Source organism: Pseudonaja textilis, chromosome 6 (genome assembly GCF_049901715.1).
Source record: "Pseudonaja textilis isolate UNSWEBS1 chromosome 6, rPseTex1.2, whole genome shotgun sequence".
NCBI classification, from domain to species: Eukaryota; Metazoa; Chordata; class Lepidosauria; order Squamata; family Elapidae; genus Pseudonaja; species Pseudonaja textilis.
This window is the reverse complement of record NC_141995.1, coordinates 62,301,332-62,433,541: the sequence shown is the minus strand read 5'-3', so window position 1 is coordinate 62,433,541 and position 132,210 is coordinate 62,301,332. Positions and strand designations below refer to the sequence as shown.

Sequence of the window (132,210 nt, the reverse complement as noted above, 5' to 3'; positions counted from 1 at the left end):
TTCAGATAGCTTCAGGTTAACAAGAAGTGGTATATCCAAACACCAAGATTACATGTAAATGAGGAATCACACAGCGATGTCATGATTCAAGTCATTGTGTTCCACTTCCACACTATATGAGTATTTCATCAAGATTTGTCACCCACCTCTCAACTGCAAACTCTCATGCTCTTGAGAGTCATTCCCTAGCAACAGAAACTTTGAAATGAAGGACAGACCTGGGGAATTCTTGGCTGAAGGTTGGAGGTCAGAAATGGGATTGTGATGTTTTTATCAGTATCCATCAGCCAGTCAGAAAACAGCCACCAAAAACAACTGAAACTCAATTGTTGTCTGGTAGAATAACAGGATTTTGAAAGTCTGCCTTTGTCTCCTCTTATACCAATGTAGAAACAATATATGAATTTGAAACGCCTTCCCTATGATGCATTAGCAAGCAAGTAGGGTAAGAAGTTGATAGAATTGGGCCATACTTGAAAGGCCCCAGAGAACTGAGTGGGGGAGATTATGTGAACTGGTTCAAATTCCCAATTAATTGAGATATGTAATGTTTTCCCCCTTGAGATACAAGTTTCCTGTTTAGGGATACTTTTTGTCCTGAAAATTAAGAATGAAGTTTGCAAACTTCAGTAAGGAAAATACCTTTTTTTTCACGCTGGTGTTAAAAGCACCAACAGGTTTCCAGGTAGAAAAGTGTTCCGTCCTAGGCTTCCCCCAAAAGCACTAAGCAAACTCTTTGTCCTGACCAAACACCTTTTTATTAAATGAATGTGAATTTCTTGCATTCACATTCAGCCGACGGCCTGGCAAACAGTCTTTCAAGGGTATAATTAGGAGCTCAAACCTTATCTATCCTGGAAAGCTGCCCGGTAAATATTTCCAAACGCAGTGCTGACAAGGAAGGGCTCAGCACAGAGTCTCTAGGATGCGCAGACAGATCTTCACAATGATGGAGCGAATGAAGTAATTCTTTCCTGCAAAAGCCCCCTCCCCTTTTGCTCCTCTTTTAATCCTTCTAGGAGGGGCCGTTCTTTGTCCACCTGTGGCCTTACTCCCACGTCAACCCTGATTTCGTAAATGTTCTTTCCTTTTGGCAGCTCTGCGCGTGCGCAGGAACCAGTTCCAGCTGCTCCCCCCCAGCTGCTGTCCGAGCCCAAAGGCAGCGGATGACTCCCAGCCTGCCCTGGCCCCATCTCTGCCTCTGACAGATTCCTCCTCCGAGTCTTTTTCAGCCTCCACAGGACTGGCTTCCCAACCTCCTTGCTGTCCAATTCTGCTACCAGCTCTGCCAGCCGCCGGCATGCCACAACAAAAGAATTAGCCGGTTATATCACTGGTGCCCTGGGGACACCCAGTTGGGGTGCATGTCTCAGATCAGTTCCAGTGCCAGAATCCCGAAAGGAAGGCAAGGAGACTCCATTTTTAGATACAATTCTAAACCAGTCAGCTTAACGTTTTTTCTAAGCCAGTTGGTAGAAACTAATGAAAAAATATATAGTTAACTACAAGGCCTGCTGAAGAGAAATCAACACAAATTCTACAACAGGAAATCTGTGTTACTATTTATCTACCGTGTACATCTGGATTTTAAAAATATTTTGACCAAGTTTCACATCTTGAAAAAATGTAGACACCAAGCGATAGGAGGACCTGTTCTCTTACGGAACGAGAAATAGCTGAAAACAAAAGGCGAACGGGAATTGAAAGAAGGTAAGAAAAGGCATCTTTCGGGATATGTTTGGGGATGGTATTTTGTTCGCTAATTCACAAATGAATTTAATTTAGGGCAAGCCAGTGAGCTTGGCAGATGCTATAACGAGATCCAAGTGCCTGGGAAGGTTCCAGAAGCTGACTCAACCCCGCTTAAATAATTCAGTGTAAAGTAATAAATGCTGGGGCTGTGATAATGAGGTAGAAGAAAATTATTGAAGAGGTTTAGACAACCCCAATCTGCCAATTCAGGCAGGGCAAAGCCTAGGAAATATAAACATTGCGCAAGCAACTAGGTTGCCTTTAAAAGAGGAGAAAGCCAGCTCCATATTTATGATACCGAATCAATTCCGCCACTCTCTGCTCTCACCAGGAAAAAAATGTCAATCACAGGAAGTTGGAGAAGGGAAGATAAGCAGCCATAGAGCAGCTGAAGTTCAACTCAAATGGTTTTATCCTTGTTGTCCATCATTTCTCCCTCAGTCACTTGTCAGTACTGTGTAATGTCACTTCACACTTCATTATATCATGTTTGCATCTGACATTTTGAAAGGAATATCAAGTGGGTCAATATAAAAGAAAAAAAGAATGACGTGGCCATATTATAGGCCACCCAATCAAGCAGAAAAAAATCGATGTCCTTTTTACTAACCAACTATCCAATATATGTAGGAAGCACACTGCAATAGTAATGGGGGGACTTCAATTACCCTGACATCAATTGGAAGCCTAATTCTGCACCAAGTGAGAAATCAAATAAGTTCTGAACCAACCCAGTTGACAACTTTGTTGTCCAAAAGATAGAGGAGGGAACTAGGGGGACAGCCAAACTGGACTTAATTCTTACAAACAGAGAAGAAGTGATAGAGGGAGTTGAAACTGCAGGGACCTTGGGTGAGAGTGACCGTGTCCTACTAGAATTGAACAGAACACAAACACAAGCAATCACTTCTCTCTCAATAAAAGTTCTTCTGATTCAACTAAATGGATTGAGTGCCTTATTTTCCTGAGGGAGTATCTGAACCACTTCCTGACAGTGGGTTTCAAAACAGACATTTTCATCTTTCTTGAAGCACTTTCAGGCAAAGGGTTTTGTCAAGGATTTGACCCAAAGTTTTGTCCAATAGAGAAGAAAATATATGGAGAGAGTGTAGCACCAGTTGTTCACCCGCATATTGAACACAAGAACATCTACATAGGCTGAGGGCAGATTTGGTTTATTTATTTTATACAGGTAAATGGTTTGATCATTTATACTCTTTCCTCTGTTCAACCTTTCGCAAATAAACCTTAATTCATTAATTTAACTCTCCTGTCTAATAACATCTCTGGGTAGACGAGCTGAACTAAGTGTAAAGGTTGCCTCTCCTGCTAACTCAAGGAAGTGAAGACTCTTGAAACTGAGTGTTTCGAAAAGAACCTTTTATTGAGCAGAGTGAAAGCAAATCATTCAAAGCAGGGTCTGAATTCACTTAGGCAAGACAATTAGAATTAAGGCGGTAGAAACCTCCCTCCCTCCAGCCAGATGTGGATTCAGCCCATCCACGTGTGTGAAGATGTTATTGCACTGGCCGCTCTGAGAAACAGATAAGCAGGCATCCCCGTGGCCGCCATCTTCTGCTGGCTTTCAAAGTGGAACAACCCACACGGCCCTCCCGCCTAATACATTCCCCAAGAGGTGAGAAAATCTCAGGGCGCTCTGGCACCGGGGCACAAGTTATAAAGTAGCAGTTGTCACAGGAAATAGTAATGAATCGAGTTCAAGCCCCGCTTCTCCCAATTGAATGGCAGTATTACTTGTAGGGATCTGACATTAAACTTCATCCAAGATAGATTTTTCATGGCAGCAAAGAATCTGAATGCATGACCAGCCCAAAGTAGGATGTCTTCTGCTGCCTAAAGCTTGAAGGCAAATTCTCAGCAATCAGGGAACAGAAGATAGTCACCAAGAGCTATTTTTGGTCCATAGCCCTGACTGACTGAATGGCTGAAGCTGCCTCATGGCTGGACAAACCTTAATGCCACGTCCTCCCTCTTGCAGTGCCTGGAGGCTGTTAGGGGCTGAATGGGGAGCAACTGGTTGAAACTAAACCCTTGCAAGACCGAGTAGCTCTGGGTTTGGGGTTCGTTGGCTCAGGGAGAATTGCCACCTTTGGTCTTGGATGGGGTGGCACTACCCCAAACAGACCCTGTGCGTAATCTAGGGGTTTTCCTGGACTCATGACTCCTGCTCAAAGAGCAGGTGGCGGTCATGGCCCGGGGGGGCTTTGTGCAACTGTGGGTTGTGCACCAGTTATGCCCTTCCCTGGACCAACATTCCCTACACAGTCACTCATGTCCTAGTCACTTCTTGTCTTGACTATTCCAGTGTGCTCTACATGGGGCTGCCCTTGAAGAACATCCAGAAGCATCCAATTGGTGCAAAATGCAGTGATCTGCATAGTTTTGTGCAGCCCCCGGTGTGCACATGTATCACCTCTCCTGCGATAGCTGCATTGGTTGCTGATTTGCTTCTGGGTGCAATTCCAAGTGCTGGTTGTCACCTTTAAAGCCCTTCATACTTGGCACCAGGTTATCTGCGGGACCGTCTCCTGCCAGTCATATCTACCCGACCCAGCAGAGCATGGAGGCAGGGAATGTTGCGGGTCCTATCCCCAAGGGAGGCACACCTGGTGGGGCTCTGAAGAAGGGCTTTCTCTGTGGTGGCTCCCTCTCTCTGGAATATCCTTTCCCCAGAGATTAGAACAGCCCTCATTCAAGTACTCTTTCAGAAGGCGCTGAAGAAGACCTGGTTTGGCCTGGGGAACCCAGAGTGGGATGGAGCTCATATGATCTGCTGCCGCCGGGGTGGAGGGCTGGGAGGTGGGGGTGATTTTGTTATATTTTACTATATTATTTGATTCTTTTTGTTAAGTTTTTATTGTTTTAAATGTAATTTTATATTCTGTAAGCCACCTTGACTAGCCATGGGTGAGTAAGCAGCAAAATAAATAAATACATACCTAAATAATGGATAGGTAGGTGATAGGCATTAGTTGTGTGTGTGAGGGTGGGAGAGATTGATTGATTGATTCTGGAACTGCAGGTGTGTTAACTGGCTGCTGAAGCTGAAAACACCGACTGGAGGTTTGGAGGCAGCCAGAGAGGTGGAGACTGGAGGTCCATCCCGGTCATGAGAGCAATGCAGGGGGTGCTATTTGTGCCACCTGACTTGAAATAAAGCAGAGCACAGATCTGTCATCCCAACCCAAACAAGCGTTGTTTCCTGGAACCAGGCAATTCTGACGTATTAGAATTGAAATGTTTTAATGAGCTCAGCAATTGTGGCTTGTTCACCAGCTGGAGGACATGCAGAATGTACTGATTCTACTATCGATTGTCTGAGAAGGAACCTCTACAAGAAAGAAGAGAAGCCATTTCTCACTGTCACGTAGCATAAGGGAGTAGCAACAAATACCTAGAAATGAATCCCAACCCAAGAAAAACAGCAAATTGTTTTCACAAAGAAACAGGCTTAATGCTGGCTGGCTGTCGACCACTATTTCCCCATCATTTTAGGGTCTCGAGGCAAGCTCAGATTCCCACACCCAGGGCAGTCAACAAACTCATGGATGGTACTACCCTGTCACCAACAAGGTTGCATCAAGGTTGCGGACCAAACTTGACAGAGACAGAGATGGATTTGGGACACTCTAAATCAGCGGTTCCCAAAGTGGGCAGTACCGCCCTCTGGGGGCGGTGGGATGACTTAGAGGGTCGCTAAGAGGCAAGGGGGGCGGCAGGGGGCACTAAGAAGCAAGCGGGGTGGCAGGAGAGTGCTGGAGGGGGGCCCCTCGTAGGGCACAATTCAGGGGTGGGATTCTACCAGTTCACATCTGGGGGCAACCAGGGAGTACGATGCTATGCTTCCCGCCGCTGTGAGAATGATGTGAGTCAAGCCTCAAGTAAGAGTGGATCTTCCGCCCATGGAGTCTGCATAGCGGCGGCTCACACTTGTCTAAAACGCTCAGAGGGGTGGCTGGCAGAGGGGCAACGCAGGCAGTGTAAGCCTCGTGCTTCCTGGCTGCCTCCCGCACTCCCCCTCAGCAGCCACGACCCATGAGCCCCAGCAGCTGACCAGATGGGGGTTGGCCGAGTAGCGGTGGGTCTGCCCTGGCTGGCTCACCTTTCCCTCTGCTACCAGTTCGGGCTTTCCTGACTGCCTGCAAACTTACCTTCCTCCCACGGCTGGTGGCAGAGAGAAAGGTGAACCAGTCAAGGTGGGCTGGCCCATCTTACCTGCAGCTCACTTCTCTTGCAGCTCCTCCAGCAAGGCCTTGCTTGAAGTTCCCAGCCCTTTCCCCGAAAGAGGGAGGGGTGGAAGTCCTACCTACGGCCCCTTTGTTGGGCCCCTTTGTTGGAAAAGCCTTGCCTGCCGGCTTTTCTGGGCAACGCGGGACCGGGCATGAACGGACAATCGCTCCCGATCCCTGGGACTCTGGGAGACTCATCCCCAGCAACGCAGCCAGTTGAGTTCCTTGTTTTTTTGGGGGGGGGAAGAGAGTGTGTGTGTGTGTTTGTTTCAGGTGGGCCTCCTAGCTTTAGGAGGAGAGAGGCAAAGAGACGAAGTAAAGAAAGAAAAGGGAAAGAAAGAAAAAGGGAAAGAGAAAGGAAGAAAAGATATAGACAAAGAAAGAGGGGGAATGGAAGGAAGGGACAGAAAGAAAAAGAAAGTGAAAAAGAAAGAAAAAGAGAGAAAGGGAGGGAGGGGAAAGTGAATGAGATATCAACCACCTGCTCCAGCAGGGTTAGAAGGGGGAGAGAGAGAGAGAGAGGGAGAGACAGTGTGTGCATCATTGCCAGCCCTCCGAGGTTAGACTCTTGTGAGTGTGTGTGTGTGTGCGCATGTGTTCCAGTATGGCTGTCAAAACTCCAAAAACAGGTCCAGTAGCTCTGGGGAGGTCAGTCATAAAATAAAACCCTTGCTAAGCAGCCGGCCATTAAGCGAGGACCACTTGTATTTGGTTCGCCAATCACATGCCCACCTGACCGCGCCCACCCAGTCACGTGACCACCAAACCCCACCCAGGAATTAGGCCACCCCCACAGAACCGGATTTTTAAATTGGATTTTCAAGGATTTTTAAATTGGATTTTGAATAAATGTGCAATTAATTGTTACAGTTTGGGATTGGACTTTTACTATCTTCCTTAGTGGCTCGTGCAAACCACTATTCCGAATAATGCTATTGTTTTTTTTAGGGGGCGGGGGTGTGACTGAGGACGGAGTTTGTAGCACCAAGGGGGCGGCGGGCCGAAAAAGTTTGGACACCCCCTGCTCTAGACGGGGGGAATTTCCCGCCGGAGCTCCGGTCTCCTTGCCGCTTGCCTGCCGTGTCCCGAGAAGGGGCGGCCCGCTTCCAGCCTCTTCGGCGCTACCGCTCAGCCCTCCGGAAGGCGCGTCTCCGTTCCGACCGGTTGCTCCCCGCTCGCTCGCGAAGGCCCTCCCGGGCCTGCCGCTTCTGCTCCGCCTGCTCTCCCGGGAGCTCGCCGGGAAGAGCCCGGGGCCACCGCGGGGCGGAGGGAAGAGAGGAGCCCGTCCTCTGCCGGGCCTTTGGTCACCAGGTGGCGTCCCAGGCCACCGCCCGGCCCGGCCCGGCCCGGCCCGGCCCGGTCTCCGCGAAGCCGGCGGGTGACGGAAATCCGAGCGCTGCCCTGGCCGGGAGGACCTCCAACGCCGCCGCGATTCTGAACGTGGGAAAGGTGGGGAAACCCCCGGCGAGGCCTCTTTCTCCTCGGAACCGGCATCCGGGCGTCTCCCGCCCTCTTCTTTTTCCGGGCAGGGAAGGCCCCGTCGGGGAGTGACACGGCCCCCCCTCTGGGAACATCCCCTCCATTGGCAGACGGGGCCCGCCGCGTGTTACGCCTCGGTCGACTGGAAGAGGCTTTGGGTTCGGCCTGCAATCCCGGTTTGTCGAGTGGCGCAGCGTGTGCGGAGAGGAGATCGGGCGGCGGTCAGTCGCGGCGGCGGCATCTTCTGTCCGGACCCTGGCGGGGCCCTCATGCCCCGCTCTCCCAGCCATGCTAGGGGACGCAAGAAGGGCCCGTCCAGCCTCCAGGCCGCGTCGCCGGCCCTTCCCGCCAACCCGCTCGGCGCGCCTCTCTCCTCTGGCCTCCGACCGCCTTTGGCTCTTCGCCGTCCGGCCGGTGGGCCGCGTCTTCTGGGCGGGTCCAGGGCGGCCTTCCAGAGGCGGAGTCGGCGGTGAGAGGCCCCCGGGGATCCAACCCCGGGCGGGCGTTTTCCGACCTCCTAGACCTGGCGGACGCACCCCGGGGCTTCCTGCGCCAAGCGGCCTCCCCTCTGCGCCAGCCGCCGGGATTTGGTGACCTCCGCTTTCCTGAGGGGAAGCAGGCTGCTCGCCTGGAATGGCCCCGGCCGCTCAGGCTCCCTCCCAGCGCTGTGGCAAAGAGCAGAAGGCCCGCTCCTTGCCTCAGCTCCGCCGGGACTCGGCGGCTCTTCCCCGCCCGCCCCCACCCCCGCCGGCACGGGCTCGCGCGACGGCCGCCTCCCTGAGCCCCGGCCAAACGTCCTCTCCGCTCCCAGGTCTAAGCGGCGAAGCTGGGCCGAGCGGCGTCGGAGTCAGGCCGCGGCTGCACGCGCCTTTTGGTCTCCGCCGCCGGGGAAACCGGCCTCTTAGCGGCGGGCCCCTTTCCTGAGGCGCAGCGGGCAGGACGGCGCTGTCGCCTGGGCACCGAGGGAAAGGGAGCGGGGTCGGCTGCGAGGGGGGCGAATACCGGGACTTCCCGGGTCAGCTCCTTCCTCCTTGCCGGATCCAGACGAGCCATAGCTCTCGGGGAGGCTCGCGGGGCGAAGCAGAGGCGACTCCCGGCTACAGGAACAGGACTTGCTCCCGATGGTCAAGGAAGAAGAGACAAAAGTCGTTCGATACATTTGCACCTCCGTGCAAGGGAATTCATTGGAGGCTGCGGAAATTTCCCCGGGGATTCAAAATTCACCAGGTGTTTCAAGGAACACCCGACTTGAAAATAGTTCTGATTCCAGGGGATTTGTGACTTGTTTATTAAAACCGTTGCCTACTTTCAATAGAATAAATATATGCACATTCCTAGAAATTAGAAAATATCTCGGCCTATTGATTCTGAGGAACGTGTCTTAACGCGCTCAGTTGTACATCTGAGTCGTTCTCCGCTTTCACCCCCAAGCAACCCTCAGATCCTAGTCGCCTATATAGGAGCAGTCCTCCGCTTCAGAAATGTGAGGATTTGTCCATCTGTCCCCCTTCCCACCCACCCCGTTTCTTTACTCATTATTGGTAAATTCCGAGAGGGGGTATTACATTTCTGTTAATTCCTAGTTGACCAGAGATCCCTTGGAGGTCATTGAATCCCCATTTTTCTGTTTGGAGAACTGATATTTTCACCGTAGTCCGTATAGATATCCCCATACAGGCCACTTGTTCATTTCATTTTGCGACCCTGAAACATGCAGCAAATGTGTGACAATGTCCATAAGGATAAATATTGGATTCTATTAGCCACGTTCGTCGAGTCAAATCACTTTAATTTTGTTCCAAATTCGTTGTGTTTTTGTCTATAAAATTTATTTATTCGTTCACAATTTATATACAAAGCACGCTGAGAATATTTTTGAATAAATAAATTGATAAATCTGTCCTGCTAAGCGCTGAGCGCTTAGCGCTGAGGAATCAGATAGGAGAAACCAGTCTGGTAAAGGACATGGCAGAGGTTTTTTTCTGGAAATGTCTTAAGGTTTCTGCTGTATCAAAACCCTGCATATCATTAACTTTGAACTGACAAAAATGTGGAACTTTGCCTACTTCTGTATTGAGGAACTTTAAAAATGCATTTTATAGGTTGAGAAGAAAATGCGCCCTTGATTCTCTCTCTTCTCAAGCATCAAAAGACAAGCCCTATAGCAACATCACCACAATAGGTAACAGATTCTTCACTATCTTTGAATGTATTTCAGATGCAGAATAAAATAAACAGTAGAAATATATTCGCTTTTTAATTTCATTCAAGGCAAAGAACTCAGACTCTCGATTTCAGCATTTTGATTAAAGGAAAAATAATGAAGCAGTAGTCATTATATATTCTCAAATTATTCTCTGTTCACAACAATGTGACATCGCAGCTGCCGGTTCTTTAGATAGTGTTGGCCTTCATCGGTATCAAGTTCTTCCCAAGAAGCTGGGAAATTGAAATTTATCAGTTTGGTGTGTATGGGTCCAAGCATGTGGACTTTTGCAATTAACAAATTGAATTTTTGTCAGTGCTCGGATTTTCTAACGGTATCCCATATTTTCTGATATGGCATCTAGTGTACCGATAACTACAGGGTGATCAAGATATTTTTATTGTTGTTGTTGTTATCTCTTTTATTCATTAAACATGAAACTCAGTCAACTGAACATTTTAAAATGTATCACAAATATAATTGACTGGCACTGAAGGTTGGTACGGGTTGCTGCCAGCATCCTAGGTATCAACCAAGTATCTTCTTAATATGTACGATGTTCTGAGTAGCACAGTTTTTTGCAGTTCTGCTGGCGTTATTCCAGGAAGCTAAAATTTCTTGATGTATTTTGCAAAATTCTTGGACATGGTACCAAGTGCCCCGATCATTGTTACATGTTTCATCCATAATCGCATAGTTTCGATGGCCAGGTCACGATATTTCATGATTTTTTTCCAATTCTTTTTCTTCGGTTCTGGCATCTCCTGGTAAATACTACTACTACTACTACTACTACTACTACTACTACTACTACTACTAATAATAATAATAATAATAATAACAACAACAACAACAACAGCTTAACAGTTCAAGTCCTAACCAAGGACCTAAGAACTGTTAAGGTAGCATATTATTATTATACTTTTATTCATTGAACATGAAACTTAGTCAACTGAGCATTGCTATTACTATTACTATTATTATTACTATTACTATTATTATTATCTTTTATTCATTAAACATGAAACTCAATTAACTGAACATTCAAAAATGTATCACAAGTATCATTGACCAGCACAAATGGTTGATACGGGTTGCTGCCAGCATCCTAGGTATCAACTAAATATTATCTTAAGATGTACCGTATTCTGAGTAGTGCCTTTTTTTTTTTTTTTGCAGTTCTGTTGTTATTGCAGGAAGCTGCTATATTTTGATGTATTTTATAAAATTCTTGGACATGGACAATGGGTATCACTCTTACCTGTTTCATTCGTGTAGTTTCGAGTTTCGATGGCCAGGTCGTTATTATTATTGTTGTTATTATTTTGTTGTTATTTATTTATTTATACCCAACAACAATTTCATTCATATTATTAGTCTGCGCCATCAGCAAACGGGGGGACGCTGCCACCCCCTCAAAGGCCTGGGCAGAAAATGTAACCGATCCAGCCGCTGCTTTTGCCTGTCGGTTGCCCCAGCTGGAGGCCGAGGTTAGCCGTCCTAGAAAGCCCGAAGGCGTATATCCCGCGGACTCGGGAGAGGCGTCAAAGCGGAGAAGCGCAACCCTCCAAGAATCCCGCTCCCTCCCCGGCCGGCGGCTCCTTTTTCCGGGCAGGGAAACCCTTCGGGAGGGGGGGGAAAGGGTTAAGGCGCGCGCGCGCCCGCTCCAGACCCGGACTCTCCCGCAGCCAATGAACGCGTCGCCAGGGACCAGCCCCGCCCCCCCCCCGAAGAAAGCCCGCCCCCGCCCCCGGCTCTGGCGCTCGGCCGCCGGACTGACAGCTGGGCGGGCAGAAAAAGGCGGCCGAGAGCCAGCGGGCCGCAGAGGCACGGGCTGGGTCGGAGTCGGGAGCTGCTCGGCGAGAGGAAGGTCTCGGCCGGTCCGGCGGCGGTTGGGGCTCTTTATGGGAAGGGCGCGCCACAGGCCCGAGGGCGCTGAGGGCGGCAGCTTCCCACCCAAGGCGGACCTCCCGCTTCTGGCCCGGGCCGCCTCAGCCGAACCGCCGGCCCGAGCATGGCCCGGCGTAGCGCTAGCCTGGCCCCGACGCCCTTTTCCATCCAAGCGCTCCTCACCAAGAAGGAGGCGGGCGCCGTGCGAGTGGTCGCCGCCTCTCCGCCGGGCCCTCCGCTCTTCCTGCCGGGTCCCGAGGCCACGTCCGCCTGTTGCTGGCGTCTCTTCGACCCCCAGGCCGCCCCGCTGGGCCCCGCGCTCCAGGCGCCGATCCCCCGCAAGCAACGGCGCTCCGGCCCCGCGTCTGCCCGGCCGCCCCTCGGGGACTGGGACTCGGTCCTGAGCGAGGAGCCCGACGACGAGGACGAGGAGGAGGAGGAGGAGGAACCTGGCCGAGCGCCCGCGGAGGATTCCCCCGGGGCCCGAGAGAGGCTGCCCGGTCAAGGCAGACCCCGATCCCTGCCGCCCCGACTCAGCGCGGAGCAAGGCCGCCCCGCTCAGGCCCCGCCGAGCCAGCCCGCCGGGCCGCCCCCCACAGGTGAGCCGCGTCTCTTCGGAGCGATCGCGGGGGAGCCGGGGGAGCCGGACGAGGCCGGGGGGAGACGGGGCCGGGGCCGAAGGGGGCGGGCGGGGGGGGCTTCCTGCTCACCCGGCAACTCTCCGGAGCGTCGGACTCGGGCTGGGGGGGAGGAGCGGGCGCAGGTTCTCCCTTATCAGAGGGGAGGGAGCCGGTCCCCCTGGGCACCCAGGACCGCCCCGGGGGATCCTCCCGGAGCCAGGCCTGCTGGCCAGCGGAAGCCGCCGCTAGAAAGCCCCCTGGCCAGGGATAGCGGCGCCCCCTTCGGCCAGGGCGGGCAGTCCGGAGCCTCCGCCTTTTCTGCTCCCCGTTCCGGGGCCTGCGGGGCTCCCATCCCCGGGGGTTCCCGTTGCAGCCTTTGCGGGGCCCCGGCGGAAGAAACAGCTGCGAAGCCCTGCTGGCCCCCGAGCCGCCTGGTTGCTTCCCGTTGCCCGCCTTTCCCTTCTAATCCGGAAAGGGCGGCCGGGAAACGGCTCGTGGGAGCGGAGGGCAGCTGCCCCCCCAGGCCTGAGAAGCGGCCGACTAGGGTGCAACTAGGCTGGGGGGGGGGGGGCGGGGAGGAGGCCGGATCTCTTCACCCGCTCCAGGCACGCGGCCAGTTGCACCCTCGCCGCCGCTCTCGTGGGACCCTCCGGTTCCGAAATCGGGCTGGCTGCCGTGACTGCGGCGGCCCCGGAGACTCCACCTCCGTCGCCCGGGTGGTTCGAGCCGTCTTTCGGTGGAGGAGAGAGGCCTGATCTCGCTGAGCCCGGGAAAGACGAGCCTCAAGCCTAACGGGTGATATTTCTCCTGCGGGAAACGGGTCGCGCAAGGCCCGAGTTCCCGGAGGCCAAAGGCGGGCTCCGTCTCTTCCCAGGCGGGCTCCGTTTCCTCCGCTTCTCGCCCAGCCGCCGGGCCTCGCGGGGCAAAGGCAGCGGAGGGGCTTGTCCTCCTCCAGACCGGCGACCTATTTGCGCTTTCCAGCCCAGGAAAGCGCCACACATCTCGGGGCGGCTTCAGTAACCCGCCGGGCCCGAAGCTCCCGAGAATCCCGGGTTGCGGGAGATGGGAAGCCGGAGGGGGCCGATTGCTGGATGGGTCTCCCGGGCAGTTGTGCCGCTTGGGCTGGGCCTGCCGGCGGAGCGGAGACTTTCCGCGGGGCTGGAGGAAGAGAAGAGCTCTCGTTTCTGCCCGCCGCCCCGTTTCGAGAACCTGACAGGGGAAGGAAGGATCCGCCGCCAGGGAAGCCCCGCGGGGACGATGAGCGGCGCCAAAGAGGCCCAGAAGCGAAGGCTTCCCACGGAGAAGTTTTCTGCCACTGCCCGGAGACCAGCACCCGAAGTTAAGCGGTGTCTCTTCTCACGTTTGTTGGCCTTTCCCGGCACACCAGAAGGCCGGACCTTTGGCCCAAGCCCGCTTGGCTCTGCCTGTCGAAAGAAACCAAGCCAAGGCGAGACCGGGGTTCGCTGGGGGGAGTGACGCGCCCTGCCAGTTCCGTGCAAACGAACCTGAGGCCAGGATACTTAGAAGTGCCGGGATCTCATTTGAAATCCGTTGGATTTAACGAACTGCGGCTTATTGGAAAATGTCGGGACACACTGGAGCTTTGTGGCTCCCCTAACAGAATTCGCCCCTGCAGCGTTTGGGAAGAGAGTTTGGCTGCTGGGAAATTAAGAAACGGCAACTTTCACATTGTGACGAAAGCTCTTATTTTCGTTGCTCCTTTTTAGTAGCGCTCCGCTCTCCCCTTCCCCATCTGGACAGGCTGGCGCCCTGATTTGGCAGAGAGATTGTGGCACTCCTTCCTTGATCAAAATTAAGCTTTCATTTTCATGTTCTGCGGGGTGGGAAGTGTTGAAAATCCGTTTGATTTTCGGATCCGAGCTTTCCCTGAGGAGTTATCTCAAGGCATATCCCCACAGCAGTCCGCAAGGCGACTGACAAAAAGGTTGCCCGCACAGGCAGGCCGTTTGAGGAAGAATGAAGGCCGCCTTGAGAGCAGCCGCCAGAAGCCCCTGCGGTCCCGAGCAAAACCTTGGCTGGTTCTAAGGCCGTGATTTTTCCCAATCTCAAAGGCTGCGTCTCCAAGTCTTTCTTGGACCCATTCCCTTTCGGGGCAACTCGTGGGCGCCCTCTCAGCCAAAGTGCAACCTTCTGCCTCCCCCTTTACCCAAAAGGAGAGGAAGCAACACCCCCCCCCCAAAAAAGAGGTTTGAAGGGCTCCGACCTGGCCTTGTGTTTACCCCGAGACAGATAAAATTCCACCCCAGGCAGGTCTCCTTCGCGTTCAGACTCCTTTGTTTTACACGTGTAACTGTTGACCGGTGCTTTTGAAGGGCTTAGAGATGCGGGGGGCTCCGCGGGAGAAGCCCACGAAAAATAGTAAAGGCTCCGAGGGGCCCGGTGGGACGTTCCCTCCGAAAGCCCGAGGACAATGGAGCAGCGACGGCATCAGCGCCTTGCCCGCCTCCACCTCGAAGGAGCCCGGCCTTGAGGGACAGGAGAACCGTAGGCCCAATACTGCTCCAGGACCGGGAGGCCGAGCCGGAGCCCTCCGATTGCAGGAGGCCGAGTCTCTCTCCTCCGAGGGGAGAAACGGAGGTGGAGGGGGGAAGGCGGGGAGGCGGGGCGCGTGGCTGAAGGGGCGCCCCCAAATCCCGACGCCCCCTGACTCTCTCTCTGTCTTCTTTTCCCTCCTCAGGAGGCGGCAGCCACTCTGAAGAGGAGGAAGAGGAGGAGGAGGAGGACGAGGAGGAGGAGGAGGAGGACGAGGAAGCCAAACACGGTGGCCGGGGCTCCAAAGCCCTCTCCGAGGAGGACGAAGCGATGTCGGCGGGCGTCCCGGCTCCGGTGGCCCCTTCCACGGCGTCGCAGAAACCGCGCAAAAAGCGCTCGCGGGCGGCCTTTTCCCACGCGCAGGTCTTCGAGCTGGAGAGGCGCTTCAACCACCAGCGCTACCTCTCGGGGCCCGAGCGCGCCGACCTGGCCGCCTCGCTCAAGCTCACCGAGACGCAGGTGAAGATCTGGTTCCAGAACCGGCGCTACAAGACCAAGCGGCGCCAGCTGGCCGCGGACCTCCTCTCCGCCGCGCCGGCCGCCAAGAAAGTGGCCGTCAAAGTCCTAGTCCGGGACGACCAGAGGCAGTATCACCCGAGCGAAGTGATCCGGCCGCCTTCGCTCCTCTCCTTCCAGCCCTCTTACTACTACCCTTACTACTGCCTGCCGGGTTGGGCCCTGTCCGCCTGTGCCGCCGCCGCCGCCGGGGGCATCAAATGAGGCTCGGCTCCCCGCCGCTCCGGAGCACGAAGGCCGGGAGGGAGGGGAAGGAGCCCCCAAAGGAGGAAGGGAAGGGAAGGGAAGGGCAGCCCCGGGAGCCGGCCTGGTCTTCCGTCCGCTTCTGCTCTCCACCGCCCTCCTGCTCTTGGTCCAAAACTGTCCAAACGCCTCAGGAACCGAGCCCACCTCCCCCGCTGCCCGGTTTCTCGGAACAACTTGAGGGGTTTTTTGTGTGTGTGTTTTTCCGGGCCGTCGTCCTGCTCCAGCGCCCGGGAGGCAATCGGACAAGCGCGCTCCCTCTGATCCAACAGGCCAGCCTTCCCTCCGCCCGTCCGTCCCCTCGAACGCGGCTACATAGGACGGTCTCCGCTCCCCCCGTAACTTCTTGGCCTGTGATCTGACTCTCTGGTGGATTATGCGGCGCCGTTTGGGAAACCATATGATTCTAGCACTTTTGGGTTGTATTAAAATCGTTGTGATTATAATAATTATTTTTATATTTAGTATGAATTGAATACTGGGGCCTTTGAAGAGAAAAAGAAACAGTTCTTGGTGGCCATGTTGAAGCGATCTGGCGCCCTTCCCCCCCCACCCCCCCCTTCTCCCATTTCGCAGAAAATGCCCTCCTTTTTCCGGAGATGGAGAGTTGCAAACGACAACGACAATTTACTTCCATTGAATTGTGAACGTTTGTGAGCTCATCCCTTCCTTGTACACCCCCTCTTAATTTATAAAAATCACTTTAACTTTTGGCAATAGCTTTTGATGCTTAATTCTAAAACTCTGCTTGGTTTTAACTCTCCTGGGCTGTTTGGAGAAACAGGAAGAGTTTGGTCTCCGCCAGAAAAAGTCCCCTTTGGGACCACTTTATCCCTCGCTGGCCACCTCACTCTTATGGGGGTTACTTCTCTTGGATTTGGTGACTACCGGGCATTTGGGTCGCTATCCAAACATCAAGGGGTCTTTGTTCTGAAAACAAATGGGCTGATTATAGGGCAGGCCCAAACTTCCTTCAGTTTCCCTGGCTGTTGACTGTGATCCAAAGGTTGTGTCTGCCCAGAGAGGCTTGAATTTAAATCTGAACCCGGTAATTGGATTGTTGTCCCAATTTAAGGAGGTCTCATAGTTAAAAGTCTTCAACAACCACCCTTTCTCTCTGCAGCTTCCTTTTCCAGCCAAAGGTTTATTCTCCTTCGTACTGACATTTATTGTAACAAAATCAAAATAACGGGGGTGTTTTGATTTCTGATGAAATAAGTAGGCAAGAGGGAGGCGAGCAGCAGTTTGGCACTTGGTGGAGGAATGGTGATTCTTCTGAAGAAAAGAGATTTAATAAGAGAAGTTTAGACATTCACAAATCCAGGAAAAAAATAAGAAATAATGAATGGAGAATGAGTGCAGGCAACATCCTTAGGTAGTCTGGGAACCTCTTGGTAGGCGGCAAGTGAAAACGGTGGATTTAACAGCCTCTCTGTCCACAAATTGGGGTGTGTTATAGGCCCCACTGTATCAAAAGTGGGAGCGGAAGGCAAAATGGCAGACTAAGCCATGTGGGAGGATATAGCGCCCGTGGGAATAGTATGAAACCCGGCGTGTCCTTCGATTTTCCTTCTAGGAAGCTTCTGGCACACCTGCTTCAGCTGCCTGGGAAGGCTTTGAAGAGCTTGGTGCTCAAGGGGTTGAGGATTTTTATCCCTTCGGTCACCAGCACCACCAGGCTAAACTTGGCTCCAGTGCTTGTATAACTTTCCTTGGACTTAAGAGTAGGAGGGAAATGTCTACGGCCTGCAAGAGTAGCCCGGGAATTCTGTTTTTGAGCACCGCCAAATCCCAATCAATGAGCCTGGAGGCAGGAAGCGAATCAGGCAAACAAGGCTAGATTTGTACAAGATGCTGAACTGAGTCGGGCCGAAGGAACTGATGTCCTGTTGCCCTTCCAGGCGGATCATCTGAGGGTCTAGCCAAAATGGGGCTTGGATGTATTGGGTTCCTCTGTGCACTTCCAAATTTTAGGATCCTCTGAAGGGAGCCAGCAAAGGCGTTGGAGAGCTCTTGCTGTGCCCAGGTATTATCATCACAACCCTGACAGCTGAAGGCTGGAATGGGGAGGAAAGCACCTACTTCCTTCTCTTGGTGCAAATTTCGGAAGTTTCGGAAACCCTTTTGCCTGGGGAGCCAGCTGTTCGTCTTCCTCCCATTTGTAGATTTCATTTTTCGATTAATTGTTCTTTCCATCCTCACTCTCAGGAAGACTGTAACATTTCAGGCAGCCAGCATGGGAATTCTTTAACCCCAAACAATGCATTCCAGCTGTAACCATCCCAAGGGATCAAATTAGTTTCAAATGCATTAACAAATTTGTAATGGGCAGCCTGGCAGTGTTGGGAGAAGCCATTTTCCTGACCATTTTCCTCTTGAACTAGGGGCAAAATACCAGCTCCCCCTTCCCCCCCGCTGGATCTTCCTCATCCCCTTTCCCCCTTTCCTCCTTTCTTCAATTCCTTCATTAATGGCCTATAAATTGTTGGTAGCAGAAACTTGTGCAGTTTAGAATGTTAATTGGAGCAGATTTTCTAAAATTCACGTGTTAGCAAATAGCAGCAACATTCTTTGTGCAGATGTTCGTTCTATCAAGTAAATTTTCCATTTGCCTCGGAGTAAACTCCCTAGGATCCCGTTATCCTCTAAATGCACAGCAGAAACTCATCCACAAGGGTTTTTGGTTAAGAAAAGGGAATCTTTTTAATTGCCTTTGATTTCAAAGTAAATAAATCCCTATGGGGAAAAAACAATAAAAAAAATAGTAAAATAAATAATTTCAAAATAAGAAAAGACTCACATATCACTTTTCTTTGTTATACTTCCTTCCCGTATCCTGAAAAGGCAGCAATAAGAGGTGTCCTGAAATGTACAATTCTCGAAGCCCTGAGTAGGGCAGCTAAGGGGCAAAGCAGCAGGTCTCCTCCAGTGTAAGGTTCCTTCTCATTCCTGCTTCAAAATAGGCTGGCCTTTTTCAAAAGCTGCTTTCGGCTCCTTGATCCTGGGATTTGGAGCTTGGTTGGGCAAGACTGGCCTTGCCGTGAGTTTGCAGGAAAGCACTCAGTGCCGGATGCTAGGAATAAAGTCCCCTCAAAGCCAGAGGGGGTGCACGGGAGATTTGGGGAGTTTTGGGAACTGAAAGGAATCCTAGAAACAAACCGCTTTGTAGCATCATCTCTGAAATTACCCCCTTTCCCCTCCTAGATTTTTCAATGTCCAAGGGCAACCCAATGGACCTAGATCTTGCTAAGCGGGAGGAGGGCAGAGGGCACCCCTGGCACATATGAAAAATTGAACGGGACTAACTGTACCAGGACTAAGGTGCCCTAAGCTTCAGGGCTGGCCAACTCAGAGGTCTGGAGAATTTTGTGTTCTCCCATCTCACCCACCCCCACCCCAAAAGAAGGTAGCTTACACATTGCTGTGCTATCGGGAAGAGCACACTACTCGCTGACAACATTGACACCCGCTTCAGTGAAAATAGTTCCTCGCTGAGCTTCCGATGGAGAGAATCATCCCGCCAGCAAAAGGGCACAGAGCATAAAGCTCCCAGGCCATTTAAATCCCTGTGGAAGCGGGGTCTCCTTTTGGTCAAGACAGGAGACTTGGGGTAAAGGAAGAACGCCGCCCCGCTCATTTTCCTTTGGGGAAAACTTCGCAAAATATTTCTGGGAGCCCAAGACCAAGGCCAGGCCCAAGGCTGTAGGGTCAGGAAAGCAGCAACGGTCTTCTCCTGTTGCTTCCCCTAAGCATATCCGACCCTTGGCTCAGTTCAAGTGATCTAGCTGACCGACTCCAAAAGTAAACCACTCCAAAAGCAGAGTCATTTTGAATCGGCTGGACTGCGCCAACGGCTGCTTCTTCTTGGCGACAGAGACGTTGCCCTGTTGGACGGGCAGAACGCCTGCTCTGGGGTTGGCAATGGCCATGGGTTTCTGTGTTACCTCTCTGAGGTCATGGCAGGAACCGGAGAGGGAAAAATTCCTCCCAAAGAACTGCTGCTCCCAACTAGTCCGCAAAGGCCCCAGGCAACCTAACGCTTTAGTCAGTCTGTTCAACTAGCGGGCAGGGAGAGGCAGGGGCCGCGGGTACTTCTGCCCCCCCCCTCCATTCCCTGGCCAGTGTTGCCAGAGGAAGGGAAGGGAAGCATCGGACAGATCCCGAGAGAATTCGGTGGCACGGTTTGTCTTGCAGTTCAATTGAAACATGCAAGCAAATAGACCGACAATTAAACAGAAAGCAAAGAAAGGTTGGGTGAGGCCTTGTAGGATGGCTGTGTGCTGGAAAACCCTTTTATGCTTTTGGCACTGCCAGGGATAGAGAAAAAAAAGTGGACAGTGGAGGGTGGTGAGTTTCTCTTTCTCTTGGGTGTGGCCGATTCTGCTCAGAGCCAAAGAAAGGGACACCTTTGGGAATGTGCACTTTTTCTATTCCAACCAATTCATCAACTGTTATTGTGCAAACAAGCAAACACTTTCTGGTAGGAATACTCAGCCTGGCCTCTTCCTCTGGTTTAACCCCGGCCTGTCAAGAACCTCTTCTCCCTTCAAAGCCAGAGTCTCTCTGAGCACCTGCAGAGAGCTCTTCCAACCCCACTGCAGGATTAGCTCACAAAGTGGAGGGTTATGGTTTTCAGAGTCCATTAAGGGAGGCTAAGCAGATGAAGCACCGGGTCACTTTAAATAGAGCGATTTAGCCAAACCTTTTCCGACTCTTGTTCGCCGGGCCCCTCCCTGACAGACGCGGGACTCTCCTTCCCCCCTATAATGCTTCTTTAACTTGGCTTGATTATTATTATTTTTTTTAAAAAAAGAACGAGTTCGCTCAACACAATCGCTGGATTCTCAGGCAAGAGGACGTGAAGTGAAGGTGTCGAAGCTGTACTTTGATTCACACAACCAGCGAGCGAATCGGCTTAAGCCCAGGCAGAAAGGTCGACCGAACCCTAAGAAAAGCCTTTTCCTGCGGAGAAGAGATTTCGAGTCAGCCTTCGGGTTTTATTTCTTACATCCCTGGAAACCTTTTCATCGGACCAGTCGGGAATTTCTTACTGCCTGTCGCTTTCTCTGCCTGCGCTTCGCTTCTGCCCCATCCTGGGCACGGTGCAAGCAAACAAGCAAGCAAGCAAGAAAGCAAACCAACAAGCAAACCAACAAGCAAACCAACAAATAAGCCACCCCATCCCAGTGCTTTGACTTTTCCCTGCAGACTTCCGAGGAGCAGGCAGCAGCCGCGCTCGCTTAGCCTCTGCCTTCGGCTACGGCTCTTAGAGTTGGCTTTGTGTGTCGACGAGTTTCTGGGTAAGTGTGTGGTAAAGGCGCACAAAATAAATAAAGAAATAAATAAATAAAAAGAGTTCTGAAAACGTTGCACTAATTCCGGGGAGTTTCCCTGTGACCCCATCTCCGCAGAGACGCCCGTGGCGCTAGGGGAGGCTTTCCGCAACCACCTCGCCACGCCGCTGGGATACAGAAGGACCGAAAGCGCCCCGAGACCCTCTCTCCAGAGCTTCGGGCCGGCGGGGTTTATTCCGGTCGCCCTTCAGCTCTACCGAAGTCCGGCCGGCACAGGAGAGATTTCAGACACGTGCCCCAAAGTTCTCGGCGCCCTGAGCCCCGACCTCGGTTGCATCGGGGCACCGAGAAACGGTTTTCTCCACTCGTGACCTTCGGGAAGCGCTCTCGAAACGGGCGCGCGGATTTGGCCGCTGGACATTTGATCCAGCAGAAATGATTTTGGGTTTTTTTTTGTTGCTTCGGTCCGCGGTGGCAGAGGGTGCGGGCGGCTGGAGCCGAAGGCAGGAAGCCGTTTTCGAGCGCCTGGAAAAGCCAAAGGGACGCTCCCAAACCTCGGCCACCTCTTTGCCAGATTTGAAAGGGTCGCTTTGACGTCGGCCCTGGTGGTGGTGGTGAGAGTGGGGAACCCGGTGGCTTTGCGACTCAGTTTCAAAGATCATCCTGGCGGATCTTGCCGAAGGAAAAGCCGGCTTAGCCCGCAGCCAGGAAACAGAAGAGCTTTGGACCGAGCCAAGCGGACCGGCTCCTTCTTCGCAAGTACTTCTGCCTGAGGGTGCTGGTTAAGCTCCCCTCGCCTTGTTAGGAGACAAACCCGCGGCCAGAGCCGATTCCATTTCCAAGAGGGTCCTTTCCTTGTCAGCATTGTGGATCCAAACCCCCTCCAAATCTGAGGGCGCCCGGTGGGAAAGGCGCCTTTGGTGAAGCGAACTTAACGGCGTTTTGCACTTTTCCCCTCGTCCCTCCACTGCCTCAAGTTGTTGTTGCCCTTCTGGGAAACACTCTTCGCTTAATATTTTCAGTACGCGGGCTCATCGATTGGGGCTGCTCGCCTTTTGAAGTCTGTTTCAGCAACGGTTGGATGAAGCCCGAAGTTTAAGAGAAGCGGTGATTAAAATAAAGACCGAGAGGCGGCTTCCGCGGGGCTCCTTCCTTAGAGCCGGCCTCCTTCGCCCTGCGCCACAAAGCTGATCCACGGGCTCTCTTCCCATCCGCATTTAACAGCCTCGGAGAGAAAAAAGAGATCGGGCATTTTAGTTCCCTCTCCACGACAGCTCGGTCAGACTGCCTTTTCCGCCAGATCTATGGCCTGGCTGGCCCAGATAGGAGATCCTTTCTTTTCCCCAGAGTCCGGTGGTGACTGTCCTCCTGACCGTGGAGCTTCAAGACTGTCTGTCGCCAGGTGGTGCTTCCAAAGCTGGCATCAAAGCAATAGGGGGGAAGAAGCCTTTCTGAAGGGCTACTTGAACATGGAGACTACTAGGAAATTCAGTTACGGTTGTCACCTCCCCCCCGTTTTTCTGGTATGTTTCTGAGAGTCGCTAGTTTTACCCCCGGCAGCTTCCCAATAACCGGGGAATAATTCAAGCTCTCTATTGTGCCGGACTGAAGCGGGATGGGTTTTTTTCCCGCAGCATCTGCCATAAAAGAGACAATGCTAGTGGTATGGCTATCCAGCTCTTGAGGGGTTCGCGGTTTCAGGCCGCTCCAAGTCACTACTATGCACAATGTAATGTTATGTGCGCCTCCTCAGAAGTAAGGTCTCCACTGATTGACGGGGAAGGGAATTAATGACAGGAAGGCACAGCCGTTACATGACAAGAATCTTTAACTGAAGTTTCAAAGACTGGATAAAATCGGTCCTCTGAATCCAAGCCAATCCCTCCGCCTCTACAAACCCCATCAATCCACTGGGCTTCTTTGGCCCCAACAGTCAGAATTTCCGGGCGCAGCCGGTCATCCTACGCTCTTGCCACAGAACGACGACCACGCCGAAGTGGACCCAAAGCCAAGCAGGAAGGGAGGCGCAGTGAGGTTCAAAACCTCGGCCTAACTTTATCGAAGTTCTCTCCTAAGGTTGTGTGGCAGGGAGATCCTCAAGACAGTCTGGAGTAAAGAAAATCGGAAGAAAAGAAAGCCCATCGCTGCTCCCCTTGCAGAACGTCCAGGAATTATGACATGCAGGCCAGTGTCAGTATTCTTGCCAATAGTAGAGGCCACTATTACTCTGCAGGAAAGCAGATCGTGCGGGATTAGTCCAGGGGTCTCCAACCTTGGCCACTTTAAGACTTGTGGACTTCCACTCCCAGAATTCTTCTTCCAGTCATGTTAGCTCAGGAATTCTGGGAGTTTGAAGTCCACGAGTCTTAAAGCTGCCAAGTTTGAAGGCCCTTGGTCTATTCTATTCTATTCTATTCTATTCTATTCTATTCTATTCTATCTATCTATCTATCTATCTATCTATCTATCTATCTATCTATCTATCTATCCATCCATCCATCCATCCATAATCTATCTATTCTATCTCTATCTCTTCTACCTCTCTTTATCTATTCTATCTATCATCTCTCTCTCTCTTTCTCGCTCTCTAGTGCAGTAGTCTTCAAATTTGGCAATATTAAGACTTGTGGACGTCAACTCCCAGAATTCCTCCTTCACTCATGTTAGCTCAAGGATTCTGGGAGTTTGAGGTCCACAAGTCTTAAAGCTGCCAAGTTTGAAGACCCTTGCTCTATTCTATTCTATTCTATTCTATTCTATTCTATTCTATTCTATTCTATTCTATTTTTTCTATCTCTATCTATCTATTCTATCTTTTTCTATCTCTTTCTATCCATTCTACCTCTTTATTCTATCTATCCCCCCCCCCCTCTATTCTACCTTTCTTTATCTATTCTAGTGGTCTTCAAACTTGTGGTCTTTAAGACTTGTGGACTTCAACTCCCAGAATTCTTCTTCCAGTCATGTTAGCTCAGGAATTCTGGGAGTTGAAGTCCACCAGTCTTAAACTTGCCAAGTTTGAAGACCCTTGTTTTATGGTAAGGCATGTGTAAATTAACAGCAATATTGTTAGGACAAAGTACAAATGGGAAGTTGTGTGCCCACTCCCTCCTAACAATTAACACCAAGGGTGTCCAACCTTGGCCACTTTAAGACCTGTGGACTTCAACTCCCAGAATTGCTGGCTGAGGAACTCTGGGAGTTGAAGTCCACAGGTCTTAAAGTGGCCAAGGTTGGAGACCCCTGGACTAGAGGATCGCCCTGCGCGTGGCGGGGCGTGGTTTCGAAGTTAGGATCGGGCTAGAAACGCCGTCCTCGCTCCTCACCCCTCTCGACCGTCAAGGCAGAAGGTGTCTGTACCCGCGCGCGGCCCCTTCCCCCCCCCCCCCGGGGGCACCCGGCGCTTTCCTGGCCTTGCCTTTCGCCCGTCAAAGCCAATTTGCACCTCCGGCTTCTCCGACGCGCCTTGACATTCATAATGAGGCCAATCACACTCGGGTGATTTTCGCCACGGCCAGACGTGTTCCAGTTGTTGTGACAGCTCGCCTTTCAGGCCACGCTAATGAGCCGCACAATTACCGGCTCTAATTCGACAGCGCTGCCGCCGCCGCCCCGAAAGCAGGGACGCCACCTGGGGGCGCCTTTGGCCCCCCCAATGGAGCCCCCTCCGCTTGAGGCCCCTCTTCTCCCCAAGGGAGGCTTCCTGAAAAGTGTGTGTGTGGGGGGGCTTTTCCCAGGGGGGGTGACCGCATTCAGAGAACCGGCTCAGGCGGGTGACAACGTTTTCCGGCCAAGGCCGTGCCCGCAGCATCCTCCGTTGACCCGGGTCGTGTGAATCCCCAGGCGGACTTCTCAGGGGTCCGTGAATGCTCCAGCCGCAGAGACCCTAAGCATCTCTGTCAGCCGTCGGGGTTTCTCTCCGGGGAGAGGAAAAAAAAACCCCTGAGCCAAAAAGTTACCTGAAAAACGAAAGCGGGGGTGGGGGGGTGGGGGAGGGGGCCCTTGCCAAGCCGGCGTGCAGCAGCAGGCGAGGCCGCCTCCTCGTCCTCCTGAAGGCCGGCCCAGTTCAGGGACTGCGTTATTCGTCCGGCTCCAACCAGGCCCGCCGCGGTCATCCGAGAGAGACAGGCTGCAGCGGTTTCGGTTGCCACTGGCTGACCAGGCCGCCTCCGCATAACCTCCGCGGCTTTGGACAAGTGCGAGGGCCCCCGTCCCCCCCGCTTTAACCAGACTACGGAAGAAGCAGCGGAGGGGGAAAGGCCAGCGCCTGCTTGCCCCCTTGAGGAAGCCGTCCTGCCGGGCGAGCCCTGCGGAGGGCTCTTGCAGGAGGAACGCTCTCCCCCCTCGGGTTTCCCCCAAGAAACGTCGCCTCGGTCGGGGAAGCCAAGGGTCAAGCGGGCTCCTAGAAGCCTGGGCAGAAAGGGGAGCAAGCAGAGGCGGAGGCAGCGGGGACCGGTGGGCCGCCCCCAGGTGGAAGTCGGTGTGACAGGCGGGGGAGGGAACGATCCCCGAAGCCTCTCCAAGGAGCGCTGCCCTCCGCTAGGTTTCCCCGGCGATTCCGGAAAACGAGCGAGGAGGACCGAAGCCTCCGTTGCCGACGCGCATCTTCTCGCCTAAGCCCCGGGGCAGGAGGGTGTGTGTGGGGGGGGGATAGGCCTCTCCCTCTTCCAGGCCCTCGGAGATCCCGACCCCCTTGGGGAACCCCGTGCAGGACTTCACCTCTCAGAGGTAGTATAGGGCCCGGCAGGAGGAGAGGAGGAGTCCCTCTGCTTTGCGCTGGTGCTCTTTGTGCCCCGCTGCTATGGAGAGAGAGAGAGGGGGGGCGGTCGTAGGGTTCATCGCTTGAAACCAGCAGAGCCCGGCAACTTTTGGGGGCCATTAACCGACAAGGTGCCCAACCGGGGTCAGACAAGCTCTCGCTTGTGCGGATGCCAACGCTCACCGGTGGATGGTCCCAGAGGTTCTGCAAGAAGCTTCTTGGGTGAGAAGCTAAGCCTCCTCAAGGAAATACAAAGTACAATGGGCTTTTGAAGGGGGGAAAAAAAAGTACCTTTGGGACAATCATGACTTGAGAATCTCCATAGAAAAACGATCCGTTGATGGAAGCTGCTGCAGGAACTCAGCCCACCGATGGTCTCTGTCTCCTCCATCACTCTAGGACAGGGTCTCCAACCTTGGCCACTTTAAGACTTGTGGACTTCAACTCCCAGAATTCCTCAGCCAGCTGGCTGAGGAATTCTGGGAGTTGAAGTCCACAAGTCTTAAAGTGGCCAAGGTTGGAGACCCTGCTCTCGGATGTCTGTGAACTGATGGAGCTCCCTTCACCCTCTTCTAAACGGAGCCCACCTAACAGGATAGTCCTCTCTATGCGGAAGAGAGTCCACTTAAGCGCAATGGGTCCGAGTCCCAAATCCCTGCAGTTACCTCAGAGTAGCCTTTGCTTCTCGACTCCCCCGACCTTACCAAAGGAGCAGCAGCCCGGCTGCGATCTGGGGTCTGGGAGGGAGGAGGAGGAGGAGGAGGAAGCGTCCAGCTCGGCCTTGCCTGGTTTCGTCCCCACAAACGCGGGCCGGGATGGTTATGATCACCTTAGGGTGATTTTAAAAAGGAAAGATTTGATTTTAAAAAAGGAAGAAGTAACTGGGCAAAGAAACCAAGAAAGCACTGCAGCTGGGTGTGTTTTTGGCTCCATCATCCCTGGAGGAAAACAGCCGAGGCGGAGCGGGTGGGGGAGAAGCCTCTAAGGAAGGCAGGGTCTGTTTTGCTCTCTGGGTCCAGGCGGACGTGGGGAAGGGAGCCCGACCTTTTCCCTTTCCTTGAACTTTCGAGATCTCTCCCCAAAACGCAGCTCCTCTTCTTCAGGCGAAAGGACTCGAGAAACGCTCCAGTCAAAGGCGCCAAATGTCCGAGCGGTCACCGAGCGGGCTCTGCTTTCCGCGGACTTTGGCAGCGACACGGGCTCATCCTCGCTTCCCCCCACTTGGCTGAAGGAGTCCATTTCCTGGGTCAGCACATGGCACCGACCAGAGGAGTTGAATTCACACGGGCACGTTAATTACCCCAAGACCTGACCCAGGAAAACCCTTGCAGTGAGCCGGATAAGCGAGTGATGAGCAGGGCGCTGCCAAGTCCGCGGGGAAGTGGCACCGAGGCGGGGGCGGCAGTTGCTGCCCCTGCACGCTCCTCCCCGGGCCGCTTGACCCTTCTCTGTGCGGGCCTGGCCTCGGGCCTCGCCTCGCCAGGCACCTTGCCACTCCCAAAGGCGGCCCCGCGTCGCCCTGTGCAACGGAAGCTGGAGGAGAGGCTCGGGGGTCCAGCGTCCCCTCTTCAGCCGCCTCCCGCCCAGGGCAGCCCAGCTTCTCTTTCGGGAAGCGCCGGCCCTTGGCTGGAGCTGCCCGAGGGCGCACCGGGGAGTAAGCGCCACCCTCCGCCGGCTCTTATTGCAAATGCCGGCACCGAGGAGCCAGAACCCCCGCTGTCGGTTGCCCATCCTGGTCCTCTGCTGCGCGACCCCGGCAGGACCACGCAGCAGCCCCCAGGCAGCCTCGCTCTTCCTCGGGCAGTAGTTTTACTCGGGGCGGGAAGCCGGGCGAAGCCTCCGGAGTGTCCTTCGGAGCGCGCCAGGTAAGGAGCGGATTAGGCGACCGGAATGTTGCTCTGTATGTATTTTCCCCGGAGTCTCCAGTTCCTGCTTCCCCGGGCGCAGTGAGGTAAGCCATTGGTCGCATTGCACTAAGACATCACTTGACTCGTTTGGTTTTCGGCCCTCGGATTATCAGTAAACTTTAGTTAAAAGTAATGATACTCCGGTTATCTACTATTTAACACACTGGATTAAACGATGGCTTCATGTGTTGTGAGCCCGACTGGATTTAGGTACCGTAGTAAAACCTGTTTTGCTTAGCAGTGGTTTATATTGTTACATGTTGGGTGAACCAGATATAAAAAGGCCACTGAGGTAAAAATATATATATAAATTTACCCTGGAGTAGATCCCATCCCAAGGCACTGAATTGCAGATACTGTGGGGGGGGGAAATGGAGGTGAGGACTCTCTCCACAGAGAGGCAGGTGCTGATTGCAGAAGAGGTGAGGGTGAAATGATGGATAGTTGAGCCAGGTAGACGGCTGTTGATTCCACCTTAATAACGCAGGATGCCTGGAAGTCTGATACCAAAGGAAGATGCGGAGATCTCTTTCTCTAACTTTGGGCATTAGAAAAAGAGGATGTCTTGGTAGCAGTAATGTTTCTGTCCCTTGAATATTGCAAGTAGTTGTGGAATGAGGGCCGAGGATTTTCTGCAAGGTTTCTGAGGCTGATCTGGAGACACCTCTCCAAATCCCTGTCCTTTCTGCGCACTGTCTTCTGCGATGGTGGTTCCTGCTGTACCTTGAAACGCCATATACAAAAATAGCCTTGGAAGAGAGTGGAGGGGGCATTGATTTCTTTTTCAATTTAACTGTACAGCTTATATGCTATATTAAAAGGTGAAAAGAATTCTGAAGTGATGTACCGTATACCATGCAAAAATGTTAGCCAGTTGTGCAAGACAGCTGTAAATTAAGAATGCTTTCAGAAATGAAAATGTTAATTTATTTTTATCAATTAACAAAATGGAAAGTAAATAAGAGTAATCAAAATCAAAATTTGGTGTGACTACCCTTTACCTTCAAAACAGCGTAAATTCTTACAGTTGCATGAAGTCAGGGCTTTTGTAGGATGAAAGTTAGGTGTATGATGAACCATGATTATACCAAGCAGGTGCTAATAATCAATTTCATCTGTAGGTTGAAACAGTCAATTGAAACAGAAACAGCTGTGTAGGGGTTTAAAACTGAGTGAGGAACAGCCAAACATTGCTCTAACGTGAGATTGTGGAAGACAGTTTCATGTCACAGGTCATACACCATGACCAAACTGAGTACAGAAACAAGACAAAGATAGTTATACTGTGATGCGAGTTCTCTCCCAGGCAGAGATGTCAAAGCACACTGGGAGTTCAAGCTATGCTGTTCAAGGTCTTTTGAAGAAGCACGAAGAAATGGGCAACACTGAAGACTGTGCAGACACATGGATCAGCCAAGGAAAAGTAATGCAGTAGATGAAAGACACATCATGTGTATTTCCCTTTGACATAAGATGTCCACCAGTTGCCATCAGCACTGAACTGATGCAAACCAGTGGGACCCAGTTATACCCATCCATTGTGCAGAGAAGCCTGTCCAGAAGTGGTCTTCATGGAAGAGTTGGGCCCAATAAACCATACCTCTGATGTGGAAACAAGACTAAGTGACAAAACTATGCACAAAAAGATAGGAACTGGGGTACAGAAAAATGGCAGCAGGTGCTCTGGACTGAGGAGTCAAAAATTTGAAATATTTGGCTGTAACCGGAGGCAGTTCACCAAGTTTGGGCTGCATTTCTACAAATGGAGATTTGGTCAGGATCAATGATGTTCTCAATGCTGAGAAATACAGGCAGATACTTATCCATCATGACGTACCACTAGAGTTGTTTGAGAACTGTGGAAGTGGTATTTAACATCGCTCTCTGGCAATGTGCATTTCCGTGGCAACACTTCAGGGCCATCTCTGAACTCTTTTGTAGGCGTCTCATCGGTGGAGTGAGCAACCAGCAGTGCTTTGAAACTCAGTCGTTCCAGTATAGTGGAGACCGGCTGGACGTGGCTTGCCCCACAGACACAAAGAGAGGTTCTACAGTGGAGGTTAAAGGAGTCACCTTCCAAATCCATGGGGATTTGGAAAAGAAAGATTTGAGGAGAACTGTGTCCAATCAAGGGACAGTGGGCATAATAATTGGGGCTGCTTAAAAGGAGAGTTAAGAGCCGGGAACCTGTGAGGTTTGCTCCTAGGATGACAGCCGTGGTAGGTGACTACTGTGTGGGTAATTGTTTGTATACCTCATGTTGAGTAGGATCTGGGTGGAGAGTTTTGCATCAGTGGTCCTCCCCCTCAGTGAGAGGGATTAGTGGGGAAGGTGTGCTTGTTGCGAGGTGCGGTTGGAGAGAAGGTGTTCTTGGCGCTGAGATCTTTTGCTAGAACACCACGGGGACCCCCTCCTTCCCTGGCCACCCCCAGGATGTCTGTGATTGGAGGGGGGTGGCAGAGCCCTTGGCTCTTCAAGGAAGGGGACTGGAGGGGAAGAATAGTTTTATCTTGAGGAATGTAGGGTAGAATCACAGTGGTGACAGGCAGGGGGGATGCTCTGGGGGCCAGAGGGCAGGCCGTTTCAGGGAAGATACCCCCAATGTGAAATATTGATGGTGTGTTCCGGCCTACTGAACTCATCCTCAGTCCTTAGACATCATACCCCCCCCTCCCTCCCCCCGAGGCCCTAGCCAAGGCCCCAGGGCAGGGGAGCTCTGCCACTTGCTGTAATAATCCTGGGGGCTTTCCTGGCCTTTTCTTCACGGCTGCACACATGGTACAACTCTTGACATAGTCCTCAATGTCTTTTTTCATTTTCGGCCACCAAAACTGCCTTTGAGCAAAATGCAAGGTTTTCAAGTAACCGAAGCGCCCGGCCTTTTTAGAGTCGTGGCTTTGTTGGAGGACTTGGAGAGTTAGGCTTGTGGGGAAGTTATAATTTTGAGCCTTTCCAGGCTAGTCCCTCTCTTAGGATCAGTGCCTCCTTGTTGTCCCTGTACCAGGATCAGCGGGGCGGTTCATTTTTCAGTCTTTGGGTCATACCGTCCCCTTCTGTGGGTTTCTGTCACCCGGCCTGGCCACAGATCATGGCTTGTGAGGCAGGCTGCGGGGAGGAATCATGGCATGGACCACTTCTTCGTGTTTGCTGTCATATTGTGGTTTGCATGACCCAACATCTGCCAAGAGGTTTTTCCCTCCAGGAATGTTCTTGAGCTTGAAGTCGAACCATTTGAAATACTGGACTTGCGGACTTGCTTAGAGTTTTTAGAGTTTTTAGCACGTCAGGGTTTTTATGGTCGGTCCACACTTCAAACGGGATATGGCTGCTCTTAAGAAAGTGTCTCCAGGCCAGCAGGGGCCATCAGACTACGTAGGCTTCTTCTTCCCGTACCACCCACCTCCTCTCAGTCTCTTGTCAGTTTTTTGGAGATGTAAGCACAGGGTTTCAGGTTCCTGTCTGCGTTTCTTTGGAGTAGGATGGCCACAATGGCCATGTTGCTGGTTTCAGCCTGGATGATGAAGGCTGTTCTGGGTCAGGCTGCTTAAGGGGTGGCTCTTGGGCAAACAGGGCCTTCAGCACCTCTAAAGCCCACTGGCATTTAAAGTCCAATTTAGGGGATAGGGCTCGATGGTTGCAGACGCTCCCCCACGTCTTTGACAGTTCAGTGATTGGCAAGGCGATCTCTGCGAAAGAGGGGATGAATTGTTGGTAGAAGTTAGCAAACTCCAAGAAGCTCTGTAGCTCTTTATGGGTGCATGGGGGTTGCCAATCCAGGGCCGCTTTAAGTTTAGCAGGGTTCATCTCAACTTCCTCGCTTGACACTCGGTAGCCCAGATAGCCCAGGCGTGAGTTGTGGAATTTGCACTTTGACAGCTTAGCCTATAGTTTAGCCACAAGGAGTTTTTTCAGGACTTGGCACACTAGTTTGATATGTTTCTCTGGGGTTTCAGGGAAGATGAGAATGTCATCTCAAGCACACTAGAACTCCTTTTTATAGGTGCTCATGCAGCACTTCATTTATTAGCTGTATAAAGATACCCCCCCAGAAATCCGAAGAAATTGGAAATTGGAAGCTGTCTAGGGGACAGTGGAAGGCAGCCTTCTAGTAATTGCCTCATTTTATTTGCACTCTGTAGTATGCTTCCCAAGCTTGGTGAATATCTTTCCCTTTGCTATGTGGGCTAGATGTCCTTCATGAAGGGGCAAAGGGTGTTTTCCATGCACACTACATTAATTCCTTATAATCTCATTGACCCATCTTCTTTCTGAAGAAGACTGGGGTGGCCACTCTGGATTTTGCAGATTGTATAAATCCTCGGGCCAGGTTAGTGTCGATGTAGTCCCTTAGTTCAGCCATCTTCCTTGGGGTCATGGAGTACATCTTCGGTTTGGGTAGGTTAGTCCCAGGCACAAAGTTTATGGCGCATACTGTGGGACATACCAAGAGAAGGAACTGAATAAGTACAACATGGAGGACAGAAAGGAAAAGGGGGTGGGGGGCACCATGATTGAAATCCTCAAATATATTAAGGGTGTGAATAAAGTTCCAGAGGGCAGTATTTTCCATATGAAGCAAAAATCAAGAACATGGGGAACATAACCTCAAACCGATTAGAGAGAAGTCAGAACATGTTGGAAAGTATTACTTCACAATAACAGTAGTGGAAGGATGGAATAAACTTCTGGCAGAGATAGGGAGTCACTCATCAGTAACTGAGTTTAAACAGGTCTTTCATCTGACAAAAATTTAAAAAATAAAAACAACGTAAATAAAAATAATTAAAAACTAATAAATAAAAAACCCTCAAAGGGCAGAATTGATGGACCACTGTGTCTTTTTCCGCTGTCTATGACACCTGTGGCCTAGGCTGATCTTCCCTTCTGGCTGGTCTGGAAACTGCTACTTTCGCAGTTCTGGATTTAGAAGTTGCCGTGGTATAACGTTATTATATTTCTTGGGCATAGGACTTTATGCCAACCAGTGTTAACAATGGAGCTTTTCTCTTTTTCTGTAAAGGGTCACATATATATATATGTGCTCTTACAATGGTATGTTGGAACTTGTAAGGAGCTTTGAGTTGAGATGGTTAAAAAGAGCTCCCTTCTTTAATAATTACATGGGCACATGAAGACTAGGTGTTTTTATCAAAAAAGAAAGAATCGAGATCAGCTCCTAGGATCTCCATGAACATTACTTTTCCTATTCAGGACACATTCCTGGGCCCGCTTTTTGCTTAGGTCACCACCTGAAATCTCCTGGCGGTCTCCCGTCGGTTCCGTTATTTCAGAGCTGGAGAGCCGTGCAATACGATCATCAAGCACTTACTAATATTAATAACATAATGTCTGGGGCTGCCGATGTCTATCACATGCATTCCCGGCAATAGGTTCCTACGGGCCGGCCAAAGGCTTGTGCAGATGAAGGGCACGTCTCTACCGCCCGTTCCCACAACCATCGGTGGCCATATAGGCAGAGAGAGAGAGAGAGAGAGAGAGAGAGAGAGAGAGAGAGAGAGAGAGAGAGAGAGAGAGAGAGTGTGTGTGTGTGTGTGTGTGTGTGTGTGTGTGTGTGTGTGTGTGTGTGTGTGTGTGTGTGTGTGGCATTCAGCTCTGTTTTTGGGAGAAACCATCGATGTAGAGGGGGGGGGGGGACTACGTCAGTGCAGGTATCACGGGCAGCCTCGGTTCATTTTTCGCCTCACTACCGAGCCTGCTTCCTCCGCACGCCGCCTTCCGCTGCCGTCCCTCCCCCGCAGCGGCCCCGCTTCCCGCCCCGTCGGCTCGCTGAGGCGTTGGTCCAGCCCAACGGCTCCCGGGCGACAGAAGGGACAAGATGGCGGCGGCGGCGGCGGCGCGGTGGCCTCTGGGCCCCCTCTGAGAGCGGCTCCCTGCGCTGGGCGATGTCGGACTCGGACTCGGAGGGAGAAGGCGCGAACCGGCAGCTCAAGTTTGTGCTCTTGGGCGATGGCGCCTGCGGCAAGGTCAGTCCGGAGAGCGGGGAGGCTGCCGGCCGCCCCCCCAGGGTGTTACCGAGGGCTTTCCCCGAACAAGGCGGGCCTCCCTTCCCGGGGGTGGCGCAAGTCGGGGGCGGGCTCTCCCAGGACTCTGCCCCGGGGCTCGCCGGCCTCTCCGGTCGCTCGGAGGCCCCGCGGTGACAGCGGAGAGGAGGGTTGTATGGTGGCGCAGGGATTAGGCTGGGTGGGAAGGGGGAAACTAATCCCAAAAACATCTCGGAGGGACGATTAAATGAATTCGCTCGGAAAGGAGGTTCATGATGACGTTATTCCCCCTCTGCTAGTGAAGTCGGGAAACCTTTTCCTTCTTAGATGGCACAGTGTAATTTCAACATATACGCTCCATGAGAGCTGGGCCTGTGATGTAAACGATTCTAATTTATTTTGCAATAAAATAGACTCTTCAGTGAATTGAAACAACGTTATTATCCTGGATTAGAAATCTGGGAGTAGGGAGGTGCTGCAAGTTATTCCTTGAAATGAATAAAACGTTGGCACAATGACAAACAATGCAGCATTGATGGCTTTATTTTTCTGCCTCTAGTATTTTCTGAATAGCATTTCCCCGATTTGTACGTGTGCCAATTGTTCTATGCATTGTTTTGCCCGGCCACAGAAGGTGCTTCTTCCAGGTAGAATAGAAGAGGTCGGTTGCCCCAGTCGCCAAGGAAGGAGCCTGGTCGGTCTTAGTAGGTCCACGCATCGGTTGTGAGAGGAGCCCGTTTGGACTGTTCCAACTGGGCTTTTCTATCACCACAACAGAACCCTTGCTATTAGGCAACACAAAACAGCCGTGGGTTTCAAAGAAGTTTACCACCTGTTTGGTGGGCGTGGCTTGGGTGTGCTTCACACGTGCACCAAACGCACACTGCGCACACGCAAAGGCTTTCCTACTGAACCTCCTGCACTCCTGCACCCTCCCTGTAGTAGCTTCAACAGCTGCCGCGCAAAGCAGCTGCGCTTCAAAAGCAGGGAATAAAGATCAGTATGAGAGCCTGGGCGGGCCCAGCAGCAGCTGGTCAGAGAGAACTGGTTTGGTCTCAGCTGATCTTGAGCGCTACTGGCATGCCGGAACTGGTAGAATAGCACCACTGACATAAAAGCACCATCAATAAAGCATGGTGTGGCATATTTGCATTCTTTACCCCAACTATTTCCACAGTTGTTGTAATTTCAATAATAAAAACCTTTGCATGTCAATATGGAACATGCATAAATAAATGGTTACGGAATGGGACAATTCACCACGGCCATCTTGCCACAGCCAACTCACCATGTGGCAACTCGCCATGTGACAATTCACCATGGACAATCCATGTGGGATAACTCAACACAAGCATTATCCGCCACTCTTTCTTTGACATTATTTCCATTAACAGAAGTAAATAACGTAGAAGACACAGTGGTGGATCACATTTATCGAGTTGATTATCCCACATGGATTGTTTGGTGGCGAGATGGTCGTTTGCAAAAGGTCCATGGCAAGATGGCTGCAGCAAATTGGTCATGGTGAGTTGTCCTAGACCCCGTGGCTAGGACCAAACCCTAAACTCAGCTGGGCACATCTCCAAAAGGGAAATACTCCCATCTAGTGTCATCTAGTCTTGGTGGTACACGCCAGATTATCTTGTTCCTCCCTCACAAATGAGGGGACCCTTGTTAATAAACCTGGTGTGCAGCAGCAGCAGCCGCCAAAGACCTGGGCCTCCAAGGGTCTGCTATTTAGCATCAGGTGTGAACTTGGAACCTCAGAACATACTACTGCTATTAAGTATCAGGAGCATCTTCACCTGTGAAGGCCTGCCCTATGGCTCCCATTTCTTCCCCTTCCCATCATTACCTGGGTTGATTCTCCCACTCTAAACTCTGCGAGGTCGTCTCCTATTCCCAATCCTGACTTCCCTGCTTCCTGCACTGTCAACCTTGTCATTACGCCAAGCATACTGACTCATCTCAATCATTCAGTGGGTAGGTGGGAGAATGAATACCAGGATGGATAAAAATCGATGTTTAAAAAAAAAACACCTGGGTTTTTAAAATTTAAATCGGATTTTTTTTTATTTTTATCACATTTATTTTGATAAAATGCTTTAGGAGTAAAAATTTATTTAAAGATAGTTTTCAATTTAAGTTACATTAATAATTTAGTTTATTCAGCATGAAATGGAGATTAGTTATGTAGCATGATGCTGTATATTCTGCAATATTTACATTTTTTTTGTAAACTCATTCAGTGAATCCAAGCTTTACCAGCTAAGATAACATGCACTGCATTGATGCATGTGCACAATTTCACAGTAACCATGAGATAAATCCTAAAGCAGAGTTCAGGAATATTCCTTTACCCCTTTGTTTTGCAAATCTATGTACACTACAAACAGTATGATGGTTTGAAGAGAAATGCATCTGTACCAGGCTCTAAGTTTGAGGAGAAAGGGCAAGGAGTAAAAATGAAAGTGAAACCTTCTAAGCAGCTTATAAACCTTGTGAACTTTCTGCACATAACTTGAAGTGCTTTATTCCTGCCTTGAAGAGCAAAATGGCAGCAAGCCGTAAAAGAGACCCAGTTTGGGAATATTTTAATTAAGTTCCTCTATCTATGCAATGGTGGCCTGAATGAAACAACAGCATGAGAAGTGCTGTGATGAAAGGACCATGTTTGAAGAGACAGGACCTTCAGGTTGGTAAACTTTTTATTTCATCATATTTTTTAGACTGCCATATATTATGCTAAAGCAATTATATGTATGTATGTGTGTGTGTGTGTGTGTGTGTGTGTGTGTGTGTGTGTGTGTATACACACACATACATACATACATACTATACATACATACAGTATATATATATATATATACAGTATATATATATATACACATATATAATATGTTTGTATATGTGTGTGTGTGTGTGTGTGTGTGTGTGTGTGTGTGTGTGTGTAGTATTCAGCTTTGTTCGGGTATTTTCTCACGTCACTGTAGTTGTGCTTTTAAAGTTGTAGCAATGTTTTGGCAGAATCTACAGTGTAGATCACCAATGTCACCCGTCATTGCAAACCTGTTCATGGAAGAATTTGAATCCAGAGCCCTGACCAATGCCACCCACAAACCCAAACTATGGTTAAGATACATCGATGCCACCTTTGTGATTTGGCCCCATGGAAAAGAAAACCTAAACAATTTCCTAACACACCTAAACAGCACACACCCCAAAAGTTCACCATGGAAATGGAAACAAACAACTACCATTCCTAAATGTACTAATCTCCCAAAAAACAGATGGCACACTAGGACACCATATACCAAAAGACAACACACACCAACCTCTACCTCAACGCCCAATCCCACCACCACCCAGCACACATAAACTCTGTGGCTAAAACACTAATTGCTAGAAACAAACGCCTGGCAGACAAGACACACATAAAGACTGAACTATGCACCTGACTAAAGTACTGACAGCCAACGGCTTCCACAAAAGCAAAATCACTGGCTTGATCCACAAAAACACACTGAGACATAATGGAGACCTAGAAGATGAACAGACCTATGGAACAGCTGTCCTGCCCTACATAAGAGGTACTACAGACAAAATCAGTAAGATACTACACAGGCATCACATCAAGACTGCCTTCAAAACAGACAGAAAAATAGCAGCCATCCTAAGAAACCCCAAAGATAAAATTGACCTGGAAAACCAAGGCATATACGAAGTACCCTGTGCATCATGCCTGGTCACATACATTGGACAGACCAATAGAAGAATAAGTACCCACCTGGATGAACACAAAAATGCAGTAAAAAAGCTGGAACACACTTCTTCACTGAAAGCCACAGGTCCTAGCATCAACTTCAATGGCACCAAAACCCTAGCCACTATAGAAAACCCCAGCCACAGATTTATCAGAGAAGCCATAGAGATTGAAAAAAGATCAGAAAGCGTTAGTAGAAGAGATGATTCCACCAGACTGTCAATTATTTGGAAGCCTGCACTCACAAACAAAAAAATCTCCACACCACAAGCCAGGCAAACACCTGGGCACAAACAGATCCCCCCTGATACCTCCAGCTCAAACACACTCCAACCGGGCACCCAGATGAAACCTAGCTTCCTAACAAATGATAGGCGTCCATTTACTCTGAGCCAAGCTGCACTAAAAGCCTCCAATTACAGGAACACAATGTTGCCAGCCAATCAAGACACAAAAAAAGCCACAAAACAGACAGAAGATATTAGAAACACCAATCAAGCAGAACACAGCAAACTCCAAGACCAATAAACACAGACCAAGACTCCCAACCAATCAGGATGAAGAAAAAACCATTCTGGCACAGCAGTAGGCTAGCCCCAAATTTCAAACTGAAACGGCTGTAAAAGTCTGACTCAATGTCGAACACAATACACAAGCCTGATGATGGCAGATGAGATTCTGCTGAAACGTTGCTACAACTTGAAAAGCACGACTATAATGACGTGGGAAAATACCCGAACAAAGCTGAATACCATACATGTAAGTACCCGTGAAAACTTAATGAAATATATATATGTATATATGTATATGTATATATATATATATATATATATGTATGTATACGTATACGTATACGTATATATACATATGTATATACTTATATATGTGTGCTATTGTTAATTGCGTGGCACTGCATTTTTATACAGTTGCCAAAAAAAGAAATAATGACTTGAAATATGCAAATATTACTTTTTAGGCTGTACTGTGTGTGAATACAATGAGAAATTCCCAATAAGCATGGATGATTTAAATAATAAAATAACATTGACTTTTTTGTTTAGGTGAAACCACCATCAACATAAAAGATTCGGGAAATTATCCACTTTCTAAATTGTCACCCTCTTGTTCTATAGTTTCAGAGTTATCTCTCCAGGATAGTGCATCAGTCATATCATTTACACATATCCGCAATATATGGCCTGAAAGAAAGAAACCATCTGGAACCACCACCATAGATAAATTTGCAGATCAGAAAAAGTTAATTGATGAAAAAAATTGCTCGGTTTTATTTATGCAACAAACACTTCTTTCCATCTACTTGAAAACCCATACTTCGTTAGTATGATTTAGTCAGTGAGACTAAGATACCGTCCACCGAAAAGAAAACTATAGGAAACTGCTGGATAAAGTATATGATAAAGAAATTATGCAATGATCAACAAGTCTAGAAGGTAAAATTGTTAACCAAAGTCTTGATGTCCACAATGATCCTATTGTATGTACTTGTATAACAACAGAAGAAGGGAATGTATTCCCTGCAGAAAGAATTGATACTTCAGGAAATGCACACACAGCAGCATACTTAGAAGAAGTAGCAGCAAAAGTTAATATGCAAAAAATATATATTCAAATGTCAAGTATGCAGTTTGGTTATAGAACAGTGCTACAAATGTGTCCAAAATGAGAAGAAATTTAGAACAACATGAAGAAACTACCAAGCTAATAACATACAATTGTGCTCATTTGATGCACCTCCTAGCCAAAGATTTCTTTGTCCCAGAAATAAGGAGTAATTTGTTGAAATTGCCGAATACTTCTGCAACAATCATTTTGAAGCATCAGCTCTGAAAATAATGGGTGGAACCAAGCTAACGCTCCCACAAGGTGTTAGATGGAACTTTGTAGTGGACTTTTGAACAATATATAAAAAACTGGCTTATTCTGATGACTGTGAGCAAACGAGAAAAAATAGATGGGACTATCCCAGCCAAAATCCTCATCATTGGGCTTAAGAGAAATGTTGATCATATGCTGAGCATCCTGATACCTTTTTCTGAAGCTTTAAACAACATCCAGAAAAATATTTATTTTGTTGCTGATGCTGTTGAAATTTGGAAGGAACTTAGGCGAGCACTTAAAAACAGAACACACCGACAAGCAGAAATTACAAGATTTTAAAAAGTGAATAGGACAAGCACCGTCGGCAGCTCATTTTCTCGCAAACAGTCAATATCCAGCACCAGGGTCAAACCTTAAGCGCTGAAGAAGAGGAGTTAGTCATGACATGAGTATCCAGCAATCATCCATCTCTAGTGCCAACTATAATGAACTTCAGAGCTAAAGGGGAACCATTCAAAAAATACATGTTTGCTGAGGAGGTTTTAAAGAAAGTTTCACTCTAAATTGAGAAATCATCTGGGACCCGATAAAGTAGGAAAGCTTGTTTTACTTTTCCAGATCATGAACAAACAAGAGAATGAGTATGAAAATGAGTGAGCTGCAGAAGACTGTGATTGAAGTTTTTTTTTTATGTGTACCCAGCTGATATATTCAGTTTAAGTTCTTTTGTTCGTTTTTTCAAAGATATTTTGTTTATGCACTTCAGTTACTAAACATTGATGTTTAAACAAATACAGGAATATGTAATATGTTATTGTTTTAATTAAAATAATTTGAGTACTTCTCCAACTATGTATGTTTAATCGATTAACCTAAAATCACCGTTTTACTCACCTGACAGCTTAGTCTAAATAGGAAACTTTCGTTTTGTTTGCAACTAATAATATTAAAGATTCTAACTACCAGCAAGAAGCCTGTGCTGGGTGTGAGTGAGAGCAGGATGATTCATGGAACAGCAGCACAGGCGACTCGGGAGTAAGAATGCTAATTAATGGCCACTCCCTCTAGGGAATATAAGCCTGGTTTCAAACGGCTTTTGCCTTTGTAAAAGGCAAAAGTTCAAAGGAGTTAGTGTGATGATTACAGACTCTAATTTATTGGACTGATTGGCTGCAAGCCATCTGTTACCTACAAAGAGGGTTATTTGTGGAATAAAGCCGTGAACGTTTCAGTTTTGGAATTTATCTGTGTTTGCTTTCGGAAACTTTGGCTGGGTCAGAACACCTAGGGGTCAATCCTTTGTCACTTTGGGGTTCTTGAATTCCTGTGCGCCTCCTCCCCAATTCTCAAAGTTACTCCCTGTCAGTCTTAGAGGAAGTTGTTTCCCCAATGTCTGGCCACATCTTTCATGTTATTGCTTTTGTCAGCCCCGGATCCATCTTGAGAAAGATTCCAGGCTACCACAGCGGGGGATGGGAATGGGAGAGTAGCAAAGGGAATATAACTACAACAACATTATTTCACCAGTGATCAAGGACAAGCTGCTGTCACCTGGATTGGAGTGACTGAAATTTGGCAGTAGTTGAGACAGGAGATTAATTGGCCAATGTGATCTGAGGGTCACTAAATGGGGCAGGATGTGAGTTTTAGCTTGGAGGGGGGAAATGTGGGAATTCAGATTCGGGTTTTCCCCAGATGTGCCAACATGACTACTCTAATAAAATCTTACTTTGATGGACGTTGTCTCGGAGTTCTGAATCGTTTGGAGAGTTTATTGAATGCCGACATTAACCCAAATCTGCATCTAAAGAAAACCCAACAGCTTCTCGCAAAGCGGCGGAGGCCAAACTCTGGAGGGGTGCCCAACCCAAGGAGCTGGGCCTGTGGCAGTCCCAACCAACAATGAGATGTGCAGCTAGAATTGGAGCCTTCAGGGGTGCCTGACCAGATGCAAGATTGGTACTGGATGGCGGTGACTATGGACTTAGAAATTCACTCCCACCAAAGATCAGTGCCAGAGATGGGCCAGCAAGCCTCTGGTAGAGATGCAACCAGTGGCAGCCCCTGGAGTCAAGTGCTTCAGGTGTGGTTAGCAGGGCCACTGAGCCTCAGAATACCTGGTGTTGGCCCCTATTTCCCAGGTGTGAATGTCAGCTGCAGCTGCTGAAGAAAACTCCCCGAAAGCTGCAAGACAAGCGGCAAGCTGTAGAGGTCCCTTGCAGTCTGATGAGGAGGGAATTCTGGCTTTGGAAGTTATTGGCTCTAGTGGGAGTGGCGATGAGGACCTGATGTTAAGTGAAGCCATCTACTCTTTTGCCATAAAACCTCACATAGTAGTGCCAGAAATGAGTCTTTGCCGGCGCAGCAGGCACCTGGAGGAGAGTGACTGGAATTTGGCAGAAGCTGAGACAGGAGATTGATTGGCCAATGTGATCTGGGGTCACTAAATGGGGCAGGGTGTGAGTTTTAGCATGGAGGAAGGAAAACGCGGGGATTCAGATTCGGGTTTTCCCCAGATGTGCCAACATGACTATTCTAATAAATTCTTACTTTGATGGACGTGGTCTCGGAGTTCTGAATCGTTTGGAGAGTTTACTTGGAATGCTGACAGCTTTAGACTGTTCAATACTTATTTAATCTGTACTTAGTCCTTTTTCTGTAAGACAGCTAGAACATATTTTCTGTGTACAAACGTTTTTTTCCTCTAATTTCATTTATTTTAATCTATTTCATTTATTTTATTCAGTTATTTTAATCTATTTCATTTATTTTACTCTAATCATTCCCCTTTCCTTTAGTCCCACTTGCTCATAGTACAGGTCTGTAAATTATTTGAATTTTATTAGTGTAGCTATACATTTTCCTGTAAATTTTCAGGTTTTTCAAAAAAATCTAATATTTTTCCAATTTAATTGACATTCTTAATTTAAACAATTATATTTATAAATATATATTATAAATTATAAATATTACTTTTACAAAGATTAATGATGGTTTATAGTTAAGGATTAAATAATCAAACACCATCAATAATGTAATAAGTTAATAGTCCTATTAGCATTATTATAATAAAGACTATCAAGAATTTTATTATTATTAAGTATAGTAATGTTCAGATTTTAACCTCTAAAATGGGTTTCCAACCTGTGGGCTTTGGCCCACTTACCAGGCCATGGCCTATTTGCAGCTGGGCTGTGTGAGTGGTGGGCTGGCATGCACACGCATGTGTGCAGCCCCACTCGCACGAGCAGTGGATGCTAGTCCTTGCAGCCCCACTCATGTGAATGGGGGGTGCCAGTGCTGCAGCCCCACTTGTGCGAGTGGTGTGCACACGTGCCTCTCACACAAATAAAGCTGTACGTGTGCCTGCCCTGTACCTCACACAAAACAATCCTCTATTCCGCCTCCCCCCCAAATGTCAGGTCAACACGGACGGCTTGGGGAATGTTGTTCTAAAGGGTCTTTTTAATAGCTTGTTTTTTTCCGTAGCTTTTCTGATGCTAGGAGTAGTTATGCCACGGGGATTGCCGGTGAAAGGCTATTCCAGAGATTCAGTGCTATGTTTGAAAGGCACAGGTCTCTTGTTCTTCCAAATATCTCCTGTAAGGAAGAAGTTCGTTATTTATACCGTGAATTTGTCTCCTGGATGGGGAATCACTTTCAAGCAGACAGTCCCTCCCAGTCCTGAGTGCCAAACAGATTTTGTAGATTAAAATCAGATTTTATGCCCAGAAGTTAATGCCAGCCAATGCAGAGCCTATAACTGGCTGCACTACGTTTTGTATCTCATGAAAACTCAGTTGGGTTCCATGAGAGAATAAGGCTTTTAAAAAGGTCACTGGGCACAGTGCGCGAGGCCATGGCAGTGATGCGCAAAGCAGAAAGAGCAGGATCTGTCAGCTGACATTCAGAAGTCCCCCATTCCCTTGGGCTTTTTTTCTCATGGAGACCTATTATTCTGTAAGTGTCTGAGAGGCAGACGGAAATAATGTGTTTTTAGCTAACGGGTTGTGTGACCTGAACATCTTTGAAAACCATTAGTGAAGAGAGCTTCCAAATTCTTGGTGAGTGGTACCTCATCCAGAGTGGAACAGATGACTTTTGATGCTGTGATTCAACTACAACTTCTTCCTCCTAGTAATTAGTCCTTACAACTATCAAAATCCTTACAGCTTCCAGAATTAGGCCAAGACTTCCCTAGCATCATTGATCTACCCTGCGGTAGGGTATTATCAGCATACTCATGATATCTTCTCCCAAACTGATGGTTGACTTGCTTAATGTCTTTGTGTAAGTGTTAAACAGTACGAATGGCGAGAGAGAAGAACCCTGCAGTACCTCACATTGTAGTGGCCAACAGCTACTCCTCCCCCTGCCCCTCCTTTCCCAGCCATCCATTTAGGAAAGAGTAGATCTACTAAAAAGTAAGTGTCGGGCCTGCCTCCATTCAAAACCCAAGAAAGAAAAGGGCCTACTCCATTGAGGAAGAGAAGAGGTACTTTTATTGAGTTTGAAATAATAGCAGCGAAAGAAAAACAAGATCTGAGCCAAAAGACACAAAAGTTACATATTGAAAGTTTCCCCAAATCCCTCCCCCCAAGGACCCAGCCTGAAAGTCCAATCCATGTCCCACATAGTGTCATATGGGGGCACCTCTTCAGGTGTTTACGTCCATCTGGAGTTCTAGGTTGGTTAGACTTGACTGGGTATAAACTCCATTCAGCAGTGCAGTTATTCTTGAAAGCGAGTTTTGCCATACTAAATGACCTTGAACTAACAAAAGAATTTTATTTTGTCTACTCAGAGCTACTTAATTAAAATCATTCCCCTCACACTTTCTGAGGCTATGTGGCAGCGTGGAATATGACTTCCTAAGCTGAGAGGGGGACTTGCTTGGCTGGATAAATGGGCCCCTACTATGAAGTGGGAGGATGGATACCAAAAAATCATAATTGGGGTTGGCTCACTGCCCGCTTCCTCCCACAGAGAAATTGCCACCCAACAAAGATGCCCAACCTGAAGCAGCAGCCACAGCTTCAGACTCTCCTCCAGGTGCGCCCCAAGTCCCTGAACAATACAGGGACTTGGGTGAGGTGTTCAGCGAAGAAGAATGCAATCTTTTACCTCCCTATTGAGCCACTGATTGTGCCATAGAGTTAGAACCCGGGGCAAAACTGCCAAAACCAAAGATGTATTCCATGACACCAGCTGAAATGACTGAGTTGAGAAAATACATCGATAACAATTTAGACAGGTTTCATTGAACCTGCCAAATCTAGGTTGGCCACCCCAGTGCTGTTCAAAGAAAAAAAAGGTGGCGGCTTAAGATTATGCATGGATTTTAGGGCATGAACCTGGTATGCATGAAAAACATGTACCCCTCCCCCTCACGAAGGAGTTATTAAATCGTGTCTAAAGGCCAGGTCTTCATTAAACTAGATCTGAGAGAAGCTTACTACTGAGTCCACATAAAAGAGGGTGACGAATGGAAAACAGCCTTTAACTGCCCTTTGGGTAGTTTCCACTTCTGAGTCATGCCTTTTGGACTCCAGGAGGCCACCACAGTATGTATGCAACTCATCAATGAAGTGTTACATCCACACCTGTACAAAGGGGTCCTTGTCTACTTGGTCACATTCTAATATTCAGCGAAACCATCGAAGAGCATGTCAAATTGATTAGGCAAGTACTGAAAAAACTTTTAGCTGCCAAGTTATATGTAAAGCTGTCAAAATGCGAATTCCACAAAGAGTCACTGGATAACCTGGGCTACTGAGTGTCCACATAGGGAATTGAGATGGACCCTGGAAAAGTGAGAGTGGTGCTAGACTGGCAACCACCCAAAACACGTAAACAACTTCAAAGCTTTTGGGGTTTTGCAAATTTCTATAGACAATTTATTCTTTCATTTGCCTTTAATAGAGTTATTGAAAACTGGGCCTTCCCCGACCAAACCAAAACCCAATCAACCCCTTGCTTGGACAATGGACTGTCAGAAATCTTTTGAAACCTTAAAACACCCATTTGCAGCTGAGCCCATCCTCCAGCACCCTGACCCGACCGTCCAAGCTGATCCTAGTGATGTGGCTGTCGTGGCCATTCTTCTCCAGAAGAACTCTCAAAACCAGCTAATGCCTGGTGCTATGTGTCCAAAAAGTTGACAGACACAGAGTGTAGGTGGGTGGTTTGGGAAAAAGAAGTGTTTTCAGTGCAGTGGGCTTTACTATCTTGGAGGCATTTCCTGGAAGGAATGAAGGAGCCGTTTGAGGTGCGGACTGATCACAAAAACCTCGAGGCTCTAAAGACCCCTCAAAAGCTATCACCTAAACAAGTCTCAATACTTCAGAGGTTCAACTTTAACATGAAATATATCCCAGGAGAGAAAAACATACTGGCAGACGCCCTGTTGAGAAAACTCCAATTTGACAGTTGCTAAGAGAAAGTAGTGCAAACTATGATATCAGAAGCCCAGCCTGCTCAATTTGTGCCATGATGAAACACAGAACTGGAAAAACCTCTGGCCTCCTTCAACAAGCAGCTGAACCAACGAGGCTTCAACTTCCCAGAGGTTGGTGGGAGGAGCTGCTGGCTGCTTGCGAGGGAGGCAGATAGCGGTCCTAACGGCGTGCGAATCATATAACTATAAACCAGAAATACCAATAATACATGCAGGGTTAGTGTGCTTAAGATTGTGATTTTATTTTATTACAAAATGACTGGCTTAGTTCAGTGTAGTACTTGTTTTGCAGCTGTCTTTCGCAGTTCTATGTCCTCTGTAAAAAAAATTATCGGTCTGCAGGGACAGATTACCTATCTAGAATCTCTAATCTGTGCTCTCCAAACAGAAATTAGGTGCCCACTCCAGCCATCTATTGAGCTGCCATGCTACCAGCCCCCACTACCACTAAGATCCTACAGGAAAAGGGCAGTATGGACAACCGCGGGATCTGGCAGGGTGAGAGATGTGTACCATAAACACAAAGCTGCTGCTGTGCCCCAGCATAACAGATACAGTGCCCTTGCTGACCTTAATAGGGACACTAAAGTGACAGGTCAAGGTAGTTGTGATAATGTTAACTCAAGCTGGGGATCATGGTCCTAGAAGAAGAACTTACTTTGGAAAGGAGAAAGTGTGAATCAGGTATTACACATCAGTCACACAAGAAAGCAAGGTATCCAAAAAGAGAAGCTACCTTCTGGTTAGGGACTCAATTGTAAGGGATGTAAATTTAGGAAAGAATACAGAGGTTTTGAAAGAGGTCAGGTGTCTGCCAGGTGCTACTGCCAGCAGAGACAAGAGGCGTATTCTTAAGATAGCCAAGGATGCCAATAAGGACTGTGATGTTGATGCTATTATACATCTTGGTACAAGATGTATCCTGGTCCCAGAAGGATGTACTTCCTGTTCAGAAAGACTTCCAGAGCTTAGGGTATGAACTTAGTAGTATGGGCGTATCTTTCAGAGGTTCTACCAGTATACAAGGAACAAAAAGGGAAAGGCCACCGTGTAGCGGAATTTAATGTGTGGCTGAAGGAGTGGTGTAAAAGGGAAGGCTTTGGTTTTATTAGTCATGATGTCTTCAGCTGGTCCAATGAAAAACTGTACAAAAGAGATGGTTTGCATCCATCAAAGAAAGGGACTGAGTTACTTGGCATTAAATTCACAGATTTCCTGGATAAACATTTAAACTGAACAGCGGGGACAGAGAATTAATGGATAGAGAACATTTCTGTCCCCAGCAACCTAAAATTAATAAGGATATCAGTGCATGTAAAATAGATGTTTGTGCAGGTAAGATTATCTACCTTGCTGACAACCAAAACCAAGCATTTAATAGTGAATACCATACCATGTGCATTAATCAAACAGGTAGAAAGAAAGTAGGGGCAGGCAGGCACATGTTATGTAGACAGTAAACACAGTGTCAGACATAAAGATCTCAAGTGCCTATATACAAATGCACAAAGTCTGGGGACCCTTAGCAACAGGGGGGTGTCCTCACAGATCTGACAGATTCAGTCCAATTAGCTAGCAGCAACTGACAACCCAATCCTGGATGCTGTCTCCACCAAACGAGAAAGGTCATATCAGGTAAGAACCAACGACCCTTTTCACGTTTTTTCATATTTAGAATATATTTGCATATGTGAATACCAAACCATATCAAACCCTTGTTCATTTAATAATTGTTTCATTTAGAGCTCACCCTTTTTGTTCAAAATACCTTTGTATCTAACAATATTTCCCCTATTAATAATGTTTGGATGTATAAGTGCTTCCATTGTCGAAAACCAAACTGGAATCTTCAAATAATGTTGTTCTCTCGTTTTCTCCCAAATTAACAATAAAGCATTTCTGATATAGTGTCTTTGAAAGTAACTATGTATCTTATTTTTCCCGTACCATAAAAAGGCATGTCAACCCAGTTGTAAATCATGCCCCTCCAATGTATTCCTCAATACAATCCACTTTCATCCATGTTAGCACCGCAGCTTGGTAATATAATTCCCAACGGGGTAATCCAAACCTTCCTCTAATTCTTGTATCCTGTAACATTTTTAACTTAATTCTTGCTCTTTTCCCTTGCCATACATATTTTAGTATTATTCTATTAAGTTCTTCAAAATATTTTTTCTCCAGTTTTATCGGAATTGTTTGGAACAGATACAATAGCCTAGGCAGTATATTCATTTCAATTGTTGCTATTCTCCCTATTAGGGATAATTGCAATTTTTCCCACTTTTCCAGATCTATCTTAATTTGCTGTTTCAACCCATAATAGTTGTCTTCCTTAATCGTTACACATCTTGCTGTTAATTGAATTCCTAAATTTATTTTCTTAATGAACTGAATGTCTAATATTTCCATTAATTCTTTCTTCTGTTTTTCTGCAACATTTTTCACATGGAACTGCGGGGAGGGGTCCTAATTCCCTTTATCTTAGTTGCATGCCTGAAGGACCCCAGACCCTGCTTTGAATTTTGACGTGCTTTACCCCTCTTCAGTAAAAAGATTCCTTTTGAAATACAAAGTTTTCAAGAATTCATACTTATATTTTGAAGGAGGGGAAAGGCTGGTCCTTACACCTAGCAATTTTCTGATAGGACTAGATCTTTTCTGAGTAAAATGTGATTGATCAGAATGAATAATTTTTCCTATAACTAATATGATTGGCTTAAATTATAAATGATATAATTTAAATATGTAATTATATAAATTATAAAATAGTTTAATAAATAATTGATTATCAAGATTAAAAGAGATGAATATGTAAGAAAAAACTTTTAACTGGTCTTTTTTACTTAGTTTGGGAATTAGACCAGTGCTAGGATAAGGGAATACAAGTTTCCTGAAATTCTAGCAGAAGAATATCCAAATGCCTTATAGAATTTGGCTGTTAGCCCATCAGGATCTGGAGATTTTCCATTATTAAAGCCTTAAAAATATATTCAACTTTTGATTGATAAATCTCAAGTATTCAAGTATTGAGCATCCATTAAAATAATTCTGGGAAATCCAGTTTGTTGGGATGTTAGTAATTTTTTTTCTCTTGCAGGTTTTCAGAAGGGTTTAGTTCCATAAAAACCTCTATAAAATTTATACTAATATTTTTAGTGTTAGTGAAGATGTGACTTTCAATATTTTTTATTCCATTATGTATCTCTTTCATTTTTAAAAACTTGTTTGCCAGCAAACTTGAATATTATTGTCAAATTCTTGTATTTTTGTTTTAAGAATAAAATAGGGGTTGATATTTGGTGAGTTTCTAAAATATCACACTCTCTCCTCTCCTCCCCTCCCCTCCCCTCATATTTTGATTGGAAATGTCCTTGTAAATCTAGGAATTCTTTCAGTACTGACATTTTCAGTGAATAAGTAAGTATTTTTGACTTTTGTCTGTTTACCTCATCAACTCAGATCTGTTTGTGAAAGTTCAGTGTCTGTCCAGTGTGTTCTGACCTTTGGCATCCAGAGTTGTTGTTTCAGCTGCATCCATCAGGTGTTCTTGATCATAGAGTTCCGGTTTCCAAGTTGGATTGGAAGTTTGTTGATTTGATTCTCTTTCTTCATATCTGCTGTGTCCCACCTGCCCTCCTCCCCATTTGCTCATACTACAAGGGTGACCTTAGCTCATCCCATCATCATTCAGCCTTCCCACTTAGTCTGAGCAGAGGTCCCCCGAGAAAGCATTTTTTATTGGTAAAATTCAAAAGTAAAACTTCAATAAAGTTGAATGTCTGAATGAAGAAGAATGTCTGAACTCCTTTTCTAATGGTAGAAAAGTGAAGAGTAAGTAATTACCAATAGTATATTCCTTAGCTTGGGTGCAATTCCGGATATGTTATTACTTGTAAACTTCACCTCCATTTTGATCATTAGGTATCTGTATATGCAAGTTGGAAAAAATTATGTATTTGGAATTACAGCAGGAAATAATGGTCTGCCAACTGATTATGTAATTTGGTTTTGTAATAACACATCAGACAATTTTTTTCTATGTGGTATGCATGGGTTTATTTCTGGATATATATACATCAAATGACTTACATGCGTACATATATTCTGAGTACAAATTCAAAATAGATTTATTTGGAAATATTTTACTGTGGGTAGAAAAAGAAGCTTGAAGAAAATTATGTGAAAAGACAGTGATTGTAGGTTAGTTAATTAAATTAAGGGCAAGAATAGAAGTGGTGTGATAATACATTTATTGTTTTAGGAACTTTGGTCTAGAGCTAGTTCTGTCTAGTATTGAAGGCACTAGGCTAGAAACTAGAATGCTAGGAGTTCTAGTCCCACCTTAGGCATGGAAGACACATAGGTGACTTGGGCCCAGTTCTTCAGTCCAACTTACCTCACAGGGTTGTTTTCACGGGGAAAATATAAGGAGTATTTGGTATTTTCATTGCTTTGAATTTATAATAAAGGTGGGATTTTTAGATTTAAAAAATCTATAATCAATACCTTTTTACCTGAGGATGAAATAGAGTTCAAATTTAGTCCAACTCCATGTTGTTTTCAGCGAGTTCCTTTTTAGAAAAGAAAGAATGCTAAGGATTGTTGGGATTCTGTTGCTGAAAGTGATCCGATCTCTTTTCAGCAATGGCATTCATGGTTTTCTTTCATGTTTCACACGGTGTTTAAAAGAATGAAGAACAGGTATGCATTCCCCTTACTTCCTTTTCCCACTTACTCAGTATATTTCAGTTGAGGAGCCAGAGCCTCAGGAGGTGGCAATTTCTTTGTATGATGTTCCGAATTGCAATATATTTTATTTATTGTTAGTATTTAGTTAATTGATTAATTAATATTTGATGTGATCCTAAGAGCTGTGATGATGGGTAAAGTGTTTGTAGTATTACTATACAAAATTGCTTTATTATTACCATAAGTGAAAGAAATATTAGAAATAATAGAGTTTAAATTTAGGGTTTTTGTTCATTGCTTCTGAATTAGATATAATTTTCTTTTTAGACCTCCTTAGCTACTCGTTTTGTTCACGATACTTTTGGAAAGCAATACAAGCAAACCATAGGACTTGACTTCTTTTTGAAAAGAATAACACTCCCAGGTAAGATAAAATCAGAATACACTATATAAAAACAGGAGTAAGAGTAAAGTATTCAGGAGAGCATAAGAACATTTAATACTTCAGGAATGTGAACAAAACTTTGATGGAATGAGACTCCTACCTTGGGCTAGGAGTTGAAGACTTCCAAAGTCTCTTCCAGCCCTATGATTCTATGATTCCACTAACAAGGTTCATTGCTAAATAAGTTTGTATTCTTGCACTACTTTATATTTTGCACATGCTAGTTGAGATTATTATAACTTTGATTTGGAGCATGAATATGTAAATTCAGGAAAAGTAGAACTTAAACGACCCTCCCACTTGTGACTGTATGAGTGTAACTTTGTCACTTGTATCCTTATGATTTATATTGACTGTTTCCTAGTATGATTTGATTGCTTATTGTACCCTATGACTATCATTAAGTGTTGTACCTTATGATTCTTAATTCTTGACGAATTTATCTTTTATGTACACTGGGAGCATTTGCATCAAGACAGATTCCTTTTGTGTCCAATCACACTTGGCCAATAAAGAATTCTATTCTATTCTATTCTATTCTATTCTATTCTATTCTATTCTATTCTATTCTATAATCCTTGACTTGCCACTTTTTCTAAAGTTTGTGTTCACTATTAAATCTGAATAGATGTAAGCCTTCATCTAAAACTTGTTCCCCTACAGTAGAGAATAACAACTCAAGGGAGTCACCCATTAATTAATTAATTTTCACAACAACACAGGCAGAATTTTTAGCAGTTTGAGTCTTGAACATTTTTGTTTCTTTTTATAATGTATGTAAATGCTAAAGAATTGAAAGATAATCACAGCCCTTTAGTTGTAATAGCCAAGCTCTAGAATTTAGAATTTATGGCTATAATAACATTATCTTTGGTACTGTAACTGACTGGTATTAACTGAAATCAATACATCTGAATGTTCTAGAACTCTCAGAGCTGATGTCTCACTTTCGTCTAGGTTAGTTATAATGGATGCATTTTTATCAGTAACACCCTTTTAATGATATATATATATTGCTTTAAGTAAATAACCAGGTACACTCAAAATTTCTTACTCCTTGATAGTTCAGACGCAATAATTCAAAATATTCCCAGGCCTCAGATTGCCAATTGTTAATGAAGAAATAAAATTCTCAATTTTGTTTCAATATATTGGCCAAATTTTAGAGATTGCATACCACTTACAAACTGAACATTTGTAAAATTACTTCATAGTATAAAAAGTTCAGCTATAAAAATGAGAACTATTTACTAATTGTCTTGGTATGTTTAATTCAAGGAATACTTTTTTGTAAAGAGTGTGGGAATTTAAAAAAAAATTAAAAAAAAAGAAGTTGTTATAACCCAGAGGTAACACAGCTGTTCGAAGAGAAATCTTTCTCAAGACTCAGGCATATTGCTATTCTGTCAGATTGGAGGGAGGAGACTGTACAGATGCCAGTTGGAGGAAGCCAGAAAGACGCATCAACTGACAGAGGTATGTTGCAGCCTCCGAGGCAATCCCCTCATTTTCCAGAGGGAATTTTTCCCCCTGCAGAGAGTATCCCTCCAGGGTGGGGACTTTATCCAGGCCAGGGGTGGATTCAATGCCAATGGCAGCCAGCACCAACACAGCCCTGGTCTGAAGGGGGATTGCCCAGACAACAGACAGCAGCCACTTCCCCTCCACCTGACCAGGGAACCAGGCCACACCCATCTTCCTCTTGGCAACCACAAATGCAGCCCCAACCGGCAGCGAGGCCACAGGGACCCCTATTCCAGAGAGGCACCACCCAGCCAGGATATACTACCCAGCCTATGTACGCCACCAGGTCAGTTCCTTTCATTCCAGTACAACCTTCAGGGGCCTGGCCTGTGCCACCTCCACAACCATGACCGAGGCTGGACCAAATAGCCTTTAAGGTTGCATTCAATGGCCTCCATGAACATTTCAATTACTTCCTCACTCGAATCCAATCCCATATAGAACAATTTGGAAATCAATACGCCACAGAGTGCGATTTGGTTACGGCCACAACAAATGGGATGAATGAAGGAGATGCTTCAGACTGGGTGGCCCAACTACACAACGAACAAGCCCCGGAATTACATGATGTAAACGGATTTATTCAATTATTAAGACTCAGATTTGAAAATCCAGACAGGGTAGCAGAGAATGAAGAGAAGTTAATGGAAATGAGGCAAGACAAGCGACTCTTGTCAGAATTTATTTGGGACTTTAGAAGGGTCGCAAGCCACCTCATGGATTGGCCTGAAAGAATGACTTTACACGATTTTAAAAACGCCATTGATCCAGAAGTAAAGAAGGCCTGTGAAATTAGGGGAATCCCAGAGACCTTACAATTATGGTATGTCGCATCCCTCAGCTTAGATCGCAGCATCAACCCACACAGGAAACCCCTTCCGGCAGCCCTGCCTAAGAGAATTGTGGTTAGGAGACCGCCGACTGGATCAGCTGAACCTGCTCATACCCAACCTACCAGGGTGCTGAAATGTTACCGATGTGGCCAAGCTGGCCATAGAGAGCAACAGACTGTCTGGCCCCTGCTCCTGTACCACAAGCTCTGCAGTCAAAGTCTAATCCAGCTGTTAGAGGTCAGAAGAATCAAGAAAGACCTCCAGTCAGGGATGGGTTTGCCAAACACAGCTGGGAAAGCCCCTCTGCGCAGATGGGAGCAACGGACCACCAGACTGCCACCACATCCTCGAGAACCCGACCTGCAAAGACGACCCAATAGTGAGCAATCCCATCATACCTTTTACAGTCAAGGTCAAGTTAGTGGTACCAAACATAGGGGAGGCCAGGGAGTTAGAAGCTGTCATTGATACTGGGTGTTCTAGATGTCTTATCAGACTCCCCATCGTTGAACAATTGGGCATAAAGACTAACCCGCTAAAACGCGTAATCAGATTTGAGCAAGTGGATGGAACCTTAATTGGGGAGGGGGGGCAGCCACTCAGATGGCTGAATTGATCAAGATGGAATTAGGGCCCCATCACGAACTCATACTCTTCATAGTGGCCCCCAAGATGCCAGAATCAATCATACTGGGACTTGCTTGGGTATACAAGTGGGCCCCGATGATCAAATGGGAGGATGGATTCAGAAAAATCCTTATTGGACCAGGCCAATTGCCCCCTCTTCCACCCACCACAAAACCACCAGTCAGCTTGAACCCAGAGCCTGAGCGAGCATCCATGGCATCCCACCTTCTCCCAGATAACCAACAGGTACCCAACCAATACAAAAATTGGGCTAAAGTATTCAGTGAAGAAGAGTGTAATGTTTTACCTCCCCATCGAGCCACTGATTGCGCCATAGAATTAGAGCCCGGGCGAAATTACCGAAACCAAAGATGTATTCCATGACGCCTGCTGAAATGACTGAATTAAGGAAATACATCAACAGCAATTTGGAACAAAGTTTTATTGAGCCTGCCAAATCAAGACTAGTTGCCCCCATGTTGTTCAAGGAGAAGAAAGATGGGTTGAGATTGTGTGTTGACTTTAGAGGCGTGAATGCCGTACGCATCAAAAACATGTACCCTCTTCCCCTTATGAAGGACTTATTGAACCACCTGTCGAAGGGCAAGATATTCACCAAGCTAGATCTCAGGGAAGCTTACTACTGGGTCCGCATCAAAGAGGGAGATGAGTGGAAAACTGCTTTTAACTGCCCTCTGAGTAGCTTCTAATTCAAAGTCGGACTTTCGGACTTCTGGGGGCTCCTGCAGTATTCATGCAACTCATCAGTAAGGTGCTACACCCACACTTTTATCAGGGGTTCTTCATATACCTGGTGACATCCTTATCTTCAGCAAAACCATGGAAGAACATGTTCAATTGGTCCGACAAGTTGTAGAAAAACTTCTAGCCGCCAAATTATATGTGAAACTCTCAAAATGCAAATTCCACAAAGAGTCACTGGATTATTTAGGCTACCAAATATCCAACTTAGGAATTGAAATGGACCCCGGAAAGGTGAAAGCAGTGCTGGACTGGCAACCCCCCCAGAACCCGAAAACAACTTCAAAGTTTTTTAGGGTTTGCCAACTTCTATAGACAATTCATTCCGTCCTTTGCTGAAGTTGCCCTCCCTTTAACGGAGCTATTAAAAACGGGCCTGTCACCCACCAAACCGAAGCCAAATCAACCACTGGCTTGGACCATGTACAGTCAGAAAGCTTTTGAAACCTTAAAATGCCTCTTTGCAGCTTGAGTCCATCCTCCAGCAGCCAGACGCGACCAAGCCTTTTATTGTCCAAATGGATGCAAGTGATGTAGTGGTGGCTACCAGACCCAACATGCGGTGCCATCATGCCAGTGATTTCACAACAAAACAAAGCAAAAATCCTTATAATCCAGACAGTCAGCGAGGAGAAGAAAATTCCCTTTGTTTCCTTCTTTCTCCAACAGTTCTAGATGGTTTCTGGTTTCTGTTTTTTTTGTCAGGGATAAGATGGAGAATAATCACTCAATTAATTGCAACGTGAAATTTAGGCCGCTACTGCAGCCTGACATTCTGGTTGTTGAGGAATTCTTTTAGGGCTTTGCAACACGCCCAACGATAAATCGATAAGAAATTGGCTATGTTGAGATCTTCCTAGATTAAATAGAAAGGAATTTGACCAAATTGGTTCAAGGGTAGGTCTTGGAATTAGCTTTTTGGCACTGTTGGGATAGGATCAGTGATTTTTACTTCATTCCTGGAGCTGCTGCTTATTGAGTCAGTTTTGCCTTGGCTAAAAGTAGAAAGCGTGAGATGATAAGAAATTACCAGTGAAAGGGAGAATTAGCAAAATTGACTGAATCGAATTATTTTCCGCAAGTAGGAGAGGCATTACTTAACACACACTTCATGGTCAAATGCTGTGCAGAAAAGGATCTCTGAACTGGTACTCTTGTATTTAGAATTGGAGTGTAAGTGTGCGTATATGTATATATTATTTAAATATTTCATAAAATAATTATCTGTTTTATTTAATGAAACATGGTAAATCACATTACATAAAGCAACATGAAACCAACTTCTAACAACTATATTCATGAAATTTCTTGGCAAGTATTACTGGATTGGAATATCTCTCTTTTTGGACAACCATTCTGCAAGTTTCCCTATGAATGCCAACTAGGTTGACAGTTAAGCTCCTGAGATCGGACAGGATTTGCTGTAAGGACTACTAAAATATAATATGCTAAATAAAGCACGTTAGAAATTAAAGAAATAATTTTAGCTAAAGTAATCTATTTTAAATTGAATATGTCTTTTAATATTTAGCATTAAATAATTACACCAGGGTGGACAATATATCTCAATTAAACTAACTGAATTTTCTTCGTTTAAAATAATTTTATGATGTAGCATTAGTGTACACCTATAGCACAGTATACCCCAGATGTAGCTACAATATAGGGCAGATTTCTGAGCTTAAAATAATGTTGCTGTTACTCAGAGGCTTTACAAATATAACTCATTAAGTGCCAGTCAAAATACTTGAAGGAAAATTGCAGATATATAACCCAGTAAACAAGATTTTACTGTGAGGAGGTTTAAAAGGCTTCAGCAAAAGAAATGAACAAAGGTGGTTTTAATTCTATCTTGATGACATAGACTTTAATTAAGGTTAACTAGCAGACTTAGTATACTTTTAGAGCAGGGGTGTCAAACTCGTGGCCCATGGGCTGAATGCATCACTTCCTGGCACGCTCACACCTGGTTTAGCAAAGGAAAAAAGCCATGATACATCACTTGACAACGCCATGATGATGCTACTTTGATACCCCTGTTTTAGAGGGTTATTGAATCCTACGAGTGACCAAAAACTTTTGGATATTTGCCCTGCATTCTTGATAAATTCAATTTCATGCTTGGTTGAATTAAAAAAATGCGTGAATTATTGCTGTTATGTACCAAATAAGTAATTAGCTTCTGATAAAAAATGTATAGAAAAGCATACCTGAAGAAAAAGTAGATGCATATTCTTTCTTTTTTTTATAAATGTGGGGATGGGGAAAAGCCACAATCAAAATAGATTTTGTACCATGCAATTATCAGGACCATTAATACCTCTTTGGAGTAAATCTCCACAGATTTATTTATTTAGCACCCTTCTGTTTCCCATGGGGGAAATGCTGTTTGCAGTGAATGTCTGCATGACTGCCATCAGAAATGTTGTAAGGTAATATATTTACTTAGAGACATGGGTGAAATATTGGATGATTTTGTATACCAGCTACAACTGTCTTATTAAATAGGCATTTAGCAATATTAAAATTAACTCACTTTCTTCTGCCGCTAGAAATGTAGGGATCATTTATCTGGCCACCCTCTTCTTGAAGGACTAAATTGTTTCTTTGCAGCAATTTTATAGAAAGATTAACAAGACAAGCTGCTTATTGTGAACTATCTTTTTTTGTAATTTATTTCCGCTAAAGATGGAGCTGCAATTAGAAACCAATCTGAGCTTAATTAAAATAATTAACATCAAAATGAGAAGTTAATCATACAAATAGTATCGGACAGTTCAAATGTCTTATTTTTTCGAAAACTTGCAAAGGTGAATGAAATGAAATCACTGCTTTTTAAAAATCTAATAAATTAATAGGTTTTGTTACGCATTTCTGTTAGATACAATTCAGTCTCAAAAGTCGTTTTCTTTGTGTGACAAAAATCTCCTTTCTTTTAACTCTCCCTTGAGGGTGATTCAGTCAACAGCAAGATAATATTGTTTTGAATATGTACCTGATTGGGACCTTTGAGGGGAGTGAGAGGATTATACATCAGTATAATGAGAAAAATACTATTTTGTTTAAATTCCACATATTTGTATTAGGTTGTTCCGTGTGAAAGATATAAACAGTAGTGATGTGCAAAACATTTCAAATATAGTGTCTTTGGAAACTAGTAATGGGCACATTTTATGCCTGGAACAGTTCTAAAATGGCAGAAAGATATTTGAATGCTTCTGGTACCGCTGTGCCTAATTTGAAATAGAATGAGTTAAATTTAAGTGAGGGGGGAGGGAGGGAGGGGAGAGAGAGAGAGGGAGGGAGAGAATCTGAAGATTCTATGGTAACATGCGCACACACACACACACACACACACACACACACACTGAATTGCATTACTAACAAAGGGAAAAAAAATTATCCACAAGGAATATTTGCTGGACGTCTGTTAACAAACAGTGAAAATAATTTGTGATACAGTACCTCACAAAATTATATTGTATTTTGTTTATAGGCTTGTTTCCAAAATCTTTATGTCTGCCTATTTGGTGTTTTATTTTTTTTGTTTCTAAAGCACTGCAGAAAAAAATGTGATATGGCTGAGGATGAGTGTCAATTGCCATCCAGCCAGGGATCCCCTCTGAGCTAATGAGTCAGGCTGAACCCCTTCCTGGAACCGCCCAGTGCATTTATCACGGTGCCACTGACAGGGGATGAAGGTCCTCCGCGCAGCGTTGTTGTTTTGTTTGTATGGCATAACCTGCCTTTAATCATACCACCTTAAGAAGTGGGATCTCTCTAAGATGAATAGTTAACAGTTTTAGATCACTTATTTTATGCCTTCGACAATTTTTAAAAACCTAAACATAGCTGCTAATCCATTTTTTTTGCCCAATTTAAATAGCCTTAACCATTTGGGAATAACAGAATAATTGTCTTCTGTGGACATTGTGCTGGCCCTGCCCTTCAGACTGCCACAGAGGCAGTGCGTAGGAAGCAGAGATGCTGAGAAGGATTTGGTGACTGTCTGAAGGGCTTTGTGGTGGTACCTTTGCTGTAGAATGCAAAAATCCCCCCCCACATCTTCTCATCCTTTGGGAACTTAATTGTGATGACCCAGAGTGTAATACAAACATAAAAAAATCCAAAACGTAAATAAATGTCCTTTAATGCCTCCAGCTTGGCCCCGCTGTTCAATAATTCTCAGCTGGAGATAAAACTTTCTCAAAAATAGTTTTCAAAAGAAAGCAATACAGTCCGAACTTAATGAGCAGGTAGAAGTGAAATAAAAACCAAACAAACTACAATGATGAAATTTCCACAACGGACTAGGATAAGTAATTACCAAATTCAAGGAGATAACAAGGCGCAGTCCGTTGGAAGAACGCCAACCAAGATAACTTCAACCCAAAATAAAACTAGCTTTGCTTCTGGCAACGCTGTGTTTTAACCATCTCTCTTATATACTAGTCTCCCCAGCTGCAACCAATGAGGAGGATCATGGCCACTTCCTCTCTCATAAGCCAAGCTGTTTCCTTCTCCGTTCCTCCCTGCGTGTCCTAGGATGCAGAGGGGATGGGCCTGGTTCTTCCTCTGACAGCCCAGCCGGCCTCGGCCCTTCCCCAGCCTCCTCCACAACCTCTGGAGCCGCACCTCCACTCCCTGTCCGCTGTTCCTCCTCTCCCTCAGAGTCCGACTCTACTTAAAGGGCATGACATTAATAAAGATACTGCCACTTGCCTTGGCCCCTTAAGTAACTCATCTTTTTAAACTAATAAACTATGGTGCAACCTGTGTTTGATCATTTGGGTTACTAAGACTGCAGTACTGTACTTTTCTTTGGAAGTAAGTAACATTGATTTCATGGGGCCTTACTTCTGAGAAGATATTTGTCAGGGCAGCACTATTAAGAGTTTTTAATCTTGAGCAAAATTTTATATTTCATTTTATAACATTTAAAATGTTTTTTAAACCATTTTGTATTTCAATATTTTATTTTACTTGCATATCTTAGATAACATTAACTGGGCAGCCAAATAAATCTGCATTTCAAATTACCATTCTGTGTAAAAACAAATTGTCAGTGTGTTATGGACAACTGCTGCTTAAAAAATAAGATAATATAATAATAGAATATTTAGAACCTTAGGAAACAATGAATACATATTTCCTTTTTTTCTATGATATTATCTTTATAAAATTTTATTATGATAGACTTGCTATGACTTGATGATTTGCTATAAAATAAATTAAGTAAACTATAGTTATCTCACTAAAGTATGAATTAATAAAATTATAGTCAAATGATTGTTTAATAATGATATCAGGCTATATAATTGTTGATTGATAATATGAGCTATTATGCAATATAACTACAATGGAGACTATGAAATGGATGCACACAAAAAAAGTGATAAACCAACCGACACACTGTCTGTAAACTCATGAAGGAAAGGATGATGTTTTTATGTTATATGTGTTTTTGTTTGTTGTTAAAATTAATAAAACTGTTTTTTTTTAAAAAATAAGAAGCTTGAAATTCTTAATGAATTTCAGCATTCTTTGAAATTTGATAGATTACAGCTAACCATGTGTTGTGTGCAATAAGAAAGCTTGTTGCTAATACAAGACAAATAAACTAGTGATAAACACATTTTATATAGGTATATTGTATAGTGTTTCAATAATTAATTGTAAAGTTATATCTGATTCTGTAACTCGGCTATGCCTTATACATTAACTTTTTGTTTCCTCTTCCCCTTTTCAGGAAATATAAATGTTACTCTTCACGTATGGGATATCGGAGGCCAAACCATAGGAAGCAAGATGCTGGACAAATATATCTATGGTGCACAGGTACGGTTAAAGCATTACAAACTACCATAGTTTCTTACTCTTGGTCTAACTATAATGTTTATTTAAATAATAATAATTTATAACATAACTTTAACTGAATATGAAAATGTGAATATATAAATGAAATTTATTTTAACATTCATTTTGCAGATCAAGGGTTATTTTGGGCAGAGTGCTAGGATAGTGTTTTTTTTTTTAATGAATGAGATGTGTCCTTAATAGCTGTCCAAAACAGATGTTGCTTGCTCTATATTGTGTATATTCAGTTGAAAATAGTAGTTTCTCCAGCATGACGATTGGAGAATCCACTTTGCCCATTGCCTCTTAGCCCTCGTTTTTGAAGGGAGGCAGCACGGCCATTTTTTCCTGCAGCCCTTTTAACTGGCTGCAGGCAGAACAGCTGCTCCTTTCTGGGCCAAGGGAGCTGTCGAGATGGCTGATCAGATTCTGACAGCTAACAGCATGTCTGGGCAGAGAGATTCTTCAGCTGCTCCCAGAAAGACCGGATCCAGGAAAGGCAGATCAGCCAGTCAAGATGCAGCTGACAAGATTAGAGCCAAGGCAATCTACTCTAGGAAGCCAACTGGAGCTGAGGAAAAAGAGGCAGACAGGAGAATGAAGGCTCTGGAAAAACAAATCTCCAGAATTCAAAAGAAGACTCAACAGGAAAGTATTCCAGCTTCTGTCTTAACGGAAACTGTGGCTCCTCCCCCCCCCTGCCAGCCAGCAACCCAACCTACGGTTGCCGTTCCTTTGAACTGGTCCCCAGAGGGTGATAGGGATTTTTTTTCTGGTTTTCCAACTGAAAGTTTGCAACCGACAGAGCAACTTCCTTTTAACCGCTTAGCAACAGGGGTTGAGCCTCAGGTTAGTGGGAGGGTTTTTACCCCTGAGGTGACCTTTACACCCACCGTTTCTGGCTCCACCCTGTGGAGAGAGGCAGGAGCAAGGTCTGTCTGAGGAACTCAAGTTCCCCATTTCTCAGGCTATCTCCCAAGGCGTAGCCAATACTCTTCACCTTGGAAGCCCTGCTGCTTCTGTTACATCTGAGCTCCCTGATCAGATGTCGCATGTATCCCAGGGAAGCTGAGCAGGTTCACAGGGCCACCTCTCCCACCCATTCTCTTAGAAGCCGCCGAAGCCCTGCCAGGGTAACAGCGGGTCTTACAGACTTCCCCCTGCATGGGTTTGGTGGCCCCTTTACCAGCCTTGGGTTCTTGCTCCATCTTCCCTGAGTTTATGCTTCCAGTACTTTTGGAGAGCGTCTTGGGGCTCAGGACCCCAGGCAGTGGTACTGCGTTTGCGAAAGCTGCTGTGGTTTTCTTTTTAGGGGATTTGGGTTAATGTCAGCATTCCAGCCAAACTTTCCATCCCAATTCAGCACTCAGAGACAAAGTCCATCCAAGTAAGAATTTATTAGAGAAGTTATATTGGCACATTTGGGGAAAACCCGAATCTGAATTCCCACATTCCCCGGCTATATTAAACTCACATACTGATGACCCTCAAGTCACCCTCTCTAATCACCTCCATTCTGAACTCCCCTCCAAACTCCAGCGACTTGACCTTGACCTCTGGTGAAAACGTTGTTGTGGCTATCCTCCCTTCTCACTTCGCTCTCATTCCCACAGTTATCCATCCTCCCTTGTGGCAACCCCAAATCTGATTCAAGGTGGATCCCGGACTGACAGTCGCCTTGTTGGCAAGATGGGCAGCAAAAAATTTCAGTAAATAAAAATAAAAATGGCTTGATTATGGTGGTGTAATATAATACATAGATACAATTCTCAGTATGATACAGTTGAAGCATATAAGCAAAAATAAAAAATATATTTTACTGCAGCTCTGTTTTATCAACATTAAGAATGCCAAAACATTTTTTAAACTATAATTTTTGAATCACTAGATTTTATTTGGAATATACTGATTTTGATCTGTTTGTATCTTTATGGTATACGTGAACTTGAAAGTCATCTTTCCCCTTGTGCAGAATTTATGTATTAAGAGTCTTTATGCATCAGCCCTTATCTTAAGTTTATGCAATTTAGTTGTCTGATTTTTTTATCATTAATATTGCTTTTCACATAAGCCTTTTTTTTTTAGGCTGTCCTTTTGGTGTATGATGTTACGAATCAACAGAGCTTTGAAAACTTAGAAAATTGGCATAATGTTGTAAAGAAGGTCAATGAAGAGTCAGAAACTCAACCCCGTGTGGCCCTTGTAGGCAATAAAAGTAAGTAGTTAAATTATTATTTAACTAGAATCGTGACTTACCTAAAATGCAGATCAGCAGTACGCTGATGACAGCAATCACACTGCTTAATTTGATGGAGGATATCACTTCATGGAAATAACTTGCTTCAGTGATTAATAGTATGACATTACCCATAAAATTTGGGAAGTTTTACCAATGTACTTATTTTAGTTTTAATACAAAAAAGGCTTTTTATTGTTTAGAATCCCTATATTTAAACCAAGACTGATCAACAAGTTGTGTCTTTTTCCTACTCTTGTTACAAATAATAACACTTTTCCTGTAAAAAGCTTAATTATATGGTTAACATGTTACTGGTAGTCCTTGACTTACGACTACAACTGAGTCATTTCTGTTGTTAAGTGATACATTTGTTAAGTGAGTTTTGTCCCATTTTACAACTTTTCTTGCCATAGTTGTTAAGTGAATCGCTGCAATTGTTAAGTTTGTAACCTGGTTATTAAGTGACTTTGCCTTTCCCATCGACTTTCCTTGACAGAAGATAACAAAAAGGGGTCACAGATTTTGAGACACAGCAGTAGTCATAAGTATAAACCAATTGCCAAGCATTTGAATTTTGATCACATGATCATGGGGATGTTACAAAGTTCGAAACTGAAAAATGATCATATGTTACTTTTTTCAGTGCTGTTGTAACATTGAACAGCCACTAAATGAACTGTTGTAAGTCGAGGACTACCTGTACCTGAAGTGGTTTTAACATTGAAGAGCTTAAAAAATTAAAGATTGCGAGTAATAGGATAGATATGTGTCCTCCTCTTCCTCCCCCCCCCCCATACTATTATGGTGATTTCCTTGCATACATTTTAAAATCTTTTTCTTGGCTATTCATTTTGTCAAAAATAAAACTGCTTAATACCTCAAGCGATTCAACTTCAGCATGAAATACATCCCCAGAGTGAAAACATTGGCAGATGCCCTATCCACAAAACCCCAGTTTGACAGTCACAGAGAGGAAATAGTACAAGCCATGATATCAGAAACTCAATCAGCAAACCAAGTAATCACTCGAGGCCAAGCCAACCGCAACCCCAAATACCTGGAAGACAAATTGACCACGGAGTTGAAAGCAGCCTTATTGACCGATCCCTGGTTTCTGGACCTCGAACCGAATTAACAATGAATGGCTTGGAAAGGAACTAAGCTTTATGTACCAGCTATACTACGACTACTGGTACTAAAGCATAGCCATGACTAATGGCTGGGAGGCCACTTCAGGTTCTTAAAAACCCTACATTTACTCAGGAGACAGTTCTGGTGACCAAAAGTGAAACCTAACGTCGAAACCTGGCTATGTAAAAAGTTGCTCAATTTGTGCCATGATGAAGCACAGAACTGGAAAAACCCCTGGTCTCCTACAACAAGTCGCTGAACCAACCAAGCCGTGGGAAGAAATCGCAATGGACTTCATTGTAGAATTACCTAAGAGTGAAGGGAATACGATCATTTTGACTATAATTGACTTGTTCTCTAAGCAGGTCCACTTTACAGCCTGTAAAGGACTTCCATCTACAAAAAAGCTGGCAAACTTGTTTGTGAAGCATATCTATAGACTACATGGAGTACCTCGTAGAATAATATCAGACAGAGGGGTACAATTTAGTGCAAAATTCTGGAGGGAATTCTTGAAGTCTATTGGGTCCTCCCAATGATTATCCTCAGCATTTCATCCAGCCTGCAACGGAGCAGCAGAGAGGACAAACGCCATGGTCGAACAATACATTAGAAGCTATGTAAATTATCAACAGGAAAACTGGGCTGAATTATTACCATTTGCAGAGGTTGCTTATAATAATGCAGTACATAGCAGCATAGGTCTGACTCCTTTCCAAATCAACACTGGGATGGACTTTGTCCCTACGCCAGAATTGCCTTCAGAACCTCCCACATCCATGTGTCTAATGGAATGGATGAACTCATTAAAAATAAGTTGGGAAGATACAAAAAAAGCTTTGACCGAAGCTGCAAAAATTATAAAAAGCAGGCGGATAAACATAGATCCCTTCAACTGCCATTTAAAGTGGGAGACAAAGTATATATTTGTCAACCAAGTATCTTAGGTTGAAACTGCCTAGTAAAAAATTTGGACCAAAATTCTTGGGTCCGTTTTCGATTTCAAAAATAATCCGCTCACGGTCCAGTTAAGTCTTCCTCGACTATTGGGGAAAATTCATCCAGTTTTCCATAGTAGTTTGTTAAAACCAGCTGCTACATCAATGATAAGACCCAATTCCAATCGCTCCACCCTATCAAGTCACCGCTAGTCCTTCTCTTCATTATACTAGACGTACAAAGTTCATTCAACCATTCAGTTTTATCTTCCTGTCCCCGCAATCATCTTTTTTGACCTTTTCTGCACTCTTTCTAGAATCTCAAAATCTTTTTTGTATCATGGTGACCAAAACTTGACACAATATTCCAAGTGTATTAAGTGTAGTATTCTAGCGAACCGGTAGCGCCGGTGAGCAGTTGGCCCACCCACCCACCCACACCCTTTCCTGCGCTTTATTTCCTTGTTTGTTGATTCAGCTGATTCGTGTGGCACTGCGGCTTGCTGCGCCTCAGCTGTTTTACTCACCAGCACTCAATAGAAAGTCAGTTTTGAAGCTTAAAATTGGAGGTTTATGGATGCTGCGCACAAAGTGCTCTCTCATAGAACCAGTAGTAAAAAAAAGATGAATCTCATCACTGGTAGTATTCCAAGTAGGAGTAGGAGTACTCAAAGGGAGTACTAGGAGGACCAGGAGTAGAAGTACCTGTGGAGAAGTAATGAGTAATAGTATCTGATTGCTCACATGTATTGCCTAGAGACCTGAATTGTTGGTGTCTCTTTAATGTTTTGAGCCTATCAAATTGGCTATAGTTAAAAGAACCCGTGACAATAATTATCTAGTAGTCTAGAGTTAATCTTAGTCTAGAGTTAAGCTTTCTTCACCTTTCCATTTACTTTCTGTTACCCTTAGTGAGAGCAAGATTGAAATTATGTTCACTGTTGTTTAAAACCTAGTTATTAACTACTACTATAAATTAATAAAATATTTTTGCAGCATAGACTGCTTTATTTCCTTCTTCTTCCTGACAGACTTAACTGGTGTTTACGCCATTTATCACATTTATAAGCAACACACTTAAGTGTCAGGTCGACATTCTTGCTGAATAAATAGTGACCTAAAATTAACCTTGATGCATAGGAGCTGCTGTTACTTGATTTACAACTGTTGGGAGACCTGAGGTCAGCTCTTATCAGCAATTTATGGAAAGAGTAGGGATTATCAAGCAGCGGTGTATGGTAGATGAGCAAGTGGTGCCTTTTCACACTGATATTAACCAGATCTTTTTTCTAAGCAAAGCCCAATAAGTCAGGTTTTAAATAGTCTTTGTGACAGATGGATCTGGAAAAAAAAGAGTGCATCAGTACTAATTAAAAATGTGGATGGTATATTTGCCTGAGTGATGAGTGATTTCGGAGTGCGGTCTGGGGGCAGGAAATGTACTGTTGTAGTGTGAAGTGTAAAGGTTACATTTTAAAGTAACATTAAGGTTAATGCATTGAATTATCTCAACTGTTTGAACAACAGAACTGCACTTGAGACTGCCAGTCTTGTTTTAGTCTTAAGGATTCAAAAAGTTCTATTCTCATAGTGCTCAAAAACATTATACATGTTAATTCATTTATTGGAGAAAATGAGACAATGCTACATATTTGTGTGTGTCTCCTATAACAGAAATATGAACAGCCTCTTTTGACACTTTGAATCTTGCTTTATTTATATTGTATATTTTCTCAGGTTCCATCGTTCCTTTCTAATCTTGTAGTTTTCACACAAGTTCTGCGGTATTCTAGTTATAATATCCAACATTAAAAGCAAAGATAACTTTTGATGATTTATGGAAATGCCTGAGTAATTTTCTGGGCAGAAACATGGACATGTTTTATCACTGCCTTCTTTTAAAGTGTTTTACTGCTTCTCAGTCCAGCTGACATCCTTGAAATTTCCTGTTGGGAGTCCCTTGCAAGGATTAACCAGGACTAATCCAACTTAAAGCGGGGCGGGGGAGATGAACAGCCTAGATTGGCTAGGTTCTGCCACCTGCTGCAACATATCTGGTGTCATTCTGGTGTTCGCGTCCCAGGTAAACTGAAAGCCCTGCAGGGGATGGGGGATGCAGCAGCAGCAAGGCGGCACTGTTGATTCTGCTGGCATTGGGGCTTCTGGGACCAGCCCCCCCCGCCATCCATGTGGCCGCACACGTGGTGCATCGGGGCTTCCAGGCTCTGCTCCCTGTAGCCGCTGTCAGCTGTCCCGGACTTGATTAAGGGGCGCCTTGCTGACACGAGCCTCTGGCCAGGGAGAGGAGAGAACGTTCAGCAACTTCTGGCAAGCAATGTCCTGCAAGCACGGCCCTGGCCCCGCGGTGGCTTCTTCCTGGCCAGGGGGAAGAGGAGAACGTTCTCTCCTCTCCCCGGCCAGCATGGCCATGGCCCTGCGGCTTTGTCTTCCTGGCCACGGGAAGAGGAGAACGTTCTCTCCTCTCCCCGACAAGCACGGCCACAGCCCCACAGCGGCTTCTTCCTGACCAGGGGGAAGAGGAGAACATTCTCTCCTCTCCCCGACAAGCACGGCCACAGCCCCACAGCGGCTTCTTTCCAGCCAGGGGGAAGAGGGGAACATTCTCTCCTTTTCCCAGCCAGCATGGCCTCCAGGCAAATCCGGGGACGGGGTGGGGTGTGGCGAGACCGGCATTACTACCAGTTCGGTGATTACATTTTGCGTGCATTACAATGATGGGAATGAGTCATTTGGGGCTGATATCACTTTAAGAGCCTGTAATAAATAAGAGACCCTGTTGGGCACATCTCTCTCCATGCTGTAAATTGCTGGTAGCTGTTTGAGCTCTGACTAAAGAACGTGCCTGTATATAGTCTGGCTCCAGCCTCTGCCTTGCCCTCCTTGCTGTTGCCTTGCAGTATCTGGTGGTGGTAGGGGAGCCAGGCGCAAAGAACCAAGGCCCTGGTGAGGACTGCACACCGGTGCATCATCATCTGCTCACCTTGTAGGAGAGGGTCCTTGGAGGCACGGGACGTGCAATTCCCTCATTCAAACAGCTTTTAACATATAACAAATAGGTAACGTAGTAGTACAGTGCATTCAGAAAGTATTCAGACCCCCTTCATTTTTGTCAATTTTGATATGCTGCAGCCTGATTCTAGTTGTTGAAATTCATTTTTTTCATTAATCTACACTCAGTACCCCATAATGACAAAATGAAAACAGAAGTTTAGAAAAATTTATTAAAAAGAAAAAACTGAAATATCACATTGGCATAAACAGGGGTAGGATTCAAATTTTTTAACAACCGTTTCTGTGGGTGTGGCTTAGCTGGTGGGCGTGGCTTGGTGGTCATGTGACTGGGTGGACGTGGCTTGGTGGTCATGTTATTGGCTGGGCGTGGCCAACTCAACATCACTCACATCGAGGCATGCATCTCCTCGCCTCGCCTCTCATGACTGTCGGGATGCTGCAACAGTCGTAAGTGTGAAAAATGGTCATAAGTCACTTTTTTCAGTGCCATTGTAACTTTAAATGGTCCCTCCACACAAGCAAAGTACCAGCAAAGGAGGGGAAAAAAAAACTCCAGAGAAGTTCCTGAGACAAGAAGTCTAGTCCTGCCAAGAATGTAATAAGAGTCAGTTTCTGTAAGCAACACCAGAATGTTTCCTTCCTGCCTTCCTTACAGGATTAGCCCAGTAATTTCTTCTAACAACCGGTTCTCCAAACTGCTTAGAATGTTAACAACCGGTTCTAGCGAATAGGTGCAAACTGGTAGATTCCCACCCCTGGGCATAAGTAAGACTCTAGACTCTTTAGACTCTTCACTCAGTACTTTGTTGAAGCACCTTTGGCAGCAGTTACAGCTTTAAGTCTCTTTTGGTATAATGCAACGAACTTTGAACACCTGGAGTGGGGTTTTGTCTTCCATTCTTCTTTGCAAATCCTCTCAAGCTCAGACAGTTTGGATGGTGACTATCAGTGGACAGACATTTTCAGGTCCCTCCAGAGATGTTCAGTTGGGTTCAAGTCAAGGCTCGGGCTGGGCCACTTTAGGACATTCACAGAGTTGTCCCTAAGCTACTCTCGTGTTGTCTTGGCTGTGTGCTTAGGATTGTTGTTATGTTGGAAAGTGAACCTTCAGCCCAGTCTGAGGTTCTGACTGCTTTGGAACAGGCTTTCATTGAGGATATCTGCGGACTTCACTCCATTCAGCTTCCCCTCCACCCTGACCAGCAGTCCCTGCTGCTGAAAATCCCCCCCAGAGAACGATACTGCCATCAGCATGCTTCACTGTTGGGATGATATTGAGCAGGCAAAAAGCGATGCCTGGTTTCCTCTAGACATAATGTTTAGAATTGAGACCAAATAATTCTATCTTAGTTTCATCAGACCAGAGAATCTTGTTCCTCACAGCCTAAGAGTATTTCAGGTGCTTTTTTGTACACCATGCGAGCTTCTGTCTAGCGGCTAGCCACTCTGCCCTAAAGCCCAACGATCTGTTGAAAGGCTGCAGTTATGATTGATCTTCTAGAATTCTGTTCCATCTCCACACAGGATCTCTGGAGGTCAGTCAGAATGACCATCAGGTTCTTGGTCACCTCTCTTGCTAAGGCCCTTCTCCCCAGATTGCTCAGTTTGACCTGGCAACCGGCTCTTGGAAAAATCCTGGTTGTGCCAAACTTCTTCCATTTGAGAATTATGGAGGCCAATGTGCTCTAAGGAACCTTGAGTGCAACAGAAATTTTATTGTGACCTTCCCCAGATCTGTGCCTTACAATAATCCTGTCTTTGAGCTCCTTTGATCTCATGGCGTTTGCTCTGCTACATCAGTATGTATAGTCAGCTGTGAGGCCTTCTATAGAGAGGTGTGTGCCTTTCCAAATCATGTCCAATCAATTTAATTTACTGCAGGTGGACTCCAATCAAGGTGTAGAAACATGTGAGCCATTGATCAGGAGAAATGGGAGGCACTGGAGCCAAATTTCAAGTGTTGTTGCAAAGGGTTTGAATACTTATGCCAATGGGATATTTCGGTTATTTTGTTTTTAATAAATTGCATATTTCTAAACCTCTGTGTTCACTTTGTCATTATGGGGTACTGAGTGTAGATTAATGAAAAAAATGAATTTCAACAACTAGAATCAGGCTGCAGCATATCAAAATTGACAAAAATGAAGGGGGTGTGAATACTTTCGGAATGCACTGTACATTGTTTTATTAATTCACTAAGTCAAAAGAATGAAAGCTAAATTTCTGTTAAAGGTTATTGAAAGCAAAGCTGCATTTTTTCACATTCACTTCATAGAAGACACAGAATTCTATTATGAATGCTATTATGGGTTCCTGTTCCAAGTACATTATTCAGATTGGCTATATATTCCGAATGTCATCCTTAGATAACTTTTTTATTGGTGTAAGAAGATCAACAAATTTTAAAGGAATACATTGAAGTGTTAAAAATAAGAAGGGATATTTCATTTTAAAAATTAAATATTTTTAATTAATCCACTAAGCATTTAAAACAGAAAATGAACAGATGAGTTGCTTAAAAGTTTCAAAGAGAAATACAGTGAGATTTGAGCAGATTAAAGATTCTGAAGAGAAATTGCATATTGTGAATGGTATTTTCCATCTTAAAAATTCATAATCTGTGCAACTAAGACAGTGGATGCATCATATTTGATTGCTGAAGTTTTTTTCATTGCCCGCTGAGGGAAAGCTGACACAGCTAAATATGTCTTTCAGCTTTCTGAAAATTGGCTGTGTTTGAGGAATGTGATATACAAAACATTAAGACAGCACATCATATACTACCACTTGTTTGTCTTGCAGTGAAGGGAACTTGTCTGTGCTGCAGTTGAAGGAAAGCTCCACGTTCAATATCAAAAGCTAATTCACAGATATCATGTCACAAATCATAATACGGTTCTTAGCTTCCTTCAGAATGGGAAGGCATCCATTATGCTTCAGTGTTAATGCATAGGGCTGTTCTGTACTAAAGGAAAGGGAGATTTCTCTCTAATTTCCCATTCTAAGCTCCTAGAAGACAAATTGTTAACTTGGGTTCCATGGATAAATTTAACAGGGGACATGAACTTCAACAAATTTCAACTTTTTGTTGGTAAAAAAATGGGGTTCCCTGCAGGGTACGTAGAAATACTTTCGTGCCATATTCTTCTTGTTTTACAATAATCTTTCTGTGGGATTAAGGTGGTATGTTGCTTAAAGATCTTTCCAGCTAAAGAAACCTATATATTGAAATAGATGGGTGGATGGATAGGATAGGATAGACAATAGAGATTTTTTTTTCTTTTTAAATCTAGGTTGGATCTCTCCTTAATGATCAAGTAGACTATTTCTTGATGTGGAATAAGCTTTGATAATTGGCCTTTGATTATTGTTTTGTAGAAGATGACTGTGACCTGAACATGCTTACGAAGATTCATTGTTTATAAAGAATGAGAATGTAAGATAGTAGTAAATAGCGTTCTTTCACAAAAATATACCTTAATGAAGGAAAAACAACAACAATCTCACATCTGAATTTTACTCATTTTAAAACAATTGAATACTGTATTCCGTATACTGTATATACAGAATACTGTATACACAACAAACTTTTTTTAAAAAAATAGCTAACCAAAAATGCAAACCAAAATTGTATGCCGACAATACTGTATTTAGCAGTTACTTATGCAAAGGACTCTTGTTGAGAAGGGTGACAACAAAAATACTGTGTCTGCACACTGCCAGCTAACTGCAGTATTTAGTGTCACAGATCCTTTAGGAAAGGATAGGCCAGAAAAACCAATTAATATAAATTATGATAATCAGGTTGAACATTTAAAAAAATAGAATAACTTGCATTCATGCTGAGTTGAAAACCGAGTTGACAGAATTTCATTAAGTAACATGGCTGATATCTATAAAGTTATTTATCTGTGTGTGCCTTTGAGTCAGGATTCCAGGTTGGACAAATCTCTGCACTTTTCTTGGCAAGATTTTGGAAGCAGTTTTCCACTGTTTGCTTCCTAGGGCTGAAAGAAAATCACTGGCCAAGGTCACCCAACATACTTGATGCTTAAAGCGAGACTAAACTCAGGGTGTCTAAACCACTGTCTCTCCAAACTGATTCTCTCTAATTTTTTGAGCCTGTGGTTCTTGAGGAAAATTAAGCAAATTCTTGAGATCTTAGCTCTGCTGCTGCTGTTCTATTCCAGTTGGCTGGTGAAAGCAGTCAATGGGAGCATCAGGGATTGGATCTGGACCGGAAGGAAGGGAGCCTTCAGCAATTCTGAAATAGGTCCTGATTGGTATATTCAAAAGCCATACCTTGGTATAAGGAAATGTATAACTACCATTTTATCTCCAGTTTCCAAATTCCTGGGGAGTATTGTTGAGAACATGATCTCTAATTACAGAAGACTCCAGAGGATACAGATTACCTGGACCCACAGTTCAGGTTCAGATCTAGGTATGAGATAGAAATCTTAAACTTGAGCTGATCTTACTTGATTTCCATAAGCGTTTCTCCAGTCGTTTCGTTGCCTATTTCATTTCCTGATGTTTCTCAGAAAATGTAAGCTGCTAATTGGACCACTGCATGGGGAGAGGCTACTTGGGAGCAATCCTGTTAAATAATCATCTTATCACCTCTGTTCAGTTGGCTATCAATGTGCTCTAAAAACTCTGCTTATGATTGCTGGCAAGATTTCCAAATGCTGCTTGGAAATTGTCAGGCATTTGGGAGGAGCCATCTTAACCAGGCCAACTTTTCTTTTCATAATTAAGAAGAAGTTATTTGCCGACAAGGGACTATTCCATAGAACTAATGCCATGCAGATTGAGCCAGTGATGTTATGGGACAAGACATGGTTCTTAATGCAGGCATGAACTCATGAACCATCTCTGAAAGTAGGAAATTAAAATGACGAAGGACTAAACAGGCTGAGTGAGTCCACAGCCGTTCCTTCAGGAAGAGATCCTGTTATGCAGTTGATATGACCATAGGTAGGAGAATCACCACTGGGTCTCTGGCTGAATCTCTTCTTGGTGGCTAGTGTCCCAGTAAACAGTTTCCATTCTCTCCCATGCCTTGGTGTTAAAGTTAATAATCCTCTGCCTCTCACTATTGCTATCCTATCTTCCATCTTGGATTGCCTCAGTTACCCTCCATCACCCAAAGGTAAATAACAGCCCCAATAAAAATGTTTATCATAACCTAACAACTCACATTCACTTTCTAACAACAGAACAACCAACTCTTTTTCTCCCTTTGCTTCCAATTCCCTAACTGGCTCTCACCTAGTTAAAACCATAATAGCTTCCTGTTCTCATTCCAGAGCGGGACTGTTTCCCTCAGTTCTCCAGTTCTCTTCTTTCACTGTACTCATCACTCTCTTCCCTTCTTTTTCTACCAAACTGAAATTCCAAAGAGTCCAGAACGAAGGCAGGCCATAGCGAGTTTCAGTTGGCCAGTAAGTTGACCAAGCAGGCTTTGGATTGAAGTCCTGACAATATTAATACTTTTCCTGGGTTCCAACATCTGCATGTTCTAAGGTTCCAATTATTTTGGCCTTTCCCATTTCCCTATCCATAATGCTGTCTTTCTAACTCATAAGAGCTAATTGCCTGATTTGTCTAATAAAGAGAGGAGGACTAGTGGATCTGCCTATGATTCAAAGGACATCCTGTTCATGAAGACATGGATTGACCGTCTGCAAGTGGCTGGCATCAGCTAATGATCGACTGCAGTAGGGTGGATGCATGTTGGCCTTCACAACAATCATCAATTCTCAATGAAAGAAGAATATGTGCATATAAAAATGCACAGGAAATATAATTGTGTAATAATATAAACAGTTTTCCATACATTTATTTATTTTTATATTTAGAATGAGTAAAATCTAACTGTAGAAAGCTACTGCTTGCTCCGAAGAAAAAATAAGTTGCTAATTTGTAGAAGTTTCTTTTAGTTTTTCCCAAATGTGCAACCTTTTTTTAGCACAACAATGTGTAAAACGTCCTTGGTGAGAAAAAAAAAATCTGTATCACATCTTCCCAGTATTTTTCTTTTCATTGTTTCTCAAGGTTCTTATTTCTGTAGTAGGGAAATATTATGGCGTGGTGAAGTCTCATTTGGATGAGACTTTAGCAAATAGCTAATTATAAAGTTTTATTCAAATAAAATGCAATGCACTTGTTTCAAAATGCAATCAAAGTACATGTTTTAAAAAACAACATGAGTGTCAATTTAATTTCACCATTTCAAGTAGAAGTTTCTTGCCTTTTTGTCTATGCTTTCACTAATTTACTTCCCTTATATTTTGCCTCAGAATATGTGAACAGATGTTGGGATGCAGGAAAAGGAAGAGATTTGGAGGCTCTCTTTGGAGGAAGAGCTGTTTATAAATAAAATAAATAATACAGTTAAGGGAGAACTCCCAATGGCAAACTGGAACTATCCAGGTTCCACTTTTCCTGTTGTACAAGGCAAACTTCTTTTCTGGTTTGATTCTGGATATTAGACTGTAGTAGCTATTTGTAAATAATTCAGTCAGAACCTCAATAATGGACTTTTTTAAAAATAGAAGAATAGAAGTTTGGTAAAAAATGGAATGGAAGGAAGGGACAGAAAGAAAGAAAAAAGAAAGAAAGAGGGAGGGAGGGAGGGAGGAGAAAGAATGAGATATCTAGGGTTAGAAGTGTGTGTGTGTGTGTGTGTGTGTGTGTGTGTGTGTGTGTGTGTCAAAAATTCAAAAACAGGTCAAGTAGTTGTGGGAGGTCAGTCATAAATTATAACACTTACTAAGCAACCAGCCATTAAGCGAGGATCACTTGTATTTGGTTAGCCAGTCACATGGCCACCTGACCATGCCCACCCAGTCATGTGACCACCAAGCCCCACCCACAAATTAGGCCACGCCCCCAGAACTGGATTTTTAAATTGGATTTTCAAAGATTTTTAAATTGGATTTTGAATAAACGTGCTATTAATTGTTACAATTTTGAATTTTGCTATTACTATCTTCCTTAGCGAGTCGTGCAAACCACTATTCCGAATAATGCTATTTATAGGGGTGGGGTGAGGGGAACTAAGGATGAGTTTGTAGCACCAAGGGGGGCGGTGCACTGAAAAAGTTTGGAAACCACTGATATAACATGACAAACACTAGTAGAATTTACTGCTTGCCTTGGTGTAAGTTTGCCATTGAAGGGTTCAGACTGCAGGACGTCCTTTTTGAATACTGTACTGAAGAAGTCTTTCACAGATTTCCCATTCATTTAACAAAGCACGCTTAGGACAATTTCAAATAGGTTGCGCTATTTAGAAATGATAAAGATAAAATATGCTTCAGAAAACTTCACTGGGGTTGAAGGCACTTCTGCATTTAAGTAGAAGTATGTCTTGGCAAAGTTACTGATAATTTAGTTTAGAATAATTAAAGAGCTCTGTCTCTTAGATTAATCTGGAATGGGCATATATGATAGAAATAAATGAAGCAACTCTGGAGCAGAACATTGATGAATGCAACTTCAACCAGGTATAAGTAGTAATGCTTGCCTATGCCCAATTAAACTGTGTTAAAATGATGATATTTGGTTTTAAAATAGAGTGGTATGACCATTAATTAAAAGAGAGATTCTACAGCTCTTCTTTTATAAAATTTGCCATCACAGGGTGTAAATAAAAGTTCCGATTACTATTTTGCTCAGCATAAATTCTAATTTTAGCAAAATATATTTCTATTGGTTATAGATAATTAGCATTAATCCTGGATACCATAATATCATTCGCTTATGGATTCAAGCATTATATGTGGTTCTGCTGTTGCACCAAAAGGTTAAGTATTAATGGAAAATGTCCACAGTTCTTTTACTCAAAGAAAACATGTTACTTGTAAGTTTTCTTTTGATTTTACTTTTACAGTTTCATTGAATGTCTTCATTCATTTAGCCATCCATAAAGCAAATATTGTTGCACATGCAGTGGATAATAAGTCTTTTTAGGACTACGTGTGTGGCATGTCACAGATCATTAACTTCAAGTTACCACCTGACTTGAGGGAAGTCTGGAAGCATTATTACAGTGAAATAAGCTTTTATTTTTGTATCACTGCAGTACATTGATTTGTAGGAATGTCTGCATTAGCTACTGTGGAAATATATCGTCACCAAGGGAAGCTGATGATAGAGATAAGGAATGGTTGATTGTGGGAAGGATATTGATGTTGTGCTTTGAGGTAGAATTAGAAATAAGAATGATAGTATGTTTAAGAATATTTATACAGTTTGTTTGATTTATTCCATTAAGTAACTGTATTTCAATTAGTTTCTTTCATTGGAAAGAGTCAGATTAGAATAGTGAAACTTCGATGGCCAATGTGTAGTGCTTTGTTTATCCTAGAAATCCATCTGATCTGTATTTTCACCAAACATAATTCAGAAAGAAAGAAAGAAAGAAAGAGAGAGAGAGAGAGAAACAAACAAACCAACCCCCTCCTTGATGGTCTCATAAGTGTTTTATAAGTTTCCTTTGACAGTGGTTTAATGTTCCGGTTTAAAATAAAAGTATGATTACTGAAAAAGATTGCTGAAAGGTATTATATGCAGTATTGCAGTAGGAATGTGGTTTTATCAATACAGGTAGTCTTTGACTTACAACCATTCAGTTAGCAATTGTTTCAAATTCCAACAGTAGTGAATGAAGGGACATAAAAACTGTAGCTCAAAGTCCTTATTTAATAATTTGGAATAATAATACTTTGTAGAGATTTTTGCAGAGCATTTTGTTGGAAACATCTGTCACATCTGCTTATTGCTTATTTGTTTAAAATTATTGGCCGTTCGTTTTTTTTAATACTGTACATTCTCCTAGGCCAGATGTCGGCAACCTGTGACTCAGGAGCTGCATGTGGCTCTTTCAGCCCTCTGCTGTGGCTCCCGACGCCACTGCTGTTGCTACCTCTATGGCCTGACCACTGCTGTCGCAGTACTTTGCACAGCACAGTGAAATTTAGCACACTTCAGAATGGGGCAGACAGGGTCCCCTCCTCCTGGAGCCCATTACAACATGGAGCCACAATGTGACCCTGCCCCCCCCCACTTACCCCTGGCAACAGCAGCAGAGTCGTCGGCTTGCTCTTGCCTCCCAGATTGCTTTTCCTGCAGAGCCTGCAGGCCACCTGTGTTGTGATGCCCCACCTCCCCACTGGCCAGCTGGTGTTCGGCTCTCCGCTGACCAGGTGATTGTCGGCACGCTGCTTGTAGGCTGGTCAACCTGCAGACATTACATTCCTACCACCCGGCACCAGTTCAGGGGTTCCTTCGGTCCCCAGGTATGGCAAAGCCATGTGGGGTTTTACAGCGGCGCGGCTGAGGCTAGTATCTCAGGGCAGGGAGACGGTTGCGCGTCTGCAGCACCAACGAAAGCCAGAAGTAGCTGCCTGACATTTCCTGCTGGAGAGAAGGGGGGAAGGAAGGGAGGGAGGGAGGGGGAGAGAGAAAGGGAGAGGGAGGGAGGGAGAGAGGGAGTCCTAGGCTCAATTATAACAAAATGTAACAAGTAAGTAAAAGTTATATCAGTTGACCAAATTCATAGGTAAAATAATTTGTTACATAACTTCTCATAGTATTAGTTTGAACAGAATTGTGAGGTTGGATAATTTTTATGAAAGATTTTGTCTAGAGCATGTGACAAATGTGGAGTTCATGTGATCAATTCTTTCAAACTTTCGAGGATAAAGTCAACTTAGTTTAACAAATGTTAAACTAAGTTACTTCAATAATTTACTTTTGAGAAGTTTACTCTTTTGCAAATTTAGATATATTGCCTGAACTTTTAAACTGCTATTTTGATTGGAGTGTAGTGTTCCTTCCTTGATTTTTGCGGATGCTCATGTTCCAGTGCAATTCTTGGTTAAAAATGAGGTAAAGTACTTATCTCCAGGAAAACTTTATTTAAAATATACATTTGAATGTGATTTTTAAAAAAAACATTTTAAAAATATCAAGATAACATTTGGCTTAGTATGAAACTACAAGTATCCAGAACTGAGTGTTAGCAAGTCAGCTAAGTTCTTGCTATAACACCTATATGGGAAAAAAAAAACCCTGTAGCTGAGGCAGAAGGTACAAAGATCCACAAAGCCTATCCAATTTCCAGCTGTAATAATCACCATGGCAGCTTAATAAGAACTAGACTTTTTATGTTATGGGAAAAGGGCTGTATGGGGGAAAGCTAAACATCAGAAACAGTAGAAGTATCCAGTTTTATTATTTTACCTAAGCTATTTTGGGAATTTTCTGAATCTAAATGTGGCACAAATTAACAAAAATCAGTCTTTCAGTTTATTTATTTTATTACTCTGTAAAAACTGCAATCTCTCCTGGACGATTGCCACATGTTCCTGGAATGCCACATGGGGCTGATTTTAACAGCCATGCCTGTTGCAGCATTGCTATCTTGGCTTAGCTCTTATTCCCGAGGGGACTGCTGATATGGAACAATTTTGTACTCAATTAATATTTTAGGTTACATTAAAAAGTGATAGTTTTAGCAGTTTGATTAAGAATTGATAATTTTGGATTCAGAAAGCATTAAAACCGGGACTGTGGAATATATTTCAACACACTTGTTATAGATAAACATTATAATGGAACTATTTAATGGCATAATTTAAAAGATTCTTGTTGGTTTCAAGTGACAGACTTAGGTAATGAAGCAAAGCTTTTTTATTTTTGAAATCTGCACATTAAACTGATACTCCCAAATAAACCTTGCTCCTTAAGAGGGCATGTCAAAAAACATTTTAGGTATTTAATAACTGGCTTAGCAGGATAATTTGACAGTATATATAATTTGTGTTATATTTGTATTATTTTCATTCATTCATTCAATTTCTATAACCTCCCATCTCAGTCAATGACTGGGTGGCTTACAGTTCAAAAATATATTACAATCAAAACATTAAAAACATTTTAAAATAATAAAAACAACAGAAACATCCAAAATAAATATATGTAGCAGGCAAGATCCTTGGCCAGTTAGAAATACAGTCAGAAACACATTCAGTATCCCAGGCTTAAGAACATACCCAAGTTTTTAGGGCTTTACAGAAGGCTCACAGGATTGGGGCCATTCTTCTCTTCAAAGGAAGGGCGTTCCATAGACCAGGGGCCACTGCAGAAAATGCCTGTCTTCTAATCCCTTTCGCTCATGGGATTTGGAACATGTCTATTCTGCTAGGTTGGGTCGAATGGGTAGAGCTGAAAAAGGGCAAATCCCTCAGGGGTTTACTACATATTAGTATTACATATTAGTTCAGTATTTTATTAGTTATTTTATATTGCTCTTCCACGTCTGATTGATTTCTTGGAACCCGTTGTTTTCAGATATTGTAACAGTTAGCCGTAGGACTTTAGATTAATGGCTCCCGAGATGTGATTATTGCTGCTTCGTTGATCAAAGTCCAGTGTCAGCATTCCAGCAAATCTCCATTCCAATCAGTAACTCCGAGACAACTATAGGTCAAAAGTACCTTTATTAGAACAGCAACTGGCACATCTGTGGAATCCCAAATCTAAAAGTTTTCAGGCTTCCCACGATTTCCCAAACTACAAATCCATCCCCACTTGGCTGTCATCGCATCACATGGCCCAATCATGAGCCGTCCAAACATAAGATCCTTATTCCATCCTGCGCCATGCTCAATGAGCTTGAACTAACAAAAGAATTTTATTTTGTCTACTAAGAGCTACTCAATTGAAATCACCCCCCCTCCCGCATTCTCAGGCTATGTGGTAGCGTGGAATATGGCTTCCAAAGCTGACATTCAGAATGGAATTTCCGATTCTTTGCGATGTTGTGGATACTGCCTTTGTCTGATCCTTAAACAATGTTGAGACTCGAAAGGAAATCATGAGATACTTAAATTCCTTAATTTGTCACATACTCCATGCCATCAGTGTTTCAGGGGTGATGGCATGGCACACTTTCTAGAAAATTAGAAATGTTATACATAAAACATTTAGTTTTGGCATAGTGGATACTGAGCCTACTTTTATACAAGAGGGTTCTTGTCTTCTTCCTGAGGACATAAAAAGGAGGGTTGTGCCATCTGTACGCAAGAGATGTGTAAAATGTTCTAACAAGACAAGAGTCAGTTACATTTGGGACACCAAGGTCTCTGCTGAACAGCTTCATACCATCAGGAATTTCTTCCGAATGTTTACTCAACATCCTTTCCATAATTTGAACTTTTGTAGTTTACAGCTTTGCTAAAGCTCTCTGGACTTGTTCTCTTTTATCAAGAGCCTTTTAAAAAGTGCACATCTAGAAAGGCACAAGTCCAAATGAGATCTGATGAGAAAGTGATAACATAAATTCTCATAATTTGGTGTCTATACTTTTGCTGGCACATTAGAACCACCCAGTTGCATTAGATATTTTAAAATGGGATTGCCCTGCTCACTTATTCTGTGGGCTTATTCCTGGGCACAATTCCAAGTCGTTATTACCTATAAAACTTTATGTGGCCTAGGGTAAGACTCCGTGCAGGACCTTTAATTGTTTCTGTTCCTCCTATAGAACTGACAGGGCATGCTCCTGATCCCTCCCGTCGAGCAATGTCATTTTCTTGGACTCAGGAGTCTTGCCTGACTCCATGCCAAACAGCACCCGCCCCCCCCCCGCCAAGACTTTCCTTGAGTCACGCTCAGCTCTTGGTGACAACATGGATATGGCTGTTTTGGACGACTCCTTCTGATATGTTTTTTCAGTTTCCCGGGATTAGCTGAACTTGCTTATTTTTCTTCTGAGTTCAGTTACAGCTGGCTAGGTGCTGCCACCTGCTGAGTCAGGTAGCCCTCTGAAAGCAAATATTCCTCTGTCTTTCGAGTAGAAGTATAACTGCAGAGTCAATTAGCTCTTTTTGGTGGGTAGAACATCCAAGTTAAAGACAAAGCTAAGCTAAAGATTTTTCAGAAGTTTGAGTAGCTACAAGAAGGTTGGTCACGATCAGTACTTTCAACAAATTGACTTACAGTAATACCTTGAAATCCCAAAATATAATTGGGACAAGTATATTGCAGTACTGTACAAAAGGAACCTTTTATTAAGGCAGACTCAGATTGTAAACCACACTGGAACAGTTGGCACTGCTATTAATATTATTTCAATATAATTAATATACTTTAAATAAAAATATAATATTAATTTGAAGGTTTCCATTTAAATAGCATTGTATATAATTTTGAAATGAAATTGGGAAAAGTTCTAGACTAAGAACCAAATTTATTAATATCTATTTTGGTAAAATTATCAATGCTTTTCATAATCAAAATGTTTAATTTTTGTCTTTCAATTTTGTTATAATCATGCTTTGTTCAGAAACTATCCCACCAGATTCAGCACCCATTCATTCTCTCATTTTGACCCACCCATTTCTGAAGTATCCCATCCCATGATCACCATTCTGTGAGAACTGTAGGCTCCTCCTTTCAAACACACTCATACTTTCTTATGCATACAGTTAGTTGAATTATGACAGCGACTGGGATTACAGTTGCTAAGCAGTGCAGTTGTAAAACACAACACCATGTGATCACACCCTAGTTACCCTCATAACCTGAAGATGTATGGGTCAGTAAGTGGAAGCAGCAGGAATCCCAGGCAAGGGATGCGATGAGGGGTGAAGGAGGACCTGGGTGGGCTTGAGAAGCCTGGTGCAGGCTGCCCATGAATGCAGGGAGGCTGATTCGGGGAGAGGGGGATGGTGTGGCACGTGTAGGAAGGCTGGAGGGGTGGATATAAGTATAGAAAGGCCAAAGGGCGGATAGTATGGCCCAAGCAGAGGAAAGCGGGGGATGGATAGTGCGATGCAGGATGCGTGCAGAAAAGCTAGAAGATGGGTAGCATGGTGCAGACTCAGGAAGGATGAGGGATAGATAGTGGGTGTATTGTGAGAACAGATAGGTGAAAGGATGGATGGTAGAGTGTGAGTGTGAGAAGGCCAGGTACGGATGGGGGAGGAGAATGACTTACCAAAGCAATTTATAATCTTCCTGGAACTAAAGAGAAATTGCTTGTCAGTAAGGACAATCAGAGGAACAGCTTGACTTACGGAGGTCTTTAAGAAATTATCTGGGATAGTATAAGGACTTCTGCCTTTTGCAGGGTGTTTGATCTAAAGTACTCCAAGGTCCCCTCCAGCTCTATGATTCTATGACTGCAGAGGTGCTGGGACATCTGGAATTTCAAGGACTGGTCACAAGTACCATTTGTACAGCGCTGTCGATCAGGGGTCAACCTGGAGACGCATTTCTAGGTGGATTTCGGCTGAGTCAAGGAATAGAGCTAGCTGGTCTGAGTCCCCATCAAATTTCCCCCTAAACTGGGGCAGTTTGTTGAGTATTGCTCCTCCCTCCTCCTGTCTCCCTCTGTAACTTGAGGTGGCTGGCCTTCTTCCCCGGCTCTACTTCGCACAGGAGGAGGAGGAGGAGGCTCCCTGCTGCACGGGGGAGGCACTGTCTGCAGCTTCAAATTCCTTTTTCTTCTGGTGAGTGAAGAAGGAGGGCTGTGGTCTTACCTGCTTCTCCTCGCTTCAAAGAGCTCTGTAAAAACTCCCCTCTGTTTTGGGCGGCGTGACGGGCCATCACCCTGAATGGCGGCCCGGTCAAAAATTCCTCCCTCAGCTGCTCTAGGATCTCCCCAGGGATTCTGTCAGGGGCTTTTGGGCCCCGGCCTGTGCCCAGTCCCACATCTAATCCACTCTTCCAAGCTCGCTCAGGGGCCTCCCTCCCTTCCTTTCTGGGCATTTGGGTTGGGGAAATCAACTTCAGCTGCTTTAGGGATTTTCTTCCGCCAATACTCATCCCTTCTTGCTTCGCTTTTGGGGGTTGCACCCCAGCTGTAATTATGCTGTCAGCTTCTGGCTGGAGACCAGGCTTCTGGCTTTTAAAAATGTTGGGTTAGGAAGTGTTGTGCTATTGTGGAAATTTAATTATTGTGTTTAGTATGTTGATTTCCAGGTTGCATTCTGTTTGGATTGTATTGTGTAGTTTTTATTGTGTACATTACCCATAGTCACTGTGTTGGGAAATTAAAAATATTATAAACAACAACCCATTGCACATTAAAATTATATATTATTAATATTGTATTCATTGGAATATATTTCAAATATGTTAAGTACTAGGTACATGTGTACATATTAGTCACCTAGAAATTTAGAATTTTTTAGCATTGAACTTGAACCAATGTAAGTAAGATCTGTGATATTGTAAACCTCTTGTGATGATCAAGATAAGGTTTGAAAAAAAACTTCTACCCCTTTTTCATTTTGGCAAAAGCTTTTACCAGTTCTCAAAATAAATTGCTTTTCAAAAGAGTTTGAAAATAAACATATGAAATATATGTCAATATCATTATCATGTTTTACTGTATTTCCCCCAAAACAAGATCTATCTATCTTCGTCTAATTTTAAGCACATGCCTAATATAAAACGTAGGATCAAAAGGTTAAAAGGACAGTTGTCTACTGATGATGTATGTATGTATATATGTATGTATATATTTTCAGTGGGATTTATGGCTGTATAATTAAATAAAATGGAACTTTAAAACTCTAATTAACCAAATCCTTTATGAAACAATTCACACAAAAAATATTCTCTGTGTTAAAATATTGTTTTTGGTGAGTTAGTCTTTCAAATAGTTTATTGTCAAATAGAATATATCTATTGAAATAATAGTTTTTTCTTCTACTTACAGTAACTGAATGGTCAGTTTACATCATAAAGGAATAAATAAATCAGTGGTTTACAGTTTATACTGTATATCAGATTGAAGATTCTCACAACTGATAATAGACGTGGATGGTCAATGATAAAGATAACAACTTTATGACTAATTTTAGGAGAAAATGGAACCTATGATTGATACTTGATACCAAATGGAAAACTGTTTTTAAAGATGCTTGTGTTAAATAAGTTTCATTTTACTATTTTTTTTTCTCCTCACTGATTTTTTTTAGTTGATTTGGAACATTTACGGACAGTAAAAATTGATAAACATCTTCAATTTTGCCAGGAAAGTCATTCTAGCAGTCATTTTGTATCAGCAAAGACAGGCGATTCTGTAAGTATTATGAATAGTGTTATTTTAACAATGACTTTAAGATATTTTTCTTGTGATAAGTGTGTTTGTTATCAAAGCAGATCTTTGGATTGATATTAACTTGTGTATGCGTATATATATTTTTCTTAAGTTTTCGCAGGTACTTACATGTATGGCATTCAGCTTTGTTCGGGTATTTTCCCATGTCATTGTAGTTGTGCTTTTAAAGTTGTAGCAACGTTTCAGCAGAATCTCATCTGCCATCAGAAGCCTGATGATGGCAGATGAGATTCTGCCAAAACGTTGCTACAACTTTAAAAGCACAGCTACAATGACGTGGAAAATACCAACAAAGCTGAATGCCATATATATAATATAATATAATATAATATAATATAATATAATATAATATAATATAATATAATGTAATAATACAATACAATACAATACAATACAATATAATATAATATAATATAATATAATATATAATATACAATATACACAATTGGATAGTTCAATTTTTAAAAAATAAATTTAGAAACATTTCTAAACTTCTGTTTACAAGTTTGCAATTATTGGGTACTAAAAAACAAATTTCAACAACAGTAGAATCAGGCTGCAGCCTATCTCTGTGTATCTGTGTCTACAGTGCATTCAGAAAGTATTCAGACCTCCTTCATTTTTGTCAATTTTGTTATGCTGCAGCCTGATTCTACAGTTGTTGAAATTCGGGTTTTTTCCTGATTAATCTACACTCAGTACCTCATAATGACAAAGAGAAAACAGAAATTTAGAAATGTCTGTAAATTTATTTAAAAAAACCCTGAAATATCACATTGGCATAAGTATTCAGATCCTTCACGCAGTAGTTAGTTGAAGCAACTTTTGCAGCAATTACAGCCTTGAGTCTTTTTGGTATGATGCAACAAGCTTTGCGCACCTGGATTGGGGGATTTTCTGCCATTCTTCCTTGCAAATCCTCTCAAGCTTAGTCAGGTTGGTTGGTGACTGTCGATGGGCAGTGATTTCAGGTGGAAAGTGAATATTCAGTCCAATCTGAGATTGTGAGTGCTGTGGAAGAGGTTTTCATGGAGGATATCCCTGTACTTTGCGCCATTCAGGTTTCCCTCGACATCAGAGCAGTTTCCCAGTCCTTGCTGCTGAAAAACATGCTTCACTATTGGGATGATATTGGGCAGGTGATGAGCAGGGCCTAGTTTCCTCCAGACATAACATTTAATTTTGAGGCCAAACAGTTCAATCTCTTGCTTTCATCAGACCAGAGAATTTTGTTCCTCACAGTCTGAGAGTCCTTCAGATGTTTTTCTCCAAACTCCAAGCGGGCTTTCATGTGTTTTGCACTGGGGAGAGGCTTTCGTCTAGCCACTCTGTCATAAAACAGAAACTGCCAGAGGACTGGAAAAGAGTTGATCTTCACACACACAAAAAAGGTGGGGGGGAATAGATCCAGGAAACTACAGACCTGTCAGCCTGACCTCAATACCAGGGAAGATTCTGAAAAAGATAGTCAAGCAATGAATCAGTGAACACCTAGAAGCAAACAAAGTAATAATCAAAAGCCAACATGGGTTTGTCAAAAAACAGATCATGCCAGACAAATCTTATTGCATTCTTTGACAAAGTAACAAAATTAGTGGACCAGAGGAATGCTGTCAATATAATTTACAAGGACTTCAGTAAGGCATTTGATAAAATAGACCATAATCTACTACTTGATAAGATAGAAAAATGTGGGTTAGACAACATCACCACCAGATGGATTCATAACTGGGTGACCAACTGTACTCAACAATGGAACTGCATCTACATGGAGGGAAGTATGCAGTGGGGTACCCCAAGACTCTGTTTTAGGCCCACTACTCTTCAACATCTTCATCAATTATTTGGAAGAGGGGATAGATGGGGAACTCATCAAATTTGCAGACAGCACCAAGCTTAGCAGGAATAGTCAACACTCCAGAAGATACGCTTAAGATACAGAAGGATCTTGATAGATTTGAACATTGGGTGCTATCTAACAAAATAAAATTCAGTGGTGAAAAAAGTAAGGTTCTACATTTAGGCAAGAAAAATAAAATGCACAGGTATAGTATATGTGGTACCTTGCTCAATAGTAGTAACTGTGAGAGGGATCCTGGAGTCCTCATGGACTATCATTTAAATATGAGCCAGCAGTGTGCACAAAAAAGCCAACACAGTCCTAGGCCGCATAAACAGAGGGATAGAATCAAGATCACGTGAAGATCACTTACACCACAATAATGCCTTGGTAAGGCCACACCTGGAATCCTGCATTCGGTTTTGGTTGCCACAATGTAAAAAAGATGTTGAGACTAGAAAGAGTGCAGAGAAAAGGAACAAAGATGATTAGGGGACTAGAGGTTAAAACATATAAAGAAGGGTTGCTAGAACCGGGTATGTCTAGTTTTATGAAAAGAAGGACTAGGGGTGACATGATAGCAGTGTTCCAATGTATCAGGGGCTGCCCCAAAGAAGAGGGAGTCAAGCTATTCTCCAAAGCACCTGAAGGCAGGATAAGAAGCAGTGGGTGGAAATTAATCAAGGAGAGAAACAACTTGCCTCCAGGAGTTGTAAATGCTCCATCACTGGAAGTTTTAAGAAGAGATTGGATAACCATTTGTCTGAAATAGTATAGGTTTTCCTGGGGTTGGACTAGAAGATCTCCAAGGTCCCTTCCAACTCTCTTATTCTATTCTATTCTAAAGCCCAGATGGTGGAAGTGATGGTTTTTCTTCTGGAATTCTGTTCCATCTCCACACAGGATCTCTGGAGGTCAGTCAGAATGACCATCAGGTTCTCGGTCACCTCTCTTGCTAAGGCCCTTCTCCCCAGATTGCTCAGTTTGACCTGGCAACCAGCTCTTGGAAAAATCCTGGTTGTGCCAAACTTCTTCCATTTGAGAATTATGGAGGCCAATATGCTCTAAGGAACCTTGAGTGCAACAGAAATTTTATTGTGACCTTCCCCAGATCTGTGCCTTACAATAATCCTGTCTTTGAGCTCCTTTGATCTCATGGCGTTTGCTCTGCTACATCAGTATGTATTATCAGTTGTGAGGCCTTCTATAGAGAGGTGTGTGCCTTTCCAAATCATGTCCAATCAATTTAATTTACTGCAGGAGGACTCCAATCAAGGTGTAGAAACATGTGAGCCATTGATCAGGAGAAATGGGAGGCACTGGAGCTAAATTTCAAGTGTTGTTGCAAAGGGTTTGAATGCTTATGCCAATGGGATATTTCGGTTTGTTCTTTTTAATAAATTTACAGACATTTCTAAACTTCTGTGTTCACTTTGTCGTTATGGGGTGCTGAGTGTAGATTAATAAAAAATGAATTTCAACAACTAGAATTAGACTTACAGCATAACAAAATTGATAAAAGTGAAGAGTGTCAGAATACTTTCTGAATGCATTGTATGTGTGCGTACGTGAAACTTTTATACCACCTCTTACAATATTAGGGAACACAGCATCAACAGTTGAGACCTTTCGGTTTCTGGGTTCTATAATCTCCCAGGATTTGAAATGGACACCTAATTTTAGAACCATCATTAAAAAGGCACAACAAAGAATGTTCTTCCTGCATCAACTCAGAGAGCTAAGACTGCCCAAGGATCTACTGATACAGTTCTATAGAGGAATTATTATGTCTATCATTTGTACCTCAATAACTGTCTGGTTCAGCAGAGAGACCCAACAGGACAGGCATAGACTTCAACTGATGTTAGGACTGCAGAAAAAAACAATTGCAACCAGCCTGCCTTCCATTAAGGATCTGTATACTGCACGAACCAGAAAGAGGGCTGAAAAAATATCTACAGATTCCTCACATCCTGGACATAATCTATTTATGTCACAGTTTTAGGCCATTCCATGCCAAAACAATAAGACATAAAGATAGTTTTTCTCTCATGCCATCACTCTGCTGAACAGTTAATTCCCACACCACTGTCTCATTTCTGATCTTTCCCACTATCTTCTACTATTGGTTTCTTACGATTTATCAGTCGTTTGTAACTTATGATTAATGATTGTAACTATGATTGTGACCTATTACTTGCTGCTTATGTGTACACTGTGAGCTTATTCACCAGAGAGAAATTCCTTATGTGTCCAACCACACTTGGCCAATAAAGAATTCTATTCTATTCTATTCTATTCTATTCTATTCTATTCTATTCTATTCTATTCTATTCTATTCTATTCCATTCCATTCCATTCCATTCCATTCCATTCCACTCCACTCCACTCCATTCCATTCCATTCCACTCCACTCCACTCCACTCCATTCCACTCCACTCCACTCCACTCCGCCATCCCTACCTGGGTCCCATGAATTAAAGTGCTATCTGTTGGGTCCCAAGAAGTGGGTCTTCTCAAGGTCACTTTACAACCACAATGGGGAGAGCAAGAATTGGGATTTTTAAGTGAGGTGATTGTGTGGACACCTTGTTTAACAATTGCCATGACTTGTGACGGTAATGGGAAGGCTCCATTATGGTAAGCCAAGGACTATGAGTAATATTAATTCAAAGACTTAGTCAAAACCTGAAAAACAACTGAGCAAAAATTCAAAGACTCAATTAAAGCCTGGAAAACAACTGAGCAAGAATTTACTGCCTCAAAATTATCAAGGGAGAATAAGGATTGGTGGGGTCCTGTTGGTTATTTTCTCATATTAATCATTCAGCCCAACCAACTAACACTCTTGTCATTCCATTCCACCTTAATGATCCAAGAGGACCCGGAGTCCAACAAACAGCAGTAGAACTAACAGCACAGATAATCCTATTTATATTTAATAAAGTAATATAGCAAGTTATCTGACAGAGGTACTTTAGAAACAGATCTGTAAATATAGTAAAGTTGTCCTGATTTCTTGAAAGATACATTCCTTGATATTTTATAGGGTTTTTAAATAACAAATGCACGTGTCCAGCTTTTCTATGCATTGTTTGTATAGAAAATGTGCAAAATACTGTGAGGCTCAATAAAATATCAGTTTATAATTCAGATATATATTCTAAATAAACTAATAAAAGCAAATATTCTTATAAATTTAGCATAGATTTGGCTAAAAAATTATTGCAGAAATATATACAGATAATTTCCCCATCTTGTCTCAGTTTGTCATTCAAAAGTGATTTTTGCTATGTTGAAAATACTTTAAGATATCTATTTCTAATCATTTAAGTCTTTCATCTTTTTAAATAGGTGTTCCTGTGTTTTCAAGGAATTGCAGCTAACCTTGTTGACGTCAAATTAAACAGAGCAGAAATAGAACAATTACAGGTGATACTCCTAATTATTTACACACACACACACACATAAAAGTTCAACATTTTTGTTGTTGCATAATGGGAAGACTGCTACACACTATATCATTTTTCTTCAGACATATAGAATCACATATTAAAATGTTATCCTATGTTGGAGTCCTTAGATCAGGTAACCAAGTTCAATAATATATAGCTGAATATTTGGAATATCAGGAAACCTGGCCACTTTGTTTCAGACCTTCACAAAAACATAACTTGGTGACACCCTAGTTTATACTTTAAAATAGAATTAGCAAAGGTGGGACAAAATGAAATGTGAATGACAAAAATTAAAATATTTTTTTAATTACTTTAAATAATTAAGTTGAATTATAGAATTGTCCTGCAGTGAGTTGTCCCACAGTGAATTGGCCATGATGAGTTGCCTCATTCCGAAATGGGGCGGTCTTTTGCCTTCATTCCATTTGCATTCCTGGGTGAAATAAGATTTAGGGTTATCAAACATTTTCCAGAGGTGGGATTCAGCCGATTCAGGCCGGTTCGGGTGAACCATTTGTTACAATTCTGTCCAGTTCAGTGAACCGGCTAATCCCATCACTGGCTGGCCCTGGCTGGTTTTTGAGCCTTTTCGGGGCAAAAAATGGCCCCAAAATGGCTAAAAAACAAGCCAAAAAATGAAGATTTTAAATCTTCAATTTTGGCCATTTTTTGGGCTGTTTTTTGGGTGTTTTTGTTCTGTTTTGGGGCTGTTTTTAGCCATTTCCTGGGATGCTTTAGGTCCTTTTTCAGCCAAAAAAAAAAAAAAACAGACTGAAAATGGCTGGAAAAAGGCACGAAAACTGCCGAAAAACATGCTGAAAAATGAAGTTTTCAAAAAATGGCCACAAAATGGCCTGAAAATGTCTGAAAAACAGGCAGAAAAAATGAAGATTTCAAATCTTCAATTTTGGCTGTCTTTTGGACTGGTTTTGGGCTGTTTTGGGCCATTTTTAGGCCTTTTTGAGCCCTTTTCTGGGTGTAAAACAGCCCGAAACATGGCCAAAAAACAGGCCAAAAATGAAGATTTCAAATTGTCAATTTCCTCTCTTGAAGCTGTACAAGAATCTGGATCTGAAAGGAGAAGAGGAATTCATAGCTTTTGTGGGCACACACCTCAGACCTTTCAATACCTCACATCCATGGTGCTTTTTCCTGCCTCACTGCAGAAATCTTTGAAACATTTGCTGGCAAACACAAAGTGAGCCTTTAGCCCAAAGCACATTTCCCCCTTCTGAATTCGGTTTATTACACAACCATATGAATAAAAGTATAAAATCGCACTACTAAGCACAGTAACACCTGGACAAAACTTTGTGAAAAAAATTATATCAAATTTCCCGTAAGTTCCCATGCCCCATATGTAGATTATGTTGAACAAATGTAATGTGTTTGGGTTGATTTAAAGTCAAGATGTGAAAATAAGAAATACAAGAAAACTTCATCAAAAACTTGAATTGCCATAATGTTGTCTTCCTAAAGCCCCCTCCTTCCTTCTTTGCTCCAATTACAATGTCTCTACTAATAAACCTTACATCCAGTTTTAGAACCTATTCTGAGAAAATAAACTTGAAAGGGTCAAAAATCCCTCTACCCACTTGGATCTTTTCCTCATATCGGTACATCTCTTTGCAAAACAGGTTGTGCTTTAAAACACCCATCTAGCACATTTAGTTGGGACAACAAGCAGATTCTCTGGAAAGAAATGAGGGAGGAAAACCAAGAGACACCCCCCGCCCCCCAAAAGTACTCAATTGGGTAGGGTAGGGAAGGAATCTTAAGTATCAGTGTAAAAGTCCCTTTTTTCCAGTGATAACAGTTCTAGGATCAATAATAATGTCCGTCCATGTATCTCTCCTGCTCAGCTTTTCTTCATTATATGACTATTCCAAAGACAGAGGACAGTTTTATGATTGAGAGAACTTTGTGCCTATTTTTAGGGCCCCATACTATAAATACAGAAAATGGAGGACAATTCTTGTGATTGAGATAACTTTGTGTCTATTTTTAGGGCCAGAATGATCACAGCTCAATGACAGAGCATAGATATTGTACATTCAGGCAAGCAGAGCTGAGGAAAACTTACAGTATGTTGAGATCATTGCAAACTTCTTCTCATAAATTATGATCCATGAAGGTGGGGAGATTAGTGATCCTTAGATGTTTTTCTGTATTCTGTGTATAAAGCATGTTTCTATTAGATTCTTCCCTCATAGATATGCTGCTCAGGATAATCTGTAATATTTTTTTTAAAAGGAGACCAAACCACAGATCCCTAAAAAGGATCTCGATTCGCTCATTTTTGACAGGGTTTTTCAAACTTGCAATCCTAAAATATGTGGACTTCCAAAATTGCCCAGACAGCATTCTGGAAGTTGGTCTACACATCTTAAAAGTTGCCGAATTTGAAAAACACTGATCTCTCAGAACATGTAGCTCAGGGGGATCCAACCTTGGCAACTTTAAGACTTGTTGACTTCAAAACGGGCTGAAAAACAGGTGGGGGCGGGACCAGCCGGTGGTGGGATTAGCCCAAACCAGCTGAATCTGCCTTTGAGGCGAGTGGCTGGGAGGCGGGGCTGGGTGTGATGAGTGATGTCGAGTTGGCCACACCCACCCAGTCACATGACCACCATCATTGCTTGATTATCTTTTCCAGAATCTTCCCTGTATTGATGTCAGCTGATAAGTCTATAGTTTCCAGGATCTTTATTTATTTATTTATTTTAAGATGGGAACTAGCTCAGCCCTTTTGCAGTCCTCTGGTAATTCCCTGGTGCTCCAGGATCTTTGAAAGATCTGGTTCAGTGGTTCTGAGATCACATTACCATTTCCTTCAGAATCTTGTGGTGGAATCCATCTGGTCCTGGTGATTTGAACTTTGATAGGTTGGACTGTTTTTTCCTTTTGTGTAAAGACAGATGCAAAAACCGAATTAAACAGTTTTGTTTTCTCCCTGTTGCTCTTCACTTTCTTGCCATTTTTCTACCATTAATGGACCAATTGTTTCCTTGACCTTTTTCTTTTTTTTACACGTTGAAATAAGCTTTTGCTGTTGTTATTTTTTTTACTTTTGTCGCAAATGTAAAAAATAAGCTTTAGTTCATTTTGAGCCTTAGCTTTTCTGACTTCCTTTTTGCAGACTCAGGCCATATGCTGATATTCTGCCTTAGTTATGTGCAGTGGTGGTATTCAGCCGGTTCGCACCGCATCGGGCGAACCGGTAGCAAGAATTTGGCATGGGTCACCAAACCGGTAGTAAGTTCTGGCTGGCCACACCCCCGATCTGGTCACCATGCTCGCTTACCCGCCCACCTGACATCCGCCTAAGGTATTTTTTTTCCCTTGCGACAATCAGCTGTGCATCGATCAGCTGTCCCAGGAAGGCAAAAAATGGAGGGGGGGGGCTCACAGAGCCCCAGAGGAGCTTTAGGGGAGCAAAGACCACCCCCCTGAGGCTCCTTTGAGGCTAGGAAGCTCCCCAAAATGGGTGGGGGTGGCAAAAAAGCAAAAAAAAAAAAGCGCCACACCCACCCAGTCACATGGCCACGCCCAGCAAGCCACGTCCACAGAACCGGTAGTGTTAAATTTTGAATCCCACCACTGGTTATGTGCCCTTCTTTCCACTTTCTATATCTGTCCTTCTTTCTTTCAATTTATCAGAACATTCTTTGTGCAGCCACGCTGGTTTCTTTCGAGAGTTGTTATTTTTCTTCTTCACTGGAATTGTGCTAGATTGGGCTTCCATAATCTCCCTATTCAGAATTTCCCAAACTTCTTGAGTTGGTTTCCCCTTGAGAATTCTCATCCATGGAATCTTTCCTAAGCTCTCCCTTATTGAAATCGGCTTTCTTGAAGTCCAAGATTTTGTTCTATTGCTTGTTGAATTCCAATATTTCATGATTACTACCCACCAAGATTTCTCTAAGTTCAACATCTTCCTGTCATTGCATCTCTGTTAGTGAAAATTAAGTCCAATATGATTAACTCCCTAATTCTCTTCTCTACTTTTTGTGAGACAAAGTTGCCTGCTAGGTTTGTCCGGAACCTGTTTGATTTTCCACTTGGTGCAGTTTGTCTCCCAGTTGTTATCAGGCTAGCTAAAGTCCCCCATTACTATTGCGATTTACTTCTTACATACATAGTTAACTGATTAGCAAAGAATTCATCTATACACTTATGGCAATGTAATTTCCCCCCCTTTTATATTGATCCAAATAGTTTTCATCATTGTTCTGTCGTATCTCTGTAGATATGTAATTATTTCTTATATATGGTGCAATTCCACCTCCTCTTTTATTGGCTCTATTTCTTTTAAATAATTTAAAATCCCTCTAGCTGTATATTCCATTCATGGATTTCATCCCACCAAGTTTCTATAGTAGCAACGATGTCATATCTGCCCTTGTGTACTTGAAGCTCTAGTTCACCCTGTTTATTCCTCGTACTTTGTGCATTGGTGTATAAACATTTGACTTCTTTTTGACTGATCCCGTCTCAAAACATAACCTGTTTTGTGTCTGTGTTCCCCTGCTTCCTTACTACCTATTTGATTAGTGTATATTAGTACTCACAAATAGTGTAAAGAAAAAATGCTTGAGAAACTGACAAATTTTATGGGCTAGAACCTCTTAATTGGAATAAAAAATCCAAGACTTAAGAATTAGTATACTGTCACTATTGCTTATGTATAAAAGCATTCAAGATGCTCTTATTTTGTCTTTTGTTAAAGTCCTTATGCATGTTTACTGAGAGAAAAGTACTGCAGCATGTCTGACTTGTTTCAATGTCCTACATTTCATGGCATGATCATTATTGTGAAATGTTTTATTAGCACTTTGAAACAGTTTTTCCCGCCCCCTTTGGATTCACTTGCTGTAACCTCTTCTGTTTTTCTTTTCTTCTCTTTTGACAGAATGTGGTGAAGGCGGATATTGTAAACTATAGCCAGGAGCCTGCAACAAGAACTGTTAATTCTCCCCGGAGCTCAATGTGTACAATTCAGTGAGCATTTTCCTTTTTTTGTACAGTGCTCCTTTCGCTGCCTTCGCCCAGCAATGGAGTTGCCGGGAATGTTGCTTTAACAGGGAACGTGACTGTAGTGCATTTAGAAGTTTAAAAATCCTACTACCCAGGTGGCTTCCTTGAATAGCCAAGATTCAAATAGTGGGGTCACACACTTTGAAAATATATATATTCTTCTTAATTATATTTCAGTAAAGTGATTGTGTGTAGAGATATATTAAATATATTGTCAGAAAGTTTGAAGGGTGAATGCAACATGTAAATTAAATAGGATGAGAAGAGATTGTGAAATAAAGGAAAATGCAGTAAAAATAGATTGGCTTTATCTCTTTGAATATATCCATTTTGTCCTTTTTCTTATTAGGACCAGGAGAGCGATTCTTTCTTTAATCCTTCCTTTAACTTATTTATTTAGTCTTTATCTCCAAATATAAAATACAAACCAAAGAAAAAGAAAGAAAAAACAAACTAACAAACATCTGACACCAACAAAAGCAAAAGCAAAAAACCATGTGTACAAAAAAAGAAAGAAAAAAACCCAATATTAAATACACCTAACTTTTTTGTCTTTTAAACTTTTTTGTTTAAAAAGTGGCTGAATGCTGAAAGATGCATTAAAAAACTAATATGTTCTCCTCCCCTGACATAGGCCTACAAATAGTTATAAACTTTCCCATCTATATTTAACAACAACGCTATATTCCGTAAGCAATTTTCCTGGATATGGAAATCAATTTGCCTAATATCAAATCGAACCAACATCTGTTCGCAAGATATAAAGGTAAAGACTCCCCTTGCGCATACGTGCTAGTCGTTTCTGGCTCTGGGGGGCAGTGCTTATCTCTGTTACAAAGCCAAAGAGCCAGCACGATCTCCGTGGTCATGTGGCCAGCATGACTAAATGCCAAAGGCACTTGGAACACAGTTATCTTTCCACCACACTGGTCCCTATTTTTCCATTTCCATTTTTACATGTTTTCGAAGTGCTAGGTTGGCCGAAGCTGAGACAAATAACGGGAGCTCACTCTATTACGCGGTGCTAGGGAATTGAACCGCTGAACTGCCGACCTTTCTGATTGATAAGCTCAGCATATAAACTTGTCTAATCTACTGTCTCTAATCAAAGCAGTTTATTTTGCCATCTCCGCTAATTTAATCCATTTTAAAATCCTCTCTTTGACAGTAAACCCCCTTTCCTTCCAATGCTTAGCACAAACAAGCCTCACAGTGGTCACCATGTAAAAAAATAATTGTCCCAAACTGTTTTTCGATTGGTTTGTCCATGATACCTAGAAGAAAGGCTTCAGGTTTCATTAATATTTATGTTTTAAGCATTTCTGCATTGTCATTATTATATTTATCCAATATAATTTAGTATACTTACAAGATCACTACATGCGATAAAATGTACCTGGATTTTGGTTGCATTTTTGTGGAGTCAAATATCAGCGGTACATCTATATATATAAAAACAAAATACCATTCACACATCATCACAAAATCTCCAGAACCGTAAAGTCTATAAACTTGAAATTTGTTCCTCTTGACTTCTAGGTCCTCATTAAGAAAGGATTTTTCGAAATGACCACCAGAGCATTAGTATTTCATATATTATTATTAACACGCTCTGATGCTAAGGAGTTCTACTACCCTCCCCATCCGAAAAGAAATCTGTTCCAAATGCAAAACACAAGCAGAGGAGAGGAGTTTCAATTTCAGTTTTAGTTTCACAGCAGCAACCAGCCTTAGTTCAGAACAGTTGAGCTAAGCCACGCCCAGGCTCCTTGCTGTCTCTTTCTTGCTCACACAGCAAATATTACTTCAGTTTCCAAACAGCCCTCAACTCTCTCACATGCTGACAGGATGCTAGCCAGATGAATACCAATGGATGCTGGTAGGCAGAGGTAGAATTTGTTTTTCCTTATTTTCTTCCTCCCAAACGAAGCCTGACCACATAGTTTTGTAGCAAAGCATGGGTATCGACTATCGAGCTAGTAATTTTATAAAGTTTTCTTTTAAATGTAGTTCAAAGTAAATGTTAAACCACTGGTCCATACATTCTCCTACTGGTCTAGCATTATGTTGTAACCAAATGTTTTTGCTTTTTTTATCATAAAAACTTTTTAACATATTCACCTTCCAGATTCAACTTAAATAACATTTTAGATTCTCATTTTAATCTTTGTGGTTTTTAATATTGGATATCTTTTAGGACCAGCTATTTTCAATCATGTATTCATCGGGTTATCCTGAAAAAAAATAAAGTGTCTTTTACTTCTAGCATTTTTATTCATAAAACAGTTTTGAAAGGGAAAAATGATTAAAAATCTCATTAAACTGGATTGTGTTTATGTACTTGTTAAAATAGAAGAAACAATCATTTTTTGCTTCTTTTGGTTTTTCCCACTTTAAAGTACTTCACCATAAAATTACTGCTAACATTTGTATTTACAAAAATCAGAATATATACCGATTTCTAGTCAATTGATGGAGAGAGAAGTTTCTGTTGGTGTTTGGCTATTAAGAGCTATAGTAAATCAGGACAACTTTAGTGGTGGAATACCAGTAAATGTCCTATCCGTATCCAAACCATTGTAGAGCTCTGTCTTTGGCCACTTTACTGTCTTGCCCACCGCAGCCTTGGAGGGGCCCAAGACTCCAGCCCAGAGCTTTTCCGACTCTTCTGCAGAGTCACAGAGTTTCCTGAGAACTTTAGCTTTCTTGAAAGACAAAGGCAGCCTCCACCCCGCAAAAGTCACTTGAATGCACCTGACTGCAGCCTGTCACCTAGAACTTTGTCTTTTGATAAGGAATTTCTGGATTCTTTTTAAAATATCTAACTTCTAAAGCTGGGTTTTCAAAAGGTTAGAGAACCCAGCTCTAGCCTACCTGTTCTAATACTGTCCTTTCTACAGCAACTCACAATCTAACTTTATAAGTCAATTGCTAAAAAGTTTCATTTGTTCTGAGGATGATGTTATTCGTTTATTATTGGACTGCAACCATAACATCCCCCCAAAAGCGGCAAAATTTCTTACAATTGATTCATGTTTAATTTTATAGTTGTGGAATTATGAAAAGTTCTTAAAATTCTGGGACATATTCAGAGATGCATCTGCATTGCAAGTAGCTCAGGTTGAACTGTATTGCCTAGTTAAAGGCTACAGAAACAAGTTTTGGTAATGTATAGATATCAGGATGTTTATCAAATAAACATTAGGTCACTTTGAGCAGATATCTCATAACTGTTCCTTCTGAAAGTGCTTTCCAGCAGTCAGTTTGGGAGAAACATATTTTTATAACTGGGGAGTGAGAGTTTGCTCCCCATTAGGTCAGTTTGATTTTCCATGGGCTATGAGGCCACAGAGGCTCTCAAAACAGGTAGATACTAAATCACTGGTGGACAGAAATATTGGATTAATTTAATCTCAGAGCACTAACTTCCAAAGTTTATTTAGCTGGCGTGGTGAAAACATGTATACAGTGCCAAATACAATTTTGGAATTTCTGCATACATAAGCATTAACTTAGAAATCATACACTTAGACATCAATTGTTCCGTTAGTACAAAAAAATAACCGATTATTTTGGTGAAAAGATTCTCACTTTAAAAAATAATTTCTATTTTTATATCATATTAAGTCATGGGTTTTATTTTGAAAGCCTCCTCTGACATTTCCAAATGGGTTAATGACTTTTTAAACTATATTTCCCAGGATTTGACCAAACACTTCAGTAGAAATCTAATCAAGGCAGAATATACTTCTGTTACTGCCTTTCAACTCTTACGCCACCCTGCAAAGAGACAGGACCTGTTTGGTTGGTTTACCCCGGAGGATTGATGGACCCAGTGGCGTTCCAGAGAGAACTGGGGGTTTTCCCTGAGGAACTGGTAAAGAATATGTCCTACATTTGTACAGTCCCATTCAAGTCAAAAACTGACTCCCCCCACAACTGAAAAACCAGTGGGCCGGGGATGGGGAACCTTTTATGGCTCACTCAGGAATTCTGGGAGTTGAAGTCCATAAGTGATAAAAGAGCCAAGTTTCCCTCCCCGTGACTTAAGTATCATAAAGAATTCTAAATAACAATAAGGAAGAGAAAAATAAACCAGTATAACAAATTGAGAATAAACAATTTGAAATAAAGAGTCAATAGAGAGACAATAGATAATGAGAAGAAGGCAAAAAGGAGAGAGGCCTGCTCCAGTGACATGGAGGCATAACCATCAGGAGAAAAGTTGAAGCAGTGGCAATATAATCAAGAGGCATATGTTCAGAAATCTCATCACAGGATGACAACTACAACGAGATTGCAAATTGTAATACGTACAACTTAATCACAAAAAATAACAGCATAAAAACAACATAGTTATGAAACACCAGACTAACCAGTTGGTTGAAAACTCCTTTTTTTTATTAAACAAAACTTACCTTCCTGTAGGGTGTTGTTAATGGCGGAAGCAAGCACTACTGCCAAACTGGGACCACATAATAATACAGGAAACTAAATCTTACTTTAAGAATCACACTTCCTTGGGAATGACCCAGACTGAGGGAGAGACCCTCCTTCAATACAATACGAGAGAGGGATCATCTCTAAGGGGAGACCGTATTCCACCAGGCTCCAGCCACAGTGGGATGCCCCTTGGATTGTTTTGCCAGTGAAATATGCCGGGTGAGACACGGACCTGTGCCGTATGCAAGCCCAGGTGTGACCCTTATCTTGCAGCCGAATTTTGGGACAGATCCCACCCTCTTTATCTAAAAATTATCTAACTACCTTTTGTCCATGAGAGGACCAACTGGCTTACCTCTGATTCAAGGTGAATGGTTTTTATGAAAGTGGGCCGATGATCTGAGGGTCCAAACCAAGAAGCCGGTATTCGGGACTTTATGGCAAAGGAATGGATGGCCTCACTTACCATTGGATCCTCTTTGGTGGCCTCGCTGCTCTCGTTGGTGGTGCCTAGAGGGGGTTCCGGAGCTGGAGAGGAACCTCAACAGTCTGGCGTGCGAGTTTTCTTTTGGGTGAGTTTTCTTTATTTTAGAACTCACTGAGTCTGGGCTTGAGGAATGGGGGCCGGTGTCAGGCACACTGACCACAGGTGGGATTCAGCCAATTGTCACCAGTTTGCCCAGTTAATTGCTTAAATCAAGTTAATAAACAACAGAACCTGACAGGATTAGGGCAGGGAAACCCATCAATCACCCCTCTAGGGGTGGGATTAACCTCTTCCCTTCAGGAAGAAGGACAAGATTACAAATATTTTCATTATAAAGAGTATTAAGTAACACTTCTGTGATCAGCTGATACTCCCTGGAGTTCCCCAAGATCTTTTATACCTGCTGCAGTATTGGCTACTTCTTGTTTCTTCCTTGTGGGGGAAAGATACAGGAGGGGACAATGATGCAGCTGTGAATTGAATGCATGTGTGGTCCAGCCAGCTTTATTGTTTCTGCTGTGAAGCACCCAATTTAGAATATAGAATAACAGAATTGGACAGGTTAATGGCTTTTGACAGCATGCTCAGGCTTACAATTCGCACGAGTGGCTGCTCTTAGTTTCCCTCTCAGCTGCTACGTTTGCTTTGGGGTTGACTTTTAAAAAGGGGGAATGGCTGTTTCAGGTTTTCTCATTGTTTTAGTGGTTCCTGGCACTGTCCTTTTGGGGTATATTTCTGTCACTCTTATTGAAAGCCTCCAGTGATGCAGCACCCACAACTTCTGAAGACAAGCTAGTCCATTGGTTGATTGGTCTCACCTTTAGGAAATTTCTCCTTAGTCCTAGGTTGCTTCTCTCTTTGGTTAGTTTCCATCCATTGTTTCTTGTTGTGCCTTTTGGAAAATAGATTGACTCCCTCATTTTTATAGGAGTCCCTCAAATTTCCTGACAGAAGAATTAATCAGTGGAACTCCTTGCCTCTAGAAGTTGTAAATGCTCCAACACTGGAAGTTTTTAAGAAGAGATTGGATAACCATTTGTCTGAAGTGGTGTAGGGCTTCCTACCTAAGCAGAGGGTTGGACTAGAAGACCTCCAAGGTCCCTTTCCAACTCTGTTATTCTATTCTATTCTAAATATTGGAACGGTGCTATTTTATTTTGTTGTGAGTTGGACTAAGGAGAAATTTCATAAGGGTGAGACCAATCAAGTTGGCTACACCAACCCGGCCACACCCACCCAGTCATTAGGACAGAGAACTGGTTGTTCAATTATTTGAATCCCACCACTGACTCTGACACTGGGTGGCCTTCCTGGCCACACCTGAAGCACTTGACCATGGTTGGGGGGGTTGCTTTGGTTCTCTGACCTGCTTAAACGGGTTTGATTTTCCAAAGGCCGCTTAGGGGTTTTTCCCAAATTTGGGTTTCCAGTGAGGGGGGATTTCAAGGTCCCTAGCCACTTCCACCTGATACCACCCCTGTATGAGGTGGTACCCATAGGGAAAGCAGAGGGAACTCGGCTTTGGATGCCTTTGGCACTACACCACACCATAGCTCCTTGCTCACCCGATGGAGTCCCCCAGCTGCTGTGGCCTCCTCCCATGCGTGCAGGCTATTTGGTTTTCTCTGCTCATCCCTTTGAACATGTCACCACCATCAGGGTGGTGAAATCCACCTGGCCTGCAGCCAGGGCCTCTTTCGCCATGGCTGTCCTGGGCTTGGCCATCTGTACTCCTTTACATTCCAACCCAGATATCTTCTCCTGGGTCATCACAGCTCTTCTGGAGGTGGCTGGACAGGCCGCAGGAGCCCCGAACCCCTTTGTTGTTTTTAATTTGGTTTAATGTTAATGTTTTGACTGACGAACCCAATCAAAGCAAGCACAGCTGACTCGATCCAATCTCCTAATGCAAAACTTTATTGAGTACACCATTTCAACATAGATGAGGGCAAAACCAGAACAGGCTAATTCCCACATAATTAAAGTATAGATTCTCCCCCCCTCCCCATTAGACCAGGTCACCTTGTCCAATTGAGTCCCACTGTATTGTTATGGGGAAAAGATGTTGATTTTGGCAACCACCTGCCAAAGGCCTTGGTTCTCACTGCTGTCTGGAGACTACATTCCATCTCCTTTTCTCCCTTCCCCCCGGTTTGTTGAGAAGTGATAATGGTTGCAACAGCAAAAGCACCCTTTGGAACTTGACAGCAAGGGATCCGTCCATTTCAAGACTATTCCATCATTTCTCAATTACATGCAAAATAGCAATAAATCTTACTTAGGACTGCCTAAGGAGCATATTTAGAAGATGTGGATGTCTTTCCTCAGCTGTAACAAGGTCCAGTTTGTTCCCTGAGATTATTGCATGACTTCTATCAAAAGAAGCTGGATTGTGGAAAGTGCAGATATGCAGTTTTTCTTTAGTTGCATTTAGTTGCCTTATATCATATCAGACCACAGAACACAGGAGAGAATGTTTCTTCCTTATGTAGTAAAGAGTGCTCAGTTACAGACCAAAAGAAAAAGTTAAGGGCCCATTCACAGCTCACTCAGCTTATGTTAAAATACAATTTTTTTCTGTCCACTATTGTTACAGCACAGAGTTTGGCCACCAAGTTGCAGTCCTAGTTGTTAAATAACTACACACTGTTCTAATGTCTGAATATATGAATAAACACTCCTTAAGACAGATATTATTGAATATCAGAGCCATTATGAGCACCCCAATGTGAGTGCCCTCCCTATGTCAATATGTAGTAAAACTAGTGGCAGTTCAGAAATGTATGTGTTAGATCTGTTTTCTTCATACAGAGAAAACTTTTCACCAGAGGTGTTTCTGTGTGAAAATAACTGGATCCAGAGGTACAATTTCAGCCCTTTTAAAAGCAGCTTTAATGGTGGGAATGTTTAGTAGGCAGCTACTATCCCCACTGTTAAACTCCTGGAGAAGCAAAGGAGGTGAAAAATGGACATTCCAATACATCATAGGGTCAGTAACTGCCAACTCCTGTGGTCTTCCAACTCCATCATAGACGGACTCCTTTGTTGTAGGAGGAGTGCATCTCTGCTGTTGTGCAGCCTCCAGACACCAGTCTTAAGAAAACAGTCATTTTGACAGAGGAAATAGTGAAAAATTAAAACATTTTCAAGCATGGAAAGTCATGGAGGTGCTGAAAAGAAAGGTCACAGTCCAGATGAGATCACTCTTTTAACATAACGAAAAAGTTTCATGAGACTTCAGTTGCTGTCTCTGATTGAGAAGTGGACTTTTGAAGGCAGGCATCTACAACAGAATTCTCTTTTTCCGGTTAAAAAAAAGTCTTAGATATTTCAATTTTGGCAAATAAATTAACATCAGTGCTTTTGAAAATATTGCAAATGTTGCAATATTCGTAATTCTATTATTTGTATTATGAGAAAAACTGAAAACTATAGACCTAGTTGATGTAGACTAGATTTCTATTGAATGTTGGCTTGTTCTTGGGTATTTTGACCTGGGTGTGTTCAAAGAGAAGTTGGTTGTTGAGGAAGTTTTTATATGGATCCATGCAGGAATCAAGGGGTCACATTCAAGGGAACACCTTCAAAGTTCTGGATGGGTAATTCCTGAAATTGTTTCTATAAATATATGGAAGGCACTAGGGATGTAATAGGCCACATTTTCCCAAGGATTCTATGTATAGTTTCCTGGAGTACAGTTAATTCCTTTCATGCAAACAGGCAAACAGGATCACTTGATCATGGACAAAGCAGTCATTTGGAGGTGCTACTGGATGTGGCTTCCAAATGTGTCAATCATGACATCAACCTTAATGAAGCTATCACAGTTTTGTTTACATGAAGGAAAAGGCCCACTGAAAGTCAGCAACACAATAATTGTCAGATCTTCCCAACATGGTTGCTTTCATTCAAAGAAATCTGAAAAGTGAACTACAGGTGCAACTTGAAAAATTAGAATATTGTGCAAAAGTTCATTTATTTCAGTAATGCAACTTAAAAGGTTAAACTAATATATGATATTGCTCTATGTACAATCCTTCTTTTATGGATTGCATGTAATATTCTAATTTTCTGAGATTGTGGATTTGGGGTTTTCATGAGCTGTAAGCCATCATCATCACAATTATGACAAATCACGGCTTGAACTATCTTGTTTTGCATGTAATGAGTCTATCTCATATTAGTTTCACCTTTTAGGTTGCATTACTGAAATAAATGAACTTTTGCACAATATTCTAATTTTTCGAATTTCACCTGTAGATAGAACTAACTTCTGTATAGCCAATGGACTTCTGGGAAAAATAGCATTAAATTAACAAACTGATAAAGTTGGACAAATCTGTATATGGGATTTTGCTTATTTATTTAATTTGCATAGCTATCTATTTTAAATTTGTGATGCTGGGCAGTTCACATAATTAAAAACAACCAGACAACACAGCCAATAAACAAAATAGAAAAATAAAAAACATTGAATCATGAGTGTGATCAAAGCTCCCCTTATGTGTGTTGTACATAAAAATATTGCATATAAAAACAGGTGGTGTTTTAATTGCACCTGTTTAGCTGTTTTTGTGACCTTTTGGAAGAGATCAAACCTATAAAGATCAAACAACATTGTGATAATGATGACATTAAACATCACTTTCATTTTAACCCCAATCTTAAATACAGAAATATTCCCCTTTCTGTCTCTAGACCTTTAAATCTAAGGGACATAAATAAAACACAACTTCTTTCATTGTTGCACCGCTAAAAACATCTTATTGGGACTACGCTAGGCTGAAAAGGGTTCCCTGTATCGTTTGCTAAAGAAGGCAGGGCACACCTTTGCTCTGGAAAGTGAGACCTTTCAAAGTAGAACTGTCATAACTCTAAAGCTATACAGGAAACAGAGCAGGAATTGGGATTAAATGTTTTGGCAAAGGACAACCTTTGCCCTTTGCTTCTCTTAGAGCCCATATAAGGAAATGTTCTGCCAAACAATCCTACAGTAAAACACACTGGAAAGAGGCTTCTGTAGCAACTAAAGGACAATGCTTGGATAATTTAGGCGAGAGTGCTTACTTATTACTGTGAAATTATAGTACATTTTAAAGATCTCCTTATGCAAAGGAGATTCTTAAGCTATTAACACTTGCTCTGCTGTTATTAATCATGTTTGGTTATTAATCATGTTTGGATGTCATCTAAATAATGTGTTTATACAGTGAAGGAGAGACCTACAGTTTGGTTTTGAACTTAGATGAGACTTCAATTTGAGGCAACCTTACATTTGACAATATATGCTTCTAGTGAATTTTTTTTTTTTTAATGGAATGCTTTCAGTAAAAGAAAAACTAGAACGTTAAACCATCCTGCAAATAATTTTCCCTGTTAATCATTTCCCCAGATCAGTCATGGGGGGTGGGGGGGGGAGGGGGGGAATTGAGATATTGCAGCTTAGGAATTGGTTTCCTGGAGTTCAAACATTGAATAAACAAGAGATAGAAAAGAAAGAGGAGAGGAGAGGAGAGAGAGAGGGGAGGGGAGGAGGGGAGGGGAGGAGGGGAGGGGAGGGGAGGAGGGAAGAGCTTGCTTAATGTAAAAGCTGTCTTGGCTTCAAGGACAATTTCATTGTTTAGAAATGCAATAGATGCATGTATGTTGGGAGGAAAATTCTATACTTCTCTATGGTCATTAGGGAATATTCTCTCTGCCTTCATGTTTTACGTGAAGAGACAAATTTTAGGAATTATAGACTAAATAAATTACATGGACAAACTCTTAGGTATCCACAAACATTTTTTCCTCCATCACCCTGCCCTTCCATTGACCAATGGAAGGATAATCTTGAATACGAGACGAGAGCTCTGAAGCAATGACCTTCCTAAGAAATTTCTACCTTGCCCCGAGCAAGACTCCCACTGGATGGAGTTCTCAAATGCAATCCTGTTCTAGTGGAAACCAAACCCAGAACTGGACAATCATTGAACACAATGCCCAGGGCCCATAAAATTACAAAATGCCTAAGAAAACATACTCAACCCCATATTGCAAATACAAACAACTCTAGTTGTGGGCCCATAATTATGAGAGAGGCTAAAACTGACAAAGATTTCACTTTGGCCTTTAGTTGGATTAACAATTTGGGGATTGGTTTCTGTGGTGGAAAATTGCCAAATATTCTCACATATTATTAGCATTACCAGAATCAGAATTAATGAGCAGGATTGGATCAATTTATGGAAGTCTAGCATATTTATCTATTGAGCTGGAGGTTGATTCAGGGGAACAAGTGGGACGTCTTACTTGTTGACATCTCAAAGGCATCTGGCTTACCTCGCCTTCCCCGCTCCCAAGAAACCACCTTGGACTAAAGTGAGCTTTGGCCCAATTTTATCATTCTGCCGTGGTGTACAAGAATTGAAGTCTTGCAATTTGCAGATATTTTGTAATCTGCTTCTGCATAAAACTTAAAAATAAAGGGAGATGCAATCACACAGACAAGCCTAATACTTCTGTCCACCCACTCAAGTGCCTGAAAAAGTCATCCATGGTCATAAGCAGCAAAAACCATCGGATGATTCTCCATTGCAATTTTATGACTTATTCATTTACATACTTTCTATAAGATTATAAGGCCATCTGTCTCCATGGTGGCTCTGGTGGATTATAGAAATAAAATCAGTAGGAAAAGCACATAAAAGGAGGAAAAGGTTAGGTGGGTTCCACAAAGGAAAAACAATCCAGATCAATGTATCTGACACAAGAAGAAACTCCTCACTCATCCTAAGCCAAGGATGATGGAAAGCCATGTTTTTAACAGTGTTTTAAAGCACAGGCAATGTAGGAGCCCTATAGCTCTTGAATTGATTCCTGGGTCCTATAGGTTGACATTTTAGATTAAATTAACAGAGTTGGAAGGGACCTTGTAGGTCATCTAGTCCAATCCCCGCCCAAGAAGGAGACCCTGCACCATTTCTGACAAATGGCAGTCCAATCTCTTCTTGAAAGCCTCCAGTGATGAAACTCCCACAACTTCCAAAGGTAAGTTGTTCAATAGGTTGATTATTCTAATTGTCAGAAAATTTTTCCATATTTCTAGGTTGAATCTCTCTTTGATCATCCATTATTCCTTCTCTGGCTTTCAGCTGCCTGGGATACAGCGTGACCCCTTCCTTTCTGTGGTAGCCCCTCAAATATTGGAACGTTACTGTTGTGTTTCCCCTGGTCCTTCTCTTCACTAGACTAGCCAGGCCCAGTTCCTGCAACTGTCACTCAAGCAAATTTGTTGGGTGCAACACTTTAACCATTTTCACTACCTTCCTGGGGGGGTGGGGGAGAACTTTATGGCGGATTATCTAGATTGCCCCAGAGTACAATAGTGCTTGGCCAGAAGTAACCCACCCAGTTATCCCCTCCAAGCAACTGGCTGTCCCGGTGGTCACCAGAGTCCAGGAGAAAGCAGACCTCAACCTTCCCAGTGACTTAAGCGAGAAGCTGAAAGGAGCGTTGAAAAGTGATGACTGGTTTCTGTTCCACTCAACCACGTCTACATAAATGTGATCATATTAAGAGCAATTGTGTTCTTTTCACTAACGATGTAAAGCTATTCAACACCACAGACAATACTGCTACCCTTCAAAAAGACCTCGACTATGTATCAGAATGGTCAAACAAATGGCAACTTCAAATCTCAACAAATAAATGCTCTGTCTTACATATTGGCAAAAAAAAATCAGAAAATAAAATACAAGCTGAATAGTCAAGACCTTGTTGATGACCCAAACTTTGTCAAGGACCTTGGAGTACTCATCTCTAATGATTTAAGTGGTAGAGCCCATTGTAACTACATAGCCAAAAAGGCATTAAGAGTTGTTAACCTAATCGTACGTAGCTTTTTTTCTGGTAATATTATACTACTAACTAGAGCATACAAAACATTTGGTAGACCAATACTCAAATATAGCTCATCAGTCTGGAACCCACATTACATATCTGATATTAACACAGTTGAGAAAGTCCAGAAATATTTTAAAAGAAGAGTTCTCCACTCCTCTACTTGTTGCAGAATACCTTATGCTACCAGACTCGAAATTCTAGACCTAGAAAATCTAGAATTACTCCACCTTCAGTCCAATCTAAGTATAGTATATAAAATCATACATTGCAATGTCCTACCTGTCAATGAATACTTCAGCTTCAACCATAGCAGTACAAGAGCAAATGATAGATACAAACTCAAGGTTAATCGCACCAAACTTGATTGCAGGAAATACGACTTCAGCAACAGAGTGGTCAATGTCTGGAATCCTCTACCTGACTCTGTGGTTTCTTCCCCAAACCCCAAAAACTTTAACCTTAAACTTTCTACTATTGACCTCACCCCTTTCCTAAAAGGTCTGTAGTGGGGCGTGCATAAGCGCACCAACATGCCTACCATCCCTGTCCTATTGTTTCTTTTATTTTTCTTATATGTATCCATGTATTCATAACTATGTTTTTACTTATACCTATTATCTTGTAAGCAATTGACAAACCAGATAAAAAAAATAAGCGCACCATGAGAGATGGCCTAGCATGGATTGGTGATAAACTATATGTCCCTGCCAATCTTAGGGGAACTGTGATGCAATGAGCCCATGATTTGAAAGCTGCTGGACACTTTGGTTTCATGGGAACTTTACACCTAGTCAAATGGCAGTTCTGGTGGCCCTCATTGAAAAAGGACATAGAAGCTAAGAGGCTCCCCGGGAAGCCTGCTGGACCCCTCCAGAGCGTTGCCATTCCTAGTGCCCCATGGAAGGAAGTATCCATGGACTTCATTGTTGAACTACCTGAGAGCAGGGGGAACACAGTCATTTTCATACCCATTCCAGAACTGCCACAGTGGAAGGCCCAGATCTCTTCCTTAGTGGAATGGATTGATTCCAATACAGCTTCAGTGTTTTTGGCTCATCACCCATAAGGCGCTAGATGAGGCACATCAAGCCCAGGCTGACAAGAAAAGAGCAAAACCGAAACAATTCCAAGTAGGGGACAGGGTCTTACTATCTATAAAGTACTTACAGACCACCCAGAAATCAAAGAAACTGGGGCCCACATAGGTAGGTCCTTTCCCCATTGTTAGGATCATACATCCAGTCACGGTACTGCCCAAAACCCTTAGGCAGATCCACCCTGTGTTTCATGTGAGCATGTGTCTCCTCTTCAACCAGGCCAACCTGCTCCTCCAATTCCCTTCTTCATCAAAGGAGAATAACTAAGGATGTCCAGGCCTCTAAACTCCTACAACTGTTTCACACTAAATACCCTGACAAGGCATAATGTTATTTTGCTCCCCTGTATGGTAGATTGCTTCTATCCTGTCTATTTTGTCTGATGTTTTTTTTTCCTTAGGGCTAACGCCTCTACGGCAGGAGGGCCGAATGTCAGCCGGATCGCCAGCATGGGTTTTCCGTTGATGCTGGCTTGCTATTAGCTGCCATAGTAATGGGAAGGAGGAAAACATGGCATTGGGGTTTGGGAAGTGTGCTGGTGTGAGGAACACCCATGTGAACTAAAAGGGAGGTTCGCTCTCAAGAATTACTGCGCTGCTGGGTGGAGTTAAGTTTACACCCAGTCAAGGCCAACCACCCCAGAAATCAAGATGGACAAAAACACCTGAAGATGTTCCCCACATCACACATCACATTAGGTGGGACGTGGATTGGACATGGGTCCTTGGGGGGGAGGGATTTGGGGAAACTTTCAATATGTAACTTTCGCCCCTTTTGGCTCAGATCTGGCTTTTCTTTCGCTGCTATCCGTTCAAATTCAGTAAAAGCTTTAGGCAACTCAGTGTAGACTCCTATATGGAAACCAATTCTTAAAATTTCTGGCACACTGTGCTAATCTACCAAGTAAATTTTATTATTTGATTTCATTGGCAAGCCTTTTTTGCTTAAGGTGTGCAAGAACGGTCTGATGCTCCTTGAAACGAATCATTTTGGATGGCTGTGACTAAAAAAAACAAGTTGACTGCTATCATGATGTCTTTGAAGCAGTATTTTGATTACAGTGTTGTAACGGCCACCTTTTTAAATAGAATGACAATAGCACAGTTGGAAGGGACCTTGGAGGTCTTTTAGTCCACACCCAAGCAGGAGACCCTCTATCATTCTGGACAAATGGCTGAAATCCTCCATTGGAGCACCCACAATTTCTGTAGGTTGGCTGTGCCACTGGTTAATAGTTCTCACTGTTAGGACATCTCTCCTTAATTCTAGGTTGCTTCCCTCCTTATTAATTTCCACCCATCGTTTCTCATCTTGCCCTCTGGTGCTGTGGAGAAATAGGTTGATCCCATCTTTTTTGTGACAGCCCTTTAAATATTGAAACACTGCTATCATGTCACCCCAGTCTTTCTTTTCACTAGACTAGACATTTAACAGATTTAACAAATCTGTTAAATGCCTAGTGTAGTGAAAAGAAGAACTGGGGTGACACTAGACTAGACATATCCAATTCCCGCAACCGTTTTTTCCTATGTTTCAGCCTCCAGCCCACTAATCGTCTTTATTGTTCTACTCTACACTATTTTTAGAGTCTTAACATCTTTTTTATATTGGGGTGACCAAACCTGGATGCAGCATTCCCCAGTGTGATCTTACCAAGGCATTATAAGATAGAAATGTGCAGGAGCGGTGCAGATGAACAGTGATTGGAGCTAGGTGAGAAGATTCCTTTTTATTTAGGTGCTAACTTCAAGGGGAAAAAAGAGAAAAAATCCAGAAAAGGAGACTCTTAGAACTATTTTTCAAAAAGCGGTTAACAACCATAAAGAAAAAAATCCTAGACCTGAAAGAGGAACTAAGGGGAGAGAAACTAAAGACCTTTTAAAACAGGTCTTAATGCTGTTTTGGAAAAGCATTATAAAATGTTGGACCAGTTGAATTTATTTGAATAGCTGACTTTGCTTCTATAAATTGAACTAAGTTTGGACTAATTAAATCATTAAGATTTGAAACAATGCTGAAACCTATGCTGAGGTTGCCATCTACTGGTGAATGGAATATACCAGACCCCTACCAGTTTATAAAAAAAATTGATGAGAAAAATAAACAACATTCATCTGGAGCAGCAGTCGCCAACCAGTGGGCCGCGGCCCACTGGTGGGCCATGAGAAAATTTTGGTGGGCCGCAGAGAAATCTCACCCCCAGAGCACCCACCTCCAAAGCAATTAATCGAGGCTGCGCAAAAACACAAGGCAGCGCTGCCCACATGGCCTGTGGGAACCCTCCTCGCTCACCCACTCCTTACCCGACAAACTTGCCTGCTAAATTGCTATTTTTTCTTTTTCCAACCATCATCTGTTCTGCTGTGCTGGGAGATTTAGATTATCTAGGAAGCAGAAAATGGTTGGATTTCTTGCTTTCTAGCTAGTCTTTAGATCTTCGGCTCTGCTTTTAAGCACAGCCGAACCTCCCTTAGGTTTGCTTGCAAGCAAATTCAGTGCAGAGTCACCGCAAGCAAATTTGAGAGACTGAGCTAGCTGATGGCAGAAAGATAGATCATTGAATGATTCTATGAGCCTGCTCAATCTTCCTGCTTTGTCTGATTTTGGGTAAAAGTTGCTCTTTTTTATAAAAAATTCAATATTTACATACATGGTGCGTTGTGAGTTAATTTTGTGAGTTTGCTTGCTAGCAAATTTTATGAGTTTGCTTGCAAGCAAATTTTATGTGACAGACTGAGCTAGTCAATGGCAGATAGATAGATCTCTGAATGAATCTGTGATTCTGTCAGCAACTCAATCTGCCTGCCTGCTTTGCCTGATTTTGGGTAAAAGATGCTCCTTTTTATAAAAAAAAAAATCAATATTTATATAAATATTTGTAATGTTTACATACAAACCATGCCCCGCTAGTCACATGACCACCAAGCCACACCCACAAATTAGGCCATGCCCACAGAACCAGTTAGTGGTCCCTGGGATCTAAAATTATGAGTTTGGTCCAAAAGGTTGGTGACCCCTGATCTGGAGGACTGTGGTGACATTGACTGTTCTATAACTAGTTACTTTATTATCACTGAAGACTCTATTATGGAAGACTTTTAAGTAAAGCAAAGTGGTTTTTGATTTGCAGAAGCTTCCTGGACTATTTAAATGGAATCGATTAATAATCCTGAGATGTAAAGAACTATGGTTATTGAACTTTCTGAGGACTAACATTGGAGTGGAATATATTGTTTTTGGACTTGAGTAAGAGCAGGACCTATTAAATTAAGACAAGATGCTCCACCAGAGGGATAGGAGTGAGATTTCAAGAGAAATGGTGCTGATGTTCCAAAGCATTAGGGGAAAGAGTCACAGAAACAGAAAGTACCTAATGCAAGGCGTATATGGGAAAATGGATAACATGTTACAACTGATGATGAATGAAGACCAAAGAGTGCAGGAAAGAGAGGAGATAGCAGAAAGAATGGAAGAAAAGATTGAACAGATAAACCAGCAAATAAAGCAGAAAGATGGGAAAGAGAAGACGATAAAGACTATAATGGCTGATGAACTAAACCAAGGGAAAAGCCCTTTAAGAGATTTTAAAAGGGAATCGGATAACCTGAAATATATTTTGAAAGGCAGATAGGAGTTTGGGTGGATACTCTGGAGACCTGCCAGGAGGATAGAGATGGGAGAAATAGTCAGTCTGAATGGTGAAGAAACAGATGTTGATAGAGATAAAGATCCAAGAGAGGAGTATGGGAGGCAAGTCAAAAAATGAATAAGAATTGAAGTATTAAATCGTCAGCCTCTGTTGACATCGGTCAGAGTATTAAGCTACCATTACAGAGATCTCTGCCTTTATAGATCATTAATCAATTTGCAAGTGTGATAGGCCCTTCCCACTGCCTCCCATCTGTAATAAACTCTATTGTTTTTGCTTCGTCAAAACGTTGTTGTTTGTTGTTTTTCTCCCTTGTCTGACCCAGCCTGGAATGCTTATCTCTAGGAGGTGATGTTAAACTGCCGGCTGTTGCAATTTGTTGCTTTGCTTGTGACCTTGTGGTCAGCCCGGCTCGTTCTTCATTATTCCTTTCTGTTTTAACTTGGGGCAGCTCTACCAGACTCCTCTGTATTTGGACAGGCCTGGCTGTGCCTTCATAGGATGAATCCACATGCCCAGGGATCCCTATATATATCCTTTCTAATATAATGATGGTCTACTTAGAAATTTGAATAGAGGTAGAAATAAGAGTACACACTTTCATATGAAGGAATAGTTAGATGGAAAGATTGGAGGTTGAAAGAGGGTATTATAAAGTATGTTTTGTTGAGAGTTTCACAGTGATAATTCAGCACCAGAAAAATAAACACAGATGGCTGATGCTTCATTTAACATCTTTATAAACATAAGTAGATTCCTGTTTGACAGGAATGTAGTAATCCATTTATGAAGGGATCCGGAAATGCTGTAAGAGTTTAGTTTTAACAGTAGTTTGTCATGTACCACTGAATCAAAGGCTTTGCAGAAATCTATATAAATTGCATCTGTTGCTTTACCCTGGTTGAGTAGAGAAGTCCATATGTTTTTGCAGTGTAGGAGTTGTAGGTTGCAGGACAATTTTTTCCTGAAACCAAATTGTTTTTTTGGAGAGTAGATTGTTTGACTCTAAGTGGAGGGTGATGAACTGGTTAATGGTTGATTCCATGACTTTTCATGTGACATAACACAGTGAGATTGGTCTGTAGTTTTCAACCAGGCTGGGGTCACCTTTTTTGAAGATAGGGATGACCGTAGCTAAGGACCATAGGTTAGGTAAGGAGCTGGTTCTGAATGATATCTCATATATAATGCTTAAGGGTTCTGCTATGGCAGAGGAGAGCTTTTTAAAGAAGTATGATCATAATCCATTGGGGCTAATAGATAGGGGTGGTTTTAATTTTCGTAGTGCCTTTTCTATGTTGTCTTCTGTATAGTCAATATGTAGTAGATCATTGCAGTTAGTTGTGGTACGATTAGGAAATGTGGGGCATGAGCCATTGCTGTTTACAAAGACTAGTTTAATGACTCTTTCAAGTTCAAGTAAGAATGCATTATAATGGTCTTCTGTAGTATTACAGTTAGAGAACAGAATGTCCAATCAAGAGATGATAGGTTGGCATCTATGAGATCATAGTTGGCTTTTTTGAAATTGTATTTTGGCGATCCCTCATTATGATCTTCTTTGTGAGGGTGTAAATTAAGACAAAAGTAAATCATACTGTGGTCACTGTTTGAAAAGGGTTCTTGTATTTGTAGGCCATAAATTGACTTTGAGCTGTTGCAGAAGATGAGGTCAAGGCAGTTGTTGAGTCTAGTGTTGTTAGTTACTAATTGATCCGGTCCCGATATAGTAGCGGCATTGTACAGGGTTGCATGTATGGGTTCGGATGTACATTCATTTAGGGCCCAATCTATAAGAGATAGATTGAGGTCACCAAGGAAAATAAGAGGGTGTGGACAAGAGGCAGCCCACGTCAGCAGTGAAGTTAGTTTGTTTGCGTGAACTATGTCATAATCAGGGGGCTCTGTAGCATAGTAAGAAGCAGATAGTGGTATTTAAGGACAGTTCCCAGATGATAGTCTCTGGAAGAGCAAGCTCCTGTGTAATTTGAATCTTTCTTAGATTTAGAGATTTTTTTTATAGAAGATAGTAACTCCACCTCCTCTACGGATTTTGCGATCTGACTGATAAATGTGATATACTCTGACTGTGGTAATGGAGTCTGGAAAAGATGCATTCAACCACGTCTCACAGACAAACATAATATTGAATATGGCTGTGCTTAGTAAGATGAAGAATTCATGCGTTTTGTTTGCAAGGCTTCTTGCGTTGAGTAGTTTGCATTTTAGATATGTCGTAGTGGGTCTGGAGGTTAAGTATATTCCCAAATATTTAACTATCTTAACTATTTGAAATCCCACTTTTTCTGCCAGATTTTGTTTTTGCTTTTTGTTACATTTTTAACGATAATTTTTTTTTCTATTTATTTTCAGTCCTGCTACCTCTATCTCTTTTAACAGTTTTGGAAATTGTCTCTAGCAGTTCTTCCGCAATATTTATTGTATTTATATTATTCTAATTATGTGCTTCTTGTTTTCCCTTCTGTTTCACCCTTCTCTAATAAAATCTTGAGTTCTTTGCAGGCTCTTCTAATTTTCACCTAATAATGATGCCCTCCCTCATCTTCTAATAACCTGTCCCTGGAGTCCTCCAGAGTCATGACTGTTTCTTTCAGAAGAGTTTAGTTCACTGTAAGTACCGCATGAACAATTTTGAAATTCAGACTGGTTTTCCTGGCCACCGTCTGAAAAGAACTGGTCCTGAGAGAATTAGCTCTTGAAAACAGACTCCATAGATTGACTTCTGTTTATTTGTAGACAGGAGAACAGAGAAACCTAGTGAGAGTTTGCCAGCAAAGCTCTATGAAATGTAGGCTGTGCCAACAAACCTGATCATACAGTAACTGACTGGAAAGGAAACCAGTGTGAACATATAAGGGCAATCTTGTTCATTTGTTATTTGAGTTATGAAGTAAGGAAAGCGTGCAGGAGAGAATAAGAGGAAGAGATTAGGGCAGTAGCTTGCAAAAGCAAACAAACATGCAAGCAAATCAAATAAGGCCCTGTTCAATAAAATAAATTAATCAAATACTCATGCAGAATTAAAGTACCTCCAAAGAGGCTGCCTCATTTCTGCATGTTTCAGGGCCCTGGGTTCTGTTCCTTTCAACTGGCTTTGCTGAAGGTGAGTGATAATGCATTGCTTGATTATTCAAGTACGTAGGAAAGAAAGAATTACCTGATTTTGCAGTGATGCAATCTAGCTACCGTTCACCTCTTATGCAAGCAACTGCAAAAGCAAGATCTGAAATACTGTATAAGGAGTATAAGTTTTGGTGTCTGTTCCAGGAACATCATCCTCAGTCTCACGAGCCACAGCAATCATACATTTGCCTGAAATCTTTTGGGATATTTTTAATTCAACACTGCTGTTGTTGCTAATGTCTTCACTTCCAAAAGAGGTTTAAGGCTGGGAGTTGGCAGAAACGTGTTTTTATTTATTTTTAGTGCTTTCAAGATGTTATTACTTTTAATATGACTGATTTAATGATTACTCAAGAGTTTGGCCATTGGAGGGAACGGTGGTGGTAGGAAAGAAAACTTTGCAATAGCACCCCAGGCCAGAAAAAATGCTCTACCCTGGAGTAAAGGAACGACTTATGGGGAGCAACAGAACCAGCCCTGAGGGTCAGGGAAATGATTCAGGAGGGCATGGTTAATAGATGTCCATAGCTCTAAATAGCTATGACTCCTCAACCTAAGATCTTACACAAGACCATCATGGGAGGCTTTATTGTTATTATGTAAGATTGCAACTACTCTTTTAAACACAATTTTAAGGTTACATGAGTTGATAATGATTTTTTTTCTGCTTTGTAGGTATACATATGGGGGAGGTGCTCCTTTGGGTTCTCTGGGCCCTATGGACCTTGACCACTTTCCCAGCCTCTGTGTGATGTCTGTATGCCTGTGAGAAAGCATCATGGGGCCTTAACCTTATAGTCTTTCTCCTGGACCTTTATTCTAGCGAAGGCTGTTATCTGAATCTTTCCTCATGTGTGGTTTATTCACTGATACTTCCTTTTGTAAACTGGTTTGACATGGTCCATCCTCAAGCAGATGTGCGCATGCGTGTGTACATGTAAAAATGTATAACTATCTTCTCCTTGTAAAGTCAATGGAATTCAGCCCTCCTTATTTATATCAGCTCTTATTCTTCAAGTGAAAGGAGCAACCTGACGATATTTTCTCTTTTCTTGACTGCAGGGTCACGCATATTGTCCAAAAGGACAAATAGCCGTGCTTGCCTTTCACCCACCCACACCTTTTACCGTCTATCCTTTCCCTTTATCAGTCTGCCAGGCATCTTGTGTAGAAAGGAATCATCTGAGCTTGTTGGAAAGAATAATGTAAGCAGGTATAGAAAGCAGATTTTTTTTAAAAACAATCATATCTTATCAAACTGTCTCCTGGAATAGTTTTGAAAAAATATTCACAGCTACTAACATTTAAAAACTTTTCAAGTACACGAAATGTAATTAAGTAATAAATATATACCATAAACATTACTGCATTATTTAAGAACTATTATTGTATAATATTATGTTAGACTATCAGAGAGGAGATCCAAATATAGTTCCCCCTCAGCCACAGAAGCTCCCTGGTGATTTGGGGCCCTTTTTCCTCTCAGCTCAAGAGAGGAAAGTGTTGTAGTGATAAAGATTTTGAATGAAAGTAAAAGGCTCCAACTCTTTCCCTCAGCCATAGAACTTTGTAGCATGACTTTGGGCCATTGCTCTTTCTCAGTCCAGTCCATCTCACAGTTGTGGGGAAAATTTGGAGAAGGAAGTTCAATAGATACTGCCTTGAGTTGCTGGAGGAAACAGGTATTGACAGTATAAAAATATTAATAAAACTTAATAGTAGTGAGGTTTTTTCCTGGTAGTCTCCAAAAGATAAAAGTTATTTCTCTTGCCTTAATATAGTAATAAACACTTGGGAGAGAAATTTAGCATCTTCTCATGAGAGTCAGTTCAGCAAGTGACAGAGAAGACCAGAAGGTAGCCATTAGGTTGAGATGGATGGATGAGATGAGGACAAGGCCTCTTCCAAAATTGCTGGAAGATTGTGGTATTTTGTCAAGTGAGATTTTTGTAGTTGAAAATGTACCTCCACAGGAGAATGTGTCCAAATTCTTATAAAACAGGAAAACATTTGGCAACCTGGTTGATAAGTTCCACAAGTTTTATCTGTTTATAAAAACAAAATGTATCAGAAGAGACCATAGAAACTCTGGAGATTTAGACAGAAAAACTTCAAAACCACCAATTTAATTTGTTAAAGGGTTAAATAGGAATAAATAGGAAATAATTTTGTCTCTTGCTAAAAATAATTCTCAAGTATGCCAATCACTATGGCCAGATTAAAGAACCCAGAAATTACAGATAGCAAAATAAAATAGTTAAAATTAAAATTATTCAACAATTAATTGCTAAAAGATTTATAACGATAGAAGCTATATAAATCATATTTCACACTTTGAAGTGTTTTGACATCTCACTTCTGCTAGTATGCACGTATGCTTTTGAAAAATGTATACTATATATTGGATGAAAGCTATCAAAAAGACTTAATTCATGAAAACTCGTGCTTAAATTAATAAGGATTTATTATTTGGTTGTGTGAGTTATGAGTATCTTTGGTCAACATATTTATGGCAAATCTATAAACGGTCAGTTTCAGATAAAGACAACTTGGAAGCCACCTCGCCTTCCTCATGCGCCTTCAATGCAGATGGCTGGGTTGAGGGATGTGTAAGGACCAGCCTCTCCCCCGGAAGTTTTTATCTATTCAAAAATTCATGACAGATCATTTCAAGAGAACTGACTGAGCAGAAATTATTCATCCCATAGTTGAATATAGATATGTAGAGCTTTAACTCATATAAATCTTTCTTCTAATATTACAGGCCAGATGAAAATATATGTGTGGCCAGGTTCCTGTTTTTTGTTTCTCAGCCAATGAGACCAAGAAAGAAGCAGGGAGTGTATCTGTCAGGCTGGCCACACAAAGAAGCATTTCTCCCACTCTATTGTCGATGCCTGTAACAGAAAATAAACCAAGTAAAGGTTGATAGGCCTACTGGATGTCAGAAGTAATAGGTGTTGCTATATTGCGATATGGTTGCTGCTTGAACCATGTAGCCCATTCTATTCTCTGTGCTCCAAATTGAGTACGGTTTAGAAGCTACTATACAATCACATGACTTGGTCTTCTTTGTCAATTAAATAACAATTCCTGTATTTTTGCTTATTGTTAGGCTGCCTTGCCAGCTTTAGAACTAAACAATGCCATTGGGTGGGGTTTGGTTTTTAATGGCGGGTAGAAGGGGGTGCTGTTTGATTCCTGGACAGTTGAGAAGGTCAACATTATTCCCATGGTGAAAATTAATTCTCCATTTACATAAGAGACCGATGACTTTCCACATCTGGTTCAAATAAATTTCCCACCTCGGAACATTCCACCAAACGCTTCAGGAGCATAAACCTCCGCAGCATCACAGCTGGTAGATGACCTACATCTTCAGAATGAAGCAGAGTAACAAATTTGCAGCCTCTTAGAAGATACGATTACATTTCAGTCATGTGGCAAGAATTTAAGTCCTCACCCTGACATTTCACTGTTCAAAAGAAATAGTATAAACATTAGGGGAAATCTGAAGATTTTCTCTGTGGAAAAAAAAATTCACATTCCAATCCTAGAATGAAGAAAATTAGTAATTGTAGAGTTACTTATTATATATATTCCACTTTACTGACTGAATATTTATAGTCGAATGCCTATCTATATATTCATACTCCAGAATAAGAGGACAATCCCAAAAGGTATGGGGCAAAATTTATTTTTGTATGTTTTTGAAAGAAAGCAAGGCAGAAACATTTAATAAGAAAATTGGGAGCTGCATTTCTCAACCAAAATATAAGGGAAGTTCAAATCTCAGAGTGATCAGCTATCTTCCTCATGCACAATCCAAACTACCAACCAAATGCCCAGCAGGATTGTCAAAGACATACAATTAATACATAACTTTAATACTAAGTTTTTTTTTAATTTTTTGAGCATGAAAGGGTTGCCATCCAGCTTGAAAGACATGGTGGTGTGTGTGTGTGTGATTTTACCTGTAGAAGTGGCCAGAAAATGTCTCTCTCCCTGTTTTATAGTAACATATATAAGGTCTATCTAACAGGGAATCTGAGTGTGACCAGCAGAGTATATGACTGCAAAAAAAGGGCAAATGACATAAAAGTTCCAACTCGTTGGAAGTAACTATTCCATTTTATTATGCCTTGATTAGACCCCACCATGAGTACTGATGTATTATGAAGGCAATTTATTAGGGCTGAGCCTATTTGTAGAGAACGCCTCTGCCCAAAAGAAAAAGGATAAAACGTGCTATGGTCAACCACTTTTTTATCTGAAGAACAGAAGAATGAAGCTCCAAGAGTCTGACTCCTCCTGGAAGAACAAGGAGTCTTGATTTTCCCGAATCTCTAAACAAGCCAGTCTAGAGTGAATCTGGTGGCTTTCAGAGCCCTGGATCTGGTCTTGAAGATGGGTTAAGCCTAGGCTGAATAGTGCCCAAGAGGGAGATCTGAACTGGTCTGGTCCAGGATTCTACTTTCTAAGTAGAAACACCAATTCAGGAAGCTCCCAATAAAAGCATTAGTACCAAAGTTTGTCATGATTTCAACATTTCAAGGAAGAAATTATAACTCTCTCTCCTGAGCAGAGCAACTATAGATTTATTGTAGTTTCCATGACTTTCAAATTATCAACCTGATTCTTTTACATCTAATTTAGTGACAAAATCAATTCAGGCGAACATTTATAATTAACCTGCCTTTGGATTGCTAGTGATGAAAATGACAGAATATCTATCTCCTCCAAAATACAAAGTGTTCCCTTGTGGCTTCAAGGTCCCCGTTTCAGAGCAGTGGACAGGAAAAAACATTCTTCTGCCACATGTGATGGGTCCCTGGTATTGAGACTCTACAACAAAGAACAATTTTGCTTCTGCACAAGCTAATATCCTTACCCCATGGAAGTGGGAGGTTCCATCCATGCCATCATGATTTCAGTGCAGAAGGACACAGTGAGCGGTCTTGGGTTTTCTTCCCTCCATCATGCAACAGGCAGTCAAGCAACCTGGGGGAAGCCAAACTGGGCCCAAAATTTATGGCCTCAGTTCTTACAGCCTTCTCTCTTTCCCCCCAACATTTCTCAGCATGCAACGGAATCTTTCCCCGTTTCATGATATTCTGGCCAGCGTAAAAGGATTGATCATACAACAAACTGACAAAGTGCTGAGTGTTCAAATAAATGTGCCTATGGAGGGGAAAAAAAACTTCACTCCTCCCTTTGGATTGGACTCTCAGGGCATTTTAAGTTTATTCTGACTGCTGGACATACTGTACACAGAGGTCACTGCGATTGGGATTGCTTTTTCTCCTCTGATGGCAGAGAGAGCAAATATTTGACTTTTTATTTCATCTGGAGCCATCAGCCTGCCATGAAATAAGGCTACGGCCCAATTGAAGGCCCAGGTCTGTTCTGAATTAGAAGTCAGCAAGTCACAACATCTGCATAGGGCTAAGGATTCTGTTCAATTAATTTGGCACATTTAAAAGAATTCTAAGGTCATGATATCAATTTCTAGGCTGTTTTTATTTATTCCTTTAAAAATCAAGGAAACCTCAGTGACCATCTTATTCAGTTGACCGCCTGCACATTTTTAATATAACCATGTTAGCCAGGAGGGAAAGGTAATTTCAAATCTAGAGCCAGGTTTTATTGTTAAATGACATTTTTGTTGTTTCTCAGTTTGCATTTTTTTTCTGTACTCACACGGAAGGGATTGCATTGCAAGTCAACTGCCACTTTGTTTTGCTCAGTTTCTCATTATAGTATTTTAATTCTGTTGGTTGCTTTTCTGCACCTCTATACAAAGTTTGACTGAAAAAAAATCATATACAATCACAGACACATGTTTTTCCTGGTGAGTTTATTGGAAACAATGTCTCTGAATGTAATGCAAATTTGTTTGTACATCACACAGACGTAACTTTATGTACAGTACATTGTTTAGGTGTGTAAACTGTAAAGGAATTGTGAATACAACAACTTAAGTAAATACAGAGGCAGAAATAGGGCAATTGTTTATAAATAATTGAATATATTGAATTTGTCACCCTTCTGAAATATTTTTCCTTCCTTCCTTCCTTCCTTCCTTCCTTCCTTCCTTCCTTCCTTCCTTCCTTCCTTCCTTCCTTCCTTCCTTCCTATTCCAAAATAGCTGAAATGGGATTCTTTTAACAAAAAGATTAAAATTATACCTGCTAATTTGTTCAAAACGGAGCAGCCAGTATTATTGGCTGTCATTGTATGAAAAATGATTTTGTTTTTGAAGTCTGCAGATAAAATTGGCAAGCAAAATGGAGTTTTCCCCTACAGTATAAATTATATTGATGAAGAACTTTGGCACTTGGAGGTTTTAAATGCCGTGAGTTGTTTGAGTGACATTTATTTAGAATACTGCATAGTGCTAAATAGAGCTAAAGCAACCAACTTGAAATGTTGCAGTTGTATATGTATATTGAATGGTGCTTATTAATCTGGCAACTGGAAAAATGCAGACATCATCTTATTCTTTTGATGAATCAAACCACAGGAAATTACCATAGGAAATTGCATTAGGCTCCACATTCTGGCGGTTTATAACACAGAGGGTGGTAAATCTTACAGCTGTTACAGTGTATACTGTAACAGGCTAATAGTCAGAGGTGGAAAATTCAAGATGGCAAATGTTGCTCACTTAGTTTCAATAATAAAATCTAAAAAGCACCTATGATTTATTTGGGATTTATCTCTGATACTGGAAACAGAAGAACCTGTTTATACAATTGGCTGTAATTAATACAATATATAAACAGTAAAATGCTAAAATGAAAGCAAAGAAATAATAGTATGGTTTCACTTTTACTGTGCATAATGACATTGTATTATTCTAAGTTGGGAAAATAGAAGTCCAAGAAATTTCATTGACAAGTTAAATGCATCTTTGCCTCTTTCCCTCTGACATTGGACAGACTTAAAATGGTTTTAAAGAGTACTTTCTGCTCTTAGTGCTGTCTCATTCAAATACCACGCAATGGTAATTTAGTATATAGTATAATATTTATAGGAGACTTTTAGCAGACATAAAAATACTTCCTGAACACATTGTTTTTTCAATTATCCTTAAACATGTTTACCTAAAAATCAAAAAAAGCCTATATGTATATGAGGATGGGTTTATCTTTATCTGTTATCTTAATAAGTTTCCTATATCTACACACAGTGCCAGCTTTCCACCAAGACACAGGATCATTGAAGCTCTCCTGGACAGAAGGCAGGCAGATATGATTTGCAAAGATCTGGATAACCCTTAAGAAAGCAGCAGAGTCAGCGGTGGGATTCAATTTTTTTTTACTACCGGTTCTGTGGGCGTCGCTTGGTGGGCATGGTATGGCTTGGTGGGCGTGTTCTTCTGTGCAGGGCCACAAAAGAAGACCCAGCCAATCTGGAGGCGGAGAATAGATGGGGGCGGGGCCAGTCAGAGGTGGTATTTTCCAGTTTTCTGAACTACTCAAAATCTCCACTATCGGTTCTCCAGAACTGGTCAGAACCTGCTGAATAGCACCTCTGAGCAGAGGCATACCCAGCCAGCTTTCTAGTGGTTATTTGGTTGCTTGAAAGCCAAACCTGCTAACTCTTGCTTGAAATTTGTTACAAAGAACCCATTCTTGAAGTTTTTGCTCACCAATATTGCTAGAAACCCAGAGACTGAGTTCTAGGTCACTCTAAGACAGAAAGTCAGCTGGGAGACTAACTAATTAGCATCATCATCATTACAGTTGATGCCTTTCTGGGGGATTTTGTGTTCCATGATGGATAATGGGCAGCTGGATACATTGAATACTAATTTGAGTTCAGGTACCTCTTTGTGCCCGGTTTGAGCAATTTGATTTACACTTTTGTCCTCCAATTTTTACCCAACTCGTCAGTGGTGGGATTCAAAAATGTCTACTACTGGTTCTGTGGCCGTGGCTTATTTGGTGGATGTGGCTTGGTGGTCATGTGACTGAGTGGGCATGCTTGGTGGTCATGTGACTGGGTGAGCGTGGCCAATTCAATGTCACTCATGTCAAGGGGTGTCTCACCTGGCCTCTCCCCTCCAAGCCATTCCTTGTCACCCAACGTATCTGTAGTTCTGTAAAAATGTTGTTCACCTTTTTTTGACTTTATTATCTACGTACTATAGATGTACTTTCATGGACCACTGAAAGGAGGAATTGGCTCACATGCTTTACTCAAGAGTGTGATATAGGCAACAGGCTTTTAAGGGGCTGCCAGAAAGAAGGGTGGGGGCAATGTATTTTCCAGAGCACCAGAAGGCAAACAAGAAACAATGGATGGAAACTGAACAAAGAGAGAAGCAACCTAAAACTATGGAGAAACTTTCTGACAGTGAGAACGATTAACCAGTGGACCTGCCTGTCTCCAGAAGTTCTGGGTGATCAATCACTGGAAGTTTTTGAGAAAAGACTGGACAACCATTTCTCTGAAATGGTATATGGTTCCCCCCAGAGTCCTTTCTAAGTATTATTTTGTTATTCTGATACCTTTCCCAGGACCTCTACTCAGAGTGTGGCATCCTGATTTTTTCATGCCTGAGCAGGGGGTTGGACTAGAAGACCTCCAAAGTCCCTTTAAATTCTGTTAAACACACATGTATTTATGCTCTGGATTATAGAAAATGCATGTATTGTAAACCCTGAAAAATACCTGGGCAAAAGAAAGGCAGTGTAAAATATGTAATATATGATAAATAACAGAACAATTAAAAATAATAGCATAGAGTTTTTTCTCTCTCTCCCTTCCTTCCTATTTCTTTTTCTTTCTTTCTTTTCTTTCTTCCTTTTCTTTCTTTGTCTTTTTCTTTATTTCTCTCCCATCCTCCCTCTCTCTCTCTCTCTCTCTCTCTCTCTCTCTCTCTCTCTCTTTCTTTCTTTCTTTCTTTCTTTCTTTCTTTCTTTCTTTCTTTCTTTCTTTCTTGTTTCTGTCTCTCTCTCTCTCTCTCCCCTCCCCCCCCCACACCCCTGGCCTGGGCGGAGCAGCCACGGGACATTCCACCCACCTTTTGGAGCACCACTTACCGCGGCGCCAGCCAGATGTTTCCCCCACATGGAGTCGGCTCCTGCACAGTCCTGCCTCCCCAGCAGAACAGCAGCGGCAGCCACAACAGGGTGAGAGGCAGGAGCAAGAACTTCGAGCAGCGGTGGAGGTGCAAGATGTCATCTCTGGAACTCATGTTGAGATTCGATGCTCCCATGCTGCCACAATTAAGCCTGAGAAAGTGGAAGGGAGGAATTCATTTGAGTATATCTAGTTAGACAAAAATTCTTTTGCTGGTTCAAGGTCACTAAGTGTGGTGCATAATGAAATGGGGATCTTACTTTAGGACAGATGGAGACTGGACCATGTGATGGGATGAAGGCTAAGCGGGGATGGATTTGTAGTTTTGTCTTTTGCAAGGAAGCCCGAAACTTTCAGATTTAGGATTCCACAGATGTGCCAGTTGCTAGTACTCTTTCCCCAAAATTTACACATCGAAAATAAAGTCAGTCTTATTTCTGAGCAACAGAAAATCTGTTGCATGCTGTAAAAAGTGCCTCAGGTGAATATTTATAAAGAAAAGAAGAAAAATAAAATAAAAGCAAAACATGGTCAAGGGAATCCTAAAACTTGCTGAAAAACAAGATTCTTGGAATTGTGATGCTCATGAACTTAATATAAGTGAAAACTTTAGTTCCATTTTCCTAGATAGTCTGGTTAAAATTTTGTATTTTGTATTCATAAAAGTTAAATAATAAAAGAGAAATCGACCCAAGAAGCTCAGGAAATTCTGAAAAATGAGATTATAAAAGCTAGTCTAGTACAATATCACTGAAAAAGAAAAATAAGAGATCTGTGGCATAGAATATAAAGCGGGGGTCTCCAACCTTGGCAACTTTAAGACTTGTGGACTTCAACTCCCAGAATTCCTCAGCTGGCTGAGGAATTCTGGGAGTTGAAGTCCACAAGTCTTAAAGTTGACAAGGTTGGAGACCCCTGATATAAAGAACTCTGATAAATTGAAAGACAAAGAAGACAAGTACCAAAAAAGGGAAAGAGGGAAACATAATTAAAGCAGAATACCAGCAAACAGCCCAAACATGCAACGATGACGTCAGTAAAGCTAAGGCTCAGAATAAACTAAGATTTTCAACAAATATCAAACCTAATAATAAAAAAAAACAAGAAAAAAGTCCAGGAAGTGATCATTCCATTAATGGGAGAAGATGGTAAAGATGTAATGAACAGCAGGGGAAAAGCAAAACCGCTTCATTCATTCTTTGCATCCGTCTTTACACAAACAGAAAAAATCGTCCAACACGGAGGTGTCAAACTCAAGTTCATTGAGGGCTGCATCAGGGTTGTTGTTGACCTTGGGGGGGATAGGGTGGGCATGCCCAGCTCAAAGTTACTCATGTCATGGTGACCCAAGCACACTGCCAGTGAAAATGGGCTCCCAAGCTCCATTTTCAACTGGAGCAGCCTCCTGCAATCTTCTGCCAGTGAAAACGGAGCTTGGGAGAGCTACCCTCAGCCCTCATGAGCTCAGTTTTCAGCTGCGATGTCCTCGTACAACCTTCTGCCAGCAAAAACAGAGCTCAGGAGGGATGCACACAGCCCTCCCGAGCTCTGTTTTCGCTGGCAGATGCACTGCAGGCTGGTCCTTTGCTGTTTTCAGGGCGGCCCTGGGGGCCAGATCTAAACACCCCGTGGGCCAAATCTGGCCCCTGGGCCTTGAGTTTGACACCCCTGGTCCAACATATCAAAAGCAGTAGCATAAAAAAGAGATTGGGAATACAAGTCAAATTAGGCAAGAAAATTGTAAGAAAACATCCATTCACTTTAGACAAGTTCAAATCACAAGGACCACGGTTCTGAAGAAGATGGCAGAGGTGATCTCAGAACCATTGAACCATATCTTTCAAAGATCCTTCAGCACCAAGAAATTACCAGAGGAATGGAAAAGAGCTGAGGTGGTCCCCATCTTCAAAAAAGAAAAAAAAAATGGATCCATGAAACTACAATCAGCCTGACATCAATACATCGGAAGAACCTAGGAAAAAGAATCAAACAATGGATCTGTGGACACCAAACTATTATTAGAAGCCAATATGGGATTGTCAAAAAGAGATCATGCCAAACAAGCCTTATTGCATTTTTCGACAAAGTGATTAAATTAGTGGATCAACAAAATGTTGTGGACATAGTGCACTTGGACTTGATTAAGGCGTTTGATAAGATGGATTTGTAACCCATTGACCAACCACATTCAATGTCTACACACAGCTCTTAGTGGGACTATATCTACCTTGAGGGGATTTTTATGGAGATTCTGAAAAAGCTTCTTGGATGAGAAGTGAAATGTCTTCAAAGAAAAACAAAGTTTGGTTGTCTTTTGAAAAAGCACATTGGAGGCATACATTAAGGGAAGCATGCAAGGTTCACTTTTAGATCCAGAATTTTTCAGCATCCTCATACACAACTTAGATGAGGGTTAGAAGGGAAACTCATTAAATTTGCAGGTGACACCAAACTGGAGGGAATAGCCAATACTTTAGAAGCCCTGGGCACAGTTCTAGGTTCCAGAGTTAAAGAAGAACTCAATAGCAATACTAGGGGGTTTTATTCATAAACATTTATAATGTCATTACCAGGAACTATCAAGCCTCTAGATTGGATTTGCCCGGAATTAATTAAATGAAGTGTCTTTCAATGTTCCTTCAGCATGACTGTAGGGATTCTGGCTGGAAGATACACACTCTAGTTTTGTAGTATGGCCACCCACAGATGTTATGTATGTATATTAAGTTACCTTATAGCATCCCTATCAGGTTCTTAAAAACTCTCCATGGGAAATCTATTTGGGAAAGGACAAAAGAACTGAGGATCTTTAAGTCTAAAAAATATTAAGGACTTACGCACGAACCTTGTTCAATTTTCAAAACCATTAAGGGAAAGAATTGGTGGCTTTTATTCAATTTATTTACTGAGTCTAGGACAAAAAGCAGTGGATCTAAAAAAGACCCTCCATCTGATATGAAAATTGTGTGATTCTACAAGTAGCAAGGGACTTACAGTCTTAGGAGCAAGGCCATTAAAGAGTTTGTTGATTAATTGGGTAACAGGGTGCCAGAAAACATTCTGCAAATAAACAGAGTGTGGCTAACTCAACACTTTGAATTTACAGAAAGTCTAAATAAGATTGTTAAAACAACATGATTAGGGCTAAGTTTTAGCCTGCAGCAAATTTTCGGTTTCTCTTTCACTGGCACAGACTTGAAAGGTAACTTAATATGCTACCACCAACAGAAATAGAACAGGCTTCTTATTGGATAGGTTTAAAATAAAAGGCAAAAGTCTTCTGATAAATAGATTAATGAATAATATAAGAAACAAATGAAATAACTGAGCTCAGAAGACTCAGCTGAGTGGAATGGAAATGTCAATTTTAACCATTTTGCCTATGCCAAACAATCCCAACAGAATCTTTAAAAATAACCCTAGCTGCCTCTGACATTATACTCTTGCCAGCTGTATTGTACCAGACACCATTTTAAAAACGAAATAATAAGAGGACTGCAGTATTGCCTTTCCATCTTAATAGATATTAAAGGTTTGGGTTGGAAGATCTAATAAAGAAAACCAATAAAACTAAACACTGAGAGGAAATGTATCTATCATATTTTTTTCATACAAGTGGTCTTTGAAAGGAAATAATTTGATGAAATTACTTTACATTGTTTGGGTAACACTGACATCGACTTTAATGAACTATAGCCATGGTGATTAAAGCAATGGTAGTGATTGATTAGGATGTCAAGAAGAGTTAAGTTTTACTATTGTGAAGCTTTTCGTGCAGGTTTTTACAAGGAAGAAATAAATACTTAATTGCATTTGCCATCTTCTATATTTCTTGTTTGTATTTTATTGATTTTACCATTTTTTATTGTTAGGAGTTTCCCAGAATCATTGAGAGCTGGATGGCATACAAGTTTAATACATTATTACTGTTGTTATTGTTAATATCTAACCCTACAGGTAAAACTCAAAAAATTAGAATATTGTGCAAAAGTTCATTTATTTCAGTAATGCAACTTTAAAGGTGAAACTAATATATGAGACTCATTACATGCAAAGCAAGATAGTTCAAGTCTTGATTTGTCATAATTGTGATGATTATGGCTCATGAAAACCCAAATTCCACAATCTCAGAAAATTAGAATATTACATGCAATCAATAAAACAAGGATTGTACATAGAGCAATGTTGCACCTTTGAAAAGTATAAGCATGCATATGTACTCAGTACTTGGTTTGGACCCCTTTTGCAGCAATTACTGCCTCAATGAGGCGTGGCATGGAAGCTATCAACCTGTGGCACTGCTGAGGTGTTATGGAAGACCAGGATGCTTCAATAACGGCCTTCAGCTCTTCTGCATTGTTCGGTCTCATGTCTCTCATCTTTCTCTTGGCAATGCCCCATAGATTCTCTATGGGGTTCAGGTCAGGCAAGTTTGCTGGCCAATCAAGCACAGTAATCCCACGGTCATTGAAGCAGGTTTTGGTGCTTTTGGCAGTGTGGGCAGGTGCCAAGTCCTGCTGGAAAATGAAGTCAGCATCCCCATAAAGCTCGTTTCCGGAAGGAAGCATGAAGTGCTCCAAAATCATCTGATAGATGGCTGCGTTGACCCTGGGCTTAACGAAGCACAGTGGACCAACACCAGCAGATGACATGGCTCCCCAAATCAACACAGACTGTGGAAACTTCACACTGGACTTCAAGCATCTTGCAATGTGTGCCTCTCCATTCTTCCTCCAGACTCTGGGTCCTTGGTTGCTCTCATCAGAAAAGAGGACTTTGGACCACTGAGCAACAGACCAGTTCTGTTTTTCTTTAGCCCAGGTAAGACGCTTCTGACGTTTGTTGTTCAGGAGCGGCTTGACAAGAGGAATACGACATTTGAAGCCCGTGTCCCAGGATCCATCTCTGTGTGGTGGCTCTTGATGCACTGACTCCAGCCTCAGTCCACTCCTTGTGAAAGTTCCCAACACTTTTGAATGGCCTTTTCCTGACAATCCTCTTCAGGCTGCGGTCATCCCTGCTGCTTGTGCACCTTTTTCTTCCACACTTTTCCCTTCCACATAACTTTATCTTAATGTGCTTTGATACAGCACTTTGGGAACATCCAACTTCTTTTGCAATTACGTTTTGAGGCTTTCCCTCCTTATGGAGGGTGTCAGTGACGGTTTTCTGCACAACTGTCAGGTCAGCAGTCTTTCCCATGATTGTGATTCCTACTGAACCAGACTGAGAGACCATTTAAAGGCTCAGGAACCCTTTGCAGGTGTTATGGCTTCATTAGCTGATTTGAATGGGACACTTTGAGCCTAGAATATTGAACCTTTTCACAATATTCTAATTTTCTGAGATTGTGGATTTGGGGTTTTCATGAGCTGTAAGCCATAATCATCTCACTTATGATACATTACAGCTTGAACTATCTTGCTTTGCATGTAATGAGTCTATCTCATATATTAGTTTCACCTTTTAAATTGCATTCCTGAAATAAATGAACTTTTGCACGATATTCTAATTTTTCGAGTTTCACCTGTATATGGTTTTTAACTGGCAAGGCAATGCAGAGATTAATAACTAATTATTTCAAATGCTTACACCATCTATCTAGTAGCCTTGGTCAGTTCAATACTTGAGAGGTTATGCATGAGTTACATGAAAAGAAGAGAAAACAAAACTGTAGGTGGACTTCTTATGTAAGGCACTTTGTTTTTCTAGAAGAGTTAATGAAACATTTACATATTTGGAGGTGATCAAGTTAGAGTAAGTCTTCCCTCAAAACAAAGAAGATTCTCTAAATCTAAGCATCTAGAGCCAAAGGATGATCCAGAGTAAATAGTCATTTGTGGTGTCCAAGAATTTGTCATGCATGCTTTTTGTAGAATGGAGAAATGAAAAGAATAAGCAATATGCAGAAACCTAGGCGAAAGAGTCTGATTTTTTTAAAAAAAAGAAATAATGAGATAATATTTGGATGTGACTCAGGCAGATGTCTTCCTAAATTGCTTTATAAATCATTATTATAAGAAACAGAAGGAGATTCAGCACAAACAAGATTCTGGATGAGTGAAAATTGCATTTGTGTCTACTGATTGGAAGAATGTTGTTATTGTTTCTCTATGCAGAGGAAAAGATAACAAATCTTAATCCAAAATTACTGAAGGATTGTTTGATACAGGGGTGTCAAACTTGTGACATCATGTTGTTGTCAAATGACGTATCACGACTTTTTTCCCCTTCACTAAACTGGGAGTGGGCATGGCCAGCACGTGACACATCCGGCCTATGGGCCACAAGTTTGATACCCCTGGTTTAATAAGTCTTACAAGTCCCTGGATATATATCTGGTCAATTCTGATTGAAAGGATACAAGAGGAGACAATGAATAAGGTTTGGGAAATGTAGTGGCTCTTTATATGAATGGAAAGTTGTTTGATGCATTAAAAGGTAAATATATAAGGAATCCTTCTAGTGATGTTAGATGTGTGTTGATTTGGGACATGAATGAATATGTTCATTTGTACAAAGACAAATGCCTGAAACAATATCAGAAGATGTAATACCAGAAGACTGTAACTTGTATATGAAATAGAATAAGAATAATAAGGTTGGAAGAGACCTTGAAGGTCTTCTAGACCAACCCTTGCTTAGTACTAGGACTTACGGGATGCTTTCAGTGAAAAGTGCTCAGATGCTCTCTGATTCCACTGGCCAGCCAACTGTTTCATAGAAATCCTACCGGGGCCCAAACTACCTAACCCTAAGTTGTATTCCATGATCCCCAGGGAACTGGAGGAATTATGAACTTTTATAGACAAAAACCTGAACTGTGGTTTCATCCAGATCAAGGATGGCTGCCTTAGTGCTGTTTAGGGAAAAGAAAGATGGGTCCCTTTGTCTATGTATTTGACTATAGGAGGCTTAATGCTGTCAGTGTGCAAAACATCTACTCTCTCCCTTTGATGCAGGGCATGTTAGCCCATTTGGCCAAGGGAAAGGTCTTCACCAAACTGGATTTGCAAGAGGCATACGACTGGGTTGGGATCAAAGCAGGGGATGAATGGAAAATGGCTTTCAATTGCCCCTTAGGATATTTCCAATACCGAGTCCTCCTTTTGAGTCTGTAAGGGACCCCTGCTGTGTTCATGGGATAAATGAAGTACTGCATGAGCGTCTGTACAAGGGAATGCTAGTCTATCTGAATGACATTTTAATCTATACTGGGACAATGACAGAACATACAAAAATGGTCAGAGCTGTGCTCAAAAAACTCAGAGTGGCCAAACTTGAAGATAAGATGTATCCCCAAAAATAAGCCCTAGCATGATTTTTCATGCTGCTCACAATATAAGCCCTACTTCCAAAATAAGCTCTAGTTCAGAGTGTCATCAGCAGGGGGTGAGCATGGCCAGCACAGGATATGGCGAGTATGTGCACAGGGCCCAATGCAGAGGCCCAAGCGCATGTGGGGAGGCACTCAATCCATCCCACTGTCTGTCTTTGCTTGTGGAGTGTGCTGCAAAGCTGGATGATGAGGTTGGATAGTGGGAGCCAAGAGTACAGGGACCATGTGTGGCACCATCCCTGCCCTACCATTTGCCTCACTATGGTGGGAAGAGGTGTGGGGGGAGGCACACAATCCAGCCGCTGGACATGCTGTGTAGCTGCCTGCCCACTCTGTCTGTTTTTGCTTGCCCGTGGCTGCAACGGGCAGGCAACTGTGTGGCACATTCAGCAGGCTTGATTGGCAGGAGGCAACAATGGCACTGGGAAGGGCGACTGAGGAGGATGCAATTAGTATCAGGTTATGGGAGAGATCAAGATCTGTGGGAGGGAGGGCGGCAGGCAAACACTCCTTGCATATGGCTGGTGCTGGTGCTGGTGCAGGTGCAGTTAGGGTTGCACCGGCAACAGCTGCACATAGGCAGTGTTTGTCTACTGCCCCACCCAGCACCACCAGCAGCTACATACAGGCAGCATTGGCCTGTCCCCCCATCACCAGCAGCTTGCCTCCCCGGGTGTAGGACCTTTAGGCTTCCACCATTGGCTGCACCTCCTTTGCCTCCAGCCTCCCTCCTCAGCCCATTTACAGCCAGCTTTCCTTCTCCACTGGCCCCCCTAGGCCAAAAACCACTTCTCCCATACCAAAAGCTGTGTGCCACCACCGTTCGGCTGCCATGCAGCACCCATGGCAGAAGCCGCATACACACCATGCCAGAAACCATGTGCCACGCCTTTGGTCTGCTGCACCCCCAACATACCAGAAACCACGTGACATTGCCTTTTGCTTGCCACATCCTCCCACAGTCCCACGGCTCCTGCGATTCCCT

General features: G+C 42.8%; 2 protein-coding genes and 1 long non-coding RNA gene across 4 annotated transcripts; all 3 read left to right on the top strand.

Annotated features, from left to right (window-relative positions):
- Positions 1-11,540: 11,540 nt before the first annotated feature.
- Positions 11,541-15,476, top strand: NKX3-2 (NK3 homeobox 2). Its single transcript, XM_087936841.1, has 2 exons — positions 11,541-12,176; positions 14,896-15,476. Exons 1-2 carry the CDS (start codon positions 11,702-11,704, stop codon positions 15,468-15,470), a joined length of 1,050 nt encoding a protein of 349 aa, XP_087792967.1. The 5' UTR covers positions 11,541-11,701; the 3' UTR covers positions 15,471-15,476.
- A 17,810-nt stretch (positions 15,477-33,286) lies between these two features.
- Positions 33,287-94,391, top strand: RAB28 (RAB28, member RAS oncogene family). 2 transcript variants are annotated; one of them, XM_026700074.2, is made up of 7 exons: positions 33,287-33,453; positions 50,550-50,646; positions 60,163-60,251; positions 62,355-62,484; positions 83,615-83,718; positions 88,952-89,029; positions 93,968-94,391. In XM_026700074.2, exons 1-7 carry the CDS (start codon positions 33,373-33,375, stop codon positions 94,058-94,060), a joined length of 672 nt encoding a protein of 223 aa, XP_026555859.2. In that variant the 5' UTR covers positions 33,287-33,372; the 3' UTR covers positions 94,061-94,391. The 2 variants fall into 2 exon arrangements, with proteins under 2 accessions (XP_026555859.2, XP_087792828.1); XM_087936702.1 differs by lacking the exon at positions 88,952-89,029.
- Positions 94,392-114,082: 19,691 nt separating this feature from the next.
- LOC148125497 (uncharacterized) lies at positions 114,083-122,075 on the top strand. The gene is made up of 2 exons (XR_015744180.1): positions 114,083-114,776; positions 121,989-122,075. It is a non-coding gene; the product is annotated as an uncharacterized LOC148125497 (long non-coding RNA).
- Positions 122,076-132,210: the final 10,135 nt, after the last annotated feature.

What these genes read in the sequence shown, in the direction of transcription:
- NKX3-2 (XM_087936841.1), top strand. Translation starts at nt 11,702, where the DNA reads ATGGCCCGGCGTAGCGCTAGCCTGGCCCCGACGCCCTTTTCCATCCAA. An exon ending in CGCCGGGCCGCCCCCCACAG is followed by an intron (nt 12,177 to 14,895) that starts GTGAGCCGCGTC and finishes TTCCCTCCTCAG; the next exon opens with GAGGCGGCAGCCACTCTGAA.
- RAB28 (XM_026700074.2), top strand. Translation starts at nt 33,373, where the DNA reads ATGTCGGACTCGGACTCGGAGGGAGAAGGCGCGAACCGGCAGCTCAAG. An exon ending in AATATATCTATGGTGCACAG is followed by an intron (nt 60,252 to 62,354) that starts GTACGGTTAAAG and finishes TTTTTTTTTTAG; the next exon opens with GCTGTCCTTTTGGTGTATGA. An exon ending in GGCCCTTGTAGGCAATAAAA is followed by an intron (nt 62,485 to 83,614) that starts GTAAGTAGTTAA and finishes GATTTTTTTTAG; the next exon opens with TTGATTTGGAACATTTACGG.